This window comes from Oryctolagus cuniculus, chromosome 2 (genome assembly GCF_964237555.1).
Source record: "Oryctolagus cuniculus chromosome 2, mOryCun1.1, whole genome shotgun sequence".
Classification (NCBI taxonomy): domain Eukaryota; kingdom Metazoa; phylum Chordata; class Mammalia; order Lagomorpha; family Leporidae; genus Oryctolagus; species Oryctolagus cuniculus.
The window spans coordinates 105001163-105145341 of NC_091433.1; the positions used below are offsets into that span (position 1 = coordinate 105001163).

Consider the following 144179-nt stretch of genomic DNA (forward strand, 5'->3'; position numbering starts at 1 on the left):
TCTTCATTCTTCCCTTCATCTCCCAGTTCCATTTCCTTGGTTCATTTGACAATCACCTGTCATCTGAACTATCATTAAGGTCATTGAACTGGTTTGGTAGCTGTTGTAGATCACCAGTGACCAATGGAAACATAGTATTTACTATATTTGTAATAGTCAGATTAAACATTTTACTTTGAGATAGCTACAAATTCATGATTCTATGTACCCAGGACTTAGTTTCTCCTGCAGTAACATAGTAAATCCTACCCAATCTTAGCCAAGGTATTTTATTTTATTTTTTAACATTTGATAAATGTACATATTCATGATAATTCAATACACGTAAATAATGTATTATTATCTAATTAGTATAAACCATAACTCTATCTCCTTATCATTTCTTTATGTTTGGAGACTTCAAGCTCCTATCTTCTGGTTCTAAAAATATATAATAGTATGTTTGCTAGGTCATAGTTACTCTACAATGGTATAGAACATCAGAAATTATTCCTGCTAACTATATTTTTGTTGTTTTTTATCTAATTTCTATCTGTCCCTCTCACTATTTCTTAACTAGCTACTAATAATCACTATTCTACTTTGAGATAAACTTTTCTGGTTTCCAGTAAGCATGTAATGTTTGTATTTCTGTGTCTGATTTATTTTACTTAGCATAGTAGCACCTAGTGACTGCACATGACATATTCTCAATCTTTTTTAATGGGTGAATACTACTCTATTGTGTAAATGCACCCACATTTTCTTTATCCATTCATCTGCTGAGAGACACTTCAATATAACTGAGAAACTGACATTACAATCTGCCAATCATATTCACATGCAGTTTTACTTGTACTCATTGATGTGTGTACATATGTTGGTGTATTTATTTCTATATACTTTTACCACATCCAGGTTCATCTATATGTCACCATGGTCAAGATATAGATGCATCATAGATGCATTCTTTTTTTATATCACACTAATCTTTTCTGTTTCTTCGCTGAGATTTTTAGAATTTTTTTATTTGTTTCAAGAAGTTGTATAATAGATCCTTGGAGAGGCATTATAATAGCTACCTTAAAATCCTTGCTGCTTGATTACAACATTTGATTCATCTGAGTTTTGATATCAGTTAATTATTTTCTCACAAATATTGTGATATTTCCTAATTCATGGTATGATGGGTTATTTTATTTTGCATTCTGCACATTGTGACAGTATTGCCCAAATTAAATATCTTATACTTCCAAGCAGTTACCCTGTTATGATTAGCCCTCAGATAGTGGCCTATTTTACATGTTACAATTCTAATGATAATTTATTTTTCAATGACTTTGTGACCCTCTTTTAGTCTGCTTTGTTGTACCTGCTTCTCCTGTGGTCTCACTGGTTGCTCCTGGTATTGCTTGAGAGCAGCAATTCCCTAGGTGAGGCAACAGGTACTTCTAAGCAAGAGGAAGAAGTCTCTGGCCCAGGAAGCCTTCCCAGGTGGGACTGCTGATTCATCTTCTGACCACTAGTGTCTCTTGCTGGTTGATAATAGTCTCAGGCATTTGATCTTCCATTGCCAGCACAACTCCCAAGCAGTGCTCCTGGGTAGTACAGATGTGATCTCTTGATTATTGTTAACTGGTCTCCCATGAACTGTAAGGATAACGAAGCTTTCTGGCTTTCTTATATTTCTACCCTGGGGTCCTGGAAATATTGGGCCTGAGTCACCTTATTGTGTAGGGAGGGGTTCATGTAACTTCTCATTACTATGTTATATATCATTAATAGCATTTAGAGCCCTTAAATATATTTTCCCTACTCTTTCCTTCCTTCTAATTTTACTTGCTTGTTTCTTGCATTATTCTCTGTATTTAAAGTCGACCTTAATTGGTGGAGAAAGAGAAGTACTAAGCATGACATTTCATTCAGAGGAATAATCTTTACATACGTATTTTTAAAATTTCTAATAGTAATGTTTAAAAACAAGGGAGGGGAAGGTGTTTGGAGAAGCAGTTAAGACACCACTTAGGATGCCAACATTTCCATGTGGAATGCCTAGGTTTGAGTCCTGGCTCCACTCCTGATTCCAGCTTCCTACTAATGCACACCTTGGGAGGCAGCAGATTATGGAAAAAATACTTGGGTCCCTGCCACTCATGTAGGAAACTTGGACTGAGTTCCAGGTGCTTGGCTTCAGCCTGGCTCAGATCAGACTGTTGTGGGCATTTGGGAAATGAACCAGCAGGTGGAAAATCTGTGTGTGTGTGTGTGTGTGTGTGTGTGTGTGTCTTTCAAATAAATGGCAATAAAGAATTAATTTAGAAACAAAGGAATCATGTGAAATAGATTTTATTAAGACAATTTATTTAACCCAATGCATACAAAATATTTTTCAGTACCAAGCTATTATAAAAATTTAGATATCTTAAAGTATTTTTCCACATAATAATTTAAAATCCAGTGTATATTTTACATGGGCAGATAATCGCAATTCATACATTGGCCTCACTTCAAGTCAGGAGTGCCTACCATATTTGGCAGTATAATACTAGACCTTCCAATTTTCCACATGCATCGTAATTATAAAATTCTTTAAAACATTTTTTAATGTTTCTTCTCATGCAAAACCATTCAAAAACTTCCCAATGTACAAAGGAAACAAATACAAAATTCTGATAATGGCTTTCAAGGCTTCTGATGGTGCAACTTCCCATCATTCCCTTCTCTGATTCATAAGCATTCAGATTTTAACTCACTTGTCCCATCCACAGGAAGACTTATCCAATCCCCAAGTGAAGGTATGTTTCCCTGTTAGTATCTCTTAATGTGCACTGTGCTTTTCTTTTATAGTATAGTTCTTTTTAAAAAATTTTTTTCAACTTTTATTTAATAAATATAAATTTTCAAAGTACAACTTTTGAATTATAGTGGCTTTTCCCCCCATAGCCTCCCTCCCACCTGCAACCATGCCATCTCCCACTCCCTCTAACATCCCATTCTTCATCACAATTCATTTTCAATTATCTTTATATACAGAAGATCAACTTAGTATATACTAAGTAAAGATTTCAACAGACAGCACCCACACAGATATACAAAGTATAGAGTACTGCTTGAGTAGTAGTTTTACCGTTAATTCACATAGTACAACACATGAAGGACAGAGATCCTACATGGGGAGCAGGTGCACAGTGACACCCGCTGTTGATTTAACAGTTGAGACTCTTATTTATGATGTCATTAATCACCCGAGGCTTTTGTCATGAGCTTACAAGGCTATGGAAGCCTCTTAAGTTCACCAACTCTGATCTTATTAAGACAATGCCATAGTCAAATTGGAACTTTTCTCCTCCCTTCAAAGAAAGGTACTGCCTCATTTGATGGCCTGTTTTTTCTGCTGGGCTCTCATTCACAGAGAACTTTCATTTAGGTTTTTTTTTTTTTTTTTTTTTTTTTTTTTTTTTTTTTTTTTTCCACAGTGTCTTGGCTTTCATGCCAGCGAAACTCTCATGGGCTTTTTAGCCAGATCCGAATAATGCCTTAAGGGCTGATTTTGAGGCCAGAGTGCTGGTTAGGGCATTTGCCATTCTATGTGTCTGCTATGTATACTGCTTCCCATGTAGGATCATTCTCTCCTTTTTAATTCTGTCAATTATTATTTGCAGACATTGGTCTTATTTATGTAATTGCTTTGACACTTAATCCTATCTTTTTGATCAATTATGAATTTAAACTGATCACTTTAACAAGTAAGATGACATTGGTACATGCCACCTTGATGGAATTGAATTGGAATCCCCTGGCATGTTTCTAGCTCTACCATTAGGGGTAATTCTGAGTGAGCATGTGCTGAACTGTACATCTCTTCTCTCTCTTATTCCCACTCATATTTAACAGGGATCACTTTTCAGTTAATTTTAAATGTCTAAGAATAAGTGGTCTTACCAGTCTGCATTCCCACCAACAGTGGATTAGTGTCCCTTTTCCCCCACATCCTCACCAGCATCTGTGGTTAGTTGATTTCTCTATGGAAGCTATTCTAACTGGGGTTATGTGAAACCTCACTGTGGTTTTGATTGGCATTTCCCTGATGGCTAGTGATCCTGAAGATATTTTCATGTGTCTTTTGGCCATTTGGATTGCCTCTTTTGAAAACTGTCTATTTAGGTCCTTGGCCCATCTCTTAAGTGGGTTGTTTGGTTGTTGTGGCGTTTCTTGATCTGGTTTAAACTTTTATCTGTTGCATAATTTGCAAATATTTTTTCCCATATTGTCGGTTGCCTCTTCACTTTCCTGACTGTTTCTTTTGTCTTACAGAAACTTCTCAATTTGATGTAATCCCAATTGTTAATTTTGGCTTTGACTGCCTGTGCCTCTGGGGTCTTTTCCAAGAAGTCTTTGCCTGTGCCTGTATCTTGCAGGATTTCTCTGATGTTCTCTAATAATTTGATGGTGTTGGGTCATAGATTTAGATCTTTAATCCATGTTGAGTAGATTTTTGTGTGAAGTGTAAGGTAGGGGTCTTGCTTCACACTTCTGCATGTGGAAATCCAGTTTTCCAGCACCATTTGTTGAATAGACTGTCATTGCTCCTCCTGGAGCAAGGAGGTTTTAGATCCTTGATCAAATATAAGTTGGCTGTAGATGTTTTTTTGGATTGATTTCTGGTGTTTCTATTCTGTTTCATTGGTCTATCCATCTGTTTTTGTACCAGTACAATGCTGTTTTGATTATAACTGCCCTGTAGTATGTCTTGAGATCTGGTATTGTGATGCCTCCGGCTTTGTTTTTGTTGTACAAGATTGCTTTAGCTATTCAAGGTCTCCTGTGCCTCCACAGTTTCATAGGACATTTTCAATTATGTAATCAATTGTTTCTTGATTACAATTGTTTTTAGATTACATGTTCCAGGAGAGCTGAATTCTAGCTATCTTATTCAGTACCCTATCTATCCCCCATGCTAAGCACCTCACCCACGGTTCAAATGAATGCATGTGTTTCACTAATTCAAATATGGAAAGCAAAAGTAAAAAGATCCTTATTCTAAAAATAATCACTGAATTTTAAAATGGTTACTTTTGAAATTTTTGAGGAATCATTTTCACGAATGCTATTTTTATTAAATACCAGTTGCTTGTTTGATGGTATAATGAAGTTTACCTGAAAGATTTAGATAGTACAATATGATCCTCATGATCTCAGATGTTATGTCTCTAAATACTTTTTGCAATATAAACAAAATTGCATTTTCAGGGTGGCCATATAAATAGTGCCTTCCACAGAGAGTTGCTTAGTAATATCAGATAATATTTAGAGATGAAGAGAATGTCTTTCCTGGCTTTTCTCTGGTCTTGTCTGTCATTAGTGGTGCAGAATATGTGATTGAAACAATGTTAAAAAATTCATAAACAAGGCCGGCGCCGCGGCTCACTAGGCTAATCTTCCGACTGCGGCGCCAGCATCCTGGGTTCTAGTCCCATTTGCGGTGCCTGTTCTGTCCTGGTTGCTCCTCTTCCTGTCCAGCTTTCTGCTGTGGCCCCAGAGTGCAGTGGAGGATGGTCCAGGTTCTTGGGCTCTGCACCCACGTGGGAGACCAGGAGGAAGCACCTGGCTCCTGGCTTTGGATCGACACAATGCGCCAGCCTCAACGTGCTGGCCGAAGCAGCCACTTGTGGGGTGAACCAACAGGAAAAGGAAGACCTTTCTCTCTGTCTCTCTCTCTCACTGTCTAACCCTGTCTGTCAAAACAAACAAACAAACAAACAAAAAAAACCACAACTCATAGACAAGCAAAAGCGCCCCTGATTAGTGAATCTTAACTTTGTTTCAATGTTGATCTCCAAATTGCTTCTTAAAGTCTTGTGTAATATATTTACTTCCAATAGCTTCTTGAATTAGCATGATACAGAGCAGAAATATTTAGTTTTCACTGTATTTGTATGACTTGCAGCTAATTAAATTCTTGAGATAATTCAGAAAGAAAAAGATCTGTGTGGCTTGATCCATGTTTGACATTTGGAGACTCCCAAGAAAATTGAATATGTGTATGGGTTTTACTCCGTGATGACCCTAAATAAATTCTTTTTTTAGAAAGCTTTTATTCAATAAATATAAATTTCATATGTACACCTTTTGTACGATAGCAGTTCTCCCCCCCGCCCCATATTCTCCTTCTCATCCCCAAACCATCTCACCTCCTACTCTCTCTCCCATCCCATTCTTTATTAAGATTCATTTTTAATTATCTTTATTTACAGAAGATGAACTCTATACTAAGTAAAGATTTCAACAGTTTGCGAGGCCGGCTCTGAGGCTTAGCGGGTGAGGAATATGGGCACCAGTTCGAGTCCCAGCTGCTCCACTTCCAATCCAGCTCTCTGCTGTGGCTTGGGAGGGCGTGGAGGATGGCCCAAGTCTTTGGGCCCCTGCACCCATGTGGGAGACCCAGAAGAAGCTCCTGGTTTCTGGCTTCAGATTGGCGCAGCTCCTGCCATAGTGGCCAACTGGAGAGTGAACCAGTGGATGGAAGATCCCTCTTTCTCTCTCTCTCTGCCTCTCCTTTCTCTGTGTAAATCTTTCAAAATCTTAAAAAAAAAAAAAAAAAAAAAAAAAAGGATTTCAACTGTTGGCACCCAAACAGACAAAGTATAAAGTACTGTTTGAAAACTGGTTTTACCGTTAATTCTCATAGTATGACTCATTAAGGACAGAGGTCCTACATGGGGAGCAAGTGCACAGTGACTCCTGTTGTTGATTTAACGACTGACATTCTTCTTTACATTTAACTATTTTGGAAGCAAATCTTCCATACCACCATCCAATCTGCTTGAAACATCCTAGAATATTAACATCTTTTGGTTTCTTTTTTTCAAATTATAATTTGAATGTCATAACAACTCAATTGTAAAATATGCCAAATCCAAATATCAGTGTACTTTAATTCATGCCCATTCATGTTATTATGGAAACATGTCATGATGGTCTAGCTAATGTACATTAAGATATAGAAAAATTAATACAGCTTTTGGGTTAGACAGCTCTTTTGGAAAAGGGTTATAAATGCAGTCTAACCACCGGTTCTCAATGTAGTTCACCATTTTCCTTTAGTTTGGATTTTTTTTCAGCCAATTATTACCAGAATTAGAAATTGAATTCAGAATTTGCAGCTTTTTAAAGATTTATTTATGTATTTGAAGGGCAAAATTACAGAGAGAGAGAGATATCTTCTATCTGCCGGTTCACTTGTCAAATGGCTGCAATGGCCAGGGCGGGGCCAGGCTAAATCCAGGAGACAGGAGTTTCTTCCAGGTCTCCCATATAGGTGCAGGGACCAAGTACATGGGCCATCTTCTACTACTTCCTCAGGCCATTAGCAGGGAGCTGAATTGGAAGTGCAGCAGCTGGGACTGGTACCCCTATGGGATAATGGCATCACAATTGGTTGCTTAACCCACTATGCCACACACCAGCACTGGTTTATGAATTTAAACCTGCAATTTAGCCCCTAAATTTTCAACCCGTTTATTTTAACATTTTGATAAGCAAAAACAAAAAGATTTTTATACCCTGAACTATGATTTTTTAAGTTTAATGTTTGTATGCTTGTATGCCTTTGAAAGGAAGAGTGAAAAAGATAGAGAGAGAGTAAGAAAGAGAGAGAAATCATCCATCCTTTGGTTCATTGCCCAAATAGCTGCAACCGCCAGGTCTGGGCTCTTCCTGATACTTCCCAGAGTGCATTAGCATAAAACTAGATCAGAAGCAGAGAAGGGGCTTTGAACCTAGGCACTCCAACATGAGATGCTGATTCCCCACGTGATATATTGACCTTTGAACACCACCACCTGCTCTGGGGGATACCAATTTCAAACAGAGAAGAGACTCACACTGTGTCACATCTGAGTTGATCCAGTATTTCTGAACATGTTTTTGATTTATGTCAGTGTGGCATGGATGATGTTGCTTATTACCACATGGTAGTTTTAAAGACAGGTAACAGAAGTCTCACCACTTTGGGTGTTTTATAAAAGCAACCAAGATATGCTTCTTCTGCTACTTGAAAACATGTTGCGAAAGTACATAAAAGCCTTGATTCTGGCAATATTTTCCTCACCTGTTGTTTTAAAAGACCATTCTAAATGATACTCCTTAATGAAATTCTGTAGAATCCTTATCAAGTGCATACCACCATATTAGGTACACTCCTAAGATAATTCCACCCGTTACTGACAATGGAATTTCCTATTTGAGAATTATAGTCTCTGAGGACCAAATGAGCTTACATGGAATCTCATTTCAACTGAGCATTATTTGGATTCTTTATATGAATCACTTCATGAGTATGAGAATGAGAACAGTGTTTTTTTTTAGTCATTGCTAATTTTTAAACAATTTGAGATAAAATTGCAAAGACTATTGAATATGCTCTGGTTTTGGAGTTAAGACCATGTCAGTATCTTAATCAGCCCTTTTATGGAATCATCCCTGAAATGATTGATAGTAGGAATTATATGTCTTTCTTCCATGCAGGCCAGATCAGACACATGTTCATATCAATGAAGTCTGTTTCCGGGGCATCTTGCCAGAATAATTTACCACAAACAAAATAAATAAGACACAAGATGGGACATCAAATATTGGCAGAAAAATGGAGAATTTGTTGAGGATGAGTAGAATCTGTCTCTCGGCACTGTTGATGCTGTCTGTATCAGAGAAAATCATAACAAAAGTCCCAGAAAGTTACAAAATATATAATATGTGTGTATATAATTGTTTTTACTACACTATCTTATATACATATGCACAAGTATATCTATGTATATATTAAAACTAAAGGCTAAATATTAGGCTATCATCAGGTTTATAAAATTTTTCCCAAATTTGAGACATTCCTCCTTACTTCAATTGTCTTTTCTTAAGTAGTTTTTCAGAAAAAATTCTAGTAAACCTTTCTCACATAGATTCAACACCAACAATAGAAGCTGTCACTCTATCACCCACAAAAAGTCCAAATAAATTATGTATCATGCTCTTTAAAAATTCCCCAAACAAACGTGATTTAATCAATTTAAACAAAATGAAAATATCACTTCAGAGCCTACCACTTCTGTTCTGCATGTCAACAAAATATGTGTAGAGTAGAGGGGAGAAAGTGCTTAGAGATCTACAAACAGGTTTTTGAAAATATTGACAAGGCAGAAAAAGGTGCAAGTAAGCAACCAGCAAAATTCAGGCAGAAATGACCAAAATTAGACCAAATGAAAAATATGATCTTCATAGAAACAACAGAATGCTCCCAAAACTCATGTATCATCCTTTGGTTAGGAGTGTAGTCACCAATGAGAATAACAAAATTAACAGAACCAGAGATGAGGAGGAAGGCCTGGAGAAAGTAAGAGCGGACACCAGTGAATAAGAATTTAAAATACTGCCTCATAGGAAGCTTTATTATGACACGGCAGATAGAATCACATCTGAACAATGGACCCTATAGAAGGGAATTTGGGAAAAAATATTAACAGCAGGTATTGGGTAAAGGGGGTCATGGGAAACCAAAGGCAGAGAGAAACTAGCTGGAGTGTAAATCCTCAGAGTTGCGTAGAAATTTAATCAGAGAAAGATAGGAGCAGAGAGACACTTAGAGAATGAAACCAAGGAGTCCTGTGGCTCTCAGTGGATCTCACCGGGAGAAGATCAAGGAAGGTAATGAGGTGTGGGCAATGTAATTGAGAGGGGAACAAGAGGGAACTGAAATACATGAATAACCAGCATAGGGTTAAGAAACCATTTGACAATTATTTTGTAGTAACTGACTGGTGATAATTGTTGCTGAGAAGAAAATGGGATGCTGTGGGTATGTCTAGAGCCCAGGAAAAAGGAAGGGAAGGGGCTGAAACTATCAAAGTAGGAGTGTCACATTGTATCTTTAGATTTAAAGACATAATTCGAGTTTTAATTTTAATTATTAATGTATTAATTATAGTGTTACAATTTGCTATATATTTTTAATAATGTCTTCTTCCTAGACTCAGATATATAGTCAGATCTTGAGCATGAACCATCATTATGTTTTGTGCTTTTAAGCATGCATGCTTGTGTATATATACAGACACACACACATACACACACATATACACATACACATTGATATTCAAAGTCATGTAATATTCACTCTATCTGTGGTTCATCTCTAGCCAAGGAAATGAAATGATTCTTTGTGCAGAAAACACACAATCTAGAATTGTAGGAAATGAGAACTTTTAAAACAGCCTATCCAGTTGGCAATTGTTCTTCCATTAATGTAAACAGAGTGAAGAGGAAACATATAGAAGAGAAGCAATTAGTTGGCATAAGTGGAAAATCCCATGCTGTCCCAGTTAATTAAATAACTTGTTTAAAGAAAGGGCTGCTGTTTGTATCGAATATCAATTGTCATTGCAATGAAATTTAATATGTACAGTAACCCATTCGATCTCTGAGCTGTTTTTACCCACAACATATTCTGACACCAAATGTGTGGGACTTTCTTCTCACGCCAACCAATCTCCAAATCCCCAGACATCAACTGGGTGTCCTACAGTTCAGTTCTGCCCTGACACTGATTTCCTGGAGTCAGTGAAGATCATGCAGTTTCAGGGCTCAGTCCCACAACACTGCCCCCACTCCTTATACCAGTTGTTAAGTTCCAGACCTTTTGTGCTTCTGACTAACTGGCCATACAGTCAGGGTTTTCACACAGGCTCGATAATTTGTTAGAAGTGTGCAAAGAATTCAGTAAGGCACTTAACTTATTATTACCAGCTGATGGAAGGGAAAGGATACAACTTAGTCAACAAAATAGAAGGGGTACATAGGACAAGGTATGTAAGGAGCAATACTGAGCTTTAATGCTCTCTCTAAGCACAGCACTCTCTCTTCAGCTTCATGGGTTCACCAAACAGAAACCCTCCAAACCCATCATTTCAGGGTTTTTATAGAGGTCTCATTGGTGTGATCAGTCACAAGTCTGTTTTGTTTTTCTTCCTCCCTGGAGCTTAGTGGTGAGGCTGGAAGTTCTATGCGTTTCCTCTCATGGCTGGCCCCCATGGCCCAGTCCCCATCCTGAAGCAAGCCAAAGGTCCACCAAGAGTCTCCTCATTGACACAAACTCAGATATTACTGAGAGGGTCTTCTCATGGATAAAAAAAAAAAAGATGCCTCTCTCATCCTTATCTCTCAGGAAATTACAACAGTCTTAGAAGCTCTAAGTCAGCCACAGGGGACAAAGACAAGTGTCATACTACCATTGTTAGATCTGAAATAACTCCCACTTTCCTATTGTCTTCTTTGTTCACACCTTGGGAAGAATGTCTTCACTATAAGTCTCCTCAGCCCCTCCATTTGCGTGTGTCATAGTTTTCCACATAGTATAGAGGATCCACTATCCAGTTTCTGATTTTTTTTTCAAATAATGGACTTCTATTTGCCTTTGTGGTTTAAAAATAAATCATGAATGAGGAGCAATAGCTCTTTGTAAAATACCTTCGATTTATAGCTGGATCATGGGACTTCCCATTAGATTGAAGAATGGCGTGATTGCAAAATTTTATCTGCTACACTATTTGATTGTATTATATTTTGCTGTATCATGTAGTTTTATAGTTTGCATTATATACAATTTGCATTGGAGGGGACTGAATACAAAGTATTAGATAAAAAGTAGAATTGCCTTTAGGGCTTTCACTACAATATATACAACTCATAATTTTGCAACTCCTGGAAAATGATATCTGATACAGATGCGCCTTTTTATTATTTTGATTATTTAGATGCCTTTTAGATAAATGCTACAGTTTTTGAACTGTTCTTTGGAAATCTCATGATGGAATTTTATTTAGTAAGTGACATTGAACTTAAAAGTGGCAGTTTTGATAAATTGCTGCTTATAATTGCGTTTCCTTCAGATGTGAGTGTCCACAGAGCCATGAATGCTAGCTATGGGGATATTTGGGAAGAAAGCAATCACACTAATAGGCAATGAGTTTAATATTAGCAGCAGAGTTTTAACATGGACAATGGACTCTACCATGAAGAAAACACATTTAACAATGATATATCATGAGTATACTATGCAGCTTTTATGTTGACAATCTTTTTAGGAAAGTTTTTCATCTTGAATTCATAGCCACTTAAAAGGCCACTCAGTGAATCTGTAAACTCATGACTCAGTCACCTTGTATATACTAGGGTGTCATGTTTCATAAAATTGCCATATTATGGAATATGAATGGTTATCCTAAGTATGAAAATATAGGGATGTCCTAAGATAGTTGGTGCTCCTAAAAAACCCTGTACATGTGACTGGAAAAGGGATTTTTATTTTGTCTATGTGCATATTTGCTTCCCAACCTAACTTTTTTTTTCTTTTTATTTCTTTCTTTTTCTCTTTCTTTCTTTCTTTCTTTCTTTCTTTCTTTCTTTCTTTCTTTCTCTCTTTCTCTCTTTCTTTTTCTTTTTTTTTTGCTGGAACAACAGATTGTAGCTCTAAGAAAATATTTTTGTAGAAAACAAGTATAGATTTATTGAGTCATATAATCATACACATTTTAAAAGATTGATTCATTTATTTGAAAGGCAGAGTTAGAGAGGCAGAGGCAGAGAGAGAGAGAGAGAAAGAAAGAAAGAAAGAGATCTTCCATCCACTGGTTCACTCCCAATATGACTGCAACGTCTAGAGCTGAGCCAATCCGAAGCCAGGAGCCAGGAGCTTCTTCAAGATATTCCCTTGGGAGTGCAGGACCCCAAGGACTTGGGCCATCTTCTACTGCTTTACCTAGGCCATAGCAGAGAGCTGGATCAGAAGTGGAGCAGCCAGGACTTGAACCAGAGCCCATAAAGGATGCCAGCACTGCAGGCAGCTGCCTTATCTGCTATGCCACAGCATCGTCCCCAATCAGATACTTTTTACTTATTTATTATTATTTATTTGGAAGGTTGAAAGAACAACAGATAGAGATTCCCCATCCACAGAGTCAGTCTACAAACGCCACAACAACCAGGGCCAGGCCAAGATGATGCCAAGAGCTGGGGACTCTATCTGGGTTTCTCACGTGAGTAGCAAGAATCCAACCACTTGAGTCATCACTGATGCCTCCCACAGTGTTCACTAGCAGGAAGCTGAGATTAGTAACAGTGCCAGGCACTCCAACATGGAAAGTAGACAAATAGATGTCCAAGGTAAATTCTTAACCACACCCAACACAAGTCCCTAACCTCATACATCCTCAGATTTGCTTTGAGGAGGAGAAAGGAATGATTAATATCACAGGATTAGGTGTATTTGCTTGGTCTCCAACCAGGATAGGAGTCTCGGTTCTTAGCTTTTAGTTGTCACTTTCATGTTCTGAACTTGGACAAGTCACTTCATTGGCTGAAATTAGGTTTCCTTCTTTGTATAATAGAATTATGGTCACTGCCTAATCTACTTCCTGGGCTTGTTAAGAGAATTAAATAAGAATACTTTTGTGAAAGCACTTTAATACACAAAGAACTCCAGCACATTCTTGCTCTAGGATTGACTTAACTGATTTTGGACTTACTGCCTCCATTCTTTGTGCCTAATTTCCTTATCTGGAAATGGAGATACTAAAATCATCTACATTGTAGGGCTGTCCTGAGAATTACATGAGATAATAGATATGAAACATTTAACAAAGTACTTTCCTACTCTATTTCCAGGACTGATTAAGTGACTTCTGTTCTTTTGATATAAGCAGATAATGTAACTGGGAAATTACATTATCTTGTGAATTATAACAATCGGTGTATCTTCGAGATGCCTATTATATACACTAGGATTGTGGTTATGGTTCGTGCTCTGCCTTTGCACTTAACTCACATGCGTTCAGCAAAGAGGACTGTCCATTCATTCAGCAGAGTGATACTGGAATGTAGCCTGGAGGTTAAGATGCTCACATTCCATATATAAGTACCAAGGTTCAAGTCCCTGCTCTGGATACCAAAAAGCCTGGGAGGCAGGAGTGATGAGGTCAAGTGATTGGGTCCTTACCTCCCACATGGGAGGGCATTCCCAGCTCCCAGTTTTGGCCTGAGCCCAGCCTTGGCTGTGGTGGGCATTTGGGGACTGAAAAAAGCAAATGGGAGCTCTCTCTGTCTGCCTATCTGTCTGTCTGCCTGTCTCTCTCTGCCTCTCAAATAAATAACAAATGTGAAAAACAAAAACACCAACACTGAATGTATGCCTATCCTTTTAGTGGCTTTGTTATAATTTTTCTGACTCGCTGCCCTTGGCATAACTCAGTTTCCTCTGGATGCCAAGACTAAAACTGGTGAAAAAGTGAATCAAATCTCTGCTAAAAGTTTTAACCAGATTTTCTCCCATTTAAAAATGATGATTTATGGTTAGAAGTTCTCAGTTTAATACACATTAAGAATTCAAATGCTGTTGCGATAATTTTTTAGTAAAAGCTGCTTTTTAGGACTACCTTTGCACATTTTCTTCGCAAGCAATAATTCTTCATCTATGGAGTAATTTATTTCTTCTGGTTTTAATATGTTACAGATGAATGGTTGTATGTCTTTCCTGTTAGAGCATTACAAGACAGGCTACTTTTACATTAGGCTGGTACTACAACAGATACCTGTGGTGCTCTTCATGGTTCATGTGGTACTAATTTAAATGGGAAGTTGCACATATTTCATTGAAACACTTGGTAAAGCCAGCTTTCACAGAAGGGTGCAAATGATGGACTGTTCTCTGTGTGCAGCTGAACTGCTCTAAATGTGTCAGAGAGGGTTATGGATCATTTCATTCACCCATCAACTCTGGTCCGCTGTGTGTACAAATCACAGCATAGTGTCATCCAACAGAACATTCCTGACAATACTAGAACATTTATAGTACTGCCATTTTTAATAGGAGTTCTGCAACCCCGTTTAAATAGTATTACTTCTTTAACACTTTCATCCCTGTTTGCCTGACCTTTTGCTTGAGCTAGCCTGGCTCTGGCTGCAAGTTGACTGGGGTTTCCTATGACAATTCAGCCTTGGAGAAACAGTGTGCTGGGTATTTCACTTCCCCCAGTGCCTAGGCCCCAGTCTTAGCAACATCCAGGAGTTTTGTCTAACCCTCTTCTTTGTTCAAAAGTGGAGAATCCTGTTTGTTCTTGGGCATAATCATCAACATCATTTCAAATAGTCAGCTTTGGTATCCAATAAATGAATGAGGTGAATTGGATATAAATACTCCGATGATTAAATTCCTTGGGTTACCTATTACCACTGCTGTTAATGATAAATGAATTCTTTAAAATTCAGTTTTTATAAAGAAAAATCCCTAAATCTGAGAGTCTAAAGTTTTTTTTTTTTTTAATTTCTCTTTTGCAGGTTGAAGCAGTTTGGGGACTACTGAATACATCTGTATTTGGGGTCCATTTACATAGGTTTCACATACAGGCTTCCAGACAACTGGGGAAAACCCTACTTAAAATGGGATTGCAAAGATTCCATATAACATTGCCTACATTCAGAAATGAAAAGACATATTATGTGCATTTGGGATATCATGAGTCATTATTCATGTTTATTTCAACCAGTTCCCTAGTGACAAGGGTGGTTGCTTTATATGTAAATAGGTAAAGCACTGTAGTTTATAAGTTAAAGCTCATTGCTGATTAGGAGAATCTGAGGCAAGTTGAAAAAAATTGACATTATGAATATTCAGGGAATACAATGTAAATTGGAGACGTCTCTGGGATTCTACAGAAAGCCCTGACCCAGGCCTTGCATTACTGCAATTTTATTAAAATAAATTGAACAAGATGTAAAACTGCAAACCTGAGAGATTATTCCTTACACAACTCTAAGAAACAGGTATTCTAACCTTAGGGAAAGAGGAAGCAATAGGCACTTTTTGGCATTTCTGGAAGTTATCTTTGTGCTGGCCACTGTGTTTCTTTACTGCAACAAACAGAGGGAAAACAACCTGAAAAGGGAATTCATTTGTACAAGTGGGCTTCAAAAAGTTCATAGAAAAGCAAGCTTTGAAGGTAAATCAAATTCTCCAGGAGCTTTTGAAGCCCCTTTGGATAATATGCTTGCTTGCTTGCTTGTTTTTCAGATTTGGAATTTATTGACTAGTAAAATCTGTAAGCCAATGATTATTGCTTTTCATTTGAGATGGATGAATATTCAGTTATACCACATGCATATTTTGTTTTTATCAATACTATTAATATGATAAAAATTAGGAGACTCCAGCAACCCCAAGAGAGGTTCTAGCTCTGTGAGATCTGAACTTTCTTGGTCCTGTAAGATGTGAAATAAATGGAGAGATGAGAACCCTAAAACATCCAGGCTGAAAGAAAACATCAGAGTAGATTTAACAGTCAATGAAAGTGCAGTTTAAAAACTTCTGCAGATGCATTACGAGAATTTCCTTATAGAATTATCTTCCTGTGTGAATAATATAAGCATAATGATAAATATTGATCTCTTCACAATTTGTATTCAGGAAAAAGATGCCATAATTTGGTTAGCTTGGAAATCAAAAAATGTCTCTTCTCCAAGCTTGACTAAAGCACATTTTCTCCTAAATAAACGAAAATTCATCTGTTAAATGACACAGATGTATCAGAAACATCACTGCTTAGTATTCAACAGTTGTATGTTTGAGTAAATAGCATCCAGAAGTCAAAGAATTTCACATAGACAGTTGCAATGATAGGAGTTTCAGAGATGGCGATGGACTTCAGAAAACCAATGATGATTTTGATCCCACCCAGGGTCTGTTACCATCCTCCATTAGAAGAAGTCAAGAAAATAAGGGAGCTCACACTGCATGAGTCCATGCAGAGGTGGAATGGATCATCCCTAACAGAACCAGGATTCCAGCCTATATTTAAGAAGGCCTCTGCAAACCTCTCTGGCCTCCCACTCCCCAGTCCTGTACGTGCCTCCAACTGGTAGAATCCTGCTGGCCAAAAGCAAATAGTCAATGGAAGCTAGTATCCCACACATAGCAAGACCCAGAGGGTAGAAAATGGATCTTGCATGGGAGAGAGAGAAACCAAAAAATATCAAGCAAAATAACTACATGGGAAAGCAATATAGTTTAATTGTTTCTAGAAAAAAAATTTAGAAAGTAGCCCATATAAGAAATGTTATTATTACACGCACCTTTTCTCGTATTTTTTTCTGACTTTCTCATTCCTTAAATCAAGTCAAAAAGTCTCATTTTTATAGTTGATACATAGGGGATTCTGTGTTTTCTCAACTGGAATTCTTAATCTGAACCCTTAGACACAGAAAATAAATTGAGAGGTTCTCTCAGTTCTTCCAAGGTGTACTATTAGACATCAAAAAAAAAATTACCAGAGACATTAATTTATTACATCTGGATGCTGTAGACATGAGACATGGTTCTCTGGAGAAGCCCTTGGGGAATGACAGAAATCAGGCCTAATGCTCCAGACTTCTTCCTGGTACATCCAGCTTGTATGCGAAAGGCACATTTTCAGAAAGAGCCCCCATTTGTCACCCCAGGAATGTCTCATTGATGGAAACTCTCCATGACTTTGCTATATCTTGTGACAATTAATATTTTCCTTAGGAAGCTCTGGTACAGAGCAAGGAACAATTTGTGTTTGGTTTATCTGTAAGTAAGTGACTGAATGGATATCTTAACATATGCATTGATAAGTTGGTTTACAAGATATTATTCAAATGAAAGGTATAAGCAATCTGAAAGAACATAGCATGTATCCAATTTAAGGATGAATGTAGTTTTTTATGACTAAAAAAATCAATCAATTTGAAGAAGTATTTATTTTTTAAAGGAGTTGACACAATCTTCAATAATATTGATTTCTTCACATACTTGATTTTTTTTGGTCTTCCATTTTGGTTTTCTTGTGTCTTGAGTCAGTTAATTCCTTTAAATGTCTAATTTTCTAAAAATGAGTATCATTTCAATCCATGTGTTGGCCACTTTCCCAATCCTTCTAAACATAAGTGCCCAAATTTAATAAAATGTATGGCTTCCCATCTGTTTTTTAACATCAAACTTCTTGGGAAATCAACATGTGAAGTATTATAAAGGCTATGAGAAAACATGGTCATGTTAGGGTGAACATTGCAGAGAAGGTTCGAGGGAGGGCCCAAGCAGTGAAGGCTTGTGTGTTCCTTCCTGGGATCTGATTTTCTACAGCTGCGTGGAGGTAGTGAAAGGCAGCTAACACTGTTCCATTGAAAGGGGAAGGGCATATATTCAAGCCATGAATGTGTGAACTACATTGTACCCTCTTTGTGAACATCTCTGAATGCTACCCTGTTGTAAGCATCTAATTTCATTCTACAATAATTCAGTTGCCAAAGTCTTTGTCCATGCTTTCTAACATATGCCCCAAAGCCTTGTTTCATGCAAGCAGATGTCATTAAATATGTTTATTAAGCTTAAAGAGAGAAATGACTTCCTAAACCTGCATATATGTAGTAATACAGTTTCAATTTTTGATGGAATATACCCTTAAGAATGCCGTTCTCTATGTTGCAGCAAACCATAGGCTTCTATAATTTCAAGAACTAATTAGGCAGATAGAAAGTAGTGCCTGTGGCTTAATCCTGTGATAAATCTGCATGAGCCCCAGACACCAGGGCATCTCTCCTTTGAATTTGCATTAGGTGAACAAAAGAAACTAAGTTCTGGAAGAGATACTTATTGTATAATTATAGTTTAAATATATGCACTAAAGTAATTATTTCAGTAAACAGGAATTGCAGATATTCATTGAACTGTAAGAAAAGGAAGATCTGTGAACTATATGAACTGTAAATGTTATTCCTTAGGAAGAATGTTCAATGAGCAGGTTAGAATTGGAGAAATTCCTAAGCAATGAGAAAATCTCTCACTTGTTTCCCATTGATATGCCACAAAAGAACCAAACTTGGAAACCAACGTGGTTTTTCGGGAATCACTGAATAGATCCCTCAGTGGCAAGCTGTGTTAGGAGTTGGCATGCTGTCCAGTTTTGTCCAATTATCAATAAGTGAGAGGGATTAGCTGTTGGTAATAGTGCATGGATAAAAGGCTCAGGTCATAAGCGGTGAATTTAGAAAAGTGAGAGTGTTTTGTGGGGGTGGGAGAAGCTTTTCTAAGTTAGCAATAAAATGAGATGATTAAGTTAACTGTTTAGTTTCTAAAATAGATAAATCCTGGTGATGTGAATTATTCCCCAAGCTGTATGTCAGAGTTCATCTAACTCTCATTTTCTTACTGCAAAACAATCATTCAGGCCTTCATCTAACAGGCAATGGAAAACTCTAGGTAAAATTTAAAATGCCTTGCAGATGGCAGAAAATAACCTTGAGAAGAGGAAAGAAAGACAAACAGAGGAAAACAAAACTCCAAATAATTATTAAAAGTTTAGATTCAGATTGATGATTTTCTTTGTTTAAAAGCCAGCGCTTGCATTCACATGAAAATCTGTCCTTAGAAGTACAGTTAGAATGCATCAATCCTGAAGTGCTGCATACCAGAGATAAATGAAAGCTCATCATGCCAAAAAACTGTTGATTTATGACTGGCAGGAGCTGACTACTAGCTTTCCTATCATCATTTTGGAGTATCAGTTCAACAAGAAGAATGTGCGCAGGTAATTGAGGAAAGCAAAAAATCACGAATTTAGAATGAGGCTTTTCTGGTCATGCACAATGTTCACATGACATAAACTAAAAATTCAAGGAAATAAAAACGTGGAAGAAAATGTTCCTTTATTCCTCAATCAAGATTAACTTTTATTCACAGTACAATGGATTCTATTTGCCTCTGGGAGATGAGCCAAACACAACGTGGGGCACCATGAGCCAGAGACCGCTAACTTCATCAACATCCCAAGTCACATCTTAAATATCACCTACCCGGCAAGCTCAATCTGGAAATTTAAATATACACAGGAACACTTTTACAGTTTTCTAAATATGTAGAGGAAACAGAGAGTTAATATTTGTGAAAGGTTAGAAGAGAAACCCCAGCCAATAGAGTGTTACCTGAGATCTGACATCATGCGTTATGTAATTAGCAGATAAAGTTCACCAGGCAGTTTCTCATTTGTACTATGTAAGACCTATCAGTAGTTGTAAATCCCACTCACAAGCTGTCTAAATGAATAATCTGTGGGAGGAGTGAGTAGAAAGATGCTAGCCTTGTAATGAATTTTCATTTAAAAATGCCAACTGCAGGCTCGGTTCCTGGCCATTACAAGTTTCACTTTCATACATGGAAATGGATATTTAAAATTAGGTTAAGTGTCCACATTATGCCTCAGTCCCAGGAATGTCTAACAACTGCGTTTTGTTTTCTCTTTTCTTTTTTGTTAAAAATAACTGGCATGAGCACCTGTATGAATCCCAGCTGCTCCACTTCCATTCCAGCTCCCTGCTGGTGTATCTAGGAAAGCAGCAGAGGATGACCCAAGTTCTTGGACCCCTGCCACCTGTGTGGGAGACCCAGATGAAGCTCCTGGCTCCTGCTGTGGCCATTTTGGGAAGTGAACCAGTGGATAGAAGATTCTCTCTCTCTCTCTCTCTCTCTCTCTCTCTCTACCTCTGTCTCTCTCCTCTCTTTGTTCTCTCTGTAACTCTGCTTTTCAAATAAATAAATAAATAAATAAAGTTCTGTGAAAGAGTCTGTGGTCTTAATAAAAAATGACTCGCATAATTAGCTGCCTATTAACTTCTCTGTGTATTGTATCTGATGAATGTGCTTAGGAGAGGGGTAATAAACAGTCTAGTTCAGCTCTGAGATTTGACCTTTGGTAAAAAAATGAAACAAAACATACAAAACAACCAACCAAACAATATAAAACCAGTATGGGGTAAGGCAGACAGGGAACTCTATATAATAGATAAACATCTATTGTTATGGAGTTTCAATGTACCTTTCATTTTTATATTGATCCTATTGGTGCTAGAAGAACAAAGACATATGAAGTCATCCTGTATTAAAAATACACCCACTTAATTCTATTTTGTTGCACAATATTATGCCTCTTTTATTGACTGGGCAACCTTGTTTTGACCATCTATGATATAACTAAACTTTTGTTTCATAACAAAAGAGACTTATATGTTATTATACAGAGTTTGAAATCTGGAAAAATTAGTATATTTTAATTATATAGTCTGAGATATTGCTGGTATTTGCCAAATAAGATTTGTTTATTGACAATATTATACTTTTTGAAAGATTTATTTGTTTGAAAGGCCGAAGGACACAGAAAGAAAGGGTAAGATAAAGAGGGAAAGAGAAGATCTTCCATCTACTGGTTCTATATGTGAGAAAGCTAAGGCTCAGAGAATATAAGTAAATCGCTCATGTTCACAATTAGTAAAATTCTGCTGATCTCTGATGAAAGCAAATATCCTTTTCTACTTCTAATGAAAAATAAAACAAACTTCTTTCACAGAGATATAACTGGACAAGGGTAGGGGAACAAACAAGTCAAAAATAATACAAACCTGAGGCTGGCGCCGTGGCTCACTAGGTTCATCTTCCACCTGAGGCGCCGGCATCCCATATGGGTGCCAGATTCTGTCCCGGTTGCCCCTCTTCCAGTTCAGCTCTCTGCTGTGGCCTGAGAGGGCAGAGGAGGATGGCCCAAGTGCTTGGGCCCTGCACCCGCATGGGAGACCAGGAGGAAGCACCTGGCTCCTGGCTTTGGATCAGCGCAACGCTGGCCATAGCGGCCATTTGGGGGTGCACCAGCGGAAGGAAGACCTTTCTCTCTGTCTCTCTCTCTCAGTCTAACTCTGTCAAATAAATTTAAAAAAATACAAACCTATGTCATACTTTTTCTAATTGCAGAAACCACTAGGACTTTATAGTAAGAGTACAGTACAAAAAAATAATGAAGCTGATGTCTGAGTTCTGAAGAATGAGTAGGAATTCCCAGGAGTGTGGGGCAAGGAGGCACTCTACAGACACAATAGCAAATGTGGTGCTGTTGATTGCAATGGTCTTTATTTACTTTACTTTTTTTTTTATTTTTTATTTTTTATTTTTTTTTAACTTTTATTTAATGAATATACGTTTCCAAAGTACGAATAATGGATTACTATGGCTTCCCCCCCATACCGTCCCTCCCACCCACAACCCTCCCCTTTCCCACTCCCTCTCCCCTTCCATTCACATCAAGATTCATTTTCGATTATCTTAATATACAGAAGATCAGCTTAGTATACATTAAGTAAGGATTTCAACAGTTTGCTCCCACACAGAAACATAAAGTGAAAAATAATAGATGATTTTTTTTAATGATGATGAAATCAGATCAGACCTATTGTCATGTTTAATCCCAGTGAGAGTCAAGTTGGGAGTTGATAGTTTCTTTTCTTTTCTTTTTTTTTTTTTTTTTTTTTTTACAAAGGATCAGTTTAGTATGCATTAAGTAAAGATTTCAACAGTTTGCACCCCCATAGAAACACAAAGTGAAATATATTGTTTGAGTACTCGTTATAGCATTAAATCTCAATGCACAGCACATTAAGGACAGAGATCCTACATGAGGAGTAAGTGCACAGTGACTCCTGTTGTTGACTTTACCAATTGACACTCCTGTCTATGGCATCAGTAATCTCCCTATGCTCCAGTCATGAGTTTCCAAGGCTATGGAAGCCCCTTGAGTTCTCCGACTCTTATCTTGTTTAGACAAGGTCATAGTCAAAGTGGAGGTTCTCTCCTCCCTTCAGAGAAAGGTACCTCCTTCTTTGAAGACCTGTTCTTTCCACTGAGATCTCACTCACAGAGATCTTTTGCCAGAGTGTCTTGGCTTTCCATGCCTGAAATACTCTCATGGGCTTTTCAGCCAGATCTGAATGCCTTTAGGGCTGATTCTGAGGCCAGAGTGCTATTTAGGGCATCTGCCATTCTATGAGTCTGCTGAGTATCTCACTTCCCATGTTGGATCACTCTCCCCTTTATTTATTCTATCAGTTAGTGTTAGCAGGTATTAGACTTGCTTATGTGCTCCCTTTGACTCTTAGTCCTTTCATTATGATCAATTGCGAACTGAAATTGATCACTTGGACTAGTGAGATGGCATTGGTACATGCCACCTTGATGGGATTAAATTGGAGTCCCCTGGTATGTTTCTAACTCTACCATTTGGGGCAAGTCAGCTTGAGCATGTCCCAAATTGTACATCTCTTCCCTCTCTTATCCCCACTCTTATGTTTAACAGGGATCACATTTCAGTTAAATTTCAACACATAAGAATAACTGTGTATTAATTACAGAATTAAATCAGTCATATTAAGTAGAACAGACAAAAAAACTACTAAGAGGGATAATGTATTAAGTTGTTCATTAACAGTCAGGGCTATGCTGATCAAGTCACCGTTTCCCATAGTGTCCCTTTCACTTCAACAAGTTTCCTTTTTGGTGTTCAGTCAGTTGTCACCGATCAGGGAGAACATATGGTATTTGTCCCTTTGGGACTGGCTTATTTCACTCAGCATGATGTGTTCCAGATTCCTCCATTTTGTTGCAAATGACTGGATTTCGTTGTTTCTTACTGCAGTATAGTATTCTAAAGAGTACATATCCCATAATTTCTTTATCCAGTCTACCGTTGATGGGCATTTAGGTTGGTTCCAGGTCTTAGCTATTGTGAATTGTGCTGCAATAAACATTAGGCTGCAGACCGCTTTTTTGTTTGCCAATTTAAATTCCTTTGGGTAAATTCCAAGGAGTGGGATGGCTGGGTCGAACGGTAGGGTTATCTTCAGGTTTCTGAGGAATCTCCAGACTGACTTCCATAGTGGCTTGACCAGTTTGCATTCCCACCAACAGTGGGTTAGTGTCCCTTTTTCCCCACATCCTCGCCAGCACTTTACTAAAGCAAAATCAGAGGTTGGGCAATATCACAACTTTTCTTTATATACTCTTCCACAATTAGAAATCGTCCTTCAAAATCAGTTTTGCTTATATAAGATGAGTAAATATACACATCAGTTTCCCTCTCTCTCCCCCTTTCTCTACTATCTCCCTCCTTGCTCCATCTGTTTTCTCTTACTAGCTCTAGTGTACATAAAATATCCAGTCAATTTGCCTTCCATGTGAGATTGATCTAGTTTTATCCTTTCATACATTCAGAAAGCTCAGATAAACTATTTTCGTTTTATAGAAATATACTATTATTATTTTTAGCAATATGTAATCTTTGGCATTTTTTCTCAACTATACAGCTAGATTTTGTCGTTTGTAAATTTTATATTATAAGACATTTCAGGAACCTGTGTTGTGACACGGTGGGTTGACTCACTGCTTGTGATGCCGGCATCCCTTATGGCACTGGTTCGAGTCCCAGCTGCTGTACTTCAGATCCAGCTCTCTGCTATTGTGCCTAGGAAAGTAGCGGAGGATGGTCCTAGTACTTGGGTCCCTGCACCTGCGTGGGAGACCCAGACAGAGCTCCAGCCTGGCCATGGCCTGACCCAGCCCCAGCCGTTGCAGACATTTAGTGAGCCAGCAGGTATAAGTGCTCTCTCTCTCTCTCTCTCTTTCTCTCTCCCTCTGTCTCTCCATCTCTGTCTATAACTGACTTTCAAATAAGTAATAATTTTCTCAAAAAAATTCAAATCTGTGCAAAAATAAATAAAAAAGTATAATGAATCCTCAAATTCTTAACAACAAACAATCTCAACCATTAAAATTCATAGTCTGGCTTCCTTCGCACCTCTCCTCATTTCTCTTTTTCCATATGTTTTCAAAGCAAATCCCAGAGAGTGTCTTATTTCATGCAAAAAATGTTTCAGAATGATTTAAGAAGGACTAGTTTTTAAGCATAGCCACATTAGCATAATTAAACTCTAAAACTTAACAATCATTGGGTAATATTGTATTTATTCATGTATAAAATTTCTAATTGTTCAATAAATGTCAATCTTTTTTTAAACAGGCTGATTTTATATGAGATTGCACAAGCATTTCAATACTGTTCTGGTTTGATAGGGCTCAAGAGAATTAAAATTTATTTCCATCTTTTCTTTGGAAATTGATTTTTACCAAAAGAAAAACCACCAAAACAAAACCTAATAGTTAACCAATAATGCTTTCCACAGTATGGATTTTTCTAATCGCCTTTTCCCTTTTGGCAGAACTACTTTAACAAAGAAATCGCATTTCTCCATCAGGAAGAACATTATGTCTGATCTTTCTCTTTTAGTGAAGCTGGTAACCAACCACAATTAATGTGAAATTCCATTATTTCCTTGGAGTTGAATATGTATATTATTTGGGTATTATTTATAATTTTTCAGGAAAAAAGTTCCCTATATGTCCTATTAAACAAATAGTAGTGTGGCTTGCATATAGTGGGACATACAAATGTTTGCTCTTTTCACTTGCAAATTTCAAAACAGGTTTGCTCACTAGTGATGAATTTTTCCCTTACTTTCGCTATATTTTTATGGTCGCTTTACTATCATCATGAATTCAATGGCTAAACTATTTTTAATGTGATTTGGTCCATTGCAGTTATCTTCATTGATGTTCAGATTATCCTGTGATGAGTAACTGGAGGTCTCTTCCTGTTGATGCATCCCTTCCCATGTGACCCTTGGTGGTCTTCTTAGTTTCCTTGCTATTGTTTTGATAAAATGCTTACATTTCTTCTGTGCATTCACCCTGTTGCCTGTAGGATTTGGGGAGATGTTATTACAAGACTAAAAATTGAATGGTCAGTTATTACCATTCAGTTCACCACTGTAACCTAATTGGTCATTGCTTCTAGCATTTATAATGGATAAAACAGGGAGACAGATAAATATATCACTAGTTTGTGCTTGCATTTCCTAATCAAATTCAGGATTACAGACTTGTCTTTACTTAATTTCCTCTATCTTACAACTTTATCTTGATCCTCTCTCCCCATGAATCCCATTCTCATTGATCTTGGGGATGATAAAGGTAGAATCAGAAAACACAACGTATTCATAGACTTTATCCCATATTACACACACAACAGTTTTGGAATAGCAAAACTGGTAATATTAGCAACGATATGGTCACAAAAACAGTTTAATATTTCTTTTTTGGATACTTTTTATTCTCAGGGCATAAATGACTAGAAATAGATAGTTAATTATAATGTTTTAATGTTCCTTGATGTAATTCATCTATCAGTTATGACACAAATTGAATACATGTTTATATACAGTTTCCTTTTCTTCATTTTTTAGATATTTCTTTCCATAATTTAACTTTCTTACAATGATACACTTTTTTGATTCCAAGTCAAACCTCTCTGAAATGTCAAAGAAACACCCCAGGAATGTATTTTTTTCCTTGAAATTTCTGTTCTAAACATGTTTTTATGGTGTCTTTTTAATGTTTTACAGATCGGTTTATTAATTTGAAGGGCAGAACATCAGAACATCAGAGAGGGAAGGAGTGACAAAACAAGACCCAGAACTCTAAGTCTGCCACATGGGGGCATGACCGAAGAACTAGGGCCATCCTCTGTTGCTTTCCCAGAAAAAAACATTGATTCTCTTAAAGGTTCCAACAGCCAGGTCTAGACCAGGCCAAAGCCATAGGGCAGGAACTCCATCCTGGTCTCTCACATGGGTGGCAGAGGCCCAAATTCTTGAGCAGTCTCCAGCGACATTTCTAGGAACATTCATAGTAAGCTGGATTGAAAGTAGAGCCTTTAGGACTTAAATCAGCACCCCAATATAGCATATAAGTAAGGTAGAGATCAGTTTGACTCATTTCAAGAATCTTTTTTTGTCTTCTTTGATTTTCTGCAGTTTGAGTATGACATGGCTAGATGTGATATTTTTGTTATTTATTCTGCATAGTGTTCTGTTTAGTACTTGGATTTGTACATTTTTGTTACTCTTTTTAAAAATTGCAAACAATTATAACTTCAAAATATTTTTAGGTGTTGTGTATATTACATTTTTGGAAATGGCCCCAATTTTTGGTTGCTCTGTTCTGGTTTTTTTTTTTTTTTTTTTTTTTTTTTTTTTTTTAGATTTATTTTATTTTTTGAAAGACAGAGTTACAGAGAAAGGTAGAGACAGAGAGAGAGGTCTTCATCCACTGGTTCACTCCCCAGATGGCCACAACGGCCGGAGCTGAGCCGATCCGAAGCCAGGAGCCAGGAGCTTCTTCCAGGTTTCCCACATGGGTGCAGAGGCCCAAGGACTTGCGCCATCATCTACTGCTTTCCCAGGCCACAGCAGAGAGCTGTATCAGAAGAGGAGCAGCTGGGACTTGAACCGGCGCCCATATGGGAGCTGGCGTTTCAGACTAGGGCTTTAACCCGCTGCAGCACAGCTCTGGCTCGTGCTCTGTTCTGATTTTACTTTCATTTACTTTTCCTTTATATTTCAGTTTGGAAATTTTCTACTGACCTATCTTCAAGCTCATTGATTCTCTCTCCAGCTATTTCAAATTTACTAATAAGTCTATCAAAGACAGTCTTCAATTTTGCAGCATTGTTTTGACTTTCCATCATTTCATTTTGATTCATTCTTAGAATTTCAATCCCTCTGCTTGCATCACCCATTTGTTTTTACATGATGTCTAATTTTTCCATTAGAGCTTTTAGTCTACCATAGTTGTGTTAAATTTCCTGCTTGATAATTCCATCATATGTCTCTTTGATAGCAGTTCACCTTTAGGTGAGGTGGAAATGCTAAAGGAGTTTATAGAATATACAAAATCCTCCTCCCATCTGGGATAAAGTTCCACCATAGATATCCCCCCATGGTGGTCTAGGATATCATAAAGGCTCTAAGACTATTTCATAGGGATTATATTTCTCCTCTCACTGCCAGAGCCATGAGCTCCAGGTAAGACCACGGTAACCTTCTTGATGAGGTTTCTGGAGAAAAACCCATCAAGAGTATGGCTTTCTCTGAGGACTGCAGCCCCTGAAATTTCTTTATTCTCATAATAGTTCAGATACTGCCTCCAGGATTAGCCAAATCAGCATTCATTCTTCTAGTTTATGACTAGATTAGAGAAAGTGGATCTAAGTTGTGTCTTTTGGCATATACATGCTTCTGTAGATTTTTAGGTGGCTGTTGATGAGTACATTAAAAGCAAAGCTCAGCTGGCGCCGCGGCTCACTTGGCTAATCCTCCGCCTGTGGCGCTGGCACCCCAGGTTCTAGTCCTGGTTGGGGCACCAGATTCTGTCCTGGTTGCTCCTCTTCCAGTCCAGCTCTCTGCTGTGACCCGGGAAGGCAGTGGAGGATGGCCCAGGTCCTTGGGCCCTGCACCCACATGGGAGACCAGGAGGAAGCACCTGGCTCCTGGCTTCAGATCTGCGCAGCGCGCTGTCCGTAGTGGCCATTGTGGGGGTGAACCAACGGAAGGAAGACCTTTCTCTCTGTCTCTCTCTCTCTCTCTCTCTCTCTCTCTGTCTAACTCTGCCTGTCAAGTGCTTTCTAAGTATAAGCACACCAATGGCAATTTCCAATTTTTTTTTTTTACATGATGGTGATGAAAGTAGAAGTCTAGATAATTTATTTCTATTTATTTTACACAGAGACTGTATTCAATAGTCATATAATTTGAAATTTATTCCTTTATATTATTTTGAATTTTCTTTTTTTGCATGTTTCCTTGTCATTTGTAAATACTGTTTAACTTGTGTCCTGATTATGTTATCTTTGTCTATTCCAAAGGCATTATATTTGTTTAAGTATGTAGCCCATAGATAATAACTTTTTTTCAATACACCTAACTTGCAAATATTTTTCAGTTTTAATTAATTATTTGAGAGGCAGTGATAAAGTGTTCCTATCCCTTGTTTCATTCCCCAAATACTAGCAATGGCTGATTGGCATGGGTTAGCAGGGGACTGAGTTGGGTTCAAAGCTAGGAGCTAGGAATTCAATCCAGGATTCTCATGTGAGCGGTAAGAAACCAAAACCTTAAACTGTTACTTCTGCTTCCCTGAGTTCACCCTGGTGGGAATGCGGAATTAGGAGCCAGAGATAGTAGTGAACACTGACACTCTGATTTGGCTTGTGGACATCTTAACCATTAGGTTAACTGCGTTCTTATTTTTCCTGATTAAATAGTGGCTCATCTATTTCAGTATAGCATGAACCAGAACTGTGATATGAGTCTTTTTCTTCCTATATTTATAAAGACACTTTTTAATATCTCACAATCATAATGCTTTAGAAGCTTTTCTCTAGACATATTTTTCATATTAAAAAGTATCCTTATCTTCCTACTTTGCTTAAAAATCCTTTTTGTAATAATGGGAGATGTTTGATTTTATCAAAGTGTTTTTCTACAACCGTTAGAATGATCATATGATTTTAATTCTTCATTGTTGTTATATAGTGAATAACATTGACTTCTATTTGAAAATCAAACTATGTTTTATTCTATAATAAAACTTACTTGATCTTGATATATTTTCATTTTATACAAATGGTATTTTATTTGATAATATTTTGTTTATGATTTTGAAAAATCTATGTTGGTGAAATAGATTTGGACAGTTATTTTTCTTTTTGTACCATGTCCTTGGGTTTTGATATTAGATGATCTTGCCCTTTTAGCAAAAGTTGTGAATTATTATTATTTTTTTAAATATTTAAAAGCAAGATTTATTAGAGTCAGAGATCTGCAGCCAGAGTGTCACGGAGGAGTGCTTCAAGAGAAGCAAAACCCTGGTGTGCAGAAGGTATTGCGGCTCCCTTGCCACTCTCATGATAAGATTGGAAGCTCTCAGAGAGTGAACAGGCAGCTTCTTTGGAGCTTTCTACAGGTAACTTTTGGGGGGAATACTTTCCACCCTCAGTTTCCACTGGGACAATCCTGACTGCCTGCCAACTCATCTGACTTCTCATACCCCCACCAGGAGAATAGACCCTAACTTCTGTTGGGGAAACTGGGCAATGACCGCTCTGGCTGCTTCATGCTGAAAAGGGGTGTCCTTGGGAATGGCAGTGAATACAGGGTTCCAGCAGGCGGTGGCTTCTCTAGGGACCCAGTGCTAGCTTGCAGAAACTGCTTCCATCTGAGGTTTCATGTGCATCACCACCTAGAATTTCACTGTTTCAAGTCTGTAGACAATGAATCTAATGAGCAGATTAAACTTGTGGGGTCTAAAACAAAGGACAAAGTCATTACTAGGGGACCTAAAGAGGTGTTGTCTAGACCATGAGCAAGTTTTCCCATTGAGATACATATAGAAGAATTTTTCTCAGATGAATGATAATTCTCCATGAAATATCTACTTATATGGACATGTCAAAAATCTCCCTTTAAAGTGATAGATCAAATACAGGTTTGATTTTTAAACATTTTTAAAAGATTTATGTATGTATGTATGTGTGAGAGGCAGAGAAACAGAGCTCAATTCCGTTGGTTCACTCCCCAAATGCATGTGATATCTTCTGGTTAGGGCCAATGCAGGGAGCCAGAAACTCAGTCCAGGTCTCCCAGGTTGGTGGCGTAGATATAACTATTTGAGCCATCATTGCTGCTTCCCAGAGTACACATTGGCAGGCAGCTGGAATGGAGAGCAAAGCTGGCACGCTCACTTAGGCATTCCCATGTGAGATGTGGACATTTCAGCCAACATCTTAATTTCTAGGTTAAATACCCACCTTTTAATATATTTTTGAATCTATTAAACTGGGAATAAAATAATTTAGGTGCTTTAATATACTCTTATTGTGTTGTACTTTTATTTATGGGCTAGTAAGTTTCTGTTATTAAAAGCTGCTTGTTCTGATATTAGAACAACTAGACCAGCTAACTTTTGTTTTGTGTTCATCCAGCATACAGTAGTTTATAACTATGTCTTATGAGTAGAGCCTATCTTGTTTTATCTTATGTGAACTGATTTCATGTCTGAAAGACTACTACAAAACACACCAAACATCAGAGTTTTGTTTTTACTGTAAAACACCTTAAGCCAATGGTGCCTAGTCGACAGTTAGCTACTTGTAACTGTCTCTAAAACAAACGTGTGTTCAGGCAGCTGCAAGACAATTTCCAAGGGTGATTGCGGGCCAGGGGACTGTGTGTCATAGATGAGTTACCCAGTAGAGATTGCTTACCATTATGTTAGGTTTTAAGGTTGTGGTGTTGAAAGAAGAAGAGGCTGCCAGTTGGAGAAGACTTTAGAGTTGAGTCTGCCCAGACAGAGGGTAGGGGTCTATGAAATTAGGCTTGAAGGGCAGAGCTGCTTTTCGAGCCCACTCAGGGATGCCAAAGGGAAAAAAAAAAAGGAGAGCAGAGCTGCTTGTTGGGGGAGGTGTAGAGCACCACAAAGGCTCTGATAGGGAGGGCAGAGGCTAAGAGGAAGGCTCTTTGCTGAAATTGGAGTGCACTGTCTTAGCAGTTGGAAATGGCTTAGATGCAGGGATTTTAGAGTGATAAACCTTTTGTTAGCCTTTACAGTATTTTTTACTCAGGAGGAGAGAGTGGCAGGAGTGGAGGAGGAGGGTTTAGGAAGAGAGAGGCAGTTTTGGCTGTCACAGAAGACAATGAGCACGGCATCAGGCGGAGGGTTATGGATCTGGGGACAATCGGAGGGATTGAGTCTAGGGTGCTACGAAGGCTGGGACTTTTAGTTTGGAGAGGAGATCTCTGCCTATTAGGGGTATGGGTCATTGTGGCATCACAAGGAAGGCATGGGGCGGAGTAAGGGAGCCAAAGGTATAGGGAAGGAGTGGGGTGACTCGTGTTTTGCTGGGAATGTTTGAGACTCCTGTAATGGAGATGCCAGAGTGCAGAGTGTGGCCTAAAAATGTTTTCAACAGAGAGAATGAGACCTCTGTATTCAGCACAACAGAAACAATTCATTCATGAGGATGATGAGCTGCTATCATGGGGTCATTAGTGACCCATACCTGTGGGTTGACAGTGGACAGGGGACCGGGGGTGGGCAGGGCTGTTGGGTCGGGATCATCCTGAGAGAGCAGTAATAGGAAGGGAGGTGAAGGGGGACTGGAGGACAGAGCTGACAGTCTGAGGATAAAAGTGATTTGAATATGACAAGGAAACAGTGATAGAAGGGCATCTTATCTATCATGTAGAGCACACTGGGAGTCTGTAGAGGACTATATTTTTTTTCCCACCCTGACTATGAAGGTTGAGGTAGTAGAGGTGGGCCCCAATAATGGATAAGGACTGAGAAGGCTCCTCCTGTATCAATAAGGAAGGAAATTGGACTACCTGTTTCTGTCACAGTTACCCTGGGCTCCTGCTGAGTGATGGTCATAGTCGGTAGCAGGAGTCTGGGCTACTTTAATCCTTGGTTGCCAGTCCTAGAAGGTCAACTCAGGGTATGGGTGGAGTCAATGGCCTACTGTCCCAATGGACAAGAGGACAGTCCACTCCCCAGTGGGCCTTCTGGTGACATTTAGGACAACGACCTGGTGGGTCCCAAGGGTTGGGGCACATGCTGGCCCAGCGGCCCTTCAGGCCACATTTACATGGACCTAAAGAACCTTCACAGTATGTGGGGCTGCTGGAGGCAGCAGGTTTTTGAAAGGCCGTGGCCAGCATTTGAAATTTTGTCTTTTGGGCTCACTCATGCCTCACATTATATACTTTAAAGAACACTGCTCGAATTTTTGCCTGTGGATTTAATGGGCCCCTCTTGAGCCACTTTAGCTTTGTCTTTCTGGTGGATTTTTTGAGGCCAGCTAACTAGTAGGTAATGAAATGATTTCTGCTCATTATACCATTGGGAGAGTTTTAATACCAGTTGGGGTCTTGTTCTAGGACCACATTTGCTCCTATGGGATAGGCAGGGTCAGTCTGATGGGTCTCATCAGCATGGAGATGGGTGTCTTCCCAAACTCGCCTTTGCTCCTCTTGGAGGAGTTTACTAGAGAAGTTCATGAAGACATCGTATTGAAATGCTTTAACGTACGACACTGGGTTAGAAGTGAAGGAACCGTTTTTGTTTGATTTGTGAGAGATCAAGTGAGATAGGAATGTGGACCTTGAACTATGCCCTCTGCTTCTGCCACCTCTCTAAGGGGCAATGGTGGGGGCAGGCTCCCTAGCTGCTGGATGAGAGTGACTCAGGGACCGGGGACAGGAGACGGGGGGTCAAGGGCGGTGGTGCAGGGGGGGATAGTGTGCTAGGTCAGCAGAATGGAGTTGGAGTGAGGACTGGGCTTTAGATAAGGGAGAGGAGTAGGGGACTAGAAATGGACAAGGGCTGGTTTTGGGATAAGGGCGAGCAGAAGACAGGGAGAGTAGAAACAGAGGTCACCTCCTGGGTGGGAGGGGCAGGTGTCAATGAGACTATGAGAGGAAGGTGGGCTGAGATGTTGTTGAGTGGGAGGCGACTATGCCAGGGCCTGAGCAGAAAGGGGTTGGGCCAGTGCTTGTGTTAGGGAGGCAGTAAGGTGGAGGCTCATCCACAGGATCAAAAATAGAAGAAAGGGGCTTTGGCTCTTTACTGGGCAACTTGAAAGCTAAGAGAACCTGAGCCAGAGAACAGGAGGTGTATAGAGAAAGTTTAGAGCAGAGACAGGAGAAGCCTTAGCCATAGGAAATCTTCCACTTTCCTGAGTGCCCAAAGAAGTGATGGAGATCCCAATAATGCTGGGGTCAGATCTGTCATTAAGTGCCCATCTGGACTGATTGTTGAGGTTATGCACGGGCCATGCCTGATTACAAAGAAGGATGAGGCGATGACGTTTGAGATCTGGGTTCCTCTCAATTAGAGAGGAACAAGATTATTCAGAAGATAACTGGGGGAAAATTGGATGGAATGTGGGACAAGAAAGCTCCCATAGTGACCTAAAGGGTCAGACTGGCAGACAGCAGTCATCCCCTAGATCATGGAAGACTAAGGAGCCGAGGGTGGGGGTCATCACCCATACCCACTGTTGACTGAGGCACAAAGCCCACGGAGGTTGTGGACCTGGTACCAGGACTTGGAGATGAAGCAGAGTAGAACCACAACCTGAGGTAGGGGTCGCAGTGGGAGAGTTCTCAGTCCCTGTTCTTACCTCAACACTTTGGAGGCCTGGTGTGTGGCAGGAAAGCACAGGCCATTCAGTGGTGAAGAAGGAGGTCCAGGGTTGAGCTTTGTGGTTGGCAGGAATCCAGGATCCCCAAGCAGCGCTCATCCCTGAGAGGGGAGCAAGTGGACAGAAAAGCCTTGCTCTGAGTCAGCACCAGAGAAAGGCCACCACAAAACACACCAAACCCTGGAGTTAGAGGAAAGATTTTATTGTTGGGGGTGGGGGATCCGACAGGCTGCAGAGAGAGGGTGAAAGAGAGCCTGTGCAAAATCACAGGTTATTACAGCCTGGCAGAGCTAAGGAGGTGGGAGCTGTGCGTCCTGTTGGGTGGGGGTGGAGCGGATGCTGCAGTTTGTCATTTGGTCTTCTGACTTCCAGCAAGCCAAACTGAACTTCGGAACTGAAACTTATTCTGGAGAGACCGAAACTTATTTTACAAGATGGCGACTGGGCCAGAGCATAAAATGGTGCCTGGGGTTGAAGATAGTGCCTCAGGTTAGACGGCACTGGTTTCATTAACAATCTCAGACACGGAAATCATTATATTTACATTGTATTCCTGTTATAACGTATAACTTAATATTTGCTAAGTATTTTTCCCACTGAATCCTGAATCCATGTACTCTGTTGGTTCATTTCAAATCATCAAGTGTGATTTATTGCTTTATTCTTACTCTATATTTAGTTCTTAGGATACTATTTTAAACTATTATTTAAGAATTTATATTATAAATTTTTTTTTTGACAGAGTGGACAGTGAGAGAGAGAGACAGAGAGAAAGGTCCTCCTTTTGCCGTTGGTTCACCCTCCAATGGCCGCCGCGGCCGGTGCACCGCGCTGATCCGATGGCAGGAGCCAGGTACTTATCCTGGTCTCCAATGGGGTACAGGGCCCAAGCACTTGGGCCATCCTCCACTGCCCGCCCGGGCCACGGCAGAGAGCTGGCCTGGAAGAGGGGCAACCGGGACAGAATCCGGTGCCCCGACCGGGACTAAAACCCGGTGTGCTGGTGCTGCAAGGCATAGGATTAGCCTAGTGAGCCGGCCAAATATATATTATAAATTTTACACATTATCAATGTGTAGAAGTCATTATGAATTTGAAAATTTGCCATGTATTGGATAAAAATATACCAGAACTCTTTAATATTTATTTCTCCCTTCATACTTTGTAATTGTGTAATTGTGTTTTTCATAATACTGATATATGTAGTTTAAATCTGCATGATATTTTCTGTATGACCTTTTACAACTAATGTTAACTTAGAGCCAGCCGCATATTTATGCTTACTGAAATTCTTCATCTCTTCCTCAGTTCTATTATGGAACTACATTCCTTCAATCTGAAGAAGTATTTTAAGTGATTCTTTTACTGTTCTAAAATTTAACTGCCAGTGATAATTTTTTTTTTGTTTTCAATTCTGTGGGAAGAAGTCTATATGTGTATATATTTTTTTCCTTTGTGAATTTACAATTTTAGATTTGGAACAGTTTAATAATTCTTTCTGACAGCTGAATTCTACACTTTCCCCTTAATTATGCAGCTACTATTATTGTTACTTTTTTAAGCAATGTGCATTTTTTATTTTTGTGGCAATATTTGTGACTTTGGGTTCTTATTTTGCTTTTGGGAAACTGACAATGAAGAGCTGAAGTTTTTTTCTAAGTATTTATACTACTTGGGATTTTATGAATCTTGAAAGTGTGTTCATATCTTTCTCCAGTTTTGGATCATTGTTGGCCAGAATTTCTGCAAATAACACATTTTTTTCTTTCTTTTCTTTTCTTTTTTTTCTTTTTTTTCTTTTTTTTTTTTTTTTGACAGGCAGAGTTAGAGAGAGAGAAAGGTCTTCCTTCCATTGGTTCACCCCGCAAATGGCAGCTAAGGCCGGCGCTGCGCTGATCCGAGGCCAGGAGCCAGGTGCTTCCTCCTGGTCTCCCATGTGGGTGCAGGGCCCAAGCACTTGGGCCATCCTCCACTGCCTTCCCGGGCCACAGCAGAGAGCTGGACTGAAAGAGGAGCAACCAGGACTAGAACCCGGGGTGCCGGCACCGCAGGTGGAAGATTAGCCAAGTGAGCTGAGGCCCGGCTACAAATAACACTTTGATTCCATTATATCCATTTTTCCTTTCTTTGGCTGCAATTACATATGCATTCAGCTTTTTCCCTGTGTTCTAAATATATCTTACTATCTTTTCAGTACATTTTTTTAAAAAATTTCATCTTGTTATATGTACATTTTCTGCTTAACTGTTTTCTAGAGCAGGAATCATCTCTTTTCTGATGTCTAATCTGCCCTTAAACTCAGCTATTGAATTCTTAATTTCAATTACTTTAATATTATATTAAACAGCCACAAGGAAATGAATTTTGTCAACAATTTCAAGCACCTTAGAAACAGAGTCTTTCTCAGCTAAGTGTCCAAAAGAAAATAGTCAACTGACATAATTATTACAGTTTGTAATACCTTAAGTGAGGACCCAGCTAAACTGCCTTATTCATGAAAATTGTATAATAAATGTTCATTATTTTAAGCCATTAAATTTGGAGTAATTTGTTACTCAGCAATAAAATACAAATGCAAGTTCTTTGGTGAGAACTTATTCACATTGTCAACTATGTTCTTGAATATGTAGATTAATTATTCAGAAGACTATGAATGTTGATTCTAATAGCTTGAATGCATTTTGGTTTAGCTCCTTGTCACATGTCTTAGAATGCCTGCTGACATTTTAATGAATGGAAGAAATTGTGTATTGAAAACTCTGGATGAAACATTATCCTTTCCCAGAGGACTAGAAAAGGGAGTGACCATTTTAACCCAATGAAGGCTAAGCTCTTCATGAACAGGCTATCTTTGCAAGCACTCCTCAATTCCTTTTATACTCAGACTGATAGACTTCATGTTCCCAGTATTTTAATTGCAAATCTTCACTGTTGTGTTTAGCTCCTCCATCTTTTGGCTTCTACTTTTTTGTTGTTTGTTTTTGTTTTGTTTCTCATAGTTAGTGGTCATGAGAAAAATAATTTTTGTTTATGTATTTACTTTTATTTATCTGAAAAGGAGGCAGAAAGAGACAGAGAGACAGAGAGAGAGAGAATCTTCCATTCACTGGTTCACTCCCCAAATGCTTCCACAATTCAGGCCATGCTAGGAGGAAGCCAGGAGCCAAGAACATCCTTGTCTTCCAAATGGGTGGCAGAGACCCAAGTACTTGAACCATCATGATAATAACTTGAATGATAAAACAGACCTGCTTTTCAGGTTCATTTTCCCATGATTTTTTCCTTAAGAAATAGCTCCTTAAACTGACGTCATGTTACATTGATTGTTGTCTTTAACCTTTGTAGAGGATCATTGAGCATGTGATTTTAAAGTAAACTTTATTAAGTATGTTATCACAAAAATTAAAAGAGAAAAAGAAAGGAAGGAAGAAAGAGGAGAGAGGGAGGGGGAAAGTATCAGTGTGTTTTTAGAATCATGTCTATGAAACTCATGAAATCTTTTCTCTGTATATAAATAAAAAATGTAACAAGAAAGAGAGAAGAAAGAAAAAGAGAGAAAGAGAGAGAGAGAGAGAGGAAAAGAGAGAGGGAAGGAAGGAGGGAGGGAGGAAGAAAGTCCTATGTCTCAATCTGCTCACCCTCCCATATCATGACTATCTTAGTCAATCCAATCAGATTTCCAAAAGACCAAGAAAGGTGATATGTCACTTTGCGTTTTTTTTTTTTTTTTTTTTTTTTCTGTGTGGCTTTTCAAGTCTCTCCCTTTACTACTTTAGAAGTATCAAGTACTTTGAGGGCATGCGTTTGTAAAATGCTGTGCATACTTAAATGAGTTTCTCTCATTTCTACAATTTTTGATGTTTTTTCCATTGGTTTGTGATTCCTTCAAGCATACAATTTTTTGGTATATATCTACTTTTCCAGTGTTGTCTGTGTGTGTTCTAGTTGACTAGAAGCCAATCATCACAGCCAGCAGTGGACTGTACTCATCTTGCTCTGTCTAGTAAGAGCTGATTATATATAGATCACTCAGCTCTCGAGCAGTGACATCATGTTGACGACTTGAACACAGCTTTGAGGGAAGTGCTTTCGACATGGAATTGGAACATCCTACAAGGAAGGTTTTGCTTGCTTCTTTGTTTATTTGTTTTAAAGCTGCTTTTCCAGCACAGCATCAGCTTGGTATGTTCGTTTAGACTCTAGGAAAAGCTGGGGAATTGAAAGAGCAGCATAAGTGATTCACAAATTGTCGTATGGAGAAACTACTACGGATAACATTAAACATTCATTTTGTCATGGTTTCCTCTATGCTCATCTCAGGGCTAGGAGATGTGACACAGACGTATAATTTTTGTTGTTAACAAAATTGTTGTTAATGAAATTTTGTTGTTAATGAATCTGTCACATTTAACCAAACTATGAGAGGCACCCAGATCTTCTGTAGAAAATATTTTTATCATTTTCTACATTTTCTTTTTATCAGACTTTTATTTTCCCCACTGGCATAGTTTTATTTCTAAGTGTCTTCTCTGTAGGGTTTCTTCGTTTTCTTCTTTATTTCCTGAGGTGGACTTTACCTTGTGGTTCCTCCCTGCTTTTTCTTCCTTTTTTTCCCTTTTTTCCTTCCTAGAGTTTCCAAAATAATTTGAGAAAGCAGATTCTCAATGCATTCCCTCAAGTACCCTGAGACTTTCTGTAGAATTTTGGGAGTTAGTGCCCCTTCCTCAGCTACAGTTTGTACTTTCTAGAACTGGTCTGCCTGAGCACCTGTGCCAATCTGGCTCCCAGCTTCATTCCCACTTCTTTCAATATCCCTATTATTTATTTTCTCTGATCTAACATATGTTGAGATATCAAATGGAAAATTTAAAACAGTCATACAAGTATTACTAAATCTCCAATGTCTGATAACAAATATGGCAGAACTTCATAAAGTTTGTGGAGAAATGCAATTAAGAACACAAGTTTTTGTGTCAGTGTTGCAGCATAGCAGATAAAGCCACCCCATGGGCACTGGTTTGAGTCGTGGCTGCTTTATTTCTTTTATTTTCAACTAAAAAAATTTATTATTTAAAGTGGGAGGGACGCTATGGGGGGGAAGCCATTGTAATCCATAAGCTGTACTTTGGAAATTTATATTCATTAAATAAAAGTTAAAAAAAAATAAAAAAAAGTTTTGAAATATATGTCCATACTTTAAATATAACACACATTTAATATTGTCTTGATTTTTTGTTTTTTATTTCCCTGCTGTTATCACTCTACTATATTCCACATTGTGATGCATTTTTTTACCCAAAAAACTTTTATTTAAGGTATACAAACTTCACGTATTTCATAAATACAAATTTGGGAACATAGTGATCCTTCTCACCTTACCCTCCCTCCCACCCACATTCTCATCCTTCCTCCTCCCTGTCCTATTCCCATTCTGATTTTTACTGTGATTTATTTTCAATTAACTTTATACATAGAAGATTAATCCTAAACTAAGTAAAGTGTTCAACATATAGTGGATACACACTCACACACACACACACACACACACACACACATATATAAAAGTTCCTGAAAAGTTAAGACAAGGGCTGTTCCAACTGATCCAGCTCTGCTAAGGACCTGGTAAAAGCAGCAGAAGACAATTCATGTACTTGGGCCTCTGCCACACACATGGGAGACCTTGTTGAAACTCCTGGCTCCTGCCTTCGTCTTGCTGGCCAGCCAAGGAGTAAACCAGCAGATGGAAGTTTCTCTCTCTCTCTCCCCCGTATCCATCTCTTTATGGAATTTTGATTAAAAAAATGACATCTTTAAAAAAACACATTTTATTTTGATACATAATTAAAATAATGCATAGTTTTTTCATAATACATATTTCTGATGAAATTTCAAAATAGCACTCAAAATTTGCAACCCAGTCATTTCCAATATTTTGGTTTTGATAAAGCTCAAGAAACACCTAGTCTATCAGGCCACTGAAAGACTTTTTTTTTAAAGATTTATTTATTTAGGGATGAGTTAGAGAGAGAGACAGAGAGAGACAGAGAGAGGTCTTTGATCGACTGGTTCTCTCCTCAAATAGCTGCAATGACTGGAGCTGGGCAGATCCAGAGTTAGGCGCCAGGAGCTTCTTCCAGATCTCCCATGCAAGTGCAGGAGTTCAAGCACTTGGGCCACCTTCTACTGCCTTCTCAGGCCATAGCAGAGAGCTGGATGGGAAGAAGAACAGCCAGAACACAGACAGGCCCCCAGATGGGTGGATGACTTGTGCTTCTACTCAAGTCAACACATTTCATAGGCACTAATTTTTTTTTTTTCTTTAAGCTGGGTTTCAGTTTCCTGAACCTGAAAAATTATCTAACTTGTTCAGTGAGTTACTGAATTTAAGATCCTTAAGTTCTTAAGAAAAATCTGGCACTGCAATGTCTTACTGCCAATATATGAGCAGAGATAAATGTTTATACTTGTTTCAACCTCTCTCCAACCACACTCTCCAATGCATTTCTGACTGCTGAGCTGTGCCACCCCATCTGCTTCTCTCTGCAAGCCCTTGCTTTGTGCCACTAGCACATGACATTATTCATGATTGGCCTTTTCTGTGCTGGAGTCAATATAAGCCACTCACCACTTGTCTGTGTATTGTGCACAGAGAAAGCTGTCTTCCTGAAGGCAGTGCTGCAATGTGGTACTACACATGGCCATTGTTCTAAAAACGATGATGAGTTTTCATCTTCATACTGTTCTGGGAGAATAATAATAGAATATTCAAGGACTATGTGAGTCCTTGAATTCTAGTTTCTGCTCTTCTGTACCTATGATGTCACACACTGTGTCTGTGTGTATGGTCACTGTGTTATTAAACATTCTAGACAGAAAGGTTTTAAGAACTCAAGAGAAGGGATCTATAGTAATTATTCCATATCCAAAAGTGGAAACTGGGGTTGTCCAAGGTAACCTAGGTTGGAGAGTTCTCCTACACATAAATCTTTCTCAGAAGAGATTTGGAACCTATTAGCATTCATCTTAATAATATTCTTGCTCTGTTCTTTCCTTAAAGGATAGCAGGAATCCTTGGACTTCCGTAATTTCTCATCTGGTATAAACTGCCACTATACCAGAAGGTTCTTTATTGCTTTTTTTTTTTTTTTGTTATTTTTTAAATGAGTTAATTTAGATTCAAAATGGGAGAATACGAATAACTTGCACTAAGTTGGGTGGGTTAGGAGACTGCAAAGGCAGAAATGATCTGCAGACTAATTAGGTATCATTGGCCTGTATCATGATAGACACAGAAGCTACTTGGTAAGTAGGTAAGCCAGTTCATTCCTTAAAAGGCTCAGCACAGAATAAAAATAGTGGATCGTTGTTCAAAAGGCAGGAAAAATCGCTATTAAAGGTACTGAAGCCCGAAGCTTTTTCTCTTTTTTCATTATCTCTCTTTTTCCCTTTCCATTTAGTAAAGTAAATCTTACAAGGATATGGAGACAAAAAGCTAATTGTTCATCTTTTCAATTTGTTCTTCAGGAATTGGTAAGCAAAGCAAGAGTTTGCATTATAAATCTGTTTATCAGAATTACAAAGGTCAGAGTTCACTAATGGGCAGCAGTTTGCATACATATCAAGGTTATAAATAACCCCAGAGAATGATATCATTAGATTTAGTTCTGTGCATTTGATATTATAAACAAAAAATCAATAAATAGTACCAGGATAAATATTTTTTAAAATGAAACATATAGTTTTGATTTCCCTCTACATCTCAGTTTTGACTAAAGGTAAGTATTTCTATATGCTGCTGTTAGCATTTCCTAAGCCTGTGTAAGGATGAGACAAGTAATAGAAATATATGAAAATTATAATGCAGTAGAAAACAAGATGCACTGATATCAACACAATTGTGATCACCTATAGCTTTGTGTCTCTGTTCTTTATGACTTTCCATACCCCACTTGCAACATTCTTCTTGGACCTGGTGAGAAGAATGCTGGATCATCTGGATTCTGTAAGAATAACAAAAGAAGACAAGTGGAGTCAAGATTTAAACTGAACTGATTCTTTAAAGCCATTTCCGGTTTGATCACGGAAGTCTACAGTGTGTTTTGAGGACGTTTGTGGAGACAGTTTATCTAGATGCACGTCAGCATTTAATCAAGGAAATAAGAAACATAAAACTCAGTTCCACACAAGGTACAATCCAACTGTGCTTCCCAAACATTAATGAAACATGAGTCATCAGGGAATCCTGTGAAAGTACAGCTTCTGACTTGGGCATGGGTGGGACCCAAGTGGCTTCCCAGTATGGTGACCTTCTAGTATGTTGACATTGCTTAACTTGGGAATGTATTTCAATTTTCAAAGCCCCACAAGACACATGGGTATGTAGAATATACAGACAAATTACAGTTTTTCCTATAAGATGTTATTATTATTATTATTTTTTTTTGCACCTACGTGTTCTCACAAGTGCTGTGATTTCTGGCTACTGGTGAATCACACCTGTCTTTTTTTTTTTTCTTTTAGGATTTTAAGTCATGTTGCATCACATCTGATAATTATCCTGGTGCTGAATAGTCCATATATTTTATTATAGCAATGAAAAGCTGATTCATACATCCTCTGATAGAGCTACTTATTTTTTATTTATTTTGCACAAAAGGTGTCATTAACAATTCACATTATTTTACTTCATGCTCAAGAGGAAGATGGACATTGTTGTCCTCATCTCCGAGATGATGAAAAGTAATTCCAAGTGAGTTGGATGTTGTATCCAAGGCCAAACTGATAAAGTAGAATAGGTACTGAAACCTGAACTTGGGCTGCAAATCCATGTTGTCTTTCTCTTATAGCACAACTTCCAGCAACATTTTATCTCCCACATTCTGTCTTCCAGGTGTGGGATTTTGTTGGCTCTTTTGTGGTGCTTTTTGTGAAGTAGGATTTATAGTAATTATTTAATTATATTGAGTTAGTAAAAACTAAATATCCTCCCCTTCCTCCAAAAAAAGCAAACATTTCTGGACACACATTATGTCATTAGGAGGGCACGGGGTTGCTTTTAGCTTGACGTCATCTCCAAACTTGATGGAGAAGATTGTAATCCCTTCTGATAAGAACTCTGTCTTGCCATGGCCATAAGCCTGACACTTTTGGATACCCTTGGTGAGGCAGCATTAATTCAGCATATTTGCTTAAAAACATGGGCTTTGAATTCCAAAAGCCACAAACTTAGAAACTAAATGTGAATTGCTTTCTTACACTGTAATTGTCTCCTACTACAGAATATGAAAAAGTGCCTGTTTCAAAAATGATACAAAAATTAACTGATGTAAGAATATATCATGTCAATATTCAAAACATTTTTAAAATTTTTCAAAGGTGACTTCAGAGGTAGTTGGTAAGCAGTTATATGGCATATATGACAAAATTTAGAAATTTTGCATAGTGTGAAACAGAAAATAAATTTGCTCTCAAAATACTTAAAATAAGGAATGCAAAATATGTATGAATATTTTTATGTTATAGGAAGATTATATAACAAGATCTGCAATTTATCTAACAGATATTTTTGATGTTTTATATCAATTAGAGATCATTTACTTTAAGAAATTTTCCATCAATAAGAGATTATAATAGTTACATATTTGGCCAGTTATTAAGATACAGTATTTTAATCAAGAAAACATATTTGTAAATTCGTGTATATGTGTGTGGTAAATTCTATTCTGGTTGTTTATTGTATTTTTAATCTTAATTCATGTTGTTGACATTTGGCTCTCAGTAATTCTTGCATATTATTTCAGTGATATGTTCTCATAAATTGAAATACTTATGTAAAAAGTTAATTAGAACACTACTGTGTGTGTGTGTGTGTGTGTGTGTGTTTGAAGAGATAGGATGACTTTTTTTTCTAAGATATTGGGTTGCTGCCTTATGAGGAAGTTGAATTCAAAATGTCATGTGACTTTTCCATTTTTCATTAAATGCATGTTTTTCTTAAGTCATTTGTGCAATGTGTTAAGAAAAAAATAAGAAAAAACTACGAAAATATTGGCACTATATTTTAAGATCTATTCTTAATTTAGGATAATGTTAAGGGGCTCTGCAATGCTTAGAAGAGTTCATAGTTTTAAGTGGAGTCAAAGCAAAGTCTATCACAGAGACTGGCATTACTGACATGATTGAAAAAGCATTGAGGCTAAGAGTTGCTGTATCTCCCTTGCCATTTGTGAGTGTTATAACAATCATATTACACACATTTACTTACTCCACTGAATAATTTTGTAGCTCAAAGAAGGTGACAGTAATAGTTTGAGGAGACAGACTCTTTCTTTTATACCATATCATCTTGACTAGATCTGTATTAAATGTAGAACACCCTGGAGGGACTGTCTGAGAAGCCAAATGCCAACACAGTCAATTCAGTGAGGCTTGTATACCTTTCTTACTTAGTAAAAGTAAAGCTGCTCCATTTGGAAATTATAATCAAAGTTAGTTAACTAAGAATGAGCCTAAGAAACAATTTTTAAAAAGATTTATTGTATTTGAAAGAAAGAGTGACAGAGAGAGACGGAGAGACAAGGATATCTCCATTACTGATTCACATCCCAAAAGACCCCAAGACCCAGGGCAAGGTCAGGCAGAAGTCAGAAGCCAGTAACTCCATCCGAGTCTCTTCTGCAGGTGGCAGAAGCCCAAGTACTTGGGCCATTATGTGCTGCTTTCCCAAGTCTATTAGCAGATGCTTGATTGGGAAGCACAGCATCCAGGACTTGGACTGGTACTCCTTCTGAGATGGGTTGCCCACATTGCAAGCAGTAACTTCTCCTATTACCCCACAATACCATGTCCCCTTTCCTGCCTACATTTTAAGAGAACCCATTTTGCTAGAATAATAGTTTCTATAACATGTCTCATTCTGTTTTCATGACTGCTAACCTTCAATGATCCCTTCAGAGTTGTTCACCTGGGTGACAGCATCTACTGGGTCCTGAACACTGTGGAATGAAGGAGAACCCCATCATAAGAGATATTTCATTTTCTTGTAAATCACAACATAAATTGAGGTTGCCTTTAATGGCTTGTACTTAGGTTGGATAGTTTCTCATACTGTTCTCTGGAAGATTTCATGTTTTCAGATAAAATAATCTCTAAAAGGATGGCTGGGGATGGGATTGTTAAAAAGAACAAAAAACAAAGAAGAACAAAACAAATATCCAAGGAAAATGTCCATTCCAGGCTATACTTTCAGAAAAGAGTAAGAAATTCTCAAGAATATCAGAGCACATTATTATCAGTTGGGAACCAATGTATTCACAGTGTGAAAGCTTCTGATATGAACTAACTTAAAGTCACCCACTGAAATAAAGATAAGCTTAAATTTTTCTCTCCATAAACATGCATATAGCATATGCAATATGTGAAAAATATGGGATCACATATTTACATATATTTGAAAAATCACAACCATTTCAATTGTTGTTCAATGTCTCCTTTAAGTGAGAAATCAAGTGAGTGCCACCTCCCTCCTATGTGGCTTTTAAGCTTTGGGTTGCTGGAAGGAAGCTCTAGAGGCATTTAGACCTGGTGGTCTTTTATGCTTAGGAAGGCAAGCTCTGTGATGATATTGATCGGTTTCAAGGGCATATTAGAGATGAAGCCAAGTCCCTGGAGAGAGGTTGCCATCACCTTGACCTTGGGTCAGCGTCGGACCACTGACCCTTGAACCCCAAGACCTATCTACCAGATTCTCATATCTTTCATGCCAACCCAGCAAGTCAGCAGGGGACACACGTCGATGTGGCTCTTGCCAAATCAGAATTGACTGGCCAGTAGGAAGCCTGCGAGCAGCGGGAAATGTGGGTTAAAGTATGTCAATAATGTTTCAGAGGAACGATTTCTCCCAAGAATTGTAGCTGTTGGAATGTTTTGACATTTATTCGGTAGAGAAATGTAGCATGTTTTGTGAAGCACTTCAAGAGAGCTGCTGCTAACTGCTGTGGTATATTGATCTTTCTGTTAAATTGCATGGGCACACTTGGGAGATCATTGAGATTCAGGCAACAGGACAGAAAGGATCGGCTGCACCCGATGGTCACTAATGGTAATTGGTTTCGATCCTTGCACTTGAAGAAGCCGTGATTTACTTGGTTCACTGATGAAATGTAGACACTAAATATTTTGAAAAGAAAAAAAAATAGCATTTTTTAAACATTTACAAGGAAGCACTTCCAAGCTTGAATCATAAATTCAGCAATGTAGAAAATATATCTAGTCATATTGTTTAAATTTCTAATTTTGCTGCTGCTGTTGCTATTCTTAAAATATATCATTTGTTTGTTCATTCATTTGTTTCTCAACTTGCTCATCATTGAATTTGAGGCAGTCTACTTTCTTCATGTGTTTTTTGCTTTGACTTTGTTTTATAATTGTAAAAGCAATACACCCTTATGGTAAGGAAAATTGCATTAAAAGCACAAGTGAAAATAAATGGCCTTTCCTCTCTTCAGTCATACATAATTGGCAAAATTTTACTATGTTATAGTATACTTTAGAAATTTCTCACATTAATATACATTTACCAATAATCCATTATTGATTACATGATAAGCAATAATGTAATGCTTGGTAGATATTTAAGTGCTTGGTAGTTATTTTATTTCTTTTGTTAAAAACATTCTCCTACACATGCATATATACACATATATACAAGCATAGACCTTTGTACATAGGTGAAGAGATGGATATGTTTGTATATATACACACACATGTATATCCACACATAGGTATATATGTGTATGTATACCATATATTTATACACATATATACCTCTGAGTATAGCCACATATATATAAATATGTAATCTATGAAAATAATATCTACATACACAGACATACCATCCTTATTCATCTATATGGCAGAAGTGTGCTGTACTTGTGTAAGTTTTTTTACAACACTTTTCTGAAGGTATAGTCATATTGCTAATTTTCACATTCAAATGAGTATACTATTTTATACTGTTTTTTAGCCTGTTCTTATTCTGTTGTGATCCTAATATGATGTCAACAAAAATTGAGATGTTTTATTAAATCTAATATAGTTTGGGTGATAGAATATTAAATAAATACAATTAATTGGAAAATAGAACTAACGGAATTATAAGTATTTAAACCAATGAAATCTCAAATTTTATATACATGCTATTACATTAATAATCAGTAAAGAAAAAACTGTTATTTAAGATGATTTTAATATTGATTCAGAGTTTATTTTATAATTAACATTGGGACGAAAAGATCTTCCTTATTACAAACAGAAAAAGAGACAACTGAGGAAAAGATGCAACCTTTTATTACATAGTAAATAAATCCCATAGATATTTCATTGAATTCATGGATATTCATAGGAATATTTAGTGGCCACCATGTGCTCTAGAGGAAAATGTGCATTAGAACCCCTTGGCAGCTTTCCACGATGAAAGTATATAATATTGCAGATTCTTTGAAATCTCATTTTCCATTTCTGAAATGAGGATCATGTTCATGAGAGCCATAAGAAGGAATTCAAAAAAGACCTCTGTTCCTTCTGCCAATAGGGGTTGGGGCAGTGAATTGACCATGCAGGATCTGACAATGTATTTCAATCTTGTTTTCTGGAGGATCAGCACTAGTAGAGATAGGATTATCCTTTCTGCTCATCCTATCCTCAGAGTCTCACCCAACTTTGACAGTAAGTATAAGAACTAGGACTAATTGCTCTGATGGACATGAGTCTAGTAGGACCCAAGAGAGATGATCACTTATTCCAATAGGAAAGTGTTTTGCTGCAGGCTATGAATGTATGCACTTAAAAATGTACTTCAAGTAAAAGAAAATCTTCTCAGAGTTTCCAATACCTATTTCTTTGTATTTTCAAAGAATGTATAAAATGAAAGAACTTTGGGTTGTTGTTATGATTTTACCGATAGTGTCAAGTTATTTTCTACCAAAGCAATGGATTTATAAGAAAGAAATATGAAACCAACTATGATATGAGATGATATACCAAGTTTCCTCTTTTCCTAATACTATATGGTCCATTCTTTCTAGTAGTTTTCTTATTCCTTTACATTTTCCTGAGACAAATACATGTAACTCCTACATAAACTGAAGGTTCTCAACTCTATGCTTCTAGGCATCTTCTGAACTTGGAGAGATACAGATATAACTATACACATTTATTAGAGGTTTTGAGAATTTTAGCAAATTGTTTTTCTAAGTCCAATAAATAGGGTCATTTTTTTTTGACAGGCAGAGTTAGACAGTGAGAGAGAGAGACAGAGAGAAAGGTCCTCCTTCCGTTTGTTGACCCCCAAAATGGTCGCTACAGCCAGCACGCTGCGCCAATCCGAAGCCAGGAGCCAGGTGCTTTCTCCTGGTCTCCCACGCAGGTGCAGGGCCCAAGCACTTGGGCCATCCTCCACTGCCTTCCCAGGCCACAGCAGAGAGCTGGACTGGAAGAGGAGCATTCGGGACAGAACCAGCGCCTCAACCGGGACTAGAACCTGGGGAGCCGGTGCTGCAGATGGAGGATTAGCCTAGTGAGCTGTGGCACCGGCCCAATAAATAGAATCATTAACCAAGTTCTCAGGCCCACCATTACCTACTGTAGTTAAATATCTCTGTCTCAACAGTGTTCTGTAGAGTTTGCTGGATTCCAAAGATTGGGGATATTTTCTTCCTACTTCTCTTATCATGAAATTCGACCATGGATCCTTTGATTTCCATACCAATTCTATACTCCAGGTGCCAATTCTGAAGGGTTATTTGTTAGGAATTTGATTCAGATTGTATTGAATATATTAATAAAAATGGGAAAAATTGATACCCAGGCAATATGGAATCTTCTTAAACACAAATATTAAATGTTTTTGTTTTCATTTATTAAGACCTGTGACTTTGTTTGCCAGCTTTTTTTCTAATTAACTAATTGACTCATGAATGCTTTGTTCTATGTATACAGAGCCCAGCAGCAGCCATATGCATTAATGACATAATTCTCAAAAGGAATAGAAGCTCTTTGCTATAAACTCACAATGAGATATGCAAAGACCTTGTCAAAAATCACACAAGGACATTCTCAGCAGTATATCCTGGAACTGTTATGACTAGGTCCACAACATGAGTGTGCGTAAGTGGACTCTCAAATTTACTTTAAATGATGCATATTTTCTCACAACTCCTTTAAGGGGGACTGCAAAGTAGGAGCTTTTCCAATATTGTTCACTTGGCGTCAAAAGGTGAGAGTGGCCAGACTGAGGAAGGAATCAATATGCCCTTGCACAGCACTTAAGGCAATGTGATTCCTTGGAGCATGTGGAGAACCCTGCAGTGAAAACTAAAGTGAATCCGTTCTATCTGATTTTTTTCTCAAAACAAAGCTTGCAAAGTTTTTCCTAAGGTTCTGTTTGTCATTCTACAACATTGACACTTTGTATCAAATTTTTTACCTAACCGAAAAAAAAATTAGAAGACATGAAAATGAATTGGATGAATTGGTTGTAATTTTAATGATCATGCACTCTATTTAAAGCTGTTGATGTGATCCCTAGCTCGATAGCATTTACAATTGATTACATACAGTTCGAACTTCTGAAATATTTACAAATGTTAGATAATGACAACCCCAGGAGAAAACGTAGAAAACAGAAAGCCCACAGCAGATAGCCCAAGGCAACCACTGATGAGGTCGGATCTGTGTGATCAGCAGGCTTTACTTGAAAACCCTTTACTAAAATATCTTCACACTTGGTTTCAGTTTGCGATGAAGCCCCTGTCCATTGTAGAAAGGCAATGATTATTTAATGCCACTAGGAATAAGGGATCCAGTACTAAATGTTATAAAGGATATTATCTACCACACATTAAATTTACCAGAGTTGACTGACAGCTCTGATAGCAACAGATCCCATCTTCAGTTGCTCCAAGCGATGTTTCAGATACAAGTTCATGTGATCACTTTAAAGGACCGTGTACTGTTAATCAAGAAATTTTGCTCCAGGCCTCGTGTTTGTCTTTCACTTCAGGCTATTCAGCACAGTACAGAAAAGGCTGAATCCCACAGGTCTGCAGTCAAGGGCATGCTGATGCTAGCTGATGTGTGATTGTGTCAGTTCGTGGTAGCATGGGAGTCTCTTAGTAAACTACTGGTTAGAAAAGCCAACAAATCAAGGGTGATTTTATTCAGTTACTGGACTAAATATATGGCTGGTGTTTTTGATGTTATATTTATGCATACACATAAGAGCCCACTTGAAAAGATTAATGGAAAATGGGATTAAAAGGTCAGTTTATTTTGGTACAAAACATTTTGAAATCTATGTGTGTGAGGGTTTTCTTCAAAGAGTTCACAGAAAATGTGTAGTCTGAAAATGATGAATGGATTTCCAAAACTTTCACAACAAAATAAATGTATCATTTAATGTCCTTTTCCATGAACTTTTTGATGTACCCTGAATTTTACAATCAAGTTCTCCGTTAGTTCATCTGTTTCTGGTCTCTGATGAGAGCACTTCATCCTAACAGTATTGGAGGAAAAAACGTTAAATGCTGAAATAGTAGTGAATTTTCTAAGCAGAAATTCATTGCTAATGTAATTATACCTCTCTAGTTTGCATGGTTGTTATTATGAAGTGTTCTCATATATTTCCGACAGTATATTAAGCCTATTGTTTTGAGTGTCTATATCATCCATTATTGTGTGAAATTCTTTATATGTGTGAGCCTACTGCTGAAGAATTTACTATCTACATTTTACTTATAATCGAACTGAGAATATGAAGGTAGTAAGAAGTGAAATCCCGCTCAGCTGACTCCATGTCCCATGATGATATATTATTTACCTATTTCTCAACAAATCTTTATTGAGTGTGGACCATGTGCCTGGCCTTGGGGACACAAAAGCATCCTTACCTAAATAGAACTTTGTGTGTAAGAAAGATAATATTGATTGTCAGTTTCTTCTCTTCAGAGGTGCCTTCCTGTGGAAACCATCTTCAGCAACCCCCTATGCCCTTGTCCGTGGCCTGTGTGATCTGTTCTATAACTACCAGACACCTCCAAGCCACAGCCTCCCTTGCCTTGTTCTCTACTCATCAGAGAGTAAACAGACAGTTAAGCTTGTCTGTCCTCACAGTCTTGGGAGCATGCAGTCTCTGAACTTCTTGAGCCTCACCCACTGTGAGGCACTTGCTTTAAGCCCCAAAGCCATGAGAGAGATTCTCCACAGAGGACTCACCACCCTTCCCGAGCACCAAGAAGGAAAAGTCACTGATGTCCAGCTTTGCAATGGAGTTCCAGAATCTGATCTCAACTTCGAGGAGGTGCAGGGTGTATGATCCACTTTCTGAGCCACACATATGCCATATTTTGCTCCCAATCCTGTTGCTGGGAATGGGAAATTGGGGATGATTTGGGTAATTTCTTTGTCTACTTTCTCCTAACACCTAAGATTCAGCAGTCCATTTTGCTAGTTACAGTCTAAGACAGTGCTTTTTGCTTAAAGCTCTAATTATTTTGTTTTTCTTAGCATAGGGACTAAGAAATTGGAGTAGATAGTGAAGTATTTTATTGAAGATTTAAGAAAGATTTCATCCTTATGTGTTGTGTATTTGTGCTTGTATATTCCATATTTTTTCTATATGCATGTAATTTTCCTATGATACACCATGATGATGAAAGTACCAGTGTAATCCACATTTGAAAACTGCTATGAGATTTTAAATGATTTCTCACAAAAATACAGTAACTACATGAACTCATGTCTATGTTAAACAGCTTGATTTAGCCATTGAACAATGTGTGCATACACAAACATATGATGTCGTGTACCACAAAAATGTTCAACTTTAATTGTTGATTAAAAAAATAAAAAAACAGAAAGAAACTTCTACAGCTTGCCTTTTGTAATCCCATTTTTTATCGTTTTGAACATTTATTTATTTACTTGCAATTTGAAGTGAACACTTCACTAAAATCAAAACTATTTCTTACATAGTTTATGATTTTACTTTTAGGATTGCTTATATTCTTTTAAAAATTGCCTATTTTCATTTTATTTGAAAGGTAGAGAGACAGAGAAACAGCGATCATTTACCCACTAGTTCATTCACCAAATGTTCAGAAAACCCTGGGCTGGAGCAGGCTGAAGCCAAGGAACCTGAAACTATCCCTTTCTTGCACAGGATATCAGGGGCCCAAACAGTAGGACCATCATCTGCTGCTCCCAGAGGATCCATGCACAGAAAGCTTACTGGGAAGCAGAGCCAGGACTAGAACTAGGCACAACGATATGGGATGAGAGGATCCCAAGTGGCAACTTAAGCACTACATCAAATGCCTGCCCTCTGAATTCCTGTCTAAAAATCATTTTCTAATGGATATTCCCTACTATATTTAAAACTCTTAGTTATATTTGGAAGGGTACCATTTTTACTGAGGGCTGATGTACAGTCAACACACACAGATAGGAAATGATATATTGGAATAAGCATTTGCATATGCTAACATTAAGCAGAAAAAAAATCAGTGTATTTTGCTAGCAATGGTTTTATGGAAGAGAGTCAATAGCATTTTCTTTTTTTAAAAAAAGAGGATTCTATTACTCATGTACAGAAAAATTAAAGTACCTATAACTGTGATAATCAAATTTTTCAAATGTATGATATAGGCTCTACTATGTCTGAGTAAAATGTCAAAAAAAATGTGAACTTCATTTGTTTTTAAAGCAAAAGGCATAGCAGACTGATGACTGTTACTTTTTCTTTAATTAAAGTATTTTTCAGAGTGTGAGGTATTTAAAAATGCCATTATCCTTTCAATTACATGCCAGAAATTTATAAAATGGAATTAGTAGTTTTCATCAAAGTTACTTCCAGATATTTCAATTTAAATGTTAAGAATGATACATTTTTCTAGATCCCCAAATCAGATAAAATATATTTTTTTCTAATCACACAATTCTCTCTTGTAGTAAACACTATCCACTTAAGAGAAAAAAGCTCATATACTTAGGGTTTTACATAACATGTTCAATGTATTAAGATCAAATAAATAACTTGAGAGGGTTGAGTTCTCAGAGTGTATACATTAACTTGAGTCTAAGATTTGATGCCTTTTGCTTGATTTCTTGCAATTAAAGAGATATTTTGACTAGCAAAATTATTACAAAATGAGTTAGTAAAAAAAAAAAAACATAAGAGTTCCTTTCTGAACATGTGATGAATTGAAAGTGTATAAATCAGGGGCCGGCGCTGTGGCAGAGTAGGTTAATCCTCCACCTGTGGTGCCAACACCTCATATGGGCACGGGGTTCTAGTCCTGACTGCTTCTCTTCCAACACAACTCTCTTCTCTGGCCTGGGAAAGCAGTGGAAGATGCCCCAAGTGCTTGGGCCCCTGCACCTGATTGGGAGACCCAGAAGAATCTCCTGGCTCCTGGTTTCATATCTACTCAGCTCCAGCTGTTTCAGCCATTTGTGGAGTGGACCAGTGGAGGAAGACCTTTCTATCTGTCTCTCCCTCTTACTATCTGTAACTCTACCTCTCAAATAAATAAATGAAATCTTTTTTAAAAAAAATAAACTGTATAAATCATTACATTTTAATATTTTTATTTTTAGTTCATACAACAATATGTAGTAGTTCACAGTTAAGCACTTATGCTATAGGCATATCTGGATAAAATATTCTTTGTTTTAAATTTTTATATAATTTAAAAAGAAAAACCTATATAAAACAGAAAGAATTTCAAGCTTAAATTATAAGATATTGAAATTAAAACAAATTATAATTTAAATGTTAAGAGCATCAGTAAGAAAAACATTTGAAATCAACAATACCTAATATTTCTGTCATTTTATACTGACTTGACTGTGGACATGTGTTTAAATATTCCAAAATAGGGGTGGTGCTGTGGCATAGCAGGTTAAGCCACCAAGGTGTACTGAATGACTCAGTATTTTCCAAGCCTTCATTTTAATTTACCTCTGCAGCATTTGCTTAATTCCTTCAAATATTTGAATGGCTATCATACACAAAATTCAGCTGTTTAGAGAATTCAAAAGAGGGAAAAGCAGTCTCTGCCTCCAAAGAATTTGTAATTCCAGTGTGTTTCAGGTTGGGAGACCAATAGCTAATCGAGGTGATAGACTAGATTGGAAAATATCTAATCAAGGACACCACACCAAAGAACATAAAAAACACTGGGTATGAGGAGAGACAAAATCTTAGGTAATAGAGTATGTTCATATGTCCAGAGTCTATGATCACTCCCCAAATATCTGCAAAGACCAGAGCTGGGCTTATCCAAAACCAGGAGCTTCTTCTGGGTCTCCTATGCAGGTTCAGGGGCCCAAGCCCTTGGGTCATCTTCTACCGCTTTCCCAGGCCATGGTAGAGAGCTGGATCAGAAGTGCAGCAGCTGGGATTCAGACTGGCACCCATATGGGATGCAGGCACTGCATGTGCTGGCTTTATCCGCTACACCATAGTGCTGGTCCCTTTGATCATGAAGCTTACTTTGCATCGTTAAGCTTACCTTCCAAACCATCTCAGATAGCTGTCACACAATAGTGTTCCTTACTGTATTTGTATACTCCTTGTTTCACACTATACTCAGTGTGCTTCCCACCCAAGGATATAATAGTTGCATCTTTGTTTCTTCCTCCTTATGTGCATAAGTTTCCAGGGCTATTTAGTACCATTCATCCTTGTCTAAAATTACATTTTGAACATTTTCCTGGTTTGATCGGTTGCTGCTATTCTTTCCTCACTCTGCATCCTCTAGTTCGAATGACAAGATTCTTCATCAATATTTCTTTGACCCAGTCCTGACTCAGTAACTAGCTCCTTCCTAGGATTGCAAATCTACCTTTCTCTATTCAGTCCTCATGCATTGATACTGAAAGAGAAGCTTGGTTCCTACTAGTCATGAAAAGTTTTAGATAAAGGTTACTAAGAGATATGTTTGCATTCACCGCTGAAGCCTAGGGATGTGTTTTAGTAGTATTAAGATGAACCACTTACCGTTTAGTCTGATATAAATGAAGCAATTTGTTTTGTTTTCTCTCGTGTCTCAGAAAATCATTGTCAGCATATACTACTGGACAGTTTCCTTGAACTTGTTGCTTCTCTGAGCAACTTTCATCCAGGTCATGGTTGCTGTCCTCACCTCCTTCCCTCAATAATAAAGCAAAGAGCAGCTGAACCCTACCATCACATATCATGGGTAGATGGCTCTAGGATCACTCCCCTACTAATAATGCTCCCGTGACTTGTACTGCCAAACAAACTAAACAATTTTATCCACTTAATGGTGACTTGTATAATGCACTCTTCATCTACCATCGCTAATTTATTGCCTGCTTCTTTGCTATGTATGGAGACTGCAATCCCACCAAACTCTGTGCCTAACTCACCTCCCAAGAAACTCTTTGGTTTTTCTCAAGAACATTTCTCTCCATCTCCTTTGCATTTCTTTCTTCACCTGTTGTAACAGCATATAACTTTCATTATCTCTCTTTGAAGTCACTTTATTCTCTTAGCTTATTCCTGCACTCTCATTATTCTCCTTTGTGGAAAACATATGGTGGTAAGCAGTACAGGTGTGTGCTATGATTAGTAGTGGAATTTTTTCATCCTAGACTGTCCAATGTATATTATAATTTCATTGATTCTCCTGCCTTATCTTATTTGATGTAACAGATTGCATTTAGTTTGATTTTGACAGAAAAACAAAAATAATAGTGACTTCAATGAAACAAATTTATTATTCCCCCCAGAAGTCGGTAGGATTCAGTAACCAATGCCCCTCAATGGAATGACCCAACACCCTTCCAGCAACCTTCACTCCAAGTGACCCTGTGATTCACCACGGCATTTTCAATTCCAGTGACTAAGCCAGCAATCCATCCAGCAGGGCACATAAAAGGGGCAATAACCTTCAGGAGCACATACATTTTCAGATATTTCTATGGATGGGTGTTTGGCTTAATGGTTAAGACATAATGGGGATCCCCACAGCCCATATTGGAACGCCTGGTTTTGAGTCTTGGCTCTGCCCCTGCTCTAACATCCTGATAATGCGCACCCAAGAAGATGGTAGTGATGGCTCAAACAGTGAAGCCCCTGCTACCTATTTTGGACTCCTGAATTGATTCCCTGGCTCCTGGATTTAGCCTGGTCCAGTACTGTCTTTTACAGAGATTTGGGGACTAAACCAATGAATGAAAACTCTCTTTCTCTCCTCTCCCTCTCTCTCTCCCTCTTTCTCTCTCTCTCTCACCTGCTTTTTTTCATCACTCTACCTCTCTCTCAAAAAACGATAATTCCTATAAGCTGAAGATATTCACATACCTCCCTTGCATCATAACTAAACTTCAAGACTGTTTTGATAAAGAGCCTGTGTTTCATTGCTGGCTGTTTTTAAGCCTCATACCTTTGACTTCCCCTGCAGAGGCTAGTAAGAAATCTGGGCTGTGCCCTCCTTTGGCTGGGTCTTTCACATGGGCACAGGGGCCCACGCACTTGGGCTATCTTCTGCTGCTTTCCCAGGCTCATTAGCAGGGAGCTGGATTGCAAGTGGAGCAGCAAGGACTCAAATCAGCACCCATGTGGCTTGCTGGCATTGCAGGAGGAAGACAAACCTGTTATACCACAATGCCAGCCTCAAAGTGTAGGTTTTTAAGTAGGCTTTCAATAAGTTACATAAAGCAGAAAACTTAACTCTTAGGGCTTAAAATGATAGAGGTATAACTTCCTCCCATAAGATGTCTTGATGTGGTCTAAGTTGATCTACTTTAGTGGCTCTTGCATGTCCACAGTTTCCACATTCCCAGTGTCCTCTGTTCCCCTATAACTCTCTATGGCTCTGCTGTCATCATCAGAGCTGATACTGCATGGTTGTCTGGTGCTGTGTGATTGCAGTAGACCACACTGTGACCCTGGAGAGTATATATGTTAATTTCATAGTACCTACTGATACAATAATTAAAAATAGAAGAAAGAAGAGGAAAATAATTCTAAGAATTAGTTACTTGATATTGACTATGTGGAAACTGTGCAACTTGTAGGAACACTGATTTGACTTAAGAAGTTATAACGTTGAGAGTATTCAAGCCCATGTTGCTGTACTTGATAGAATCCATGTCTGAAACAACAGTATAGCATATGCTTGAAAAATATGGAAGAAGGTACAAAGGAGACTTATGATATTTAGACATAACTTGCATAAAATCATTGTTATAAATTAATTTATTGAAACAGACTGTTACCAAAAGGAAGAAAATAAAGGAAACCAGGTAGAGAAGAGCCACAGAGGGAAATACAGTGAAGGGAAGTGGAACAAAAACAGGATGTAAAGAAGGATGGGAGGAAAGAGAGACTCAAAGGGGGTGCATTTTCTTTTCATGGGATAAGAGTGTTTCCCCCAAATCATGAATTACAAATCCTAGTGAACTTAATATTTCAGAAATGTATCCTATGAAAAATAAGTTTTCAAGTATTTTTGTTTCAAGTTTGTGAAATTCAAATACAAAATCAGATTAAGCACGCTAGAATCATGATTCTTTAAAAAAAAATCTGTGGGATGGGCATTTGACACAACAGTTAGAATGCAGATGATGTGCCTGCATTCCATAACAGTGTCTGAATTGAAGTCCCAGCTCTGCTTCTGACTCCAGCTTCCTAATGTACACCTGGGAGACTGCAGATTTGGGCTCAAGCATTAGTGTCCTTGCAATCCTTAAGGGAGACATGAATAGATTACCTGGCTCCAGGCTTCAACCTGGCCCAGCCCTGGCTATTTTGGGCATTTGGAGAGTAAACCAATAGATAGAAGATCTCTCTGTCTTGTCTGTCTCTTTGGTTTTTCTTTCTCACTAGCTGTCTTCAAAATAAAATTTGAGTAACTAACTAACTAAATAAACTTAAGTATCTGTCTTCCTATTTATGTATCAAATATTTCTGGATAAACTACACACTAAAGGAAAAGTGATTGTCAGGCCAACACTGTGGTGCAGTATGTTAAGCCACTGCCTGCAGTCCCAGCATCGCATATGGACACTGGTTCTAGTCTTGGATGATCCAGCTCTCTGCTATGGCCTGGAAAAGCAGTAGAAGATGGCCCAAGTGCTTGGGCCCCTGCACCCACATGGGAGACCCAGAAAAAGCTCCTGTCTCCTGCTTCAGATCGGCTCAGGTCCGGCCGTTGTGGCCATTTGGGAACTGAACCAGTGGATGCAAGACCTTTCTCTCATTCTCTCCTTCTCACTATCTGTAACTCTTCCTCTCAAATAAATAAATCTTTTTTAAAAAAATGTGGTTGTCTACATGTTGACTAGAGAAATGGATAATCTAAAACCAAATCACTAGCCATGTTTCTCCAGCCTTTTTGCTGATAGAGAAAGTTCAAGCCGGTGCCGCGGCTCACTAGGCTAATCCTTGCGGCACCGGCACACCGGGTTCGAGTCCCAGTCGGGGTGCCGGATTCTGTCCCGGTTGCCCCTCTTCCAGGCCATCTCTCTGCTGTGGCCAGGGTGTGCAGTGGAGGATGGCCCAAGTCCTTGGGCCCTGCACCCCATGGGAGACCAGGATAAGTACCTGGTTCATGCCCTTGGATCAGCGCAGTGTGCCGGCCGCAGTGCGCCGGCCGCGGCGGCCATTGGAGGGTGAACCAACGGCAAAAGGAAGACATTTATCTCTGTCTCTCTCTCTCTCTCACTGTCCACTCTGCCTTTCAAAAAAAAAAAAAAAGAGAGAAAGTTCAGAGGAGCTGAAAAGAATATCCTAGTCACAAAAGATCTATTATTTATTATTGACAATCAATAAATTAGAATAAATTATTATACATATCTAAGATACCTAAAAGTATATATCTGAAATACAAGCTATTAGTGAAATTAAAGTGTCTAGTTTAGATATTATTGGCTAGCCATGAAAATATTATGCAACAAGTAGAATGGAAGTTGTTATAAAACACTATACTCATTTTTGCAAAATCTCTTCTGTAGTTCTTTAAAATAAGCTGCCCCCTAGCTTGTTGTATTATAGCTCTTTGTAGTAATTTCTGATGATTCTCTTTATTTCTGTGGTATCTGCTGTTACATTTCTTTTTTCAATTCTAATTTTATTGATTTGGGTCTTCTCTCTCCTTTTTTGTTAGTTAGGTCAATAGTGTGTCAATGTTGTTATTTTTTCAAAATTTTTTGTTTATTTTTTCAAAAAACCAGATCTTTTTTTTACTGATCTTTTGTATTGTTTTTGGATTTAAATTTTGTTGATTTCTTCTCTAATTTTAATTATTTATTTTCCCCTACTAGTTTTGTGTTTAGCTTGCTGTTGTTTTTCTAGATCATTGAGATGCATTGCTCCCTCATTTATTTGGTGCCTTTCCAATTTCTTGACGTAGGTACCCATTGCTATTAACTTTCTTCTTCACTGCTTTTTTGTATACTCTAAGTTTTAATATGTTGTATTGTCATCTTCATTTGTTTCCAGAAATTTTTTGGTTTTTATTTTGACTTCTTCTATGACCCACTGTTCATTCAGGAGCATGTTGTTCAGTCTCTGTGTATTTGCACATGCTCTAGACACTCCTGAGTTGTTGGTTTCCAGTTTCATTGCATTGTGGTCCATGATGATGCATGATATGGTTTTGATTTTTTTGAATTTTCTGAGACTTACTTTATGGTCTAGCATGTGGTAGATCCTAGAGAAAGTTTCATGCACTGGGGAGAAAAATGTTTATTCCGTGGTTGTTGGGTGGAAGGTTCTGTAGATATCTGCTAGGTCTATTTGTTCTATAGTGTTGATTAACTCTGTTGTTTCCTTGTTGATTTTCTGTCTGGCTGATCTGTCTAATGCTGACAGTGGGTTATTGAAGTCCCCCATTACTATTGTATTTGAGTCTAACTCTTCCTTGAAATTTATTAACATTTCTTTTAGATAGCCAGGTGCCCTGTAATTAGGTGCATATACATTTATAATAGTCACATCTTCTTGTTAAATTGATTCTTTAATCATTATATAGTGCCCTTCTTTCTCACTTTTAATGATTTTTGTGTTAAAGTCTATGTTGTCTGATATTAGGATGGCCATTCCAGCTCTTTTTTGGTTTCTGTTGGCATGGATTTTCCTCTTCTATCCTTTCACTTTCAGTCTGTGTACATCTTTGTTGGTAAGATGTGTTTCTTGAAGGCACCAGATAGATGGGTTTACTTTTTTAATCCATTCAGCCAGTCTGAGTCTTTTTTTAAAGATTTTTATTTATTTATTTGACAGGTAGAGTTACAGACAATGGAGGGAGAGTCAGAGAGAAAGGTCTTCCTTCCGTTGCTTCACTCCCCAAATGGCTGCAATGGCTGAAGCTATGCCTATCTGAAGCCAAGAGCCAGGAACTTCCTCCCAGTCTCCCATGTGGGTGCAGGGGCCCAAGCACTTGGGCCATCCTCCACTGCCTTCCTGGGCCATAGCAGAGAGCTGGACTGGAAGAGGAGCAACCAGCACTAGAACCCAGCACCCATATGGGATGCCAGTGCTGCAGGTGGAGGATTAACCTAGTGTGCCACCATGCTGGTCTCAGTCTGAGTCTTTTAACTGGGGAATTGAGACCATTGACATTCTGGGTGACTATTGTTAAGTAACGAATTTGCCCTGCCATGTTTCCATGAATAGTCATAATTTTGCTTTTTGGGTTTCCTTTGTGATTACAGGGTTATTTTCTTCATTCACCTTGTTACATAGCGATGTTCCTGTTTCTGGGTACATCAAATCCTTGAGCATCTTTTATAGGGCTGGATGAGTAGTTATAAATTCTTTCAGTTTCTGTTTGTTGTGAAAAATTTTTATTTAGCATTCATTCATAAATGAGAGCTTTGCAGGGTACAGTATTCTGGGTTGACAGTTTTTTTCTCTGAAGACTTGAAATATATCTTGCCATTTTCTCCTTGCCTGTAGGGTTTCTGATGAGAAGTCCAGAGTGAGTCTAATTGGATTTCCCCTGAATGTGGTTTGGCATTTTTTCATGCACATTTTAAGATCTTCTCTTTATGTTTTACTCTGGATAGTTTTACCACAATGTGCTGTTGTGAAGATCTTTTCTGGTCGTGTCTATTGGGAGTTCTGTGTACCTCCTGCACTTGGATGTCTCTTTCTTTCTACAGATTAGGGAAGTTTTCTGTTATTATTTCACTAAGAAGGCCTTCTAATCCTTTCTCTCTTTTAACATCTTCTGGAACTCCTAGGATCTGTATATTTGGTCTCTTGATATTATCTTTCAAATCTCCAACCCTGCTATTAACTTTCCTGATTTCTTCTTCTTTTAAATGGTCTGACTGTAATATTTCCGTAAGAAATTTGCCTTCTAGCTCTGATATCCTTTCTTCTGTCTCACTTATTCAGCTGTTAAGGATTTCCATTGCATTTTTTATTTGATCTATTGAATTCTTTATTTCTAGTATTTCATTCTGACTTCTATTTAATATCTCAATTTCTTGGGAGCACTTTTGTTGAGAGCAACTTCCAGTGTGTGTATATAAATTAGTCTGGAGAGTTTTTGAGATTTCTCTGTTATGAGCTGCTGTGGGTTTGTGCATTTCAAGTGGAAGCACAGAGCATCACCTACTGGAGCCCTGCTCACTTGTCAGTCATGGTGGGTTGGGTATGAGCTTTGGAGCACTTAGTCCCACCTACTGAGACCCAGTTCACTTCTCGATGATTGATGGAACCGGTTTTAGTTTCCTTGTTGCTTAGCTTGCGTGGTGAGGAAGAAATTCCTCTGAGATGTTGTGGACCTGGCTCTCATTTGGGGAGTGTGATGGGGGAGCTCTCGCAGTTGATGGATGTGTGCTTGGGAGGTTCAATAATGTAAACATTCAAGATGGCTTCTCTTGGCTGGCTGTAGGTCTGGATGGAGAGGCGGGGGCGGCAGATAGACTGGGGAGTGCCTGATCTCCCTGTTTGCTTTACTGTACCTTCTCTTTCCTGCATGGCACTTCAAAAGCAGTTCATCTATCTCCTCCCCCGCTGCTGCTCACAGGTCCAATTCCCAGTTTATCTGGTCCACTGGGGATTGGTGTCCACCTCCTATACCATACATGGCTCCTACATCTCCTCTGTTTTTCCTTATTTGCTCTTTCAGTGTGGACCTGCCCAGCATGTGTTGGCCTCCTGAGTTTCCCATTGTAAATTTCTCCCAACTCCATCTCCAGCCTCTAATTTTGCTCCCTTTTTTTTTTTTTTTTTTTTTTACAGGCAGAGTGGACAGTGAGAGAGAGAGACAGAGAGAAAGGTCTTCCTTTGCCGTTGGTTCACCCTCCAATGGCCGCCGCTGCAGCCGGCGCACCGCGCTGATTCTGGCAGGAGCCAGGAGACAGGTGCTTTTCCTGGTCTCCCATGGGGTGCAGGGCCCAAGCACCTGGGCCATCCTCCACTGCACTCCCTGGCCATAGCAGAGAGCTGGCCTGGAAGAGGGGCAACCGGGACAGAATCCGGCGCCCCAACCGGGACTAGAACCCGGTGTGCCGGCGCCGCAAGGTGGAGGATTAGCCTATTGAGCCACGGCGCCGGCTCTAATTTTGCTCCCTTTTAACTATCTATTCTTCCCCCATGTTACTTGGAACATCCTGTTGCTAAGCTGCTGTCTTGGGGACCCCCTTTGCATTAACTTTTGGAAATGTTCTCCTATAAAATACACAAATGATATTTAACACTTTTGTTCTCATTACTTTGTACTTCATTGAATCTTTCCTATCAAATAATTTTGTATAGGGCAGATCTCACACCTTTACTTTCCAGTAGTTTTCCATAACTTTGTTCTACATAAAATTCAAATTCAGAGCTATTCCTCTAACCCTACCATGGCTACATTACACCTGAGGTGAATGGAGCTAGAAAGGAGTGGGATCTGCCCCAGGGCTTGCTTTTGAGTCCATCTTTTATCATTAGGGATGAATACTTAGCCCTGTCCGGTCCTAGCCATTGAACATTGCTGGCGTTTGGGGTGTGATTCAACAGATGGGAGTTTCTCCTCTCTTTCTCTCTCCCTCTCTCTCTCCCCTTTCTTCCTCCTTCCCACTACCTCTCAGATAGATTAAATCATACTTTGTTTATTTATTTATTTTTATTAACTTGACAGGTAGAGTTAGACAGTGAGAGAGAGAGACAGAGAGAAAGTTCTTCCTTCTGTTGGTTCACACCCAAATGGCCACCATGGCCGGAACTACGCAGATCTGAAGCCAGGAGCCAGATGCTTCCTCCTGGTCTCCCACACAGGTTCAGGGGCCCAAGCACTTGGGCCTTCCTCCACTGCCCTCCTGGGCCACAGCAGAGAGCTAGACTGGTGGAGGAGCAACCGGGACTAGAACCTGGTGCCCATATGGGATGCCGGCACCACAGGTGGAGGATTAACCAAGTGAGCCATGGCACCAGCTCGATAAATCATACTTTAAAGAATATTTTCCAGGGGAAGATGTCCAGAAATCAGAATAATGTAGAGTTTGCTCCTTTTAATGCCCTTCCAGGAATTCCCATAGTGGAATTTCCAGACTAAAGCTTTCAGGTTGCCCCCATCAGGACTTCTCTCTATTCATCTTTGCTGTTGGCGACCCTTGTGTAGAGCCTGTTCTCTGGAATGCAGTATTAGCAAGGTTTCTCCAGGCAGATACTTTTTGCATTATCCACAGAAACAAACATATACTTTCCATTACCAAACTGGGGCTATAGACAGCTGTGATGGCTACCCTGTACTTGTTCCTTACATTGGGCTCCAATTTTCTTCTCCCTGCTGAGGTAGGCATGCAAGGTGATCAGCAAGTCTATTGCATAAGATGATATCCCAGAAGACTGTGTAATACCAGCTGATGATACTCTAATTATTCTTGCATTTGCTTCTCAACGTGAACACTGCATTTCCCACATGTCCTAGAACACTGACTAATCTCAAGAATCTTTTCCCTTTGTCCTTCCCACTCTTCCACAGATTGAGGGACATGGCTGATGACAGCTTCACTACCTCCCAACAATGCCTTAGAACATGGAGTATACACTTTTGCTTGTTTTCAATCAAGTCTGAAACACTCAAGGCAATGACAAAATAGAAAGTTCCCCAAGGATCTATTATATCACTCTAAAACATTTGGTTCTAGCCTACAAAAGAGGAAGGGGACACGCCCAAATGTTAAATATGAGTTTGGACTTAAACAGTTATTTTTGTTTCTAATCCTTTTTGTTTCTACCATAATAAAACAATGTCAAGGAAAAATCAATATAATTATACTAGGATCTTTATTTCACTTGTCAGCTGTGAGTTGTATGTTATGAAATCTTTGAAAATTCATTTTAATTGTTTGAATGAACAACAAAATTTTTGGATCAGAGTAGCACAGCCCTCAAGTGATAGAGTGGCAGCTGTTTCATGTGGCTGCTTTTAAGTTAGTCTGCTTTGTAGAAAAAATGATGACTGATGATATAATTAGAAACTTCAATGTACTTAAAGAAAACTCATGAGGTGATTTATCACGGACGGATAATTCCCAAATTATGTATAAGTATAGGTACAGTTATACTCAGGTTCTTGCCAGGTGTCTACTCAAAGGTAACATGTACCTGGAGAGCTGACAAAGGAGTGAGCTGGACGAGAAGTCTGTGGTTTGAGACAGGGCAGTAGTAGCTTGATTATGAGATATGAAACCTGAGAGAAAATAAAGGAGCCTTCAGGAATTGCCAGTCAAGCTGGTGTTAGGCTGCTGTTCCCAGGGCTGTCAGAGAAGGGGAAAGGTCAACAGTACTGATAAAATCTGAGCTGTCCTGAAAGAAAGAGTTATTGTCCAAGATGGCACATAAATTATATCCACTTCCTGGCCAGCCGAGAGCAGAGAGTGGAAGTGCAAAGGGGAATATATCATTATTATATTGTATTTATTGAGTGATGTGCTTGCATTAGATTCTTGATTATGTTAAGCAGAATGAATGAAGCACTCGTATAATTCAATGCACTAATAGATTTAGTTACACATACCAGACACACACATAACAAAATAGTAAGTGATATGATATTTTTATCCCAATTTTTGCACTATTTGTTTTTTAAAACAACATTTTACTGAAATATAGTATAAACACCAAGAAATGCACACAAATGCAATGAGATTTTTGTCCTCTGATAACCATCATTAACCAGCACCCAAATTAAGAACAAAGCATTACTAGTACTCTAAGAGTTCTCTCTATTATCTCCCTCCATTTATGTCTTTTCTAGTGTGGGAAAGAAGAGTATATTGCAATTTACTTGATATGATTTAGTAAAACAATATTTATAACTATGTGCCAAATGATAACATATACATACAATTTTATACAATATATATAGTGTACACATATTTATATATGCGTGTATATATATACACACATATACACATATATATATACACACATATATATACAAATAAGATAAAGCATGATATATTCATCTTTTTGGGGTTGGCTTATTTCACTTAGCATATTGATTTCCAGTTCCATCCATTTTGTTGCAAATGTCAGGATCTCATACTTTTTATGGCAGAGTAATTTTCCACCAAATATATACACCGTGTTTTCTTTATCCATTCATCAGTTTATGGACATCTAGGTTGATAACATATCTTAGCTGGTGTGATTTGAGCTGCTAAAAACATGGGAGTGCAGGCAACTCTTTCATATGCTAATTTCATTTCCTTTGGACATATTCCCAAGAGTGGGATAGCTGGGTCAAATAGTAGTTTAACTCAAAATAAATTTTCACGTGATTTGTTTATATATTCCATAAAAATCTGTTGATTTTCCACTATGTAACCAACACTGTACTAGGTGCTAGGGGAATAAGTAAAATAAACCTTAGCTTGCATCCCTGTAAAAAAAATACTATTTAGGAAAGGAAAGGAAGATAAACAAGCATAATTAAAACATCACACTGTAAGATCAACAGTGGATGTCCATGGCTCTGCTATCTGTCATACTTTCTTAAGAGTGCCTCTTCTGATGAAAGAACTGTGCCCCCTCCAACCATGGTTTCCTTTTTATCTCACTCAGGATTTCTTTACTCAAGCCCAAGCCTGACCTGTCCGAATACCTCACCATGGAAGAAGTTCAATGCCCTGAATAGGCAAAATGATGGTGTTTAAAAGTCAAACATTGCTTGTGTAGAAGAATCCTGGCTCAGACAGTGAACTGTGATGCTGATAATCTCAGACACTCCAAAGACTGCTATTGTAAGAACCAGAACTGATCGTATTCTCCATGTAGATCATTGTCCGTATTTTTCAAGACAATAACAATTTCAATAAAGACAATTAGTATTTAGGTTTTTCATCAAGTGTTTTAAAGATGACTAAATTGTATTTCTATAAGGGAACATTAAAAAGTTGATGAAAAAGCCGGCGCCGTGGCTCAATAGGCTAATCCTCCACCTTGCGGCGCCGGCACACCGGGTTCTAGTCCCGGTTGGGGCACCGGATTCTGTCCCGGTTGCCCCTCTTCCAGGCCAGCTCTCTGCTATGGCCAGGGAGTGCAGTGGAGGATGGCCCAGGTGCTTGGGCCCTGCACCCCATGGGAGACCAGGAAAAGCACCTGGCTCCTGGCTCCTGCCAGGATCAGCGCGGTGCGCCGGCTGCAGCGGCGGCCATTGGAGGGTGAACCAACGGCAAAGGAAGACCTTTCTCTCTCTGTCTCTCTCTCTCACTGTCCACTCTGCCTGTCAAAAAAAAAAAAAAAAAGTTGATGAAAAGTAAATTAATAGATAAGTTTATGTTGGTGCAATGAGTTTTGAAATCTATGTATAGTAGTATCCTCAAAAAGTTCATTGAAAATATGTAATATGAAAAACTATGCAGGGATCTCAAAAAGATTTACAGTAATACAGGCTTATCTATCCATTCCATTATACCAACTTTTTACAGTTCCCTCATACACAATCATTTTTTGGACAAGCATTTGCAAACCTTTAGTGTTTGACGCATGGGCAATAAGAAAGTAAGAAAGGAAATGATAGTCATTTTTAGCAAAGCTTTGTCTACCAGTGATTCTGAGTATGATTTCATTAGTTCCGGTTCTGGAAGGCCGATGTTAATACTATTCCATGCATCTTATAAGTCTTTGCATGTTTAGTACAGCAGAAAAGCAAGAATCCTTCAAATAAATGCTAAGTGGCAATGAGAACTAAGAAAAGAGAAACACATGATCCTCAAACGATTCAAAGGAGGTAAAGGAGAAAAAGAAAAGGAAAAGAAATGTGTGGATGCCTCTGAATGACAGAATTATTTTAAAATATGTACATATCAGTAGGAAATAAAAATAAGGAGTGGAAGATGAGCTCAAAATAGAAGTGAGATGAGGATCAAGAGTCATCTTAATGAGAACAGTATCAACCCATTATGAGCAGCGGTGGACTTGATAAATAAAAACGACTAAAGATGAGAAGAATTCTTCAAAATGTACTTCAAAGAGAAATAATTGAAGGAATCTTGTAAGTGTCTTGGAGACTACAAAAGCCTTGATTCTTAGAAGTTGGGAAACTACTTTTCTCAAAGATTTCAGGTGCCAGCTTTTACAGTTCAGCATCTTTCAGATGGTCTTCATTTCTAGACTTTATTTCTGAGTCTAAAAATTTTGAAATAAGCAATTGTGGTTGTCTACAAAATGTAGAATTTGAGCCCACAAAATAACACTTTATGTATAATGTCATTTAAAGTACCCTGGGCATTAATACTTAATATTCTACTTCAGTAAGAAAGGACATTGGCCTGTAGTGTTGTCAAATGTATATGTTCTAGTTCTATGATGTAAAAAAAAGATGACAACAAAATTATACATTGCTTAAAAATTAAAAAGCAAAACACTTTTCTGTTTATAAAACAAAATAAAATTTAGACAGTCATGATTTTTATATTGATTGTGAAGCATCCTTTTAAAAATTTGCATCATTTATGCATATATTTGAAAGTCAGAGGGGCAGAGACAGAGAGATCTTTGATCATCTGATTTATTTCTGAAATATCTTTAACAGCCAGCCTTGGGCCAAGTCAAAATCCAGGAGCCTGGAATTCATTCTGGTTCTCCAACATAGGTGGTGGTGACCCAAAAACTTGTGTCATTGTATGCTGGATTGCAAGGTATACATCAGTAGGAATCCAGATCAGAAGCGGAGCTGGGACTTGAACCCAAGGACTCTGATATGGGATAAAGGAATCTTTACCACTGTGCCAAGCACCAACCTCTATAAAATTTTCCCAAATTATCTACTTTCAAATGAAATTATATAAAAATGATAATTTAAAAGTATATTTATTAAGGCCGTTTTTAATGACAATTTGGAAATTGATTTTATATCAATTACCACTGCTGTCTTTGTTCAAATATTTGGTAGGGTGTTTTATTTCTGTTATATGTTAAAACCAGGAAATAAAATATTCTTAATTCACGTTTATTTAAAAGTTGTGTTTTATCAAGTTTTAACTCCAGGTGTGAACATACTTGAAAAGGCCCAATAGGAGCTATCTGTGGGGCATATGGTCATTGCAATAGCTACTCAACCCTGTTGTGCGAAAGTGAGTACAGGCAACAGAAAAACAAATGAGCAAGAATGTGTTTCAGTAAAATCTTATTTACAAAAATAGGAGGTGGGTGGGATTTGTCCCACAGCCTATAGCTTGCTAACCTCTGCTTCTCAATAAGCAAAGAGAAACTAGCCTTTAGATAATTCAAATTCTCCCCATTCTCTGTCAATATATATTTAACAACAATATGGCATAGGGCCACACAAAGCAATAAGCAAAGGGATTGCATTACAGAATTAAATAATGATGCAAGTGCACCACATCATAGAGGAGAATGAGACTGACAACATTTATTATTAATATTAAGTGGCCAGCTTCCAAATATAGATGTGCCAGAATTCTAGCAAGCCTCAATTTATCATTAAATTAACAAACTACCTTGAAGAACTAAGTCAGGAGGTAGCAGCCATATAAATGCTTCCTTACTTCTATCACTCCAGTAAAAATTGTCCTACCTTCTGGTGCAAGCTAAAGTCTGCAAATGATTCAATAATCCAGTCAAATTTGCCATCTCTCTCTCTCTCTCTCTCTCTCTCTCTCTCTCTCTCTGTGTGTGTGTGTGTGTTGCTTAATCCTTCTATAAATTAGAGATTACTACACATATGAATTTAAATAATGTGGTTCTGGTTTGTATGGGTGTGGGATGAGTTTAAATCTAAACTTGAAATAAAGAAATGATATAAACAAAGGAATTTATGAACTGCTACATCCAATTCCATTTTAAGATTTTGAAAGCAATACTTGGTAATGGAAACTTGACTGGACCATACTACTGATTTAAGGCTGAACCATAATAAATATTGAAGGGCAAATAACTTAATCTTTTACATGCTAATTTAAATTGTTAGTACTTTTAAAAAAAGATTTCTTTATTTATTTGAAAGAGTTACAGAGAGAGAGGGGGAGACAGAGAGATCTTCCAACTGTTGGTTCACTACCCGAATGGTCACACTGGCCAGGGCTGGGCTAGGCTGAAGCCAGGAGTCGGAAGTTTTTTTCAGGCTTCCACATGGGTGCATGGCCATCTTCTGCTGCTTTCTCAGGCTATTAGCAGGGAGCTGGATTTAATGTAGAGCAGCCAGGACATGAATGGGCACCCATATGACATGCTGGCATCATAGACAATGGCTTTATCTGCTATGCCACGATGCCGGCCCCAGTTATTAATACTTTTCAATCAGTGCAGCTAGGCTGTTTGTGCATTTGTTTTTTTAGCAGGAGTACAGATAATTCGCTGAAAAAATATTTATTGCATATTTAAGCATGAAGACAACTATTTTAAGGACTATCCAAGAAAGGTAGAATTTGAAGAAGATTTTTTGTTTTTTAAATATTTTTAAGAACTATTGATTTATTTGAAATGCAGAATTAAGAGAGAGAGAGAAAGGGAGGGAGAGAAAGAGAGAGAGAGAGAGAGAGAGGTGGAGAGAGACATCTGCTATCTAATGCTTCACTTTTCTAATGGTTACAAAAGCCCAGCGCTTGGCCAGGCCAACCCCAGGAGCCAAGAGCTTCATCTGTGTTTCCTACATGGGTGTCAGGGATTCTAACACTTGGGCCATCTTTTGCTGTTTTCCCAGACACATTAGCCACATCCAGGAAACCAGATTGGAAAAGAAGGAGCCAGGATGTGATCTAGTGGTCCATACATGATGCCAGCATCACAGGTGGTGGCTTTACCTGCTGTGTCACAATGCCAGAACTTGAAGAAGATTTTCAAAACTTTGCTGATGGGGCTGGCACCATGATGCAGTGGGCTAAGCCTCTGCCTGTGGTTCCTGCATCCCATATGGGTGCTATTTCATGTCCCGGCTGCCCCTCTTCTGATCCGGCTCTCTGCTTATGGCCTGGGAAAGCAGTGGATGATAGCTCAATTACACGGGCCCATATACCCATGCGGAAGACCCAGAAGAAGCTCCTGGCTCCTGGATTTTGTGTCCATTTAGGGAGTGAACCAGCAAATGAAAGTCCTTTCTCTCTGTCTCTCCCTCTCTCTGTCTGTAAGTCTGCCTCTCAAATAAATATATAAAATCTTTTAAAAATGTTCTGCTGAAGTGAAACATGATGTGTACATGAATTGACTGGCCTATAATTAATAACAACCCTCATGAGTTGTAAAACAATATTAAATCAATTATGTATGATATTTGGTGTTGTTATAGTTTATAAGAAAGAATTTTGGCCGGCGCCACGGCTCACCTGGCAAATCCTCCACCTGCGGCGCCAGCACACCGGGTTCTAGTCCCAGTCAGGGCGCTGGATTCTGTCCTGGTCGCTCCTCTTCCTGTCCAGCTCTCTGCTGTGGCCCGGGAGTGCAGTGGAGGATGGCCCAAGTGCTTGGGCCCTGCACCTGCATGGGAGACCAGGAGAAGCACCTGGCTCCTGGCTTCAGATCAGCGCAGTACTCTGGCCGTAGCACGCGCTGGCTGCAGCGGCCATTGCGGGGGTGGGGGGGTGAACCAATGGCAAAGGAAGACCTTTCTCTCTGTCTCTCTCTCACTGTCCACTCTGCCTGTCAAAAAAAAAGAGAGAGAGAGAGAAGAAAGAATTCTAAAAGGTGGAATAAGGCAAGTCCAAGCAGCAACAATGATATCTTCTGTGAAGCCAGAGAGAGATATGAATGGAGGGAGAGGGGGATTTGGCTTGGTATAATCAATATAGAGAAGGGTCCAAGAAAGATCCTTGTGAAAGAAATTTCTGAAACGGCTCTGGTTAAGAATGTTACAGTGGATAAGATCACGGATAATCCAAAATACTGTAAGTGCTACTGTGTCATCTCCTTCCCCATAAGTCTTCAGTGCTTTTTCATTGATGGGTTAATTCATCTCATGAGTATTTATTATGTTCTTTAGCAGTAGTAGCTGCCATGACTATGATGGCTTGGAGGCCTTGAACCAAAAACAGCTGGCGTTGGTCATGAACTAGCTCAGACAAGCACATTAAGAGTAGCCTGGTCATTAGCTATGCCTGCTCTAACATACCAGTACATCAGGGGTTGACTGGAAAGAGGTTTTGGTGTCAGAACACTTGGGAAGAAATTCACCAAATCGGATGGGAAAATAGTACATATTAAGAAAAAGTTAAGAACAAGGGCATAAAAGCAAAGGAGACATATAAATCATTTCAGGGCCTTTGTTCTTTAATACAGAAAGTTATGGTACTGTTCTCAAAACATTATAAAGTTAAGGAAAAACATTTAAAAGGTTTTATGGAAAACATTCATGGAAGGTATTGTTTTATCCTGGGATGTTGTAACAAAATAGCAGACTGTGAGATTTATAAAGGACAGATACTTTTTTGTCACATGTCTGGAAGGTTGAAGACAGAGATCAAGGTGACAGTAGGCTCAGTGCCTGCTGAACGTCTGCCTTCTCATGCTCAAATGGTGACTGCTGGAGCTGCCCTCCCATCACAAGCCCCGATGCCACCAGTGCTCCCGTGGCCCAACACCATCTTAGCTGTGGACTTGTCTAACCACACTCTGTCGCGACATTGCTCAGCTGCTCCCTGGGTGGTTGGGACAGGCCCAGTGTGGCCGGCACTGCACCCAGCAAGGAAGGCCATGGGGATGTGACTACTGCCTCCCCAGATTATGAAGGATGCTCCCGAATGCTGTGGTGCTCAGGCAGAGCACTGTGAAGGGGTGGAGCCACCACAGACAACCCCGACTGGGGCTCTGTCCAATGAAGAAAGTAAGACATTCTTCATTCAAATGTCCTGTTTCAATACTAGCAACTTCTACTTTACACACACACCTACATACACACACACACACACGCACACACACACACGCACAGACCAGAAAACCTGAGGATATGAGTAGAAATCAACCAAAATTTTTTGCTGCTTTGTGACAAAATTCATCTTCCCTACAGTTTCCAACCATAGGTTCCTCGTTTCCATCTGAGATCTCATCAGAGTAGCCTTTAGTGTGCATCATTTTAACCAATATTTTGTTCACGACCAATTAAGTATTCTCTAAGAAGACTGATTCTTTTCTTTACAGTCTTCTTTGCCTACTTTTAGAATTCCACATATTTTTTATTGTAATAAAAATGTAACCTTGTCAAATCCCTCCCCCTCTTATCTCCTACTTTAAAAAAATTATTTATTTGGTTGAAAGGCAGAGTTACAGAGAGGCAGAGACAGAGATGGAGACAGAGAGAGAGATTGAGAGAGAGAGGTCTTCCATCCTCTAGTTCACTCCCCAAATGGCTGCAATAGTCAGAGCTGGGCTGATAGGAAGCCAGGACCCTCCTCTGGGTCTCCCACATGGGTGCAGGGGTCCTAGGACTTGGACCATCTTCTGTTGCTTTCCTAGGTGTAATAGCAGGGAGTTGGATTGGAAGTGGAGCAACTGGACTCAAACAGGTACCTGTATGAGATGCTGGCTTTCCAAGTGGCCTCTTAATCTGCTGTGCCACAATGCTAGCCCCAACACTCCTTTTTTTGTTTGTGTTCCTAGAAGCATTTTAAAATTTATTTTAAGATTTTACAATTTTCAACATTTTGCCATATTTACTTCATGTGTAGATATTATATCCATCCATATATATATATATATATATATATATACTATTCTTCCACAAACACAGGATATTAATATCACACAATGTGGTTTTCATGACAATGGTAATAAAGGGAGGATAGTCATATATATTGTCATGTAGATTGTATAGTTCGGTAGGAAATACTTTTCTATCCAACAATATGGTATCCACAAAATGCTTATATTCACAAATTAACTTCCACACAAAAGAAAAAAACATGAAATCTGTCTTTGTTTGTCAGGCTTATTTCATTTAGCCTAACAACCTGAGGTTCCATATATTTTTATTGCAAATGTCAGGATTTAATTATTTTGTATGACTGAGTAATATTTTATCATGTATATGTAAACCCTTTTAGCGTTCACCTCATTGCCTTAATGTAAAAGGGTCTCTTCATTTTATGCAGTGTGGACATTTGGCCACATTTCTATTAAATGGTCAAGAGTGTAGTGACAGCATCTCTGAAGAAACTACCCTAGATTATTTACAAATAAATGAAATCGCTAATACAGTCCCGTAACTTGCATTATATCAGGTACTTTGCTGGACATTTGCTATTTAATTGCCAGATCAACTTTCTGAAGTATCTATTAGGGTGTCCAATTTATGAAGGTATAAACTAAGAGTTCTAGGGATAATTAAATTTGCCCAAGTCCACACAGCTGGTGGACATGGAGATAAGATTCCAATTCAGGTTTTTCTGACTGCATCATCTTTATCTTTACTCTTAGAAACACTAAGCTGTCTTCACTATGCTGTGCACTATAAGCTATGATACAAAATTTGCCTCATATCTCTTTACTATAGCTGCTGTTATCAATAGCTGGATTTTTGGAGTAATTATTACTTTGGGAATTATTCAAACTACTTTATTGAAAAAATAAGTAATTTTGTTTTACAAAACACACAGCTATGCCTCAGGCTATATGTAATTTGAAACTGAATAAAAACTGACTGTATGTGAATATTGTCTAAATGAATACAACAGTTCAATAGAAGAAACACGGCTGATCCTAATCCTGCTCTGTGCAAGTTGATAGTATTAAGAAGAGGTTTGATCCTTTCTGTACTTCTTAGTATTTTTAAATTGATATTATTATTATTTTATAAAGCATAATTGTATACATTTCTGGAGCAAAATGTGATGTTTTGACGTAACTACTCAATGTGAAATGATTAATCAAAAATAATTAATGTATGTATCACTTCACTTCTTATAATTTTGTAAGGTGAGACACTTGAATTTACTTTTCATTTTGAATTTGGCACCTTAGATTTCTCAGCCATCCTTACACACTACTTTTTTATTTTGAAATATAAAATACATTATATTGACTACAATTTACCCATTTGTGCAAAAGATCTCGAACTTATTCTTTTTTACAACCATTATTCTACACTTTACTTCTATGACTTCAACTTTTTAAGAACCAATATATAAAGGAGATTTTGCAGTATTTGTCTTTCTGTGCCAAGTTTATTTCTCTTAATATGAGTGTAATTTTCTCAAAGTTTATCCATGATATTGCGAATGACAGAGTGCCCTTCATTTTTAAGGCTGAATAATATTCAGTTGTATACACATACACCACATTTACATTTTCTGTATCAACTGACTTTTGGTGGGCAGTTAAATTGTTTCCATATCTTGGCTATTGAGGATATTGATGCAATGAACATGAAAGTACATCAATTTCCTTGAGAAATTCATTTCAGTTCTTTTTGTATATACCCAGAACTGAGATTAGTGGGTCATGTGGTAGCTCTATTTGTTAGTTTTGTGAAGAACTTCTATATGATTTTACATAATGACTATATTAGTTTATAATCCTAACAATGATGCAGAGTTCCTCTTTTGTATTCTTCTCAATGCCTGCTATTTTTCATATTTTTGATAAATCATATTCTAACATGTATGAAATGGTTTCTTCTTGTGATTTTAATTTGCATCTTACTAATTATATGTGATGTAGAGAAACACACAAAAAAGACAATGCACCCATCCACTGACTCACTTCTCAAATGTCTAAAGTGATCAGAGCTGGGCAGAGACTAGAGCCAGGAGTTGAGAACCCAAACAAGGTCTCTGAAAAATACAGCAGAGACCCAAATGCTTGAATTTTCACCATGATCTTCCAAGATATGCTTAGCTGGGAACCTGTAATCAAGAGCCATGGGCGGATCAAACTGTGGCACTCCAGTGTGGAATGCCGGAGTGTCAACAACCAATTTAAGAACCAGGGGAAATACCCATCCATGAGATTAGCTTCTTTCTTTCTTTCTTTCTTTCTTTCTTTCTTTCTTTCTTTCTTTCTTTCTCCACTTTCATCAATGGACAGAAGAATTAGACAAAAAATCAAGAAAGAAACAACAGAACTAATTGACACTATGTACCAAATGGCCCTAATTGATATCTACAGAACATTTCACCCTGCAGCTGAAGAATACAAATTCTAGGAACTTTCTCTAGGAAAGACCTATGCTAGAACATAAAAAAGGTTCCAACAAATTTAAGAAAAAAAAAGAAATCCTCATACCATATATCCTTTCTGTCTACAATGGAATCAAACTGGAAATTAACACTTAAACTCTAGAAAATATGCAACCACATAGGGACTGAACATAGGAGAAATCAAAAGAGAAATAATGAATGAAGATGTCAATACAACATAACAAAAGTTGTGTGATACAATAAAAGCTATGTTAACATAGTAGTGTATAGCAATTGATGCCTACATCAAGAAATTGGAAAGGCATCAAATAAATGATCTAATCATGCATCTCAATAACCTAGAAAATAATAACAAATCAAACTCAAAATTACTAGGATGAAAGAAATAATCAAGTTTATAGGAAAAAGTAAACAAAATTGAAACAAAAATACAAAAACGCCAATGAAATGAAGAGCTTTTTTAAAAAAATAAATAAAATTGGTACATTATTGGCCCAACTATCCAAAAAAGAGGGAAGACTCCAATTCATAAAATCAGAGGTGAAAATGGACATGTTACAATGGATACCACAGAAATTTAAAAAATCATCAGAAATTATTACAAACAGCTATATGTCAACAAATTGGAAGACATAAATAATTGCCCCTCTTCCAGGCCAGCTCTCTGCTGTGGCCAGGGAGTGCAGTGGAGGATGGCCCAAGTACTTGGGTCCTGCACCCCATGGGAGACCAGGAGGAGCACTGGTCTCTCTCTCACTGTCCACTCTGCCTGTCAAAAAAAAAAAAACATAAATTTATAGACTTCTGGACACATAAAATCTACCAAAACTGAGTCATAGACATAGAAAACCTAAATAGGCCAATAAATAAGATAGTATTGAATCAGTAATAAAGACCCTTCCAACAAAGAAAAGCCCAGAGCCATATGGCTTCACTATTGTCTCACCCCAGATTTGAGAAAATTTCAGCCATAATTTCCTTGAATATGCTTATAGATTTTTTTTCCTTTTGTTCCTTGCATTCTATTGTACAAAATGAAGCAGGGAGAGTGGGAGGAAGAAATTTCTTCCCTTCTATACATTTGACTGTGGGCACAAGTCTATAGCATTATCTACCAATGAGTTATAGCCTCTGTTAAACTATTCATTTAAACATACATTTGTATGGTTATGCCCTTGTTTTATATCACCGCACTTTCCTTATAAGAACAGTATATGGCAGCAACACTGCGCTGTTCCCAGAGAGATCTCTGGACTCTAGACAGCAAGCAAAATGACCCCCGTTCACTTTCTCTCTTCTGGGTCTCCTTTGAAATCCAGGTCTTTCTCAAGGATTGATCATATATCAATTTCTAGAGGCTTACTTGAGAAAGATGGAATTTTCCCAAAGATGAAATGCTAAACAAAATATAATGAACAAAACAGAAGTCTAAACACTGGCAAGAATAGAGCTAAACATTAAACACTTAGTTCCTGAAGTCACAACTGTATGACAAGAAGAGTTCTTATATCAAATCTTCCTTAATCTCTATTCACTTCACTCCTTACCACCAGAAGTTGCCTCTTGATGCTTATTTTTCCTTACTAACCTTTCTTTATTTATTGTTTATTTTTTAAATTTCAAAAATGTATTGGACAGACAGAGGCAAACAGAGAGAGAGAGAGAGAGAGAGCCCATCACTGGTTCACTCTCCAAATGCCAGAAACCTGGAAACCCAAGTCAGTGACACAAACATTCTGTGAATCATTATATTTGCCTAACGTGGTACACATTAGTAAGAAGCTGGAATCAAGAGTAGAATAGGACTTGGACTTGCAGGCATCCCATGCAGTGTCTTAGACACTGAGTCAAATGTCTACCCTCCCTTATTTTTTATATGCCTCTTACTTTACCCTATTCCATCTTTTATTTCAATTATTTGGAAACTTACATTATATTTCCCACAGAGCAAAAATCTTAGTGAAAAGATGACAGGTTTTTGCAACTCCTTTTGGTTTACTACCACATATCAAAAGCACCTCTAATTTTACTGGTCTAAAATAATAATTTACTATCACTTCAGAGTTACATGCGTCCTTTGGGTTCAAGAATGTCCTTGGTGCAGTTATAAGCTAGCTAGCACTGCAAACGTCTGAGGCTCAGCTGGACTGCATGCCCAGTGGAGCTCACCTAGATTGCTGGTAGCTGATGCTGGCAGTCAACTGGGAACTCAAGTATGGCTTCTGAGCAGGGCACCTCCATCCACTGTTAGAATTCCTAGAGGGAGCATTCTATCAGTGAATGTTCCAAGAGAGAAGCAACAGAAGCTGTTAGCCCAATTAAGGTCTTGCCTCAGAAATGGCAAGACATCTCTCGCAAAGTATTTTACCTATGAAGGCAGACATAAACCCAGCTCATATTCAAGAGGGTTAAGGAGTATACTCCATCAATAGCTGGCAAGGCTCATCATCTTTAAGATGCCACAGACTCAGACTCACGTGAATACAACCTAGGCTTTACTTTCTACAATTTGAGTGATTTATTATCTTTGAACCATTTTCTCAATCAGTCTGTTACGGTTATTCTAATACTATCAGGTACTGTTTGGAAGGTACTGCTTATCAAATAGTATATCCCCAAGAAATGATAACTTGCATAATATTGCCAAACCAGTCCCTTTGCCATATGAATTTATATATCTTTGGCATGGCAAAACTACTTGAATATGGTAAGCTCTGTTAACATTTGAATGAAAGTATGAATAAACAAAGAAGTCTCCAAACGCAGTACTCTTGTCTTATTTATATCTGCAACATTCAAATAAAATCTTCCTTCTATTATTGATTCTGAAATATTTCTTTCTTTCTTTCTTTCTTTTTTTTTTTTTTTTTTTTTTTGACAGGCAGAGTGGACAGTGAGAGAGAGAGGCAGAGAGAAAGCTCTTCCTTTTGCCGTTGGTTCACCCTCCAATGGCCGCCGTGGCCGGCGCACTGCGGCCGGCGCACTGCGCTGATACGATGGCAGGAGCCAGGTGCTTATCCTGGTCTCCCATGGGGTGCAGGGCCCAAGCACTTGGGCCATCCTCCACTGCACTCCCTGGCCACAGCAGAGGGCTGGCCTGGAAGAGGGGCAACCGGGACAGAATCCGGCACCTCGACCGGGACTAGAACCTGGTGTGCTGGTGTGCTGGATTAGCCTAGTGAGCCGCGGCGCCGGCGTAAATATTTCTTAATTGGAAATCTGAACACTAGTTTTCATTGTACATTTGGCATTTATGTTGCCAAGTATAAGTGCCCTTTTTGACATAATTGTATATGTAAAAAGTTCTCAACCTAAATAAGTTCTCAAATACATTAGTCCAAAAAACAGAAAAATTTTCTGGAAGTAAAGTAAAAATATTAGCTTATCAACATAATGATGTACAGCTTGCAACACATAATACTCTTCTGGATTGAGATGTATTTGATGTTGTCCAAAAAAGAAATGCAACAGCCTACACAGAGACAGGAAAACCTTTGTTCTCCTTAAATCTGTAATTATGAAATACATGAAATATGATCACCTTATATAAATTTTAAAAATTTAAAAAAGATGGTCCCCCAAAAAAGAAAAAAAATCGTTATTCTAGTTGTTTGCATAAATTCTTCACTACAGATTTCCAACAGGTACAGTAAAGCTCCAAACTTCAAAATGTAAGACGAATGACAAAGTAATTGCAATAGATTCTCTGTGGCAATTAATACTATTTTTCTCAACATCACTATGATTCAGGTTTAAACATTACTACAAAGCTATCTCTCAATTTCATAGCAAATAAAGTTAGGTTTGGTATATTTCAGTTACTAGTGGATGGCTTTATATTTTTCGCAATATTTTTAGCATAAAATATGTCAGTTTTAAATATTCTGCACATTTTTAAGATAGCATTGTAAGAAATCTATATATTTTAAATAATTAATTTATTTATTTGAAAGACAGAGTTCTAGACAAAAGGGAGGAAAAGAGAGAAAGAGGTCTTCCATCTACTGGTTCACTCCCCAAATTTCACAATTGTCTGGGCTGGTCCAGGAACCTGGAACTCCATCTGGGTCTCTTATTGAGCTGGCAGGGGCCACTCCAATGATGTTCTGCCACTTTCCCAGATGGATTAGTGGGAGCTGGATTGGAAGTGGAGCAGCTGGTATTCTAATGGGCATTCTATATGGAATGCCAGCATCACAGGCGGGGGTTTAACCCACTGCGTCACAACACCAGTCCCTGTAAGAAACATTTTATCTGGGGGCTGATGCACTGGAGTAGTGAGCTAAACCACTACCTGTAGTGCAGGCATCCCATACGGGTGCCATTTTGAGTCCCAACTGCTCCACTTCCGATCCAACTCCGTGTTAATATACCTGGGAAAGCAGTGGAAAACAGCCCAACTTCTAGGGCATGTGCACCCACAAAAGAGACCCAGAAGAAGCTCCAGCCCAGCTCCTGCTATGGCAACCATTTAGGGAGTGAACCAGAGGATGGAAGATCTCTCTCTGTCTCCCTCCCTCCCCCAACCCCATTAACTCTGCCTTTCAAATAAAATAATAAATCTTTAAAAAGGAATGCCTTTTATAGAATAAAAACCCCTTCACTTCTACTATGCATCTATGAAATTTTTAATGTCTTATAATTACACTGAATTATTCACAATACAAGTAATAATACATTGACAAATCCATTGTCTTCTCACTGACACTTTTGTTGTCAAAGTAATAAACAATTAGATTTGACTCTGGAATTTACTCAGGGTTGCATATAGCAAAAGCATGCAGCTTTGCAAAGGGATCTGTTCCTCAGCTAGGCGAGGCTTCCCACATGCACAAAAGTTAATTAAACCAAGTCTTTCTATTTCATAACAATTTAAATAAAGGATTTTGACTAAGTAGCTGGATAAGTAGCACAATTTCATAGCATGTATATTTATCTATTTGTTCATGTGTCTTTCTGTTAACGTTATTCAGGTATTAAATATTGTAGAACATAACATAGACTTATTTAATTATTCTATTAGCCTTAATGGTACAGCCTGAAATGAAAGATCAAGCATTAGTCAGAATAAATGAGTACAATTTATGAGTATCAAGAAAGCTGCATCACAAGAAACTTACCCTTTAAACTATTTGTCAACATTTGTTTATTAGCCATATATATACGAGCAAGGAGAAAGCTATACAGTTATATAACTCTTTCTTATTGTTGATTTGGTTAGCTATGTAGGAAATATGTAGGTAATGGTTATTAAAGTTTACTTTTTATATATTTATAATAAATTAAATAAAACATTACTTTTTCAGTTTGAAAAACTAAATGGAATTAAGTCTTCAAGAAGGAATTAAAGTCTAGAGTTGGGTGACATTGATGTATACTTTCCATTGAGTAGAACTGACACTTTCAGTTGTAGTAAGACAGTAATTATTTTTCTGATGTTGGGCAACAATGAAATAGCCATGTTTTTTGAACTTCTTTAATTTCTATCCATATGTGATATGAGTAAATACTGATATAAGAGGATAAGAGGAATTTAGAACTGTAGACTACAAGAAAACATAGATTATATCCATGACATGGAGCCTTTATGATCTCTGGTAAACTATAGGACAGAATTCAGTTTTGTACCATGTAGTAAGACAGTAAGCGAGTCAGCAACTGGGTGTCCTGACATTGTGGCAAAACATGGTCTTAATTAGCTCACTCAGAGAGAGGGCACACTGAAGAAAAAGTGACATTTCATTGAGGAATATACTATTTAACACAAACCTCCTTGACTGTCATTTATCAGGTTCTGAGCTGAAAACTGCATGACTGGGTGAGACTCTCTCATTGTCCTTTAACCCTGGTGCATATGGCTCATTTGCACAAACATTTATTGGGGGAGTTTTTCTGTTCCTTGACATTTGAGAACTGCGAGACTTCATATTATCAATTAAGTGATGAAAACACTGATCTTTAATGAAAGTAAAGGCATGTCATACAAAAGCTGAAGAAAAAAACAGTTACTGGAAAGAAAAGGTAGATACTACTGCATTATTAATAAGTTGCATAAAATAATTTCTGTTTCTGTTTAAACTACTACTTCGGGAAAATTATTTGTTTCACTTTAATCTAATGTCTACTATGTAAAACTCACAATAATAATAATATGTAATTTTGAGCATGCATAAATTTTCTTTTCCAACTTATTTAGGGCTTCCATTCTCACTGGACTTTTCAAAAGTCACCAAATCTAGCAACCCTATAAACCTTACAAATTACTTCTCCCTTTACTCCTCTTCTTCTTTCATATCAATTACATCATAAAAATCATTACATGGGATACCCATGCATCAAATAATCACACTTTTCCCCCACAAAAAATGTACAGCAATACTTCAAAAAGTCCTTGGAAAATAGAACTAAAAGATTAGTTTATTTTTGGTGCAAATTTTGAAACTTATGGATTTTTTAAGTCATATTACACATTTACCATAAATTTTGTTCAAATGTTAAATGTCAGCAAAAATATTCCTTGAAAAAATTTCATCTGTTTCTGTTATGTCCAATGCTACTTGCTTCCTTTTGCTTCACATGCTCTCATTACAGCTTTCTCAGCTTTGTGTTTGCCTCCCTTAAAACTTTTCCTTTCCTAATCCCTGTACTGAGACTGTTAAAAAAGTCAAGCATGGAGAAGCAAGTTTATACTAAGACATATATAATTAATCTCCATTTTTAGGTATTGCTCTTGAAGTACAAACTTGTTAAAAGGATGATATTTATGTTTTGAGTCGCAAATTACTACCCACTTGGTGGCTTAAAACAACAGTTTTGTAGACCCGGAGCTGGGCTGGTTATGGCTGGCTTCTCCATTCAAGGCGTAAGAGGCAGAAATTAAGGTGTAGACCAGATTCTCTAGGGGAAAAAGTCTGCTTCCATGCTCACTCTCATGCTAGTTTTTGCCAACAGTTTGTGCCTGTGGTTGTAGCACTAAGGCCTTCATGCCCTGGCCGATTATCAGCTTGGACCAATGCTAAGCTAAGCTGTCCTCATTCCTCAACGCAAGGGCCCTCCAACGGAGGGATAAGTCTGGTTCCCTCCTTCTCTAGCATCTATATGTACATTTCATATGCTCAAAGAATTAATTAAGACCCCCCCCCCCCGGAAAACATTCTTACATGAAATGTAGCTGATTGGGACATTATTTAAATCTATAGAATCCCCACAAAGCAGTGAGTATAGCAGTGCTTAACTGGGTGGTATTGAAGGCGTGTATACAGTCAAGGACTGAGCTCTTGGGGCTACCTTAGAACTGTGCCTGTCACACAATCCTTTTATAACCCGGCCCTAGCTGACATTTGAAAATTCACCATTAGCTACTCAAACTCCCTACGGTGAGTTTTTTGAACTTGCAGCATTAACATAACCTGGGGACTTCTTAGAAACGCAATTCTCAAGTCCTTCCCAGGACTATGGATCTGAAACTCTGATGTAAGAAACAAACACTGCTATTTTGACATACTCTAAGTTTCAAGTGATATGGGTATATCCTTGACCAGAATTATTTTCATTTACATTATCACACATAATAACTATGTAGAAATTGTTGGATACAGGTTCCTCTGTGCTGCCACCAGACTGGTTCATTAAAACTGGGTGAGTCTGGAGAAGGTGTGTTTCTAGCAGACTCTCTGGATCTGAGCTGCTGGTGGAGGCACCACCCTTTAGGGTGCATTGTGCATAGTGGGGAGAGAAACTGCTTTTCAGGACAAGCAAGCACTTCCCAGGGCTTTTGACTTTAAACATACCGTTTTCTCTATCTTGGAATGGTCTTTCACACCTGTCCTCCTTTACGATCCAACTCAGTCATTGCACCATGCTCTGGTTTGGATGTGGCTTGAATGTGCTTCAGGTGTTGAACTTTAATAACCATTTTGAGGTATTAAGGTGGTGGAAACTCAGCCTGACTACGGTGTTGAGAGCTGGGGCATTGGGAAATGATTAGGGTCCAACGAGGCCATTAAGGAGGAGTCCTCATGATTGAATCCTAGTGGCTTTGTAAGCAGAGGGAGAGAGGCACCTAGAAACACACACACACTCTCTCTGTCTCATGTCATATGATGACCTGCACTCTGGAAACACGAAGGCCATTGGCAGATGAGGCCTGTGTACTTTGCTGTTCATGAACCATGATCTAGAATAACCTGTTTTCTATGTAAAGCCGCATGCTTCAGCTATTTAATTATAGTAATAAAAAAGACCCAATACACAACCACTCACAAAACCACTTCTCCTTTGCAGACTTCTCCAGGAAATGTATGGAATGCTCCTTGATTTCCTCAATGCACTGCATATACATCAGTAATAACACCCCTGGCGTAACAATTGTTTAATATCTCTCTTTTCTATAAGGCACGAGCTCAGACATACTGGAACCTCAAAATACTGGTTGAATCAATATACGCATGAATAATTGTGTGTAGATATGTAAATGGACACTAATCTTACATGTATTCATGAAAAACATTTATCTTTCATGTTATTCATATCATCACAATGTTTGAGAAGTTAAATATATGACAATATACTAGGGTTTGTGCAACTTCATTAATAATAAACATACCCAAACATGTGAATTGCTGAATGTTTGACTGGTTAGATAGCCCAAAAAATGCCATTAGTAATCTTATAGCACATGATAATAACAGCTTGAAACGCTATGCAATTCTGTTAAAATAGGGGAGGCTAATTTTTAATCAGTAGAGAAGAGATTATGTTGAAGGGCAACTTCTTAAAATAATTACAAGTTAATTTGTAAAGAGAACTACTGTGCAACTCCTGAATACTTTCCCCTTCTAGTTTCCAAAAATTAAACTGGTTATTTGACGGCCTGTAGCTCACATTCATGCAAATTCAAGTCAATTTATAACTTAGTTTAAAATGTCTTGCCATTTCACAAGTGGTGACACCATCTTGAGTTTTATAATTTCATTATGTCGATGTCATTATAATTGTGAAATGAAGCCTTAGAATAAGCATGGGTTGTTGATAATACTTTACACTTGGGCTTTATAGTAATTACCACCTTATAACAATTGCCTTATTTTTATGACAATTTATGTTCATGGTGTAGTTAGGATTCATGCTTTGCCATTGTACATCTAGCATTTCTGAAACATTTCAAAAGGATCAATTGCATATGGCAAAAAATTATCAAGAAAAATTATAAGAATGAGGAGGATGGGGGCAGCACTGTGGTGCAGTGGGTTAACGCCCCGGCCTGAAGTGCCGGCATCCCATATGGGTGCATGTTCAAGACCCGGCTGCTCCAATTCTGATCCAGCTCTCTGCTATGGCCTGGGAAAGCAACGGAAGGTGGCGCAAGTCCATGGGCCCCTGAACCCGCATGGGAGACCCGGAAGAAGCCGCTGGCTTCCGGCTTCAGATAGGTGCAGCGCCGGCTGTTGCGGCCAACTGGGAAGTGAACCATCGGATGGCACACCTTTCTCTCTCTCTCTGCCTGTCCGCTCTCTGTGTAACTCCAATTTTCAAATAAATAAATAAATCTTTAAAAAAAAGAATGAGGTGATTGGCCAGCACCGTGGCTCACTGGGCTAATTCTCCGCCTGTGGTGCTGGCACTCTGTGTTCTAGTCCCGGTCAGGGAGCCGGATTCTGTTCCTGTTGCTCCTCTTCCAGTCCAGCTCTCTGCTGTGGCCCAGGAAGGCAGTGGAGGATGGCCCAAGTGCTTGGGTCCTGCACACGCATGGGAGACCAGGAGGAAGCACCTGGCTCCTGGCTTTGGATCGGTGCAGCGCCAGCCGTAGCAGCCATTTGGAGGATGAACCAACGGAAGGAAAACCTTTCTCTCTGTCTCTCTCTCTCTCACTATCTAGCTCTGCTTGTCAAAAAAAAAAAAAAAAAAAAAAAAAAAAAAAAAAAAAGAATGAGGAGGAATTTATGTTGGTAAATACATACTATTTATTGTGTCATAACATAGTTTTTGAGCATCTACTTTCTTCTAGATATTATATACATAAAATTGAATAATGTTCAGTGTGAGGAAGTCCAAGTCAATGGCAAATTAATTTGTAAGTCCTTGTAATGTAAGAGACCACAGTAAAAATTATTGTCCCTTGGAGTGGGCACCATGGTAGTGGGTTAATCTGCCATTGGGATACCCAATTCTCAAAACAGAGTGTCAGTTCAAGTCCAGACTTCTCTGCTTCTGATCCAGTTCCCTGCTCATACATTCTGGGAGGCAGGAAATAATGGCACAAAACTTGTATCCAGGCTGGCATCATGGCGTTGCAAGTTAAGCTGCCACTTGCAACATCAGCATCCCCTGTGAGTGCTAGTTGTTGTCCTGGTTGCTCCACTTCCAATCCAACTCCCTGCTAATGTGCCTGGGAAAGCAGCAGAAAAAAAGAAAGAAATTTTTTAATGAAATTATTATGGTTTTATGGCTTAATACAGCTGCCATTTATTTCTTGTAGGTTGTGGGTTCAACGAGGGCAGGCCCATTCTCTTGGATGTGCTTTCCCACGCCCCTGAGGTTACTACATGTCCTGCAGTTAATCCAAGGACCAATACAGAGGAGTGACAGATGGAGTAAAAACTGGATCCACAAGACAATCAGTCTACTTCAGCAATGAGTGGCAGTGAGGGTATAGGTGTTTGGTTTTCCAAGCAGAGCTAACCATGCCTACAAAGAGATGGATGTAAAGTTGGGCATTTGAATCTTTGAACAATCTGGTGTGGCCAAAGAATAGGAAGTGTGTTAAACGGTAGAGTCTGGCAGGGTATTGGATGGAGAGAGACTGGAGAGCTATTCTATGGGATGCTTAGGGCTTTGCTCTTCACTAGCTAACAGGCAATGGGGTGGGACATGGAATGTGTGTCCTAGAATGATAGGTTAAGTTCGGGGTAGAGGCTTTACAGAGTTGGATTTTGAATCAGGAAGGTATTACAGGAAAATTTAAGTATTTCTGAGAAGAGATAATGAGTACCTTCATAAAGCCAGAGTCTATAATAGGAGCACTGAAAATGCTGGAGAGACATTTAGGAACTCACTGTGAATCTCACATCCATTTTCAAAGTCTTTACTGAATCCCAAATAAAAATATTAATCTAACTAGCAAGCAGGAAATAGAAACACTAAGTAAATACAACTTCAAGAATTGCTATTTTCAAGAGAACTAGAATTGTACAAAGGTAGTATCTTAGCTTTTTATCAATATAATGAAACAGTGGAGACAGACTAATTTTATAAAGTAAAGAAGTCGATTTCACCTAGTGTTTTTTGAGGTACAAGGGACATGAACCTCGTGTGGTGATGGTTTTCTGGCTGGCAGAGTCCCAGCTTGGTGTAGAGCATTGCAGGGCAAGAGACAGGTAATGCATGTCTGTCTATGCCCATATGTTTATGGTCTTTTTTTTTTTTTTTTTTACCTTATAAAGCCAACAGGATTCAATTACTGGAACTTCATGAGGATGACTTAACCTAATCTTAGTCACTTTCCACCATTTTAAGAAAAATGTTATTTATTTACTTTATTTATGAGGGAGAGAGACAGGTAGCGACATGGAGAGTGAAAGAGCTCCTATCAACTAGTTCATGCACCCAATGCCTACAACCGTCAGGTCTGGGCCAGACCAAAGATGGGTGCTTGGAACTCAATCCTAGTCTTCCTTATGGGTTACAGGGCCTCAAGTGCTTGAGCCATCACCCTGTCTCCCAGGTTGTGTATTAGCAGAAAACTGGAAATGAGACAGGAGCTGAGACTTGAACTGGTACACTGATATGGGAAGCAGGCAACTCAAGTACCACCTTAAGTAGGAGGCCAAATGCCAATCCTATAGACCTAATCTTTAAACACTATAACTGGATTAGTTCCCAACCTCTTAGTAGCATTAACTTTAAGACTCTGGGGGTGTAAACTCCTATATGAGTTTGGGGGTCAAATCATATTCAAGTCACAGTAGGTAGCTTGATGTATCGACCGTGTTATTAGCTTCTGTGAATTTTTTGTTTTTACATCTGCTCTACATGCATATGCTGATATCATTGTTCTAGACAGCTCAATGATATTCCAGAATTATCTTGTCATAGCCTCCTACCTCCCCATTATTGCCCTGACCACTTCTTTGCAGGAGGAGCCCTGAGAATAAACTCTGCAAATGCAAATCAATCAGTCTAAATCCCACACCCTAATCACCTCATTAAGCTGTCACATGCCAGGTCACCTGTTCACTCAATCCTAGTTTCAGACCACTAGGGGCAGCCCCCCACATCCTAGAGCCCCCTGACATCAAGCTAGCCAATCCTAAACCTGCTTACTCTAAACTTCCTTTCCATGGGGAATCTACCATAGAGGCTCTTGTCCACAGTCCCTGCTGCCTCCTCTGCCATACATCCTACCTCACGCTTGCCCATTGGTACACCCTAGCGGGATGCATCACTTACTCACAGGAACAGCAAGTAATAAAAAATGTTTTCAAAGACAGTCATCTTCAGTTGTCCTTACTCGGACTCAAAGTTTCTATTGTTCCACGGTATTTTAATACATTTGGATAAAAGAGGATTTTCTGGAAAGATTTTTTTAATCTTGCTTTCATTGTGAAAGCAAAGGTAATGCAAGTTTGTTTGCTTATTAATTTGTTATTTGTAGCCGGCGCCATGGCTCACTAGGCTAATCCTCTACCTTGCGGTGCCAGCACACTGGGTTCTAGTCCCGGTTGGGGCGCCAGATTCTGTCCCGATTGCCCCTCTTCCAGGCCAGCTCTCTGCTATAGCCAGGGAGTGCAGTGGAGGATGGCCCAAGTCCGTGGACCCTGTACCCCATGGGAGACCAGGATAATTACCTGGCTCCTGCCATCGGATCAGCACAGCGCGCCGGCCACAGCGGCCATTGGAGGGTGAACCAACAGCAAAGGAAGACCTTTCTCTCTGTCTCTCTCTCTGTCTACTCTGCCTGTCAAAAAAAAATAATAAAAAAATTTGTTATTTGTGAGGCAGAGAGACAGAAACAGAGACAGACAAGTAGAACTCACATTTTCTCTTCTAAATCTCAAAGGCTTACAATGGCCAGGATTGGACCAGGACAAAGCTCCGAGCTAGGTATTTGGTTTAGGTTTCCCACATTTGTGACAGGGACCCAACTACTTGAGACATCATCTGCTACCTCCCAGGGTGTACAATAGCAGGAAGCTGGAATTGGATACAGAGCTAGGGCTGAAACCCAGCTATTCTGCTATGAGACATGGATATCTCAACTGGCATATCAACGGTTAGGCAGAGCTCTGATTCCCATATGAGTATAGTGAAAGACTTAGTGATAACAGAAAATAGAGTTGGGAAGGAAGATACAATAGTTAATACATGGCAAAGCCCTTAAAGAAAGTCAGAAAAATAATAGAACAAATTCACCTTAAGGAATGAGAGTTTTCCCTTATAAGTCAATAGAATTTTGATGTTTAACTGGACAAATTCATTGAGTAAATTCAGGGCTGCTAACTTCCATTTAAGGTGAAGCAGGAGCCCACGCCACCATAGCTCAATAGGCTAATCCTCCACCTGTGGCACTGGCACACCAGGTTCTAGTCCCGGTCGGGGCTCCAGATTCTGTCCCGGTTGCTCCTCTTCCAGTCCAGCTTTCTGCTGTGACCCGGGGAAGGCAGTGGAGGATGGCCCAAGTGCTTGGGCCCTGCACCCGCATGGGAGACCAGGAGAAGCACCTGGCTCCTGGCTTCAGATCAGCGCGGTGCGCCAGCCACAGCGGCCATTGGGGGGTGAACCAATGGAAAAAAGGAAGACCTTTCTCTCTGTCTCTCTCTCTCACTGTCCACTCTGCCTGTCCAAAAAAGTGAAGCAGGAAACAAAGAGATCTGGTGAATGTGAGGTAGATGCCTGAGTTGTGGTTGAGACAAGTTCATGTGGATGGGATAGATTAATGCAAGTCTGATGAACCACAAGGACTCCTGTGGGTCTATGCACTTTGGAGACTCTTTGTAAAGCTGATCTACATTTGCTGCTTGGCTCCATATTCCCCAGTGAATCAGTCTGATAAACTGAAGACTAAGTATTATTTTGTCCGTTATAGAGTTAGCCAAGAGACAATGTATATGTGTGAAGCTTCATTTTACAAATGGCAAGCTTCCCAGTTGAGAATATCAGAATCATTATTCAAAGCCCTGCACCCAATTTAAACTGAACTTGGCCTTGTTAATGCATTTCTGGAACGCACAGAATTCTAAAAAGACCTAATAAGACAAGATATTGTCATGGATAAATCAAGCAGAAGCTGGGATGCTGCTTCCCTGAAACTCCTTTTGATACGGCTTCCCTGAGGAATCCAGGCTATCAGTGTTCCCATCCCTTTCAAGACTCCTTATAGTTTTTGTGTCTGTCTACCCCTCCTCAAGCTGCCCACTGTATACCCAGTCTTTCAGTGCCCTGAATGGTGTCAGCTCTTTGGTGAAGGCTAGGAATTAATCCCTCTTCTGGACTTCTCTGTTTGGCTCTCATCATTTAACTAGTGAAAGAATGTTCTCTTGTCGTATGCTTTTATATATTTCTAACTCCATAGTGGTTATACAGCATTGGAGGAAAACTAAGAGAGGGAGTAATTCATGAAAGTCCCTGATGTTGAGTTTTCAATAGATCCAGAGTTTTTGTTTTTCTTCTTGATCTACTATCACACACAGAGTACAGGATTCTACACACTGTATAAGGTTGGTTTATTTTGGACAGCAGGTCATCCCATAATAATAAACATACAATGCTTTCATATTTAATCCTGGGGCTATAATCATTACACCCATGTGACTTAGTTCCTTTTCCTCTATGATTATGACTCAGAGTCAAGTTTAAGATTTTTCATCAGTTTTATTGACATGTGATTTATAGACTGCATATATCTATGCAGTGTGCTCATTAAAGTGTGCAGTCTGGATCCATTTACCAGTAGTACACACCCCTGAAAACATGGTCACAGTCGAGAGCTAAAATTCTTCTTTCTCCTTTAGAAGTATATATGACTCTCTCCGTCCCAAATTCAGGCAATCGCTGACCTGCTTTGTTAGATTGCATTTCATACAGTTTTATACTAATGGAATGATTCTGGATGTGATCTTTTTTTGTCTTAGTTCTTTCATATTATAATTTTGAAATTATTTCCTATAATTAGGTGTTACCATTTTCCTTTTCTATTTATTTCTCACTAACTAGCATTCTACTCTATACGTATACATCAGCTTTTTTATTCAGCTTATTCATTCACCTGTTGGCCATCTTTTAGATTGATCCCAGTTTGTGGTTGTGATGAATAATGTTTTATGAACACTTGTATACAAGTATTTCTATGGAAATGATATATTCCTATTGGACAAAATATTTATTAATTGAATAATTGCCTTATACACTAGATGTGTTTGTGAATTCCACTATTACTTGCTAAAATTTCTATATGTATTTGTGCCATTTTATATTTCTATTATCAGTATATGAATGTTTCACTTCATTAACAGTCTCATCAAAACTTGATATTTTTATTTTTTTAATTGTAGCCAATATAACCAATTAAAAAATAGAAGATTGGATTTGGGATATATTCATTATACATAAATTGTACATATTGAGATAAATGTATTTACCCTGATTAGACATCATATGACATTTGCATGTATTAAAACATCACATAGTACTCCATAAATATGTACAAATTTTATGCCTATTATTTTTTAGTAATATATATTTAAAAGAATCAAAATATACACATCTCATTGTGAAATGATTTGCATTTTCCTGATTCTTAATGGTGCTTTCATGTGTTCATTGGGCATTTGTGTATTTTTTTTTTTTTTTGCAAAAACTTCTCTCATTTTCTTTTATTACAAGTTGATTTTATCTTTGTGGCTGTTATAATATATATGGATACAAATTAGTTGTATGATATATTTGTTGCAAATATTTGCTCCCATTCTATAGTTTTCCTTTCCCTGTTTTTAATGGTTACTTTTGAATAGCAAAGATTTTTAATTTTTATATAACTAAGAGCATTTCTCTAACTTATACTTTTTTTCTAAGACATCTTTCATAATCAAAGTTAAAAAGATTTCTCATTTCTTTTCTATAATAAGTGAGATAGTACTAACTTTTACATTTATATCTGTGGTCTATTTTGAATTAATATCTAGGTACTGTGTGAAATAAGACTCATTTTTTCTATTTGAATATTCAGTTGTTCAGACACCATGTGTTGAAAAGACTTCATCTTCCCCATTGAATTGCCATCACCTTTCTCAAAATTTATTGACCATATAAGAGGGTATCCGTATCTAACATCCTATTCTGTTTCATTAATCTATGTCTATTGCAATGTGTAAAAAACACTTTCTTAGATGCACTAACCCTACAGTAATTTTGAAATCATATAAATTGTAAGCCCCCCAATTTATTTTAATGACTTACTTCTTACAGATAATTTGCATTACCATATTTTTAGACTCAATTTTTTTAATTGATATAAAATGCATCATGACAGCTTGGATAAAAAGTTTTGAATCTATAGGTGAATTTAGGGACAGATGGTATCCTAATAATGATGAATCCTTAGTTCATAAACACGGTTCTTACTACATTAATTTATGTATTTAATTTCTCTCAGCAATACTATGAAATTTGATAGTGATATTTTGTATACTTTCTGATAATTCATTTCAAAGTGTTTTAAGTTTTTTTTCACAGAATATAAATTTAGTTTTCTTAAGTTTGATTCTTAAAAATGTGTTATTAATAGATAAAATATAACTGATTTTTAAAATATTTATCCTTGTTTCTACATCTTTCTAAATTTCATTCATTTATTCTGGAGTTGAAACAAAATGTTCCAACTAGACAGACCTGCCATATTCAAGCAAATATTTAATTTCTTTGTTTTTGGTGCTTTATTTAATTAAGTAAGAATCCATAGATTATCAAATAGAAGTGGAGAGAATCCATATCCTTGTCTGGTTCCCAGAATTAGTTGAAATGTTTTCTACAACCCAATGTAATGCAGACTTGTCTTAGATGCTCTTCATTGGCAGGAGACACTTATAGTTCAAGGTTGATGGTATTTTTTTAAATTATGAATTTTTGACTCTTGTCATATGTTGTACTACATTTATTTAACTGATAATATGATTGTTCTCTGTTTTGCTTAATTTGGTCAATTATATAGTTTCTTTTAAAGTTAAACTCTAATAAGTTACCCCAAAAGTTAGCTCCTTGAAGCAAGCAAATGTTTAGCTCTCATTTTTTGTGGGTTAGGAAGCCAGGCACAGATTAGTTTTGTGGCTTTGGCACAAAGTGTGTCAGGAGGATTCAGTCAAACCATTTAGAGCTGGAGTCTCATATGAGGATTCAATGGGAGAAATATAATTTAAACACAGGCACATGGGCTTCTGTTCCTCATACCATTAAACTGAAGCCTTCAGTTTGTTACTGGCTATTGGTTATCCCAAGACTGTATCCTGATTTGAGAGAGAGAGAGAGAGAGAGAGAGAGAGAGAGAAACAGCAAGACAAAAGCTGTAGTCTGAAGACAGTATCATGTCACAGTGAGTTAAACCTCACACCTAAGGATTGCATCCATAATTGGAGTGCTAGTTCCAGTCATAGCTACTTCACTTCATATCCAATTTATTTTTTGTTTTGTTTATAGAATGCTACTTCCTGTATAAAATATATACAGATTTGGGAAAATGATACTTCTTTCATCTCCCACCTCCCTTTCACCCATACTCCTTTCTTCCCCCTCCCTCTTTCTTTCCCATTCTTATTTCTCACAGAGATAAATTTTCAGTTAAATTGTATATTCTTAAGATTAACCCTACAAGTAGAAGACTCCTGTTGTTCATTTGCAATTAACACCTATGTATAATGTCAGTGATCACCTTAGGCTCTTGAAATGAGCTTCCTAGGCTATGGAAGCTCATTTGTAAACAAACCTCATCAGTATTTAAACAAATCAGTATTTAAACAAAGCCATTAGAAAAGTAGAAGTCTTCTCCTCCCTTCAAAGAAAGGTATCTCATTCTTTGATGACCACTTTTGTCCACTGGGGTCTCACCCACCAAGGTCCTTAATGTAGGACATTTTTTGCAACTGTGTTGCAAGATTTAGGTCTTATATAAATTCGAAGTAGATTTTTGTGTAAGGTGTAAGATAGGGGTCTTGCTTCATACTTCTGCATGTGGAAATTCAGTTTTCCCAGATCCATTTGTTGAATCTTGAGGATTTTTGCATCTATGTTCATCTTGGCTACTGATCTGTAGTTCTCTCTCTCTGTTGCATCTTTTTCTGGCTTAGGAATTAAGGTGATACAGGCTTCATAGAAGGAGTTTGGAAGCATTTCAATTGCTTGGAATAGATTGATAAGAATTGGAGCTAGTTCTTATTTAAATGGTAGAATTCAGCAGTGAAGCCATTGAGGCCTGGGCTTTTTCTTGTTGGAAGGATCTTTATTACTGATTCAATATACATCTTGGTTATAAGTCTGTTTAGGTGTTCTGTCTTCATGACTTAGTTTAAGTAAGTTGTATATATCCAGGAAACTATCCATTTCTTAGATTTTTCTGATTTGTTGGCATACAGCTCTTTGTATGCCAACAGTAATTCATGATGAATCTTTTAATTTTTGTAGTATTTGTTGCTACATTTCCTTTTTCATCTCTGATTTTGTTGATTTGGGTCTTCTCTATCTATTTTTAGGTTAGTTGGGCCAATAGTGTGTCAATATTGCTTAATTTTTCAAAAAAAAGATCTTCAGTTCATTGATCTATTGTAGTTTTTTGTAACAATTTTGTTTCTCTCTTCCTTAATTTTAATTATTTATTTCTTCCTGCTAATTTTGAGTTTGGTTTGTTACTTTTTTTCTAGGTCTATGAGATGCATTGACAGCTCATTTGTTTGGTGACTTTCTGGTTTCTTGATGTAGATACTCATTGCTATAAACTTCCCTCCTGACATTGCTTTCACTGTATCCCATAAGTTTGATATGAAGTACTGTCATATTCATTCATTTCCAGAATTTTTTATGATTTCTCTTTTGATTTCTTTCATAATCCACTGTTCATTTAGAAGCATGTTGTTCAGTCTCCGTGTGTTTGCAGATGTTCTTGAGATTCTTGAGTTTTCAAGCGTCAATCCATTGTGGTCAGAGAAGGTGCATGGTATGATTTTGATTTTTTTGAATTTTCTGAAACTTGCTTTTTGGCCTAGTGTATGAGCTATCCTGGAGAAAGTTCTGTGCACTGCTGAGGAGAATGTGTATTCTGCAACTGTGTGGTGAAAAGTTCTTTAGATATCAGTTGGGTCCATTTGTTTCATAGTGTGGATTAGCTCTGTTGTGTCTTTGTTGATTTTCTGTCTGGTTGATCTATCCACTGATGAAAGCAAGGTGTTTAGTCCCCTGTTACTAATGTATTTTAGTCTATGTCTCTTTTTAGATTCATTAACAGATCTTTTAAATAGCCAGGCACCCTGTAACTGGGTGCATGTGCATTTATTATAGTGGTGTCTTCTTGTTTTATTGATGCCTTGATCATTACAAAGTGACCTTCTCTGTCTCTTTTAAGAGTTTTTGTGTTAAGGTCTATTTTTTCTCATATTAACATGGCTGCATTTTCCCTTTTTATTTTCCATTCACATGGAATATCTTTTTCCATCCTTTTACTTTCAGTCTATGTGTGTCTTTATTGTTGAGGAGTATTTCTCATAGGCAGCAAATAGATAAGTCCTGTTTTTTAATCCATTTGGTCAGTCTGTATCTTTTAACTGGATGGATGGTTGAGGCCATTTACATTCAAGGTAACTATTGATAAGAAACTACTTACCCCTGCCATTTTTCCATGAGTATTCCTATTGTTTACTTTGGATTTCTTTTGTACTTTTACTGGAGGATTGTCTGTCTTTGCACTGTTTCATGATGGTGTGTTTCTGTGTTTCTAGATGTAGCACACTCCTTAGCATCTTTTTTAAGGCTAGACAAGTAATGACAAATTCTTTCAATTTCTATTTGTTATGGAAGGTTTTTATTTCACTTTCATTCATAAATGAGAGTTGTATGGAGTTAGTATTCTGGGTTGACGATTTTTTTCTTTTAATATTTGAACTATGTTTGCCATTGTCTTCTTGGTGATCCTTTGAGGGTAATCTGGTGTTTCTCTCATGCACATTTTAGAATCCTTTCTTTATGATTTACTGTGGAAAGTTTGACTGCAATGTATCATAGTGACGATCTTTCTGGTCATATCAATTAGGAGTTCTATGTTCTTCTTGTACATGGACTTCCCTTTCTCCAAGTTAGGGAAGTTTTCTGCAATTATTTCATAAACTAGGCCTTCTATTCCTTTTTTCCCACTCCTAAGACCTGTAAATTGGGTCATTTTATAGTATCCTAGATATCTACAGTGTTTTTAAATTTTCTAATTTCTTCTTGTTTTTGTTCTCACTGTAAAACTTCCAGAGATTTGTCTTCTAGATCAGATATTCTTTCTTCTGCCTCACTAACTCTGTTGTTAAGGCTTTCCACTATATTTTTTTAATTTGTTCTATTGAATTCTTCATTTCTAGTATTTCATTTTGATTTCTCTTTAAAATATATATTTCATGGGAGAAATTTCTTTCATATCATGTATGGTTTTCTTCAGTGCATGGATTTGCTTCTGGTTACTTCTGAGTAATCCTTTTCATTTTATTTTATTTTTTTTTTTATTTTTTGACAGGCCATTTCAGGCATGTCTTCAATCTGCTCATCATCACACTCTATCATGGAAATGTTGTGCTCCTTTGCAGAGGTCATAGTGTCTTCTTTATTCTTGTTCATGAATTTTTGGATATGTTTTCAGCCATTTGTAGCATGCTCTTCTTTTCCTCTGGGTGCGTGTGCTGTAGTACTCTGTGATTCTCTAGATCTCAGCTTCCCCCTGCATCATCTCATGCAGTCACAGTGTTTTCGCATTCTCAGCTCCTAGGGATATCATGGTGAAGTGCAACTGGAGCTGCTCTGTCCAGCCTGCCCATCCTGACCGCAAGGGGACTGAGGTTCTCTCAGGGCTATTGTCTGTTTCTGTTCCAGCCCAGTGGATGGAGTCCTGTCCTCCCAACCTGATTTGATGCCAGTGGGATTTTCTCTCTGGTAATATCTCCAGGTTACAGGCATGCTCAATACCCACCAGCCACAGCCCTGCTCACTTCACAATTGTTCTGGACACTTAGGAGAAACCCCCCACCCCATGCAGCACTTCCCTTCAGTCAGGATGGCTCCCCCTCAATGCCCTTTGCCTGTTGAGTCTGAGATTGTTGACAAACTGGAGACAGACCCCAGTGGTTGATTCAGAATGCTGTGGTTGCCCCTACCAACAGTCCCCACTAGCTGCTGGGTGTGCACAAAGCAGCTGGAGCCACTGCTCTTGTTTATGCCCAAAATGTCACCAGCCTTCTCCCAGCTAGTTAGCTGCCCCAGGGGAAGAAGTGGAGAGAGAGGTGCACAGCTTCCCCCTCCTCTCTGGGTGAAGTCACCCAGCTCTCCTGAGGGTTCTGGGCTGGACTCATACACAGCACAAGCTGCTAGACTCTCGCTCCAGCTCTACCAGCAGTGACATGGGCTGGTGCAGTCTGACCTCACATTGCTATCCCGGGCAGGCTGCTTGTACTCTTGTTGTGTTCCTGCTCCATGCTCATTGCTGCATATGTGTGCCTTCTCCTTAGGTCAGGGTCATTTCCACTGCTTTTTCAAGATCTCCCACAGCAGTTATCTCTGCAACTTTCCCTGAGAGTGTAACTTCTCCACTTTTGTTTTCTCTGCTAAGTTTCCCAGGATTCTTGTCTTCACACAAGAGAAAATTCAGACATGAGACTGAATTACATAGTTGTAAGTAAGCTAGCCACAGCTAGAGAGGAAGTAATGAAGAGAGTGCAGTCGACAGACCAGACAGGTATCTCAGTGCGCAGCCTCCTCTGCATTCAGACTGGAGTTTTTATGGATGTGGATCTGCAACCTCCATTCCTCCTGCCCTGTGTGCTTTCTGGGATATTGCTGGGTGGAGGACTTTTGGGGTGTTGAATTCCTCCCAGACCTTTGTAATAATCTCCTTGGTGAATGGCAGATGTAATTCTTTTTTAAGCTGTCCCCTGGGAGAAGCCTGGGACCCACACAACTAGGTTATTGAACAATGACAAGCTGTTGATAATGTAAATGCTGACTGGCTTCCAATGCTTGGTTCACAAAAGTTTCCATTTTTCGTTTGATTTTTCTTACACGGATAGGCTCATGTCTACATAGCCACCTCAATATTTTGATTTGTATTCCATCACATCTTCTACGTAGTCCGCACTTATTCTGGATTTGCTTAAATATTCTCATCTCTGGCTCCTTACAGTGAGTGGTTAGTTCACAAATTTTAGATCTTTCTGGTATCAAAACCAAAAGTTGATGTGGACATTATGGCAAAATGTGTAAGCCACTGCTTGGGATTCCTGTATCTTATATTGGAGTGGGGGTTTGAGTCCCAACTGTTTTACACTTCTGATTAAGCTTTCTGCTAGTGCACCTGGGAGGCAGCTGATAATGTTCCAGAATCTGGGCTCCTGCCACCACTGTGGGAGACCTAGGTGTAGTTCCTGACTCCTGGATTTGTCATGTCCCAGCCCCAGCAGCTATGCTCATTTGGAGAATGAACAAATGAATGGAATATCTCTGTCTTCCCTTTTTGTCGCTACCTTTCAAATCAATCAGTCTTTTACAAAGCTATACATTTCTTCCATTAGATTGTCTGCTTGAGTTTATCAATTTTGAGATGCTATGTTTTTGTTTATTTATTTTTATTTAAAAGAGTTACACAGAGGAGAGAGAGAGAGAGAGAGAGAGAGAGAGAGAGAGAGAGAGAGGTCTTCCATCTGGTGGTTCACTCTCCAGATAGTCACAATGGCCAGAGCTGCACCAATCTGAAGCCAGGAGCCAGGAGCTTCTTCCAGGTCTCCCACATGGGTGCAAGGGCCCAAGGACTTGAGCCATCTTCTACTGTTTTCCTAGGCCATAGCAGAGAGCTGGATCAGAAGAGGAGCAGCTGGGACTTGAACCAGTGCCCATATGGGATGCCGGTGCCCAGGCCAGGGCATTAACTTGCTGCTCCACAGCGCCAGCCCCTGAGATGCTGTTTTCATTTTCATTCATTTTGTTATGAGACTATGAGGCAATCTTGGTTCCCGTCTCTGGTAGGTCAGGGACAGTGAGCAAAGCAAAATTTAATCAAGTTAGACATCTGCCACAGCAGTCAGGAGTGGGCTCCAAAAGAAAAATGCCTGGAAACTTGACATTGCAGCCTCTTATTAGCCTCTTATCTAGCCAATCAGGGGAAAAGCATAATGGCACCTAAAAACCAATCAGAGGGCTTGGATGACAACCAATCAGAGGCTGGGATAACAGCCAGTGAAAAGCAAGGACAAAATCATTTAGAGGGATGGGTATTGGTAATCTTGTTAAACCTGCTCATGATAAAAGAAAAAAAAATGCTGCCACAGCCAGCCTAGAGAGAAAACTAGGACCTTTTAAACTCTTAAAGGGATTCTTCCCCTTTTTTTTATCCAAGAGGGACCTCAACAAACTGCCTATTAGCCCCTCTAACTCCTAACAATTTCACATATTTTCTAGTTAACTTTGTGATGTCCTCTTCAATAGATATATTGAGGATTGCTGTTTAGTTTTAAATATTGGGAGTTTTTTGAAATAGCTGATTTTTATCAATTTCTAATATAATTTCATTGTACTTAGAATACTAGATTAGATGATGATCTTTAAATTTCTGAGATTCATTGTATGGTCTAGAAAATGGCTTGTCTCTTTCAATGTATAGAGAGTACTTTTAAATAATACATATTCTACAGTTGTTATAGTATTCTATAGGTATAAATTAGATAAGTTGGTAAATAACGTCTGACTCTGTCTCTGCTAATATTTTTATTTTGTTCAGTCATTTTGGGTAGTTACTCTACTGGTATGACTATTAAACTCTGTCATTTTTGCTTCATATGTTTTGAGTTTCTGTTAAGAGCATACAAATTGGGGCTGGTGCTGTGGCATAGCAGTAAGCCACTGCCTGCAGTGCCAGCATCCCATATCAGCAAGGGTTTGAGTCACGGCAGCTCCACTTCTGATCCAGCTCTCACTAAGGCCTGGAAAAGCAGTGGAGGACGGCCCAAGTCTTTGGGCCCCTGAACCCACACGGGAGAGCTCGAGGAAGCTCCTGGTTCCTGGCTTTGGATGGGCACAGCTCTGGCTTTTGTGGCCAACCGGGGAGTGACCCAGCGGATGGAGGACCTCTTTCTCTCTTTCTCTCTCTCTCTCTCCGCCTCTCCTTCTCTCTGTGTAACTGTGATTTTCAAATAAATAAATAAATCTTAAAAAAAAAGCAACTCCCATGCATCCAGTCATAATCTCATCTCTTCCAGAATAAAAGAGCATACTTATTTATAATTTTTATATTTTCCTCATGAGTTGACTCTTTTAAAAAATATCTATTTTATCTATTTCTTGGGTGCACTTTTATTCCAAGTATTTTATTCTTTAATATATTCATTTTAGCCTTCTTGCATTTATTATTTACTTTATGTCTTTTTTCATCCATTGATTTCTAATATCTCTATTTCTTTATATTTAAAATACTTCCTCTTTTTTTTTTTTTGACAAGCAGAGTGGACAGTGAGAGAGAGAGACAGAGAGAAAGGTCTTCCTTTTTTCCATTGGTTCACCCTCCAATGACCGCCGCAGCCGGCGCGCTGCGGCCGGCGCACCGCGCTGATCCGATGGCAGGAGCCAGGAGCCAGGTGCTTTTCCTGGTCTCCCATGGGGTGCAGGGCCCAAGCACTTGGGCCATCCTCCACTGGACTCCCTGGCCACAGCAGAGAGCTGGCCTGGAAGAGGGGCAACCGGGACAGAATCCGGTGCCCCAACCGGGACTAGAACCCGGTGTGCCGGCACCGCTAGGCGGAGGATTAGCCTAGTGAGCCGTGGTGCCGGCTTTCCTCTTTTATTTATAATGGAATTTTGTGCTCTGCTTTTTATAACAATTGTGAGAACATCTGACTTTTAATTGGAGTGTTTAATCCATTTACATTTAATGTATTTATTGTTGTAATTTTATTTAGCTGTTTGACTTTAGTATTTGACTTCCTACTTTTATCCCTGTTTTTGTTCTTTTCCCATTTTCTTTCTCTTTCATATTGGATCCAAAATTTGTTTAATTTAATTGACATATTATTTATTAGCTACATTTATTTGTGCTATTTACTTATTGAATTCTCCATGGATTACCATAAACGGTCTTTAATTCTTCACATTTTACTTAGCATTTATAATGTTTCATTTCTTTAAAAAATAACATATAATAAAAAAGTAAGACAATATACATTTCAGTTTACCTCCTGGCCCCCAATTATTTAAGATAAAATGATTTTTACATATATTGAATTTTTTTTTTTTTTGACAGGCAGAGTGGACAGTGAGAGAGAGAGAAAGGTCTTCCTGTGCTGTTGGTTCACCCTCCAATGGCCGCCGCGGCCAGTGCGCTCTGTGGCCGGCTCATCGTGCTGATCCAAAGCCAGGAGCCAGGTGCTTCTCCTGGTCTCCCATGGGGTGCAGGGCCCAAGCACTTGGGCCATCCTCCACTGGACTCCCTGGCCACAGCAGAGAGCTGGACTGGAAGAGAGGCAACCGGGACAGAATCCGGCCCCTCGACCGGGACTAGAACCCAGTGTGCCAGAGCTGCTAGGCGGAGGATTAGCCTAATGAGCCGCAGCGCCGGCCTTATATATATTGAATTTCATAAGACAATGTCATAAATTTTCCTTAAAGTCAAATGGAACTTAAATAAACTAATAGGAAGATATTTTCTTTTATTGTTGCATTACATTCAGCATTTGATTTTACTTTTCTACCAGTATCAATTCATTTTTTTGTGAAGAATTTACTTTAGTGCATCTTGTATCCATGATGGGTAGAACACTAATTTCATTCATTTTATTTTTTCTGAAACTGCTTTGATTTCACCTTTTTCTGGCTATCAGCCTCATCTTGTCCAGTGACTTTTCTTTCTTTCAGCTCTTTAAAATGTCTTTACACTGTCTTTGGTCTCTGTCATTTCTCATGAAAATTCTGCCATCTTTAGAATTTTCATTGCATTTTAAATGAGGTGTCATTTTTCTCTGGGTATTTTCAAGATTTTCTCTTTATCTTTCATTTTCACTAACAACTACGATGTGAGATTCACTGAGCATCTTTAATCTGGTGGTATTTTATAGACATTACTAATCTCTAAAGAATTAATAAAATTTGGATTGGAGTGAAACAAAATGTGCATCTGAAGATTTGAAGCACAGTACACTATCTATACATGTCTGTTCTCACAGTTGTGATTACGTGAGTTCTTTTTGCTGTATCCAACTTTACCCCTCATGCCACCAACATACAGACCCACTGTGAGGACACACACGTGTCTCAAAATCAAGTACAATCCAGTCTTTCAAGAGTTTTCAGGAGTTCAGAACTGGCACTGGTAATCTCTGCAACCAGCGATCTTTACTTCTGCTTATCACTAGCTCTGTGCCAGCTCCAGCACATTTGGGTCCATAGATGACAAATGCTACTTCAATCCAGAAGATGAATAAAACCGGTAGGCAGGCTTTTATGCAAATTAGATTTACTTCTAAGATCCTCGACTTTGCTAAGCTTTTATATAACAAGTGTGGAGTAAACACGTTCAAGACTTAATAATGTTCATGTAAAGGCAGTCCGTAGCTATAAGGTACTAAGAATTCATCAGAAGAACGTAGTGACACTTCATAATCAATAGACATAATAGGGTCTTCCTTCCAACCAAAATTAAATGCAGGAATGGTTTGTATGTTTACCGAGATTATACAGTCTTGGCTTTTTGAGGTGACAGCAGATGGTCCGATAAGAAGTGGCAGGACTAAGTGCAGGCAACCAGCATCTCATCTCAGGCTCTCTTAACCATGAAATCTATGAATTTATGTTTAACTGAGCGATGAGGAGAAAAAATAAAACATGAACAGTCTTAGGGCAAGTCAGGATGACGGGCTGTACCTTGTACTTCTCTAAAGTAATTAAATCTTAAGCATTTTATCTATCCTATGTTCTAAAAAAGAGTGTGCTTTTCTACTTTTCTTAAAATGTCACTCATCAAAAAATGTCACTTACACATGCTTGTACTGTTTCATTTAGTTTTAGATACTTTGTGACTTGGCTTAGATCGTTTTTATTTTTTATTTCCAAGCTCCAGATCCTTAGCCAAGTAAGCATCAGTTCTGACTCTATTTTCCAAATTCTATCATTCTTTAAATATCATTTGGGATGATTTCCAGTACTTCATTGATTTTCATGTTTTTCTCCTTTGTTATTCACTGAAAATAGAAGGAAGATAGGACCATACAATTTTTATCTTCAAACATAAATCAAATAATTTAAACATGAAGTCTGATATCAGATAATGATATATCCACGGAAAGAAAGGAATATATAGAGCAGTTATATAGCAAATTTTAAGGAGTTGAAAGGCAATTTTTAAAGAAATATTAAAATTGGACCTATCAAGTAAATGTTAATGAAAAGTAAAATATTTTAAAATTCAACTTATGTTTCCAAATGAACTCAAAATATTTTTTCAAAAGCTATGTACATTCCCATCACAGAAGAAATGCTTCCTGTGTATAAAGTAATTTTTAATTCATGCCAACCTAGAAGAAAAAACTTTTTTCAATCCTTTCTGTATTCTATTATTTAACTTCTATGTTGTTTTATTGTAGAATTTAAACTAAGATTATTGCAACTTATATTTTCATGTCAAAACAAATATTGGGTGACATACTCTGCTACCTTGGAAGTTATATCCACAAATCTTATGGAAAATCATGAAAACTAAGCTTCTGTATTTAGGATCATTTCAAAGATGAATGATTGGGTTTTAAGATGGGAAAAATCAAAGTTAAACCAGGCAAACAAATGAATAGCCATTTAACACTATGATGAGCAAGCATTTTTTAAAAAATGATTATGTTTTTATGTGAGAAAATAATATATAAGGAAGAAGTAGAAAGAAAGAGGAAGTTATTTGAGTAAGTGCATTTCTTTTTGCAAGGGATATTTAAACTGAATTTAGATGCTTTTAGCCTTTGGATATGTTCAATTGCAAAAGCAATCTGACTTCAAAACCATCCAAGACGACCTATACTACTTACATTTGAGTCACTGGAAGTGACACTGACTTTGAGGGTGAAGGCAAGAATTTGATTAATTGCATCTTGACCTAGTCAACAACAGACTTTCTTGTCTTCTAGAAGACTTCAGCCACCACCTCCTTGATGGGAATGCTACTTTCTTCATACATTCATTAGCAAATGAGTAACTGGAAACTGGCTGACAGATCCTTTTAACTAGAATAGCTTTCCAGATACAAGAGATATTCTGAAACTAACTCTATATTGAAAATTTTACAACAGGTAGTTGGCTTTATAAAATTTGTTTCTTAGTAGCTCCAGGAAAAAGGTTGCATAATGATGAATTGTTCATTTAAATGGATGGAAAAAAAATGGAAATAGAGTGAGAAGAGATGATGAAATACAGGGAAAGAATGATTAACACTATCCAATGTGCCTTGTTTTCCACATTCCCCATGTCAGTGTCCTCTAGGAACCATTCGAATATTGCTCCTGAATTAAAAACAGAGCTTCTAACTTGGGCCCTACCCCCATCATTTTCTCTGTAGTCTAGCTTATACCTCCTGATAACTTTTCATAAAGCTAACTTCAAAATGAGGACAACAAATAGCAACAATGCACTTCCATCTTCCATAGGAAAGAAAATCCTAAAATCACTAGCCTTGACATTTACATTTCTTTTTTTTCTTTTTATGCTCATCAAGTTTTTATTTATATTTTATTTTATTTAATGAACATAAATTTCCAAAGTACAGCTTGTGGATTACAATAGCTTCCCCCCCCATAACTTCCCTCCCACCCACAACACTTCCCTCTCCCACTCCCTCTCCCCTTCCATTCACATCAAGATTAATTTTCAATTATCTTTATATACAGAAGATCAATTTAGCATATATTAAGTAAAGATTTCCACAGTTTACAGTTTACACTGGGTACATTTCTTAACCGAATCATTTCCCCTTTCTTACTTCCCATTGTCATGAATACTCAAAATAACATATTCATTGTTTCTAAAGCCCACTCTTGAGCATAACTCTAGTGAATTCCATGCTGTGTGCATTGTTTGTTCCTAATCAGGTCTAAATTAACCCATGAAATAAACGCACACACAAAAATAAAACAAAGCAAACCTTTCTCCTCTAAAATGTCCCAGAACTTCACGTATACTTCTGCTTAGCTATCTCATGTCACATCAGTTTAGAAATTCAGGATCCAAAGTGCATTACATTCCATGCACCACCTCTTAGGGAGTTTTGTAGATGATGAATCATCAAGGATTTTAAGAGGGATGATAAAATAAGCTAATTGTCTAATTTGAAGACTGTCTTTGTTGTCGGTGGAAGTTGTCACAGATAGCATGCGGAACAATGGCAGAATTAATACTGAAATTTGGGAGAGGAAAGATGATTCTTGTTATGTAGTAACTGAAAGTTGGGCCACACTCTTTGGGGAAATTGGATAGAAAATATACTACTGCACATGAGTATTTGGCTAATGAAATGCTCAGGTAGAGTGTTGAAACTATCAAATTCTTTTTTCTTCTTTTTTAACCTTTTCATGTTAATGTGATATCAATACAAAGAAAGCAGATTCATTGTAGTTCATAGATAGAATCCCAAGAATATGTAATTTTCAAGAATACCGTAAAAGAAATATGAAGGACAAAATATACATTACTTTCAAAATAGCACTGTTTCTCTTGAGTTTTTCTATCTGGTCTCAGAGAAAATAGAGTAATCACCCACTTGTTAACAGGAGATTCTTTCCAAGTCCCCTAGTGAATGTTTGAAACCATGGATAGTACAAATCCATATAAGTATTATGTTGTTTCATATATACATATATGTGTATACACACATACACACACACACATATATATACACATATGTACATTTAATGATTTTTCTATCCTAAGGATTTATTATACACAGTGATTGCAAGTTTTGCAGTTTGAGGGGTCTCAGCAAAACTATCACTAATATATTTTTCTTCTTCACAATTTTAGAGATAAAATTCATTCTTACCATAGATATTAGTAACCATTGATATTAGTAATTTTTTCTTATTATATCAAAAATTTTCACCTTTTCACTTAAAGGATGCAATTCATTGCTTCTCTTGTGCATATTTGCCAGGATCACTACTCTTGTGTTTTGGGCTATTATTAAAAATAAGGATATCTTGAGCATAAGCAATGTAATACCATCACAGTTGATCTAATAATCAGGATGGCTAATAAGCAAGTAGCAGGCAAGTAGTGTATACAGCCAAGACATGCTGAACAAAGTAATTATTCACACGAGATAACATGGGATATCATCCTCCTCCTCAGAATGGTGCATAATTTAAAAGTCATAAATATTTTATTTTTGAAATTTTCCATTTAATATTTTAGGACTGTGTTGGCTATATGTTACTGAGATTAAGAAGAGCAAAAGTGAATTAGTTGCCTACAAAGTAACCATTTTTCTCTTTAGATCAGTAATTCAGTCTGAACAAAACCATATCTGATGAAATGATCCCCATGAGCCTGTCCTTACCTGGATGTCATCTAGTTGATGACAGCCTGAATCTCAACACTGACAGTTGTCATAAGAAATGTTTGCATGGAAATCTAAGTTGTCCTGACCTGAAGAATTACGGTAGCCTCAACGTGGCCAAAAATATTCAGATCCTTTTTCCTTTGAGAAATGGAGTTTTTATCTCTTCCCTCTTGAATTGAGGCCAGTGTTAGTTGCTTGGTTGAAAAAAAAAATAAGATAGTTTACCCATTGAGCTTTTCTGGGATTATCATGGTTCTAACAACATGAGACACTCCACGGTCAATCTGGGAAACTCCTAAAAAAAAATGGAATGAATTTTTTACTCTACCAAAAGTAATATGGAAGAAATGACAGTGAGGAGTCTTCTTTTAAAAGCTTGTTGCATGGGTTGTGTAGTGAGTAAGGCCACTGCCTGTGTTGCCAGCATCCCATATGAGCACTGGTTCAAGTCCTGGCTGCTCCACTTCCATTCTGGTCCTCTGCTGTGGCCTGAGAAAGCAGTAGTGGATGGCCCTGGTCCTTGGGCCCCTGAACGTATGTGGGAGGTCTGGAGAAGACTCCTGGCTCCTTGCTTTGGATCAGCACAGCTCGAGCCATTGCAGCCAACTGGGGAGTGAACCAGCAGATGGAAGACTTCTCTCTCTCTCTCTCTCTCTGAGTAACTCTGACTTTCAAGTAAATAAATAAATCTTAAAAAAAAGTTTGTTGCTTCTTTCCTGTTCTCTTGAAACACCCACCCTGTGGGAATCCAGCAGCTGTGTTGAAATTGAGCTACCCTGGCACCAACACAGGATGGGAAACTCAAGTCACATGGAAAATGAGACACTGAGAAGGAGAAGCATGGAGCACCAAGATGCCAGACGTGGAATGACTGAAAAATCTTAGAAGTAGAGAGATAGGCGGGCTCCATCCATTCCAGCTGATACCAAACCACCCAGCTGATCCATTCCCAAATTCCTGATTCAAAAATCCTGAGCAAAATACAATCAATGCTTTAAATTACTAACTTCTATTGTCATTTGTTAGATGCCAATAGACAAAAACCAGACCTCCATTCATGAAAACTAGGCAGTTCATGTACTTCCTGAGTGCAGATGCTATAATGTTTTGTAAAGGGATACAGACTCAAAATCTAATTTTGCATGAATAAATGAGTCAATTGGCTGGTTAGAAAGCATTTTATAAAATATTCATTGCAGAAAATCTGGCTCAAATGTTTTCTAATTACACTTCTTCTACCTTAAATATCAAATACAAACTGTAACTGTATCTATGACTCAAAAGTGTAAACTCTAGGATTTTGCATGATGTTGAAACTGAATACATTTCTTATGTAAATTCGTTTACTTTTACACGCTTCTATTGATTTAAAAGTCAAATGCTCAGAAAATCATCAGTTCATTATGAATAGAATTTGGGTCAAATTTGAGGTTTTGAGGTTTTTTTTGAGCCATTCTAGTTATTTTCAGGCATTGTTGTTTCATGACTTTTATTATTTTTAAGATCCTCCAAATAATAATGATTAGATTTTCATAAACACTAGAATAAAATCTTGTTTTATTTAACAATTGCCATACTGATTACTGAATTCTTTTATAAATTGGGAAAACCTTCTGTAATCATACTCATTTTATTCTTCCTACATCTTGAAACAGTTTGGTGATACATCATCCTTATTTTAATATTATTAGTATTAATTCCTCCACAGAAGATTAAATAATTTTAAAACAGAAGAATGTAAGAAGGTGCCGGTGCCGTGGCTCAATAGGCTAATCCTCCACCTCCAGCGCTGGCACACCAGGTTCTAGTCCTGGTCGGGGCACCGGATTCTGTCCCGGTTGCCCCTCTTCCAGGCCAGCTCTCTGCTGTGGCCAGGGAGTGCAGTGGAGGATGGCCCAAGTGCTTGGGCCCTGCACCCCATGGGAGACCAGGAGAAGCAGCTGGCTCCTGGCTTGGATCAGCACGATGTGCCGGCCATTGGAGGGTGAACCAACGACAAAGGAAGACCTTTCTCTCTGTCTCTCTCTCTCACTGTCCACTCTGCCTGTCAAAAAAAAAAGAATGTAAGAATAATATTGTATTTCTGAGTAAGCCATCATTTTCTCAAAGTTTTTCTTCTCTCTCTCTCTCTTTTGGTATGGTCAAAATGATCACATCTTTCAATAAGATATAAAGCAAGTATAGAGGTACTGTAAAGCTCCATTCTTAGTTTTCACTGAACAATTCAGAGCCAGAATGCTTCATTTGCTGCAAACAATATAAGAGAAAAGTGGTAGATGAAGAAGTTCACAATAAGGAAAATCAGATGAATGCCAAAACAGACAGCAGCACTTTAGACTCTACTGATAATGATGAAATCCATCCCATAAGAGAAACCTTAGGCAACAGTTCCTCAGATGACAAACTCCTGAATGATCTCAAACACAAGAAAAGGTAATGACATCATGAATTTATTTATTTATTTATTTGACAGTCAGACTTACACACAGAGAAAAGGAGAGACAGGGAGAGAGAGAAAGTGAGGTATTCCTTTCTCTGGTTCACTCCCCAATTGGTCGCAATGGCTGGAGCTGTGTTAATCTGAAGCCAGGAGAGAGGAGCTTCTTCCGAGTCTCCCACACTGGTGCAGGGGCCCAAGCACTTGGGCCATCTTCTACTGCCTTCCCAATCATAGCAGAGAGCAGGATTGGAAGTGGAGCAGCTGAGTCTCGATGCCCATATAGGATAACGGCACTGGAGGCGGCGAATTTACCCGCTATACCACAGTGCTGGCCCCAACATAATGCATTTCTACAGTACTAAATTAACTGTTCACTGTTCAATAAGAAACACTTCATCATACAAAATATTGTACAAGAATATAGGTCATCTTGTTTTGCCAAAAAATATGAGTGACTACTATTGGTATTTTTGATGAATGAAAGAAATGTGTGGACTAAATTTTTATTAAAACATTGAATGATTTTCTTTTTGTTATTACCTTATTTTTAAGTTTGGATATTAATGCAAAAAAAGACAAATATTATTATACAATCTATTAGATCCAAGTGACAAATGACAGTATTAATTTTCTTTAAATACTAGGTATTTTAAAAGAATGAAGAGCCGGCACCTAGGCTCAATAGGCTAATCCTCCGCCTCCAGCACCGGCACACCGGGTTCTAGTCCCGGTCGAGGCGCCGGATTCTGTCCCAGTTGCTCCTCTTCCTGTCCAGCTCTTTGCTGTGGCCCGGGAGTGTAGTGGAGGATGGCCCAAGTGCTTGGGCCCTGCACCTGCATGGGAGACCAGGAGAAGCACCTGGCTCCTGGCTTCGGATCAGCGCAGTGCACAGTCTGCAGCATGTGGGCCGCAGCAGCCATTAGGGGGTGAACCAACAGAAAAAGGAAGACCTTTCTCTCTGTCTCTCTCTCTCACTGTCCACTCTGGCTGTCCAAAAAAAAAAAAAAAAAAAGAATGTAGAGAAATTTAAGAATTGAAGAAAACTTACAACTCTTTTTCTTTATTAATTTTCCAAGTTAAGAAATGCCTTTTAGATCATCTTTGAGAAGTGATTATTTACAATAAAAGGGAATGTGTTCCCTTTTAAAATAGTACTGTGTCTATGCTGGACAGTTTCAGGCTATTGAATATCTTGCAATAATATTGTACATAAATGTGTTTGGAATCACCAAGGGGGAAAACACACGTCCATGTATCTTTACAACTATTGTTCAAGCAGGTGATGCCTTAAAAATGAAAGAAAACAAACAACAAACTTTACAGTTGTACCTTGATCATCTTAGAGCAAAATGTGTTACAGAATTCTGTGAACTGAGATTATGCTTTATTAACAACCATACTATGATTGTAGCATTTTTAGCAGACTTATCACTCTGTTGGCTCATATTAAACTTGTAGTCAGCTTAAACATCAATGTATTTTACATGTGAATACTGCCAAGGCTGGTTTCTCCCTTCTTGCACATGTGCAATTTTTAACATATAAAAAGGAATTTAATAGTGTTGCCTACCATAGTAAAAGTTGCTAAAACTGGTGTTTCTTTGGCTATCTAAGCACAGTATTTTTAAATCTGAAAAAAGAGGAATTTAAAATAGCTGTATTAAATACAAATGCATCAATTTAGATGTTTTCAGCCAGTCAGGATCATCTTATCATATGAATTGTAGAGCTTTGATGCCTGAATCCTTGCAATGCCTCTTTCTTTCCAGAATTTCCTTCTAAAATAGCATACTTAACAGAGTAAATAACAAAACAGAAAAGAAAAATTAACTAATCATCTAAAACACTGGGCAAGTGAAAATTTGTTTTTTTAAAAAAAAAGCTATGACTTGGGCCAACATCACTAAGTCAGCATCCTACATTCCAATTGAATTTCAACCTGTGTACGTAGGTAGTGGCGCTAACAGACAGATAACATGACAGATTCTGCAAATCTAGACACAGAGATTCTTCCTTTGTTGAAAACCCTTCTGGAGGGCAAAGGGAGGGTAAGAAAAGGCACCTCATAGGAATATCAGAGATGATGGAGCAGTAGAAAGTCTAGATTTCCACTAAAATTTCCTTTATGCTTTGGCAAATAAAGCCTATTTATAATCATTATCATCAGCATCAGCATCAGCATCATCTTATAATGTCCCATAACAAAAATTTCCATGGGCAAAATTAGTATGCAGGCTACAGGGAGGAAAACAGGTTCATGGTACATATATTAGAAAAAAAATTACTTAAGAACTCCAAAAAATGTACATATGGGCCAGGTTTTGGCGTAGCATTTAACATGTTTGTTGGGATGCTTGTATTCCATATCAAAGAGCCTGGTTCCAGCTTCCTGATAGTTTACAGGATGGGGATAGTAGGTGGTTCAAGTTCTTGGGTCCCTGATACCCGCATGCGGTACCTGAATTAATCCAGTCTCCTGGTTTGACCCTGGACTAGCTCTGGCCATTGCAGGTACTTGGAGAGTAAACCAATAGACAAGAGCTCTGTCTGCCTCTTTCTTTGTATCCCTGCCTCTTAGGAGAACACACACACACACACACACGTATATAACCTTGGACACCTTTAAGACAGTACAGTAACAATGGGTAAAATGTCAGACAAGACTGTTGGAGTGCCTGAATTTCAATTCCGACTCCCATTTCTGGTTCTAGTTTCTTTCTAAATCTCTGAGAGGCAGCAGGTAATGGTCAGATATTTGAGGCCTATCACACACTTGGAAGACCTTGCTCAACTTTCTATCTCCTGAGTTCTTGGTCCAGATTTGGTTATTGGAGGCATTTAGGGAGTGAACCAGTGAATGTGAGATAATCTCTCCCTCTCTCTCTTTCTCTCTTTCTCTCTCTCTCTCTCTCTCTCTCTCTCTCTCCCTCTCTCTCTGAATTTTTCTTACTTTCATTTCACTTTTGATATTTTTCAATCAAATAAAAGTAATTTTTAAAAAAGAAGATATATCTAGCTGGTGCTGTGGCATAGCGGGTAAATCTGCCTACAGTGCTGGCAACCCATATGGATGCTGGTTCAAGTCCCGGCTGCTGCACTTACAATCTAGCTCTTTATTAAGGGTTGATAAAGCAGTAGAAGATGGCCCAAGTCCTTGGGACCCTGCACCCACATGGGAGATTCAGAAGAAGCTCTTGGCTCCTGGCTTCGAATCAGTACAGCTCTGGCCGTTGCGGCCAATAGAGAAGTGAACCAGCAGACGGAAGACTCTCTCTCTCTCTCTCTCTCTCTCTCTCTCTGTCTCTCTCTCTCTCTGTCTCTCTCTCTCTCTGTCTCTCTCTCACCTTCTCTCTGTGTGTAACTCTTTCAAAGAAGTAAACAAATCTTAAAAAAGTGATCATATTTTTTTTTAAAAAAGAAGATATCTAAAACAAATGAAAAATGCGTGGCCGGCGCCGCGGCTCACTAGGCTAATCCTCCGGCCTTGCGGCGCCGGCATACTGGGTTCTAGTCCCGGTCAGGGCACCAGATTCTGTCCCGGTTGCCCCTCTTCCAGGCCAGCTCTCTGCTGTGGCCAGGGAGTCCAGTGGAGGATGGCCCAAGTGCTTGGGCCCTGCACCCCATGGGAGACCAGGATAAGTACCTGGCTCCTGCCATCGGATCAGCACGATGTGCCGGCCACAGCGCGCTGGCTGCGGCAGCCATTGGAGGGTGAACCAATGGCAAAAGAAGACCTTTCTCTCTGTCTCTCTCTCTCTCACTGTCCACTCTGCCTGTCAAAAAATAAAATAATAATAATAATAATAAAGTGCTCAGTATGAATAGTCATCAGGAAAATGCAAATTTAAAGCCATTGAGAGATGCCCTTCCAATAACTGGAATAAGACTGCAATCACTAAAAACCTTGAAAGGACTTGGCGCTACTGGCTTGTAGGTAAAAGAGCACAAAATCAAAGAACCATTTGACAGATTCTTGTTTGTTTATGCAATAATTAGTTCTAAGTTAAAAAGCAAAATAAAACCTATTGAAATGTTTAACATCAATGAATATCATAAACATTGTTTCATAAAAGCACTCAGATATTTTAATAGCCCTTTTGTATTGTGTGATTCTTTTTTTAGGCTTCTTCAAAAATTAATGGAAAATTAATTTAAAAGATACTTGCTGCAAAAATATTTGAAATACATGAATATGAGAGATTTTCAAAAAGTTAATTCAAAAGGCATAATACAAAAAAAACTATCCACAAATTTAAAATATTTTTGCACCAAAATAGATATCTGGTTTCATTTTTCCATGAAGTGCCCTCATACATGATGTCCAAGCAGATTTTAATTTTGTTATAGATGCTGGAGTCAGAAATGTTCCCATTGTGTGTGGGTGGAAGGACAGTGATTGAAGGCAAGGAATTATGAGGAAATTGTCTGAATAATGGAAATGTTCTATTTCTCTTTTTTCATTGAGTCCTATTTTTTTTCTTTTTTTTTAAGATTTAGCTATTTATTTGAAATGCAGAGGCAGGGGTGAGAGAACTCTTCCATCCACTGGTTCACTCCCTAAATGGCCACAATGGTGGGAGCTGAGCCAATCTGAAGCCAGAAGCCAGGAGCTTCTTCCTGGTCTCCCATGCAGGTGCAGGGCCCAAGGACTTGCACCATTTTCTTCTGTTTTCTCAGGTCGTGGCAGACGCTGGATTAAAAGTGAAGCAGCTGGGACTCTGAACTGGCGCGCGTATGGGATGCCTGCACGTTAGCCAGTGCCAGCTCCTGTGTTGTATTTCTTGCTTGGGTGGTGAGTATATTCAATTATAAATGTTATAACACTACTGGCTTTAACATTATATTGACCGGCATTGTGGTATGGCAGGTTAAGCCATGACCTGAGACCCCAGCATTACATATAAGCACTGGTTTGAATCCTGGCTGCTCCATTTCTGATTCAGCTCCCTGTTAATGCACCTGAGAAGGCAATATATGGTGGCTGAAGTATTTGTGACCCTGCTAACCACATGGGAAACCCAAATAGAACTCTTGACTCATGGCTTGGGCCTGACCTAGCCCCAGCCATTGCTAGGGAATGAACCAGATGATTCTTCATCTCTGTAAGTCTGTCTTTCAAACTAATAAATAAATACGATCTGTTTTTTTTTTTTTTTTTCGAGAAAGAGAGAGAGAGAGAGAGAGAGAGAGAGAGTTCCTGCTATTGAAATCTCCTTGTAACAACAAGGAGGAAAGTCTGCTAGAGGACACCTAGTTCAATCAAGATCCTTAAGTAGAAATAGACCCTGAATCCCAGGAAAACACTGATGAAGGGAGAATGAGGCGAATTTGGCAGGCACTAAAGAGATAGAATACTTCCTACTTAAAATTGTTAAAGACATGAAAATAGATGAGCTTGGGAAATAAGAGTTCTGTCAGCAAATAATAATAATAATAATAATTGCACAGCATGGATCTCTATATTTTATTTTATATGAATCATACCACATGGTAGGTGTAATTAAAAAATACATGCCAAAATATTCTCGCAACTCAAATACACAAACAAATTAAAGTAGCATTTCCTATTCAAAAGCAGCTGCTCTGATTTATTTGAATGATTTGTGGGCTGATGTCCAAACGAATCATGGATCATCTCTATAGATGGTTATGAATTACATGATAGAGATAAATTAAGTCAGATTAGGAAGGGTGCTGCCGTTAGCTGGTTAGGTGACTGACATGTTACCTGTTTATTATGTGATCCCACCAAACAGAATAATGAATCTCTAGAACTACTTATGTTTATAATTTGCAATGACAAAGTACAGAACAAATTATAACAAGCTGCATGATTCTTCTAAATATTATACTCTATTGCTGCAACTTGAAAATATGAATGCCTAAGAGATATGTTTGATCCATATAAGATAAGGAATGCATATACTTTTTGTGAGGCTTGAAATGCTCCTTTTGTGGGGTGGGTGGTATTTAAGGAAATAGTAAAATATAATATGTCAATAGTAGTGGAAATAGTATATTGAATCCTGAATACCTACTTAAAAAAGTTATGCAGGAGTCTTGACAGTTTGGAGTAAGGCATGAAGAATTAACTTATGCAGATTGGTGATCAATAATGTTAAGATTCTTTATTTTTCTCTTTACATTTCTTTACAAGCAACAAATGTGATAGAAGTGAACAGAAGTAGAAGAGACTGTTATAACTTTCTGTAATGGGGCCAGCGCTGTGGTGCAGCAGGTTAATGCCTTGGCCTGAAGTGCTAGCATCCTTTATGGGTGCCGGTTCGAGTCCTGGCTGCTCTACTTCCCATCCAGCTCTCTGCTATGGCCTGGGAAAGCAGTAGAAGATGACCCAAATCCTTGGGCCCCTGCACCCACGTGTGAGACCGGGAAGAAGCTCCTGGCTCCTGGCTTTGGATTGGCACAGCTCCAGCCATTGTGGCCAATTGGGGAGTGAACCATACGGATGGAAGACCTCCCTCTCTCTCTCCCTCTCTCTCTCTCTCTCTCTGTGTGTGTGTAACTCTGACTTTCAAATAAATAAATAAATCTTTAAAAATAAAAAATAACCTTCTGTAACACATAAAGTCATTCTCTTTTTTATGTAGATTCTATGTAGGGAAACTTTTATATTATTATTTGAAAGCTCTAAATTCTCATTTATTACTTTTTAATAAGCCCACAGGTAAAAAGTTCAGTCATTTTGATAGCACCATTGTTCTTTTTCTGTTTGTTTATTTTAATGTGTATGGCTGGGGCCAATATTGTGGTGTAGCAGGTAAAGTTGCTGCCTGCCATATCAGTATCTTATATGGACACTGGATGGAGTCCCAGTTGCTCCACTTCTAATCTAGCTCCCTGATAATGGCCTGGGAAAATCTCTCTCTCTCTCTCTCTTCCTCCTCCTCTTCTTCCTTCTCCTCTTAATAAGTCTTTCAAGTAAATAATTAAATAAATCTTTGACAACAACAACGACAACAGAATAACACATATGGTTTGCAGCTTAGACACTTGGAAAATCAGAAGTGTTCTTCCAAATGTTTAATGTATTTAAAATACATATTAGCAAAATATTTATACACCCTAGAATTCAGATTCATTTTTCTAAGGACCTTTTTTTATTATCTAATGTGTGTATGCAGATATATATACTATATATATATATATATATATATTGCAATTAAAAAGGCTTCTTTCTTTAACACTCTGTATCTGCATTTCTTTTACTTTCAATGCTTGTGAATTTCTATTCTTTATCCATCTTTCACCCGAAATTGTGGTGAGGTTATCCCTAGAGTGGTCCCTTAAAACATTCTTATCTCTGTAACAGTGTCTGATCACATTCCAACACTTCAACTTTATCTTTTGACCCTGATTAGCCCTTAAGAAATAATGGAAGAGGGCAAATCCCACCTTAGAAAACTGTAGAAGGCACAAATTCAATCAGTAGCATTGTCTAGAGAACCTAGAAAAATAAGCAGATCAGAGAAACAATGCGAAAAACAAGTGCGCCCACCAATGTAAAATGTATGCATCTGTTTAATTTAATTTTTGATGAAAGAATTATCATAAATACATTCATTAGTATAAGTGCTGTTTTAGATAATGATGACTGCTTGTATTCTACAATTGTCAGGTGAGTTTATTTCAGAGAAGATATTTAGATTTTTGAACAGGCTTAAGTGTTAAGTATTCTTGTTTTCTACTTTAGGAAAATATTTTCCCTTACATTGGTAGGAGGGATATGTAAGAAGGAAGGAAGTAAAGAAAAGAAAGGCAATTGATATGAATTGAGCAATTAATAGAGGTCAAACATTACATTCAATTCATTAACTCCTATAACAGTACAGTGAATGAGTTATGTCTTTGTGCAGTTATATTTGCAGGAGTTGAAGTTTACAGATAACTCCATAATCGCAGAAGAGGAAAAATCTGGAAATTGACATCTGGGCACTCTTAAACCAGAAGTTATGTTGCTATGATGGTATGTTATTTTCAAACTAATTATTTTCAACTAGTTATTGAAATAAGCAATAAAAATCGTTGTCTTTCTGCTGAACATTTAGTAAAACCTCACTTCTCTATTGCTTCTCTGCCTTTTGGCTAAGATCAAGTGTATTGAAACCTCACTGCTCTTGAGTTCTCAGGTCAGTGAACTAATTTAAACCATTAAAAAATTTTAGACTGTGAGTAGTAGGCTATAGGACAATTTTCCATCATATACACATGTTAACAATATGAACAGGATAAACCTAAGCCTTTTTTTCATGACCAACAGTGATATCTTGAAGCCATGCTATATATCACAATATAATTATGTCATCAAGTATGACTCTTAGGTACAAAAATACCTGTTGTGACACAAATTGCCCAGTATATTTGCTTTCAGAATTGTTAGTTTTTGTCTTTTGTGGTTTACCTCCTTATTAATCGCAAATGTCACTTGTCACTTTTTCCTGTCAGTGTACTCTTCAACATCTACCGCCTTCTGTTGCCTAACATGGAGACCTCCGATAATTTAGGATTGGGAAAGGAGCAGTCATGCTTGCTGAATTTTTATCTAAATCAGGATTAAATAAACCTTGTTTGAGGATATTAAGAATTCTTCTATAACCACCCAATTTTGTCAACTATAATAAATTTCATGAAATCTCTTTTCAATTCTCAGAGGTAATTTTTCAATTAGGACTTCACTCTTAACTGATATTCAGGGAGGTACAGTTACTGGAGAACTGAGCTCTTGCCAAGTAGTCACCACATATAACTTATGAATGTTTTTTCTAGTCACTTGCTATCTTCCAAAGTGTTTCATTCGCATACAATTATCTTCAAGAGAAATTATAAAGGATGCTGATATTATAATTTCAGAGAAACATCAACTTTAAAATGAGTGGTAAATTAAGTGCACATTAAATGATTTTCAGATTCCTTTTATAATTTTATTTCTACTAACATAGATGTTCAAAAAATTTGAGAATCAAAATGTATTTATAGGTTGCAAATTTTTAAAATGCCTTTTAATAGCAATTTTTCCCCTACTTTCGCTATTTTGGTGGGCTACTTTTCATACCATTCAGCATCTTAGTATTTCATATTATCATCTGACTAGACTAGGAAATCATTGCTCTCATGATGTCTTCATTTCCTACTGTTTGATTGCATTTTAAATGAATATCTTTTCTTGCTAATCCTTGTGAGCCTTCCATAGATAAGTAGGCAAAATAATTTTCAAAAGCTGAATAAGGCACTTGTTCTTACACTTGTTTTCAAAGGCACATCTGCTCAGGTAAAATATCTCATTATTTTAAAAAAATTGAACTTTAAATACAACATACCTGGCAAAACATTTTGCAAAAATCACAGCTCTGTGGAAATTTAATGAAAAGAGACAAAATGCTTAACACCCTTAACACCTACAGTTGTGAAGTCAAATCATTAATCTTTATTCCCTTTTTCAAGTAGAGCCTAGATGCATTTTAACTTTTCACTTATAAAAATCTCATATAATATTTCCCAAAGTGCTTTTATAACTAATAAGAATTAAAGTTCTATCACACTGTAAAAAAATTAGCAGATAATGAGTCAACTTGCTATAAAACAAATTGACACAATATCACATTATAAATCTTCTGAAAATATTCCATGTAATATTGTAATATTGAAACTTTGAATATAATCATGCGTGTGATTACTTGATTTGCATGTATACTGTTTTAAAGTACATTATGCAGGAAGTGAGCTGTCAAAAGCTTATTTTTATTAGCATAAATTTGGATATAGGCCTATTTTGTAGGGTCTGTATTTGAGAAAGTTGCCTGGTCAAAAGAAACCCCATTATTATTAAAACATATTAACGAGCACTTATTATGCTTAGATTTTACTGAAACATACTGTAGTGAACAGGGTATTGGTCTTGAAACCAAGGTAAATGGACTTTTATTTAAGCTTAAGAGAATGAAGAAAGAAAGTTCAATGGAATATAATTTCTCAACAATATATTCATAGGATTAAAATTGTCTAGGTCAGATTTATTATTTATATATCAGCAATAAAAATTTTTAATGAATCTATTATTTTTCATCATGAAAAAGGTAGTAATGTTTTAGACATTTATGGAAAGCTGCATTTTCTAGAGTTTTATTCAGAACATTATATTATAATTTTCCACTCCATAGATTTCAAATTATTTAGGATTGTTAGAATTTTAATACTAAATAAAAGAACACTTCTATTTTCATAAGTTTATCTAGTCTGACAATTATTTGCCTCTAGTATGGAATAATTCTGTTTTTGAAAATTACTTTGAACCATAATAAACCAGATTTATTGTTAACGATGGCATCTTATCTTCAGAAGTACAGAAGTTTTTATTCAGTTCCAAGTTGCTGAGGTCTTCAGCGGTTGGTTCTGCGTGAAACTCCCTCTGGAAACCCACCTTGCTCCCTCATCCCCATGGGTCACATCTAAACCTCTAAACCAGCTCGGTTCTGACTTGTAGACGCCCTGATGCTTTTGCTTTTAGATGTTTGATTTTATACTCAGGTCCTCACAGTCTATTTGATTATGACTGGTAGCTCATTTGAAAATAATTTTTTTATCTTATTTTATCTTATCTGCCCAATGCTAATTAGTATCATGCGAAATTAGCTGTAGTTGCCTTCACTTATTTTTTTTTTTCAAGTGAGAGCTCTCTCCTGGCTTAATTTTGGATACTTTGGGGATATCAATGAGCTGTGGTATAGACATACTTCTGTCTTTTTCTCTCTGCTACTTAAACAACTGAGGAAATTACTACTTAGGCCATATTTTTGATTGAGTATTTGTAAGAGACCTAGAACCAGACTCTGGCTGCTCACCTTCCAAACATCTCCAAATCTGGCCTCCACTCACATCCCAATTCTGCTGAGTGTCCCATAATCTCCCCAGAAACCGGTGCAGCACAAAAACATAGGCATTCTCCTTAATATTCTTTGTGTTTCATTCATTATATCACCAAATCTTAATGGGATTACCTCCTAGGGACTCTTGAATATACCTGTCAACAGAGTCCCAGCTCCCTCCTTCGCACAATCCATCATCATCTTTGGACCAATACAGTAGCCTTCTGCTGGTCTCTATGCCTTCCAATGTCACTCCCAAACCACCCCCACAAGAAGGTCCTCCTCAGAGCAACCAAAACGTTTCCCAACAACAGCAGAGAGAATTTCATTCCTCTTTTTGTTGGAAGGCCAAAGTCTTCCTGTAGAGTCTCGAATATTTCCCCTTGAAATACTCCTCCTTTGCCAATTTTCTGTTTTGTTCACCTCCAATGAACCATTTTCCATTTCATTGTTTCTAGTTAATTATTATTCTCTTGGTTAACAGTTCAATACTTCACCTTAAACAAGATCTTCCATGACCTTAAAGTACATCAGTTCTCCCTTTTATATACTTTCTCTTTTTTGTATTCTGATACTTATTTATTTATTTAATTACTGCATTCATGTATTCATCTGTCACATATGAATGGAACAAAAATTTATATAAACTTTATGTGTCATGGATGATGGATATATATACACAATGATTTATTCATGTTATATCCATTATCTTACTCATATTATTTCTTTTTTCTATTAAATTTTTATTTATATAAATGGAACAAACTTCATATATCTCATACATACAGTTTTAAGAACATAATGACACTTACCACACCATCCTCCCTTCCTTCTTCCCTCACTCACTCTCACCCTTCCTCCTACTTCCTTTCTTATTTTTCTTTCAATTTTTGTGGTAATATGCTTTTTTTTTCCTTGAGAACAAGTTTTATCATTAACTGCAGAAGCTCCTAAGGAGGCAAGCAATGAAGGTGGGCACTTAGGTTTTTCCAAAACTTATGAGACATAAGATTATCCTCCACTTAATACGTTAAAACGAAGTATATCTTTGAGAACAAGTTTTCCTATTAACTCTCATAATACAACTCTTTGAGGACAGAGGTCCTGTATGGGAAATTAGTGCACAGTGACTCCTGTTGTTATTTATTTAGCAATTAACACTCCTTTGAATGACCTCACTGATCACCCAGGGCTCGACATCAGCTGCGTAGGCTATGGCAGCCTTTTGAATCCAAACACTCCTTCAGTATTTATACAAGGCCATAGCAAAGTAGAAGTTCTCTCCTCCCTTCAGAGAAAAGTATATCCTTCTTTGATGACCACTTCTTTCCACTAGGGTCTCACTCACAGAGATCCCTCAAGTAGGACACTTTTTGCCTCAGTGTCATAGAAATCTCTCTTTTCCCTTACCATATTTATCTCAGTTTGTGAAAATATATGTGTTATATGAATATGTAATTAATGCCTTGCTCTCACTTCAGAATTGAGGCATGGTATGTTTTATTCACAATTATATACCTAGGATCTACCACTATATTTGCTAAATAGTAGCGTATTGCTAATGAGGTTTAGGCAAACAGGAAGTTAACCTTGAGAATAAAATAATGATTCTTTTCAAAGTATAGTTCTAAATATTCTGAAACACCTGAAAAAAATATAAAATTACTTATTGGTGAATACATTTATCTTGAGAAAAACAACTCTTATGAAGATGTCTGATATAGGTATTACTGTGTTCTATTCTTTGCTGCCAGAGAAATATAACTATTTGTGGATGTAACTTCATGAAAAATGGAATTAATAGATAATTTTATTTTGGTGCAAAAATTTTGAAATCTTTTCATCGTACTTATTTCCTGTGAACTTTTTGAAGTTTCTTCATACATTGGCCAAAGATACTCAAAGAAATTTCAGACTATCAAATTAAGCAAAAGACATTAAAAGGAATAAATAATAGTCAAGCAAAGTCAGTGATGATGGATAAATAAATAAATAATGATTAGGGTTCTAAACTGAACCCTATGATGACTTTTAAAAGACCAATTCTTAGAGCTTTCTAAAGAGCTTTGATACTCAGATAACGATTATGTGATCAATAATTGAGATACTCAGGAATTATTACCTTTATTAAAAGGAACATGTCATTTGATGGGATTGGATGTAACAAGCCGAAGAGGTATTTCAATAAAAAGGCTTTGCAGAGGGGCTGTAATGCCAGCATAGCAGGTAAAGCCATTGCCTGTGACACCCTTACCCCATGTGGGTGCCTGTTCTTATCCCAGCTGTTCCATTTCCAAACCAGCTCCCTGTTAATGGCCTGGGGAAAGCAGTAGAAGATAACCCAACTGTTTGGCCCTTACCATCCACATGTGAGGCCCTGGATGCAATCCTCGCTGCTGGGTTTGACTTGGCCCCGCACTGGCCATTGTAGCTATCTGGTGAGTGAATGAGTTTATGGAATATTTCTCTTTCTCTGTCTGTCTCTCCCTCCATCTGGGTAGTGAACTAGTAGATGGAAGTTCTCAGTAACTCTGGATTTCAAATAAATAGATAGGTCTTTAAAAAAAGATTTGCAGAAACTAAGGGTCACACTGAAGATAGAAACTCTTCCTAGAAAGTGTGTATTGGTTTTGATTCAAGTGGATCGTTTTGGGTGCCTTTGTTTAATGAGACCCAAGCATAAACTTGTCCTTAATGAGTCAATCACTGTGCCTTGCTAGAAGATCAGTTTTGAAATTATAGGTGTAGAGTATAAAGCAACCAAAGTATGATGTGCAGAAAGAATGAAAATGAGTCAAATAATAAATTCTCAGGCCTGACCAATTTTTTTTAAAAAAATTCAATTTATAAGCTCAATAGTAACTGGAAGAGAAAGCCCTTGATCTACAATAACAGAGAAGCTAAAAATTATATTTGTAATATTTACTTACCTATTTGCCCGTACACACACATGCACACACACACTTATCTCATTTTATAGATAAATCTTTGGGGGGCAGCACTATGGCATAGAAGTGCCTGCAGTGCCGGCATCCCATATGGGCTCCAGTTCGAGTCCCTGCTTCTCCACTTCCATTCCAGCTCTCTGCTCTGGCCTGGGAAAGCAGTACATGATGTCCCAGGTCCTTGGGTCCCTGCACCTGCATGGGAGACACAGAGGAAGCTCCGGGCTCCTGGCTCCAGATCAGCATGGCTCCGGCCATTGCAGCCATTTGGGGAGTGAACCAGCAGATGGAAGACCTCTCTCTCTCTCTCTCTCTCTCTCTCTCTCTCTCTCTTTCTGCCTCTCCTTCTCTCTCTGTGTAATTCTTTCAAAAAAATAAATAAATATTTTTTAAAAAAGATAAACCTCTGGAGTACGAAAAGTTAAGATATTGTGTGTGTGTATGTGTACACCTGTATTATCCATAAAGACCAGTTAAGTATTTATAATGAGTTAGCTTGGTTATGAATTGTATGCTACTTCTTGGAATGGACAGTTAACACTAGCCAATTTGATCCTCAGGTCAGATTTACCTTAGTGCCAAATCTTTGCGGATGTAAGATAATATCTGTATGTTATTTGGAACCAAAAGGTGAACAAAATAATTTTATTCATTAAAATTAGAAATATAGATGGAAAAATAATACAAAGACAAAAAGGGACATTTTCAATATTGCTGAATAGAAAGGATCTACATCCATCTCAGACAGAAAAAAATTTTCAGAATAATGAGAGAAGAACTGCATTTTCAGAGGATTGTCTGAGAGAATGTTTTATGAAAAAAGCCTACGTGACACATGGGATGCCATTAACTGAATAAATATTTGTATTATAGGGATACCTACAGAAGAAGAGACAGAAGAAGGAAGGTATTGGCAATCTACTTATTGTGATCCTACTTATGTTTGAATATATAATTGATAGTTAATTGAAACTCTTCTTTGAACATTCAGTAATATTAATACATTGATTAACTTTTTATAATTTTGAGTATTTTTTTCCTACTTTGTATTGAAGCAATTTGATTTTATGCTATTCTACCTTCAAATTATGTGAGTTTTATGAAATACTAATTAAAAGTCCTTACCATTGGCCCCAACCTTCTAATATGATTAAAGAGTTTTCTGAAGCATGCAATATTCTCATAATGAATTATGCCACTTTCCCCTGATGGCTCAAAAGTTGAGTTCCTTTACTAAACCCTAACCCATGCACAATCAGCCCATTGTCTGAGATTCTCTGTAATTTCCAGTGGACTGTGTAATGTCTCATTCTTTCTCTCTTCCATTAATTCAGCTGGCATGGTTTGATCTCTGTATCCATTAGACCTTTCACTGATTATGAAATCATTCTTGAAATTGAGAATCATAGGCCAGCAATGCGGCTTAGTAGGCTAGGCCTCTGCCTGTGGCACCAACAACCCACATGGGTGCTGGTTTGAGTCCCAGTTGCTCCACTTCTGATCTAGCTCCCTGCTGATGGCTTGGGAAACAGTAGAGGATGGCCCAAGTGCTTGGGTCCCTGCATCCACGTGGGAGACCTGAAAGAACCTCCTGGCTTCAGATCAGCCCTGCTCTGGCCATTGTGGTCATAATAGGGAGTGGACCAATTGATGGAAGAACTTTCTCTTGTCTCTCCCTCTCTCTCTCTATGACACTACCTCTAAAATAAATAAATCTTTTAAAAAAAGAAATTGAGATTCAAAATAAAACATGATCATTTTATTATTGCTACAAAGATCCTACTTTTATGGGGTGGGTATCGTAACTGGATTTACTCCAAGTTCTTGTCTTGGTGTGAGAGAAGAATTCAAAGTGGAGACATAGATAGAGTAGGGTTCATTTAAAGAGACTAAAAGGATAGTATACACTCAGGAATGAGCACAAGCAACCTCATGATGGGTAATCATCCTCACCCCAGTTCAGTCACCCTCTTTGTGAGCTAGGGGGTGGTTCCCTAATTGAATATTCAAATAGATTCTCTGAAGCTTCATGACATATCCATGTGGAGCTCAGCGTACACAAGTTCATTATGGCTTCTTCTGCATGTTGGAGGAGGCTCAGGTATATCATAGGAAAGTAGGTGTGTCACATCAATAAGGAAGGGGATGGGATTTTAGTGGGACAGGGAGGGCTAAAGCATGAAGACTGACGGAAAACCTGGAAAACCTCTCAACTCAATTGCTCACTAACTAGCACCCTATGCAAGCCCATATCACTAGTCTTTTTGAGAAATGTGGTTTTTTTTTATTCAATTAGATGAAAAGCAACTTATAAGAAGGTAGAAAGTAATAGTACCAAAAGTAATATTCTAGGTCATTATCACATTTAAAGTGAAAATAAGCATAACACATACATGAATACTATCAGTGGGAATGGAAGAGTCAGAACCTTCAAAAGCCCACTTCCCCATAAAAGCAATGATGCAAGAGACAAAATTAGAGACAAAAACAAGCTTTTTAAAAGGTTTAAAAATTCATATTACCAACAATTCAAGGAACATTTGTTCAATAAAAGTGTGCAAATCATAGCAATAATGGCAAAAATGGCCTTTTAACTGGCATTATTAGTAATAGAATATTCCTTAAACTTAGTCCTTTCTCCCTCTCCCCAATTCTACAATGCATTTGAAAATAGTCTCCAAATTATGGTGGAAACCAGTAGCCCAGTAGCAAGCAGAATGGAAAGAATGTATTTGGTACCCTTCAAACCTCCGTCCTGGAAAATTGTCATTATCCAACTTGTGTCCATTTTCTTTGAAACCTCCATTTGCAAGGTTTCTCTTTATTTGACCTGATTCGGACTTACTGGTGTGAACAGGATTTTCCCCAGAGGCAATTGCTGAAAACAGCTCGTAATGCTGCAACAACTGGAGACAGAGATTGCAGTGGGAGCAGTAAGTACTTGACCAAAACCTACAGAACACAAAGCTTGGGAATGGGAGGTCCCCCTCTAGGATGTACTAGAAGCTCTGGACTATTACATGAACTCTACGAGCCACATACATGCTATAGGAAAGATCTGAAAACACTCTTCAGTTTTTTTCATCTTCATTTGATGTGACATATTCCAAGGGATAGAAAAAGTATGTCCACCAAAAATTGCACACAGCATAGTGATCTTTTAAAAATTAAGGGTAGCATGCCTGTTGTGGTACAGTAGGTTAAGTGGCCTTTGGGGACTCCCACATCCCATATTGGAGTGTTAAATCAAGTCCTGTCTTCTCTGCTTCCAATCTAGCTTCCTGCTGATGTGCCCGGGAGGCAGCATATGATGGCCCAAGTACCTGGGTTCCATCTACCCAGGTAGGAAACTTGAGTGGAGTTCCTGACTCTTGGGTTTTGTCCTGACTTATATCTGAATGCTGTGGGTATTTGTGAAGAGAACTGGCAGATAGAAGATCTCTCAATATATGTTCTCTCTCTCTCTCTCTCTCTCTCTCTCTCTCTCTCTGTTTCTCCACCTCTCTCTGTCAATCTACCTTTCAAATAAATAATTTTTTAAAATGGATAAACTTGGGGGCCGGCACCGTGGCTCACTAGGTTAATCCTCCACCTGCAGAGCCGGCATCCCATATGGGTGCTGGGTTCTAGTCCCAGTTGCTCCTTTTCCACTGCAGCTCTCTGCTGTGGCCCAGAAGGGCAGTGGAGGATGGCCCAGGTGCTTGGGCCCCTGCACCCGCATGGGAGACCAGGAAGAAGCACTTGGCTCCTGGCTTCGGTTCGGCGCAGTGCCGGCTGTAGCGGCCATTGGGGAGTGAACCAACAGAAGGAAGACTTTTCTCTGTCTCTCTCTCTCACTGTCTATAACTCTACCTGTCAAATAAATAAAAATAAATAAATTAATTAATTAAATAAAAATAAAATATATAAACTAATACTTGGAGAAATTCATTCCCAACAGACATACCCTATAAGAAATATTTCTTCTATCCAAAATGAAAGAACATTAATCAGTGAGAGAAATGAATGTGAGGAAACACACAGTTCCACATAAATAAGTTGTTTAGAAACCTTTTTTCTACAAAGATAAAAGGCATAAAGCAATAACAGTAAAAAATGTAGAGGAATAGAACATATAAAGATGATATTGGTATGCTGATACTTAAAGGAAGGAGAGAGATAAGTGTAGAAGCAAAGCTTCTTTGCACTACTGAAATTATGACATTAGTTTGAACTACATTGTTATAAATTAAGGTATTAATTTTAACCCACAGGGAAATCATCAAGAAAATAATTCCTAGTATATAATAAAGGAAAAAAAGAAATTTAAAATGCCAAAATAAAACTACTTATTTAACAAAAAGAAGAAAATAATGGAAGATTACGGAAGCAAAAAAAATATGACATAAAGAAAACACATAGCAAAATAGCTGACACAGATATGTCACAGTAATTCCATTAAATTGAAACGGATTAAAAAGATTCCATCGAAAATGATGAATTAGAATAAAGGATATTTTTAAATGACCCAATGGTATACCATCTGTAAGAGACACATTTTAAATTCAAAGGCACAAATAAATTGACAATTAAGGACAAAAACATAAAGCATTCAGACTACTCAAAAGAATGCTAGATTGGATATATTAACATAAGTCAAATTTAAATTTAAGAGAAAATTGTTACTGAAGATAAAGACAGTGGTATAAATCCATTAGGAAGACTCATCATAATAACAAATAATATGGGTGCCAGTACAAGTCCCAGCTGCTCCACTTCCAATCCAGCTCCCTGCTATTGTGCCTGGGAAAGCAACAGAAGATGACCCATGTTCTTGGGCCCTTGCACCCACATGGGAGACCCAAAAGAATTTCCTAGCTCTTTGCTTCAGTCTGTCTCAGCCCTGGACATTGCAGCTATTTGGAGAGTGAAGCAGACTCTGCCATTCAAATAGTAAAATAAATCTTGAAAAAAGTAATTAGAGAATATTTAAATAAATAGAAAATATAGATCATACATGCATGAATTGGAAAACTTACTATTGCTGAAATGACAATATTTTCAAAATTGATCTCCATATTCAGTGCAATCTATATCATAATCCCATCTGCTTGTTTTGCTGAAATTGTCAAATCAATTCTGTATCTCATATACAAAATTAAGAAACCCTAAATAGCCAAAATGATCTTGAACAGTAACAGAGTTACAGAACTCATGTAACCTTATTTATTAAATTTAATACAACGTGAGAGTAATCAAGGCAATATGGCGTGGGCACAAGGATAAACAGAAGGTGAACTAGAATAAGAATCTAGAAGGACAAAACCTGCATTTATGATCAAGTGTCTTTAGACAAATGTCCCAATAAGAAGAAATAATCTTTTCAACAATTGATGCTGAGACAACTGAATAGTCAGATGCAACAGAAAGAAGTGGAAACTCACCCACCCAGTGCTGTGTACATAAAGTAACAAAAAGCAATTTAAAATCTAAAAGTAAGGAGTAAAAATATAAAACTTTAAGAAAAAAACAAGGTGGGGAGGGAGCTTTCATCATATTTGATAAACAATGCTTTCTAAAATATTTAACCAAAAGTATAATTGATGATAAAAATGATAAATTGCATTTGTCAAAATTTCAAAATATTGTCCTCTGAATTACACTGTAAGCAAAGTGAAAACACAATACACAAAATGGCAGAAAATATAAAGCAATCATATCTCTGATAAGAGAATGATACTGAAAATAATAAAAGAGCTTACAGATCAATGAAAAGATAACTCAAAATTGTGCAAAAAAGTTTTATAGACATTTCCACAAAGAAATATGCAAGTGTCCAATAAGTATCAGCAAACATACTCAACAGTATTAGTCATAAGGGAAATGAAAATTCATGCACAATGACATAACACATCACACGCACTAGGAAAACTAGAATTCAAAAGAAGTGCATTAACAATTGTTGGCAAGGGCGTGAAGAAATTTGAGCACTCCTGCACTGCTACTGACAATACAGACTGATGCTACTATTTTAGAAAATTGTTCCAAGTTACGTCAAATGACAAATATGTAACTGTCATTTGATCTAGCAATTCCAACCAATATAAACAACAAAGAGTACTACAAAAATATGTTTATGCAAAAAACCTGTACATGAACCTTAATAACCAAAAAGTATATAGAATTCAAATGTTCATCATCTATAAATGAATAAACAACTATCTTTATAAAACGGACTATTTGGAAGAGGGAATTGTAGTACAATTACAAAAATGCCATCATGTTTGGAAAGTTAAATTGGTTACAATATGTGAAGTCTTTACGGTGACACCAGGCACTTAATGATCACTCAATATATGTTAATTCTATAGTTATTATCTCTACACTTTCCTCATAGGAATTCCTCACTACTATCAAAACTATCTACTGACTATCCCCTCATCACATGTCTTAATGCCTTTGATAAAGACATTAAGTTACAATGGTACTAAACAGCTTTCCTAATGCAAGGCTTAAACCAGATCTGGGGTGAAGCAGAGTGTCTTCAGAGTCTGTGGTACTCACCACCACAACATACAGTTCACTTCTTTAGTCCTAAAGAGTTTGGGATTAATTTTGTTTGGAAAAAAAAGAGAAAATCCCATATTATATGAGTTTCCAGAATATTGGTCAAGTACAACTATGTACTGGGGAAATTGAAAGGAGTCAAATTTTGTACCTAGCAAATTAATTCTAAGAGTATAACAACTTGTATCTTGAAATTTACCAGAAAGCAACTAGCTTGTAATTAGAATTAGCTCATAGGAGTTGGACAGTATGGACAGATTCATATTACCATTGCATGTAATGGAAAAATATAGGTTTCCCAGTGGTTTCTCGCTCTGCACAAAAATGACTTATGCTGTCAGTGGAACAGTGATTATACCCATTAGTGAAATATAAAAATCCAGCTCAATTAAATTACTTATGCTACTTTTTTCTTTTCCTATGAATATATTTTGACATTCAAGCACATCTTCATGAGCTAACAGAATTTGAAGCAGCTACAATTTATTCTGTTTCTAATTGTGGTTAAATGATTATGTGATTCATCGATAAACAGATAGCTAAATTTCACAGTATATCTTAGTTTACAGAGAGCTTCTGACACTATGACATGCAATAATGTAGTGAAGGGGAGGAAGGAGAATGCAGATTTGTTATTTCACAAATGCTTCCATAACTTAAGGTTTAATTTAATGTTTTGGCTGAAAGCTGTTATGTTAGAAGAGTACAGAAAAATAAATTTGAAAACATAAATTGTAAGAGAATATAGCATTTCATCTCACTGAAGAGGTAGCAATTATTAACAGTTGCTTGGCAAAGGAAGACATGGACAGTGAATAAGAATGATTTTTAAATTATTGTACAATCCCCTCAGTTACAATATATCTAATTGAATCAGAAAGCATGATTACAACAATAGGCATTAAATTCTTATTAGTTTGTGAAATCTATTTTTGTCCATTTTTCTTAGGGTATAGCTTAGATGAATATTTATTGGCTTACATGAATATCCTTCATATGGTTATGTAAATATGGCAGATAGGTTCAAGCAATTGCTCCACTTTTCTGTAATATTTATTGCAAACAAGCCCCCCACACACACACCCCTACCAGAAAAAGATTACAATCACAGTGATAATTATTTGTTGTATGCAAATATCTCTTTTCAAAATAATTTGCCAAATAAATAAGCATTCAAATTTTATTCTTCCTATAAGTGGGCAAAACTAAGATGATGAATAGTGAGGTACAATGCTTGAATGTTTTAGTGCGAAGCATATTTTTAACAACATTCCTGCTTTTGGTTTTGTATATTCAGTATATTTGTGTAACAAATTTTTAATTTTTGAATAAAGATTTACAGAAAAGTTGAGAAGTACCACAGAGAAGTCCCATGTTCTATATCTTCCAAATATTCAAAACCATACAATAGTGCAACACATTTGTCAAAATTAATAAACAATGATACACTCTCACTGAAGATCACACTTCATTCATATTTAATTTCCCAAGTGGAGTATTGTCATGGACGGCTGTGAGTATAGCCTGGACAACTATCAAACTAACTTCCACCCAGTTGGCTCCTCGGTGACCCATCCTGAGCACTACCAGAGGTTTGACGTGAAGACCTTTGCCTTTGTATCAGAGGCCCAAGCACGCTCTAGCCTGGTCTACTTCCACTGCAGTGCCTTAATCTGCAATCAACATTCTCCTGACTCTCCTTCGTGCTCTATGACTTTGCCCTGGGTCATCTAGACACAGGTGAGGGAACACTGAAGAGGAGAGAGAGACAGCCAGCTTCCCAGGACCCATTCTGTTACCAAATGGCTCTTCCTTCAGAGGTGTTGGGGATTCCAAGGAGCATGGGATGGCTGGAGATGTTGCTTCTAAAACAATGGCTGCTGTGGCTGCCTTAGCAGGTGTAGTGGCAACTCTAGGCTTCATCAGCTACCTGTGTAAAAAGAGGACCATGATGTTAAGTCACTAACTTGACTTGCAAATAAAATGGTTGAAATAAAAAAAAAAAAAATCCCACTCACTTAGCTGTGCTCTCTCCTCAGGCTTTTTGTGGCTGTGGATTTTCCTCCATCTTGGGAGATGGTGAGAGTGTAATAACACTGTTAAGATATGTTGTAAAATTAAGACTTTTGGAAAATTAAGAAAGGAGTGATGTGTTCTCAGAAGGAGGCTGAGCACATGAGATCAAGGTTATTATTTCTTTTTTGACAGGTAGAGTTATAGACAGTGAGAGAGAGACAGAGAAAAAGGTCTTCCTTCCGTTGGTTCACTCCCCTAATGGCCGCTAAGGCCGGCACTGCGCCAATCCAAAGCCAGGAGCTAGGTGCTTCCTCCTGGTCTTCCATGCAGGTCCAGGGACGCAAGCACTGAGATCAAGGTTATTTATGACTGTAACTCTTAACCTGCATCATCTGGCTGAGTTTATATTTGTCAGATTTCTCCACTATATTCTTTCAGCCAATCCCTTCCCGTCATGTACAATTTGAAGGGATTATATGAGCAAACAATAACATTTAATCAGTGAGTGATTAGACTCTCCCTACTGAAAGGTGGAGCATTTAAAATATTCAGAATTAGTCCACAAGAAAGAGTTGTCTCATCTTCTATTTGTATTCAAACACATTTTTATTTATTTATTTTTTTGACAGGCAGAGTGGACAGTGAGAGAGAGAGAGACAGAGGGAAAGGTCTTCCTTTTCCGTTGGTTCACCCTCCAACGGCTGCCGTAGCCATCACACCATGCTGATCCGAAGCTAAGAGCCAGGTGCTTCTCCTGGCCTCCCATGCAGGTGCAGGGCCCAAGGACTTGGGCCATCCTCCACTGCACTCTCAGGCCACAGCAGAGAGCTGGACTGGAAGAGGAGCAACCGGGACAGAATCTGGTGCCCCAACCAGGACTAGAACCCAGGGTGCCTGCGCCGAAGGAGGAGGATTAGCCTATTGAGCCACGGTGCCGGCCCAGACACATTCTTAATAAATACAGGCTCATGAGCATATATTATAAATTTTGAGTATTTCTTCTGCTTCAGTACAAGGCTGCTTATTATATTTTCCAAACTGTTCAAGCTTTGATGATTGGTAGCTGTATCATTTGGCCATTAATTTAAAAAAATTATTTTTGTGGGCCAGTATTGTGGCATAACATGTTAACCATTGCATGAGACGCCAACATATCAGAATGCAGGTTTGAGTCCCAAAAATTCTTCTTCCAATCCAACTCCATGCCAATGCACCTGGGAAAGCAGTGGAAGATGGCCTGAGCACTTAGACCCCTGCACCCATGTGGGAGAACCAGATGGGAGTGAGCCAACAGATGGAATATCTCTCCCTCTTTCTCTCTCTCTCTCTCTCTCTCTCTCTGTGTGTGTCACACTACCTTTCAAATAATAAATCAAATTAATCAATACTTTTTAAAAAGTTTGGGGTTTTTATTAGGAAAGCAGGGAAATTGAGAAGGAGAGAGGAGAGAGAGAGAGAGAGAGAGAGAGAGAGAGAGAGAGAGAGAAGGAGAGGGCGAGGGAGTGGGAGAGAGAGAGAGAAAGAATGGCTGCTGTGGCTGGGCCAGGCAAAAAGCAGGAACCAGGAACTCCATCTGGGTCTCCTACATGGGTAACAGGAGCCCAAGTACTTGGACTGCCTCTGTTTTCCCAGGCACGTTATCAGGGAGCTAGACTGTAAGCAGAGCAGCTAAGACTTAAACCAGCCATCATATATGAGATACTGGCATTGCAAGTGGTACATTGATCTGCTCCACAACACAAGACCCTATTATGTTCTTTTAATATCTATCTCTCTTCCAGCACTTTCTAACTTTCTAAATTTCCTATCTCAGGTCTTTTGTTTTAGCATTTCAGACTAATAAGGCATATTAAGCACAGTCATAATTTGTGCTCCCCTCTGATATGACATAAATTAGAAGAGGTTGTTCATTAGACTAGCATGTGAAGTGCATTTCTCCAAATACACTTCCATGCTTCTCCTCCCCTCTGAACAGCTTCAGATAAGTGTGAGAACTGAAAGGGAGGATTAATAAACCTATCTTCAATAGTTTGTCACCAACCTATAGAGATAAAGAAGCCTTTAGAAATTGGTCAGGGGAGGTTTAGGCACCATCTCTCCCCCCATCTGAGCTATTTCACATTAATAGCTAATAGATCTTTGATGTAGTAATTTTATCTTAGTCTGTTTTTAACACTTCAACAAGATACTGACTGCTGGGTACTTTTAAGATGAAGAGAGGTTTATTTGGCCTACAATTCCGATTGGTAGTATTACATAGCATGTCACAGCCTGACAGAGAAGAAGAAAGGAAAATGACCTTGTGTAAGGAGGGACGAAGCACATGGGGTGGTTTCATGTTAAGATAACCTACTCCTGGGGCAGGCATTTGGTGCGTAGTTAAAAGCTGCTTACGATGCCTCCCTCCCATATCAGAGTATATGGATTTAAGCCCTGGCTCTGCCTGCAGTTTCAGCTTCCTGCTAATGTGCACCCTGGGAGGCAGCAGGTGATAACTCAACTCGATGGGTTCCTGCCACCCACACGGGAGGCCTCAGATTGAATTCTAGGTCTTGGTTTGGCTTGGATCAGGCCATTTCTTTTGCTGGCATTTGATGAGTGAAGCAGAAGATGGAAGATATCTTTCTATCTATCAAAGAAACAAAGGATAAATAAAAATAATTTTAAAAACTCAACATACTCTTCATTAAAATAATTCACTCCTGTATGATCCAACTCAGTCTGCAAAACCAAAACTAAACTATTCATGAAGTGGAGCTGCCATGACCTAATCATCTTCTCCTAACACCCCTTCCATTAACCATCCACCACCTTGGACTCAAGCTTTCAGCATGTGAGGCTTTGGGGGACTCAGTGGAAATTTCTTACAGTGGAATGAGGATGAATGACAACTGATAGCAAAAATAACCACATTTTGCACAACAGAATTTCAGAATCTTTCCAAAGATTATAATTTGATGCAACATCGGAATCCTTAGTTTCATATTCACACAGTAAAACCCCAGTGCATACCAGAAAGATTACTGAATATATTACTGGATATGTGTGTATCTTTAAAAATGTATCCTAATAATATAAGCAGTAATATCTTACCCTCATTTTGGATCTGAAGTACAAATAATTAGATTCACTATAAAATTACCCTGATATATTTTTAGGGTTTTGCTAAACTACCATGAATTAATTTTGGGTCATCTATAGATGAATCAGTATCAATTTTGTATATAGTAATTTATTGCAAATTTTGAAGATTTGTGGACAGGTTATGATATCTGATTAATCAGCTATATATTCCCTCCTGTACACACACACTTGAACACACATATTAAGTGTTTCCTCGGTTTCCAATGAAGGGTAACAAGCAAGGAAGCATTTTCTAGCTGATAGCCATGGACTATTTCAGCTGAAGAAAATGCGAAGTGCTAATTCTACAAAGGAGGAATTGGATGGAGAGCAGGTAAGAAATCTATCTTCTTCGAATCCTCACAATCTATGTGTGTTGCTGAGATACTATTAAAGTAATTGATTTGTAGTGCTAAGATAATACACCTGTTATAGGTTTAGGGGAAGCACAAGTGAAGGTCTGATGTAAACAAATGGAAATATATCAGTTTCAGAAGTGTGACACTTGGTCTTGAGGTTCTTAGATTCTTATTCCGGAGAGCCACTTTACAATAGGAAACCTGTGCTCCCTTCGGCAGCACATATACTAAAATTGGAACAAAACAGAGAAGATTAGCATGGCCCCTGCACAAGGATGACACGCAAATTCATGAAGCATTCCATATTTTTAGTGATCCCTGGTAAATATAAGAGTGGGAATAAGAGAGGGAGGAGATGTACAATTTGGGACATGCTCAATCAGACTTTCCCCAAATGGTGGAGTTAGAAACGTGCCAGGGGATTCCAATACAATCCCATCAAGGTGGCATGTACCAATGCCATCTCACTAGTCCAAGTGATCAATTTCAGTTCACAATTGATCACACTGATAGGTTTAAGAGTCAAAGGGATCACACAAATAAGACTAGTGTCTGCGAATACTAACTGATAGAATCAAAAAGGGAGAGAACGATCCATCATGGGAAGCGGGATACACAGCAGACTCATAGAATGGCAGATGTCCTAAATAGCACTCTGGCCTCAGAATCAGCCCTTAAGGCATTCAGATATGGCTAAAGAGCCCATGAGAGTATTTTAGGCATGGAAAGCCAAGACACTCAGGAAAAAAAAAAAAAAAAAAAGAAAAGAAGACCTAAATGAAAGATCTCCATGAGTGAGATCCCAGTGGAAAGAATGGGGCCATCAAAGAAGGAGGTACCTTTCTCTGAAGGGAGGAGAGAACTTCCACTTTGACTATGATCCTGTCAGAATAAGATCGAAGTCCACAAACTCAAAAGGCTTCATAACCTTGGCAACTCATGACTAGAGCCTAGGGTGATTACTGATGCCATAAACAAGAGTGTCAAATTGTTAAGTCAACAACAGGAGTCACTGTGTACTTACTTCTCATGTGGGATCTGTCCTTAGTGTGTTGTCCAATGTGAAGTAACGCTATAACTAGTACTGAAACAGTATTTCACAGTTTGTGTTTCTGTGTGGGTGCAAACTGATGAAATCTTTACTTAATATATACTAAATCGATCTTCTCTATATAAAGAGAATAGAAAATGAATCAATGTGAATGGAATGGGAGAGGGAGCGGGAGATGAGAGGGGTGCGAGTGGGAGGGAAATTATTGGGGGGAGCCATTGTAATCCATAAACTGTACTTTGGAAATTTATATTTACTAAATAAAAAAATTTAGTAAAAAAAAAACAATAGGAAACCTTTTTAATGAAACTTTTATCCTAAGTCATTTGCAAAGCAATGGATCAGTGATCTTTCTTTTTCTGTGTGTCTGTTTCTCTGTGTCTCTCTGTCTTTCAAAAAAATTAAGTGAAATAAATATATATTTTTAGAAAGATTCCTTTGACTCACATCAGAATGCCTAGATTCGTTACTGAACTCCACTGCTGACTCCAGCTTTCCACTGATAAAGACCCTGGGAGGCAACAATGATGGTCAAGTGATTGAATCCCTGCTTCCCATGTGGGAGACTTGGGTAGGCATCTTGGCTTCAGGCAGCAGCCTTGGTTAATGACTATCACAGGTGCTTGGGGAGTGCACATGTGGATGAGAGTTCTCTTTCTTTCTTTGTGTGTGTGTGTGTGTGTGTGTGTGTGTTTCTCCACCTTTGTCTTCAAATACAGAAGTTTTAAAAAAATATTTTTCTAGACATCATAGTTTGTTTTTCTGGTATTTGAATAAATGGAATTATTTTTAATTTCTTAAACTTTATATACATTATACAAACTTCATGCATTTCATATATACAAATTTAGGAACATAATGATTCTTTCCACTGTATCCTCCCTCTTGCCCAAACTCCCACCCTTCTTCCTTATCTTTCTCTCTTAAAATACATAACAACTTATACAAATCATTTTCAAAATTATAAAAATAATTATTTATCTGAAAGGCAGACAGACAGAGATCTTCAACTTGCATATTCACTCCTTAACTGCCCACAATAGCCAGGGCTGGGCCAGGCCACAGCTGGGAGCTAGGAACTCAAACTGGGTTTCCCATGTGCATGGCAGGAACCTAACAATTTGAGCCATGCCCTACTGCCTCCAAGAGTCTGCGTTAGCTACAAGCTTCCAAATAAATTTTTTAAAAATTAAAATTTCAATTTTGTATTTATTTTTTAATTTGAAAGATAAATTTTATTCATTTATAAAATATCTGTTTTTAATTTGAAAGGCGGAGATATAGGGAGACAGAGAGATATCTTCTACCCCATGGTTGACTCCTCAAATGCTTGTAATAGCCAGAGTTTAGACAGACCAAAGCCAAGGTCTGGGTTAACCACCTGGATGGTGGGGACTTAAGTACTTGAACCATCATCCATTGCTTCGTAAGGTGAACATTACAAGAAGCAGAAATTGATAGTATAGCCAAGACTTGAATCCAGGCACTCCTCTATGGGGTGGGGGTGTCTAAACCAGTACATTTTTAAATTTCCACTCTGTAGAATGACTTTTGACAACCATTGATTTCAATATATTTGAAATAATCTCATTATTGATGGATTAATGCTTTGTGATTTATTTAATTTTACATACTCCAATATGATAAAGATGGTCTTCTTTAATTTCAAAGCATTGCTTACTCATTTACACTTCTTATTCATTCAGGATTAATTTTTATCAGACTGCTAGTATAGACACAACTTTCACTGAACATCATCATTCTAACACCTTTTATTTATAATCTGTTCTTTCTTCACTCATCTGCACTATCTGTTTAGTGATATGTCAGGTTACTGTGCCTGAGTCCATTTATGGATTGTGTTGGCTGAAAGGCTTATTTCTGCATAAAAACCCGTGCTTAAGTTCATAAGGCATTTTGATTACTTAATATTTGTTACAGCGTGCCTCTTAACATACTTTCAGATAAACACTTTTAATGTTCTGGCTCTTTCTACTTAGAATTTTAGAGTTCAGAATCAACTAAGTTCTATGAAAAATTCTGTTGGGAATCTATCTTTTCCTTATGAACTTTAATTATGTCTATTTATTCTTGATTTTCAGGAGTTCATTTTGTATAAAGACTTGTTTATTTGGAAGGCAGAATAACAGAGAGAGCAAGAGAGCAAAGGAGAGAGAGAGGTCTTCCATTTACTGGTTCATTCTACAAATGCTCACAACAGTTAGGGATAGAGTAGGCTGAAGCCAGGAGTTGGGAACTCCATCAAGGATCCTACATGGGTGGAAGGAATCCAAATACTTTGGCCATCATCCACTGTCTTCCACATACATTAACAGGAAGCTGAATTAAAAGTGTCAAGTACCCGGCCGGCGCCGCGGCTCACTAGGCTAATCCTCCGCCTTGCGGCGCCAGCAAACAGGGTTCTAGTCCTGGTTGGAGAGCCGGATTCTGTCCCGGTTGCCCCTCTTCCAGGCCAGCTCTCTGCTGTGGCCAGGAAAGTGCAGTGGAGGATGGCCCAAGTACTTGTGCCCTGCACCCCATGGGAGACCAGGATAAGTACCTGGCTCCTGCCATCGGATCAGTGCGGTGTGCCGGCCGCGTCGGCCATTGGAGCGTGAACCAACGGCAAAGGAAGATCTTTCTCTCTGTCTCTCTGTCTCTGTCCACTCTGCCTGTCAAAAAATAAAAAAAATAAAAAACAAATATATAAAAAAAAAGTGTCAAGTACCCAGAACTCAAATCAAGCACTCCAAAATGAGTTTCAGGCAGCCCCAAAGGCAGCTTAAATTGCTGTGTCGTAACTCCTGCAGTCAGAAGTTTAATTTCAGTACATGTGCACCTGTATGTTTCCACATGAACGCTTGTTGTGTTCCTAAAGAACATTATCAAGCTGACAAATAATGTATTTTAAGTTAAAAAAATTTGCAACCCATTTTTTTTAGTTTTCTGCCATTGATATGTACTCTTTAAATGAGGTGATTTTGTTGAATATTAATCACATTTTAATAAAGCTGTTAAAATATTGAAAGCTCTGAAAAATCTTAGGGTTCAAAAAAATAATTTTCTTCAGCATTTTCTCTATTTTCTTTTTTGGATTTGTAGACAAAAATTTTATCTCCTCAATATAAGCACCACATTTTAAACAATACTATTGATAAAGAGTAATATATAAGGAATTTAAGTAATATATAATAGTACTTAATATAATACAATATTAATATACTTAATATAATATATTATGTAATATAATATACTTAATATAATAATTATTATAATATTATGTAATACATTACCAATATAATAATATTTTATATATTATATAATAATTCATATTAATATAAAATAAGGAATTTAAGTAATATATAAATTTATATATATTATAAATTATAAATTCTAAATTATATGTAATGTATAATATAATATATATTATATCATATATAATATATATTATTAATTATAATATATGATGTATATGATTATAAATTTATATATTATATGTAAATATATAAGTACATATATGAGTATATAAATTATATATATTTTATATAATAATTTATATTAATATAAAATAAGGCATTTAAGTAATATATAAATAATTTAAGAAATTCTGTAATGTGGGCCAGCGCCATGGCTCAATAGGCTAATCCTCCGCCTGCCATACCCCGGTTCTATTCCCCATCAGGACACCGGATTCTGTCCTGGTAGCCCCTCTTCCAGTCCAGCTTTCTGTTGTAGCCTGGGAAGGCAGTGGAGGATGGCCCAAGTCCTTGGGCTCTGCACCCACATGGGAGACCAGGAGAAGCACCTGGCTCCTGGCTTCGGATCAGCGCGGTGCACAGGCCACAGTGCACCGCTGCAGCGGCCACTTGAGGGTGAACCAACAGAAGGAAGACCTTTCTCTCTGTCTCTCTCTCTCTCACTGTCCACTCTGCCTGTCAAAAAAAAAAAAAAAGAAAGAAAGAAAGAAATTCTGTTATGTGAACACTAGTAAACTGGTTAAAAACTGGCCAAAAATGATAGATATTTCCCAAAAGAAGTTATTCACATGACTGAGAGGAAGGCAAATGAAAAACTACAATGAAACATCACTCTACACCTCTTAGAAATGGACTTATGAAAAAGACGAACAACATGGATGGGCAAAATGTGTAGAGAAAAGGGAACCCTAACTCACTAATAGTGGAAATGTAAATTAGTATTGCCGTTATGGAAGACAACATGTAGGCTATTCAAAAAAACTAAAAATTGAAAAATGAAATGATACAGAAATTTCATTTTGGGGTATTTATCCAATGATAGACACTAATTTTAACATCTCAAGGAGATAGCTTCACTCTCATGTTCATTGAGGCATTATTTATAATCATTATGATATAAAATCAACTTAAATGTCCATCAACATCAGAACAGATAAAGAAATTGTGGTCTACTCATAAATGCATAATGGAATACCATTCAGCCTTTAAAAAGAAAGAAATCCTTTTAGTTGTAACAACACAGACAAAACATGTGGATATCATGTTAAGTCATAACTGAAATAAAATCATACACAGAATCACAAGCTCCACATACTCTTACTTTTATGTGGAATCTAAAAAAGTTGAACTTGCAAAAGAAGAAAGTAGAATAATGCTTCCAAAGTATGGAGTTTGGAGAAGAAGGGAATGAGATGTTGTTGATCAAAGGGTACAAAGCTTGAGATAAAAGAACTGTTTTAAGATCTATTCTACAGTAGGCTGACTACAGTCAATAATACTGTATTACATATTTCAAAATAACTAAGTAAATTTCTAATGTTTAATCATAAAAACTATAGGAAAAGGAGGCAATAAACACTATTCTCATCTAAATTTAATCACCACAAGTAGTATATACTAATGAAAGTATCAAATCATATGCCATAAATGTATATAATTATGATTTGTTAATTAAGATAATATTGTTAGAAATAAAAGCATCATATTGATGATGGTATTGCTCATCTCTGAAATATTTTGTGTGTCTGTGTCGAGTGAATTGCTAACTGTTTTCAACTTTATCAATTTATTCCTTGCCTTTACCAAGTTCAGAATTTGTCCTATCAGTTACACTTGTATTTCTAAAATACTTAATAGATTATTTATCAAATTGTTCTCATTTTCGTTAATTTCTTCACAACTTATTATTATTATAATTTCTGAAATACCTTTATTTACCTCTCAAGATATCCATTTCATATCACTTATTTCTTAGATTTGTTTGCCTATATATGGAATTTGGCCTTGAAGGCTCATTTTGATGGAAGTTCTCTTCTTTTCATTCTTTCATTCTTCTCTCCTCACTTTTTCCCCCAGTTTTCTGCCTCCCATCCTTAAGCCTTCAGGTCATAACGAAGCCTCATAACTTCATTCAATACAAATTTCTCTCCAGAGAACTTATGGGAAGACTCTATAATGCATACCAAGAAGTCACAGGAAAGTATAATTTGTTCTATCAAACTTTATTTGTAAATTTTAATGAAACTGATTATTGTTTGTATTTAATTTCTATAATTACAGTTTTTATCTTGTATTGATAATTACCTGGAAATTCATATTTAGAACATTTAAGACAGGTACTAGATTTATTCTGACCTCTACTTTTAATGATTTGAAGGGGATTTTCCATTTTTTTGGCTCCTTGGATTACTAACTGGAGAACAAAATTTCCATTTACTGCAAAGTCTAAATATACTATTTGAGCATTTTGAATCCAAGTTCAAAGCAAAATAGAATGACAATTTAGTTCAATGTCAATACATGTGTTCAAATTAAAATATTTTAATATAATTTAGGGTACATAAGAATTACTAGGAATTTTAATTTTGTTATTGATTAAATGTATTATAGTAAATATTACAGGTTGCTTATTTTATATTATTTGTATTCCTACCTGGAAAATATTCATAATTACACAAACAACTATTTTATTAAATATATATATATATATATATATATAAAAGCTACCAAAATGTTTCTTCTGAAAAGTAATGAAGATAATTCTAGGCTGAAACAATCATATTTTCTTTCATTTGTGCAATAATACTTTATGATAGTGTGAGTTTTTAAAAATTCCTCAAATGAATCCAAACTGATTCACTTTTTTATACATTTATTTTATTTATTTATTTGAGAGCTAGAGTTAAAGACAGAGAGAGGGAGAGCCAGATCTTCCACCCACTATTTTACTCCCCGAATGGCCACTATGGCAGGGACTGGGCCAATCTGAAGTTGAGAGTAAGGAGCTTCTTCCAGGTCTCCCACACAGATGCCAGGGCCTATGCACTTGGGCCATCTTCCACTGATTTCTCAGGCAATACACAGAGAGTTGGATAAGAAGAGGACTAGGTGGGACATGAACCGGTGCCCATATGGGATGCCAGCACCAGAGGCAGAGGCTCAGCCTGCTATGCCACAGTTTTGGGCACTTTTATACTTCTTAAAGTTATGAAGTCATTTTATTTTATTCTTTAAGATTTATTTACTTATTTAAAAAGCAGAGAAACAAAGAAAAGGAAGGAGAGAGAGAGAGAGAGAGAGAGAGAGAGAGAGAGAGAGAGAGAGATCTTCCATCTGCTGGTTCATTCTCCAAATAGTTGCAACATCCAGGTCTGGGCCGAGCAGAAGCCAGGAGCCAGGAGCTCCACGCTGATCACTCACAAGGGTGGCAGAGGTCCAAGTACTTGGGCCATCCTCCTCCACCTTCCCAGGTGCATTAGTAGGTAGCTGGAGGGAAGCAGAGCATCCAAGACTCAAACCAATACTCAGACATGAGATACCAGTGCTTCAAGTGGTGGCCTAAGCCACTGTGCTACAATGCCATCCCCTGGAATCATTTTAATTTTCATGTTTTAGTACTCAAATTTCTAACTCTGTTTCAAGGAACCAGGACCTTGTGGATACTGGATGTATCATTCTTTCATTGCTGATAGCTGTATTTGCTCTGGTGCAGCAGGAGTCTGTGGGGCTGACTCTTGCCCTCTCTGACCACATCACCACCCGTGATTCAGTATTTGTTGCGCAGTGATCTCTGCTTGTCATGGTATAACTTTCTGTACACTGCCTTTTCTCACAGCAAGCATTAATATGGAATTTTATGCAAATAATTTATTAGATATAAGATAGACAATAGACACTTATCTCCCAATTAACAATTTTATATCTTTGTTTTGTCTGTGGATGGACAGGATTTTATTTTTCATTTAGCATGCAAACACTCACTCCATGTAATCAGAACCTTTCACTGACTTGGCTTTGTTCATAGTGCCAAGATACTTCAAAATAAAAAGACCTATTGCTTATCTTTGGAAAATTGAAATCAATTTAGGGGTATCAGCAAGATCTAAACAGTAATGGTTATTAAAGGGGATAATGTAATTTGGTGGTAAATTATGTGGTTTATTTTTTTATAGCCTAAATTCAGATATTATGAAGAAAATGTGGTCCCATGAGGCTAGGAATACCTTCAAGAAAGTAGTACATTATGCTTGATTTTATCAGTAGGTTGTCATTTTTGACCTTGAACTTCCTTATCAGAGATGATTGCTAATAGTTTTTTATAATACTTAATATTCTAAAATGAAAGAGCAAGCAGGTCTAAAATTACAAGATAACTTTAAAATTATAAGAATTGTTATTAAGCATTTACTGCATTCCAACCACAAAAGCTTTCTACCATATGGATTATTATTAATCATATTTTATAACGAGGGAAGGTGTCTCTGAGAAGTTATATGTTGAAATATGCAGTGGAGACAAGACTCATATACATGCCCTGATTATTTATATTGGCTTTACTAGTGTGATGGAGTGAAGTTTCCTGTTCAGTCTCTCTGTGTGTGTGTGTGTGTGTCTGTGTGTGTGTGTGATTGCAGCTTCTACAACTTGAATATGTCTCAGAGGAAGCCAACCAGCATATGGATTATATGAAATTGATAACAATTTCTGAAAACACTACTAAATTACAATATAATTCCTAAAGAATAATTAAAGCACAATGCATTACATGTATTCAACCAAAACAACAGAAACTCAGCTCAACTAAGGTTGTTTGAAAAAGTCGTACAAGAAGAAATAATTACAGGACTCATTACATATATTGCAGCCTGTGATTAATTATTTGTAATTTTTGCACCAATATTCAGGATTATTTTTTCCATATCATTAACACAGATACTGTATAAAAATTTTACTACTCCTTAGATGTTAGCTGATGAATCATCTTTTCCAATGATAATCACTCCAGGATTAAAGTCAAATTATTTTATGAAATATATTCCTTCTTTATTAATTGTATTATAATAATGTGAGTATTTTTGTGAAAGATTGTGAAGATACAACCTTTTAAAGCTCCTCTGTGGAGAAGCAAATGGTTAAG

General features: G+C 37.8%; 1 long non-coding RNA gene and 1 other non-coding gene across 2 annotated transcripts; both read left to right on the top strand.

Moving 5' to 3' along the window:
• The first annotated feature begins 9477 nt into the window (after window positions 1-9477).
• Window positions 9478-66773, top strand: LOC127487919 (uncharacterized). Its single transcript, XR_007915196.2, has 3 exons — window positions 9478-9678; window positions 41465-41537; window positions 66103-66773. It is a non-coding gene; the product is annotated as an uncharacterized lncRNA (long non-coding RNA).
• Window positions 66774-134937: 68164 nt separating this feature from the next.
• LOC127490394 (U6 spliceosomal RNA) lies at window positions 134938-135044 on the top strand. The gene has a single exon (XR_007918356.1). It is a non-coding gene; the product is annotated as a U6 spliceosomal RNA (small nuclear RNA).
• Window positions 135045-144179: the final 9135 nt, after the last annotated feature.